This window comes from Festucalex cinctus, chromosome 19, assembly GCF_051991245.1.
Source record: "Festucalex cinctus isolate MCC-2025b chromosome 19, RoL_Fcin_1.0, whole genome shotgun sequence".
NCBI lineage: Eukaryota > Metazoa > Chordata > Actinopteri > Syngnathiformes > Syngnathidae > Festucalex > Festucalex cinctus.
This window is the reverse complement of record NC_135429.1, coordinates 14874821-15018999: the sequence shown is the minus strand read 5'-3', so window position 1 is coordinate 15018999 and position 144179 is coordinate 14874821. Positions and strand designations below refer to the sequence as shown.

At 38.5% G+C, this 144179-nt stretch overlaps 2 protein-coding genes and 1 long non-coding RNA gene across 3 annotated transcripts in view; 2 read left to right on the top strand and 1 right to left on the bottom strand.

Annotated features, from left to right (window-relative positions):
• The first annotated feature begins 26087 nt into the window (after window positions 1-26087).
• Window positions 26088-73989, top strand: LOC144007576 (uncharacterized). The gene is made up of 3 exons (XR_013280227.1): window positions 26088-26296; window positions 31875-31958; window positions 73528-73989. It is a non-coding gene; the product is annotated as an uncharacterized LOC144007576 (long non-coding RNA).
• Window positions 44157-87551, bottom strand: sdc2 (syndecan 2). Its single transcript, XM_077507327.1, has 5 exons — window positions 87157-87551; window positions 50487-50601; window positions 49583-49755; window positions 47613-47742; window positions 44157-45917 (listed from the first exon to the last, which is right to left on the bottom strand). The coding sequence occupies exons 1-5, from the start codon at window positions 87214-87216 to the stop codon at window positions 45754-45756; spliced, it is 642 nt and encodes a 213-aa protein (XP_077363453.1). The 5' UTR covers window positions 87217-87551; the 3' UTR covers window positions 44157-45753.
• Window positions 87552-95679: 8128 nt separating this feature from the next.
• The window catches only part of ext1c (exostoses (multiple) 1c), a 75597-nt gene continuing 27097 nt past the window's right edge, over window positions 95680-144179 (top strand). Inside the window, exons 1-2 of the mRNA XM_077507292.1 lie at window positions 95680-95902; window positions 103444-104853. Coding sequence (XP_077363418.1) covers window positions 103901-104853 — 953 coding nt within the window. The 5' untranslated portion in view covers window positions 95680-95902; window positions 103444-103900. The remainder of the gene's footprint in view (window positions 95903-103443; window positions 104854-144179) is intronic.

Sequence of the window (144179 nt, the reverse complement as noted above, 5' to 3'; positions counted from 1 at the left end):
CTTTGCAAGAGTCAGCAGTCCCTTTCAATATTTCCACAGGACATAATAATAATAATAATAATAATAATAATAATAATAATGAAAATTCCAGTTCACCTTAATTTAAACCAAACGGAATCCTTTTTCCTCTGAAAATGTTAAAAGAAAGTTTCAAGACGTTTCAAGGGCAAAGTGAGGAGATCATTTAATTCAAGGCGAGTCACCTGATCTATTCTCTGCGTTTGCTTCACTGCACAAGTTAACAGGAAAAGCCGCAGATCGATTCGTAGTTGTCATACCGGCGTTCTCTGCGGGCTACAGCAGCATGTCGTGCTGTTTGTCAAGGACAGATTCATATTTAATGATCAAGGACTCGAGTTTGTCTGTGCTGATTATTTTGGAGGGTGCAAACTACCCCAAAATCACATTTGGAGTGAGGCAATAGGTTATTAAAAGCGATAGTAAAATTAATGGACGTGTTAAAACGAACATATAAAGCACAGCCCCGTAAGTGGAAATGAGATCCGTTGTTGAATTATTCTTTATGAGGACAAGCTTCACCTGCAACGACTGAGATCAGAACACAAAGTGCTGCTCCAGGCCGCCGTGACATTTTCACAGCCGCCTGCCTGCCAGAGGATTGCATTAACAGCGCACATTGAACAGATCCATCTTTAAAAAAAAAAAAAAAAAAAAAAAAAAAAAAAAAAAAAACAGCCCACCAACCATGCTTGCCCAAGGCCATCTGAGAAATGCACGTCTTATTACGGTGCCAGGATCACACGAAGATAATACAAACGTCATGGCGGTTAAACCGAAATAGTGGGGTTGATTAAATGCAGGATAAAAAAAAAAAAAAGGTAATTATGATGGTATTCATTCCTTTTTTAAGTGGATCCAGGATGCCACTGGAATTCAAATGAAATTCATAGTAGTGATTGAATCCAAGACTTGGTGAAAAGGTTTTGCGGAGGTATTCGTTCAAATGTACTTGCAAGCGAATACGTTTAATCGGACTTGCAGATATGTTCAAACTGACTTGTAAATATTTTTAACCGTACATGCAAATACATTCAAACATACCTACAAATATATTTAACCGTACTTGGAAATACATTTAATTGTACTTTCAAATACTTTCAAACATACCTACAAATATGTTTAACTGTACTTGGGAATACATTTAAGTGTACTTGCAAATGCGTTCAAACGGACTTGCGTAATACGGTTAAACGTACTTGCAAATATGTTTAAAACGAACGTGCAAATACGTTTAACCGTACTTGCAAATACATTCACACGTACTTGTGAATACGTTTAACGGTACTTGCAAATACGTTCAAAAGTACCTACAAATATGTTTAACTGTACTTGCAAATACATTTAACCGTACCATCAAATATGTTAAAACAGACTTGTAAATACGTTTAACCGTGCTTGCGAATACGTTCAACCGTACTTGCAAATAAATATGTTAAACCATACTTACAAATACATTCTACCGTCTTTGCAAATACATTCAGATTTACTTGCAAATGCGTTCAAATGTACTTTAGGCTACGTGCTAAAAACTTAACATTGCCTCCTGTAATGTCACTGGGTATGTGCATGCGCATTTCAAAACCCTGTGACATATTAAAGAAAAAACGGAAATCATGCACTGCATAAATCATAAAAATTATGAATAAATAATATTTAATTACTGAATTTTCAAACGTATTGGCATAATGTCGGTCAAATGCCCAAAAAAAAAAATAGCATTTTGGGGTAAATGCCACATTTTATATTTAGCCTACAAATACATTCAAATGTTTAATACATTTAAACATATTTGTATTTATAATTTAAACATATATTATAAAAGTATATTTGAAAATACTTGCAAATACGTTCCAATATGCTTGCAAATACGAATAGTACTTTGCAATTCAATTCTACTTTCCAACAGCTGATGCCCGACAGTGTGTCAACCATGATCTCATTGAGGTCAAAGTTCACCTTTTGCGGTGCCGCTGCCTGGGTCATCATTCGTCACCGCCAAGGAAGAGACTGATAAACATTTGGGAGTCATTAAGTCGGTCTTTAAACATTTTTCCCTCTGGTAAATCTAATGGAGGATGAAAGCTAAAAACGGCGATGACATCATTCCTCTGTTATGCTGAGGAAAACGTTTCTTCAAAGAGTTTGTTTTTTTTTCCAACCAAGAAGACGCCTCAAAACACTTTTTATAGTCAGAGGAGAGGCTGTGTTGCAATGATTTGTAAATTATTCTGGATTATTACTGCTAAAAATATCGCACCGAGTCTGAAGAAGATCCACTGCTAGTTTTTGTTCTCCTCCCTCTCCCAAGACACTACTTTGTGTTATGTTTAGAACTTTGGTTGAAGTCACCCAGGGGTCATGATCCGGGGCGGAAAGTGGGTCACAGCCACAGTGACCTCGCTACAATTCTTCCGTGCGCATATTAGTATTCAGCTCTGCAGGCAGAAGATAAGGATCGGGTTTCAAGCGGCTATCCGTATATCAAGGAAATGTTGGAGAGACACTGAAACAAGAAACGGGGACTACATCAGGACAAATATCCGATATAATAGCCAGTATATTAAAAGCGTCGAGACCAAAATATAAGACGATGGCGAAAAAACAAAAAAACATTTACAAGGAAATGAGAAAAGTGATGCGGTGAAAATACATGGACACGGGTTACACGGTGGGGCTGTCACATCTGAGGATTGTTGGCAGGCAGTCGGTTGCTTGCTCAGCTGACCGCATGGCCTGCGAGCTAATTTATAGATCGGTTTAGGTTTTCCGCGTCTGCCTGAAAAACCGCACGCTATCATAAAGCTCTCTTGGGGGAGGAAACGCACTTGCGACTGGAAAGTTATAAGCCCGTTTTTTGCTCATTGCGGTTGTAAACCTACCCTCTCGGTTCCCTGTCTGTATAATTGTGCCTTCTACTGTATATATAAGCTCAAAAATACTTTCTTTGTTTGCAATTTTGGGTTATCTTTCAGGTTGATAGAGTGGAGCCACAGGAGTCATAATACAATCGGTTCCAGTTAAGCAGCGTACGCACGTAATAATCCGTTGGAATTTGAGCATTTTTACCGCTTCTAATAAGTCAAGTCCAGGTCAGTAAAGACCCAATCCTTAGATGTCTCGGAAAGATTATCCTCAGCGGTTATCCTTGGTGTGGGAAGTATTAGGAGTGAGTTTCCTCCCTGATTAAACCTTTTCAATATTTACGATCGTTGCTGTTACCAGACACAAAAGAATCATTTATTTAATTTTGTATTTGAAGATCTAAACATTTTCTGCGGAGTAATACGGGACAATTTAGTTTAATAGGAAGAATTTATTGGGAGGATTAGGGTAATATACGTAAACTATATACAGTATGTAACATTTTATATTAGCCAAATACAGTCAAACCTCGGTTTTCGAACATAATCCGTTCCAGAAGGCTGTTCTAAAGGTGATATGTTCGAAATCCAAAACAATTTTTCCCATTATAATTAATGTAAATAATTTTAATCCGTTCCAAAAAAAAAACCAAAAACTTTTTCCAAGTTTTTTTTTTTTTTTTACTATTTTACACCATAAACTGCACTGTATACTGTTTACCATAAATAGAAAAGGGTAGAAATACAGTGTTTTATTTTAATAGAAGATATCCTATCTAAAATGATGAAAAAACAAAATGCAAACATTTTGTCTTTTTTATTTTTACTAACTATAATATACAGAACATTAAAGGTTCCGTATGATACAAACATTTTTTGAAAACAACCGCCCACACTCACAAGCACACCTAGGGACAATTCAGAGCGCCCAATGAACCTGCCATGCATGTCTTTGGAATGTGGGAGGAGACCGAAGAACCTGGAGAAGACCCACGCGGGCAAGGGGAGAACATGCAAACTCCACCCAGGACGGCCGGAGCCTGGACTCGAACCCGAGTCCTCAGTACTGGGAGGCGGACGTTGTTTTGCTATAAATATTTTTTCCTATTTTGGATACCGTATATGGCAGCAGCAGTCCCCGTTCTTTTTTCCGACAGTCAAATTCTTCAACGGATGGCACAATTTTGTCATGGCTGTGTTTTGTTTGTGGCAAATGTCTGATGATTGGTTTTATTTGACTTTATTTGAACTGATGCAAGATGCAATCAGCATGTAACTACAATATTTAGTTTTATTTGAACTGATGCAATCAGCATGTAACCAGCAACAAGTTTCAACTGGTCAGAAGCTATGTGATGTCAGAAGCTATGTGATATCAGGAATCTTTAATCTCTTTATCTGGTCAGAAGCCAATCAGTGTTACCCGAGTGTCAGTCAGCAGCGAATCAGAGAAATTTATGCCAGTCCTGTTTCAGCGACCTATCAGGGTTACCCACATGTCAGGCCGCAGCCAATCGGATCCATTCGCTGTCTATATAAGTCTGACAGAGAAGTGTGTCTTTGCCGATTTATTCATCTGCCATTTGTCCAGCTGGCCACCTGCTCCTCTGTTCCTCGATGCCTGATCAGATTCAGATTCAGATTTTCCCATAGGAAATTATTAAATTCTGTTCCGAGGGTTTAACATAATACTTAAAATTCTTCACTGTTAAGGACAGAGAGTACATGCAACTTTTTTTTTGTAAATAAAAAGAAATAAAACATGAGACATTGTTCCCCTGCATTCAAAATACATACAAAAGCTCACAGGCTGCAATCTCAGGTATATGGATTTTCAAACCATTAGTAGTCTGTGAATAATACTGGCTGAGTGCAAGAGCAATTTCTGACTGTGTCGTTTGTCACACACCTGCCCCGAAGCCCGCTGCACGCTTTACTGCACACTTCTTCCCCCGTTGCCTCCCCACTCCCATCTGCCCATGGGCACATCCAGAGGACAACTTCAGGAAGTGAGCAGACTGATTTTAAACAGCGGCCTGGCCGGCTGCCCACACCATGGCTGGCATCAGCGGCTGTCAGCCAGGGTCTCACCGGATCAAAAAAAAAAAAAAAAAAAAAAAGAGAGAAATGGAATTGTGACTTATCGTACCATTTGAAATAGTTGGGTTATACCGTAGGGGTGTTCTACATTTAACTCATTCACTCCCAGCCATTTTCACAGAAGCAATCCTGTTCGCTACCGGCTGTTTTACTGGATTTTGACTGATTTTGCAAGGCCCACAGAATATTGTGTTCTATTGCTATAAAAGCATGGAACCTATCAAAAGAAATATTAAAGTCTCTTCTTTCATCAGGAAATAAAAAGTATGTTTCTATCTGTTTTGCAGCAATTAGCATTAGAAGAGAGCTAAGTCTCATCAGTTTTCACAAATCTATTTAAAATTGTAAGTAATTGAGCTTTTTTTCCACATGGCCATGGTTGATCTTTGCTCTGCTGCCACCTGCTGGTCGTTTGTGTAATAACTACCATTTCTGCAACCGTTCTTTGCAGTTGAGAGGCTGCCTCAAAGCCTTCTGTATTTAAAACACTTAAAACATTTAAAAAAAAACACGTATAAATACGTCTTTGGGACACTTAAAACATAAAAAAAACGTATTTACATGTTATTGGGAGCAAATGAGTTAATAGTTACTGAAGAATTCTGATAATCATACTTGGGAAGACCACACAGGATTTAGTCCTAGTCTTGTCACTATTCTCAGCCAATCATTTTCACATTTTTTATACATGATTGCGTTTTGTTATAGATTAGAATTTGGTGTACCCCAAGTTCAAATCGGTACACTACACATTCACATTTTCAGCATATCAGTCTCTAACTCTCACTTTTTAATTAAGCTGTCAGTTTAGCTGGGAATCTTTTGGTTCTTTTGTATTCATCTGCTGCTTTTTTTTTTCTTTTCATTTTTATATTTGAGTCCTTCACCAAATGCAATACAGATCTGAGGTTCGGGAAATGTCTGTTTGAACTGTCACTGAGGGCAATGTACAGTCTGTGCAATGTGATTATATCGCAGCAGTGAGGAGGATGATTTACGGACGAGGAACTTAAAATAACATTTGGACGTTAACTTTTCATATTGAGTACGGTTCTTGCTGTGACATACTATCGACCATACCCAGGATGGTTGGGAAGTGGAAAATTGCACCCAAACCTTAGTCGTCTTGGAGCATATATGCCCTTAAAACTGTTGGGTCATAAATAACTCAATGTTGGCCAGAACCCTCTAATTGGGTTCAATTTAATTCAAATTTAAGTTGTTTGTTTTTGTTTTTTTGTTGTCATACAAAAAATGCTGCGATTGGCCGGCGACCAGTCCAGGGTGTCCCCCGCCTATTACCCGAAGCCGGATGGGATAGGCTCCAGCACCCCCGCGACCCTTGTGAGGAAAAGCGGTCAAGAAAATGGATGGATGGATGAATACAAATAATGTTTTGTACAAAACAACCCAGAAAGTAGTGGGCCTGTCCATTTTTGACCAATATTGGGTTATTTTTGATCCACCAGTTTTAAGGGTACATATAGTTTATGGATCTGTGTGGTGCGAAATGTTTTAGTATTGTTGGTATATTAGTCATTTAAGTGACCGAGTTACATATAAACAGCCTAATTGATTATCATACACGCCAAAAATAACCCAAATTGGGTCAAATGAATGATACACAAAACAACCCAAAAAAATTGGAATGTATTTTATTTTATTTTTTCTTGTTTTGGGTTGTCAAAATGAATAGAACAGAAAACCCAAACAACCGAAAATATTTGGTTTTGGGTTATTGTTTTGAACCAAATTTTTGGTTTACATTCATAACCCAAAAATTTGTTGTTTTGTGGGTTATTCAAATCACCCAACTTTTCGGTTTGAATAAATAACCCAAATTTCTGCATGGGTCCCCCCAAAAAATGGGTTTTGTTGGACAATCTATTTGACCCAACTTAAAAAAAAAAAAAAATGTCCCTTTTTTATCCAACTGTTTTTAGGAGGGTAAAACCTTTCATAGTAGTCCAGGGATCAATGAAGAACCATTTCAATTTGGTTGTAGGTCTAGATTAAGGTATTAATTGAATTTTGCTGTCACAGTCCGCTTGCATTGGGGTCACAAGGGCAATTTGAGGCCTGCAAAAGATGGAAAGAAAAACGTGTGTTCTATGAGGCAGTTCCTAACATAGACGGTGTTGAGTTTATGAACTGCACCTAATGTATTAGTTTGTGCAGCGGATGAAGAAAATATCACACGTTCATATCACATTATCATATTTATGACCAGGAATGGGTGTACTAGTGATGGGGACTCCAACTTTCTTTCCAACAACTTTGAGTTACGGAACTACTACTGCTGAATTCTGAATACGTTTATTAAATGATATCATGCAGCATAGTTTTTGCAAGCCCATCAATTTTTAAAGAGTCACTCAGCATCGGTGCCTTGTCCCATTTCAAAAAATCTTGACTCATTTGGGCAAGCCAGATCCATGCCAAAATTAGCAAAAATCAATCTTTATAGTAAATACTGTATATAGAAGAATTAAATAAATAAATAAATTTATTACTAGAAATTAGCATTTCTTTTATTTATAGATAGCATAATTTTCAAATGAATTAAGGTTTCCAAATTTTTAAGTTGTCAGAAAAAGATTTATTTATTTATTTTTTATTAGCTAAAAATATTCAAAACAAATTATCATAAAATTTCCACACATGAAGAGGAACAGCAGAAATTTACAAATAAATTGTCCACGGAATTGCCAAAAAAATGTGAGAGAATTGAATAAAAAAGGCAGAAAAGAAAATGTTCAAAAAGTAAACAAAAAGATGTCCAAAAACAAAAGGGCAGAAAATTACTCTAAAATATTTTTCAAATTGCCAAAAAAAGTCAGAAATTCAATAATAAAAAAAAGCAGAAAAGAATAGGTTCAAAAACAAAATAAATCACTAAAATTACAATAGAATGCCCACAAAACTGCCAAAAATGTCAACAATTTGCTGGAAAAATGGCACAAAATAAGTTAAAAAAAAAAAACGTAAAATGTCAAAAAAAAAGAAAGTAGAGGCAGAAAATTACCATATGTCCATAAAATTGCCAAAAATGTCAGAATTTTTAGACAAAGGCAGAATTCTAAAAATGTATGAAAAATTACACTCACGAAAAAATTCCAAAAACTGAAGACAAAAGGACGAAAATGAATGTCAAAGTATTGGATGCTGCATATTTTTGTGTTTGTGGTGCAGCTCTCCAGTTGGCTCTGGGGCCAGACACAATTTTGGTTTATTTATTTGGCCTCAAAAGGCTCTTTTGACATGAAAGGTTGCTGACCCCTGTTCTATAGGAAAATATCCCTCAACAGTCTATATGCATGTCATGCAAAATAACTAAAAATTGGTCATGTGTCTTCTAGGCATAATGACGGTTATGCAGGCTTTCTTCGTACGCTCTCATGACTACTTCTAGTGTGGGAGTGACATGAAAATATCTTTTGAAGTGGAAATTACGTCTATTTGCGTCATGACGTTGAGTCGCCATTTAGATGCGGCTCGATCGCATTTATATGGGAGTAATTCTGCCTTATTCCAAATCTTTCAGAAACCGTCATTTTGACCTTACCCGAATAGTGACGCCATGAAGTCGTGGGCACGTCGTGTTTAGTTTGTTTATGTTTGCCTATTAACCATTCTGATTTTAAAAACCAGTGTCATAACTTTCGCTTGCTGGCCTTTCCCCAAACCTCAAAATACGCTGCCTAGTATTTTAAAGTGGCAGCTCATGTCGCCATCTGCGGGTGTGCTGTGTTTATATGTGTACTTGCGTCCTCGCGGGTCTTTAAATAAATACATACAATCAACTAAAACGGAGCCCAGACATTACATGCAAGGCGATTCTCCCGCAAAGACACTGAATAAGCAGCCAAGGCTATTTCGGTCTTGCAAACAGGAAATTATTTCACTCATTTCCTATTTTGTTTGCAAGACACGTTTGTCTTATGCTACGTTGCTTCCTACCTTGTCTCTTTTCACTCTGCATAGCATTTCTCTCATCCGCCTGGCTCCCGACTCCGTCTCGGTTTGAAGTTCATATTTCATATGTCTGTGCGGAGACTGCCACCCTGGCACTAGTTGTTAGGAGTGTCTGACAAAGTGAAGCCGCAGCCTTGCGTGTGTCTACCCTGTGGTGTCTGGAGCAAGGAGGGTTTCAAGCTTGCAAAAAAAAAATCCAGCCCGTGTCAGCGGCACGTATAAAATGATGCTCACAATCTGAAAAGCATCTGAAAATAAAACTGTGCGTGCACTCTAAGAGCTGAACAGCCACATAGACAAGAGGCCCCTTTCCACTGTTTATTTTTTTCAGCTGTTCAGTATAAATGACACTGATGTGTAATGATGAGTCAACTGGGCAGTTATTCATCTACATAGATAGTATCAAATCCGCGACAGAGGCGTTATGAAACCTTAATGTAATACTGAGTCCAATTGCATTATTTTCAAACGTCATCCCAAAACAGCTCATAGTGTGCCATTAGATTCATTTTTTTTTTGTAAACTTCACTCAGTGAAAGCTACTCGTCACCATTTAATAGCCAACTAGATGACGCAAAGACTAAAGGCCATATTTTTTTTTTATTGTTTATTATTTTAATTTTATTTATACTTGTTTTATCCTTACTATTTTTATTTACTATAATGTTTTTTTTGTGCAATGATTTATTAATTTAATAAATACATGAATGTACATTTATTAATGTAAGGTAATGTAAATGTTATTTATTGATTGATTTAATTTTTATTTTATTATTATTATTATTATTATTATTATTATTATTGATTCAATCTCTGGTGTAATAACCTTATTTATTGATTGATTGAATTATTTTTTATTTTATTATCTGTTCTTATTGCTGCTGGAAATGTAAATTTCCCAGAGGGAGCCATCCCAAAGGGATCAATAAAGTCTAAGTCAAAGTCTAATTCACATATTGGACCATCAGAATTTTTATTTTTTTTTGTATTATTCTAGGGGTTCCCTTGCTATTCTCTTTCTCAAGAAATGTGCGAAGAGTACACACGTGGCTATTTTTTGTGGAGCCTGCCCCGATATGAAATTTTAATTTAGCAAAATCTGCACTCTGCCCTCAAGCTATATATTAACTTTAAAATGTGTCCCAAGTTTTATTTGTTTTATTATCCTCCTCTTTCATCTCAGCTGCGTGTAGCCTCTCACAAGATAGCAGCCCTCTCTCGTCTCCTCCATCTCTGCAGTTTGTGTGGCCACTCCTCTTCCCCCTTCTGCTTAGCGTGGACACACAGACAATGCCACAGAGATCTAAGTAAATATATATATGTTTTTTTGTTTTTGTTTTTTTTTGTTCTTTAGGTACATTTACAACATTAATTAAACAGTACATATTTTTGCACCAAAATATTCAATCATACAATATGATTTTAGCTAGCAAATGATGTGAAATGCCATATTTGGAAATGAGCATGAGGGAGCAGGCTTACAATGTCAATCCGGAGTGGCGTCCTGAATTTATTAAAAAATTGGTGTGCTCAGTGCAGGTGGGTCGGAGGGTGCGTTGGTGGCGGTAGATTTGCGTTCCAAGGTCATTAACTCATTCACTCCCAGCCATTTTCACAGAAGCAATCCCGTTCTCTCCCGGCTGTTTTACTGAATTTTGATTGATTTTGCAAGGCCCACAGAATATTGTCTCTTCTTTCATCAGGAAAAAAAAATATGTTTCTATCTGTTTCCGTTTTGCAGCAATTGGCATTAGAAGAGAGCTGTTTCATCAGTTTTCACAAATCTATTTAAAATTGTAAGTAATTGAGCTTTTTTTTTCTAGATGGCCCTAGTTGATCTCCTTTGCTCTGCTGCCACCTGCTGTCCGTTTGTGTAATAGCTACCATTTCTGCAACCGTTCTTTCCAGTTGAAAGGCTGCATCAAAGCCTTCTGTATGCTTTAGCATAAAAAACAAACAAAAACTAGAGCTGCGAGCAGCTATAAAGGGCCCTCGCAGCCCGGGCCACGTTGGGGTCCTTGCACGTTGGGGTACTTGCACGTTGGGGTACTGGCACGTTGGGGTACTGGCATATTGGAAGCAAAATTTCTTTGAAAATGGCATAATAAACGTTTACATGGAGAATATTTTTTTTGCCAGTGTCTGTCAAGCTCAACGGATTTTGGTGATTGTTAAGACCTGCAAAAATCAGCGTCCTTATTTATTTTTAGGCAATGAGTTGCCCTGATTGGTATTTTTTTTGTAAAAGTGTATATACACATCATCGCTCGTTGTACTCATTGCACAATGTTTACTTTTATTGTCCAAAGGGGCAATCAAAAATGAATAAAACAAAATGGAAACGTACATACGTTTGGATCGGTGTGAAGCCAGTGAACAATTTGAGTGGTGGAAACTAAAAGAATATTCATAAATGACTTAGTTATCACACTTAGAATGAGTGTACATTTTTTGTACAAAATACCGTATGTGGGGTATTTTTTTAATTTTTTTTTATATAAGCCTCAACGGCTAGGTGGCGCTGTATTTATAACTGAATGTTGTCATAGAGATACCTTCAGGCCTTGATTATAAGCATACATGTCAAGTGTGGGATTTTTTTTGGAGCATGTACCGTGGAGTTATTAAGCATATCCTTCATTCACGATATTGCTTTTAATGTCCATAGAGGCTATCAAAAATAAATAAAAAAATATATATGTTTGGATAAGTCTGATGCCAGTGAACATTTTGAGTGGTGGAAACTAAAAGAATATTCATAAATGACTGAGTTATCACACTTAGAATGAGTTTACATTTTTTGTACAAAATACCGTATGTGGGGTATTTTATTTTCATGCCTCAAGGGCTAGGTGGCGCTGCATATATAACTGAATGTTGTCATAGAGATAACTTCAGGCCTTGACGATAAACATACATGTCAAGTTTGGGATTTTTTGGAGCATGTACCGGGGAGTTATCAAGCATATCCTTTTTCATTGCGAAACACAAATTTTGATGCCACGCCCTCATCATATAGTATTTCGAAAAGTCAAGATTTTCCCCCCTGTCGTTGGCTCAGGTCTTGACATTGTCCAGGTCAAGTCTTAACTCAGTCGGATGAAACGTGGAGAAGAAGTGGGCAAAAGTATGCCCCCTGTAAATGTGCAAAAATCATCAAAAATGGGACATTCAAAAATGCGTAGCTCACTTCCTGTTCATTTTAGCATATGGGTCCAAGAGACTTTTATGTAGGTCTTGGGCTCCCTCATACACCTAAAATTTTTCGTAGATCTTGCTTAAACGTACAACCGGGGCTGCTTCGTTAAAATTTTCTAGGGGTCGCTATTGAGTCATTTTTGTAAAAATAGCACAATCAACATTAAAATATTGCTCATTTTACCAGGCCAGATGTGTGTGCCAAGTTTCATGAGTTTCTGTGCATGTTTAGACCCTCAAAACCGGCGTTGTTTTCTTGGCGAACAGCGCTTAGCCACGCCCACAGCAATTCACGAAAACTCACAAACTTCGTGTTGTGACATCATGAAGGCCGAAACCCTCATCTGAGCAAATCTGAGGTAGGTCCAGTTAACGTGTTTGGACAAAAACGTAGAAGAAAATTCGTAAGAAAAAAAAAATGCCACTAGGTGGCGCTATCAGTAAGATTAAATATAAGTTCGTAGATGTCTTTAGGGCTGGACTCTCATCAAATGTGTGAAATTTTGAGAAGATAGGATCATCTCGGTCAAGTTAATGCAGCTTTTATTGTCACGAAAAATCTTCAGACTTTGCGTCACCGTAGCGGCCACGCCCTTTGGCGAAAAGTTACAATATTCGGTGTGGGGCATGATCAACATCTTAAGGCTTTTCTGACCAATTTTCAACTGGATCCCTTCAACGAGCTCAGCACTGTAGCTAAAAACGTAAAGTATGACATTTATTGTTACCACTAGGTGGCGCTATATGTATAACTGAATTTTATCATATAGATGTTTTCAGGCCGTGACTATTACGTTTTCTGAGAAGTTTGAGATTTTTCGGAGCTTGAACATGGGAGTTATTAAGCATTTGCTCTTTCTGGACAAATGAAATTTTCAAGGCAATATTTGATGCCCCGCCCCCGTCATATAGTATTTCAAAAAGTCAAGGTTTTTTGCCCAGTTGTTGTCTTAGGTCTTGAGATGATAAATGCCAATTTTGAAGTCAACTGGATGAAAAATGTTTGCAAAGGGGGAAAAAGCATGACCACAGTGAATGTGCCAAAATAGGCCAAAATTGGACATTAAAAAATTCATAGCTCATTTCCTGTACATTTTAGCTACATGGTCCCAATAGACTTTTTTGTGCGTCTCGGGGTGCTACACGTGCCTGCCAATTTTCGTTGCTCTAGCTCAAACGTGCCGGGCTTGGTTATTATTTTTCTACGCTAGGGGGCGCTATAGAGTCGCGTTGTTATGACGCCTTCATAATATCAAATTTTTCGCCGGGCCCGAAGAGTGCGCAAAGTTCGGTGAGTTTTCGTGAATGTTTAGGTACCCAAAATCGCGATCGTTTGCGGAGAATAAAGAAGAAGAAGAGGAAGAATAATAATAACTAGAGCTGCGAGCAGCTATAAAGGGCCCTCGCAGCCCGGGCCACGTTGGGGTACTTGCACGTTGGGGTACTTGCACGTTGGGGTACTGGCACGTTGGGGTACTGGCAAGTTTAGGTAAGGCACATTGGAAGCAGAATTTCTTTGAAAATGGCATGATAAACCTTGACATGTGGATTTTTTTTTTTTTTGTAAAAATACCGTTAAGTTGGTGTATTTTTTTTTATGCCTCTAGGGCTAGGTGGCGCTGTATATATAATGGAATGTTGTCATAGGGATACCTTCAAGCCTTGACTCTAAACATACATGTCAAGTGTGGGATTTTTTTGGAGCATGTACCGTGGAGTTATTAAGCATATCCTTCATTCACGATATTGCTTTTAATGTCCATTAGAGGCTATCAAAAATAAATAAAAAAGTACATGTTTGGATAAGTCTAATGCCAGTGAACATTTTGAGTGGTGGAAAGTAAAAGAATATTCATAAATGACTTAGTTATCACACTTAGAATGAGTTTACATTTTTTGTACAAAATACCGTATGTGGGGTATTTTTTTGTTTTGCCTCAAGGGCGAGGTGGCGCTGCATATATAACTGAATGTTGTCATAGAGATACCTTCAGGCCTTGACGATAAACATACATGTCAAGTTTGGGATTTTTTGGAGCATGTATCGGGGAGTTATTAAGCATATCCTTTTTCAGTGCGAAACACAAATTTTGATGCCCCGCGCTCATCATATAGTATTTCCAAAAGTCAAGATTTTTCCGTCTGTTGTTGGCTCAGGTCTTGGCATGGTCCAGGTCAAGTCATAAGTCAGTCGGATAAAACATGTAGGAGAAGTGGGCAAAAGTATGCCCCCTGAAAATGTGCAAAAATCGTCAAAAATGGGACATTCAAAAATTCGTACCTCACTTCCTGTTCATTTTAGCATATGGGTCCAAGAGACTTTTTTGTAGGTCTTTGGCTCCGTCATACACGTAAAAATTTTCGTAGATCTTGCTTAAACGTAGAATCGGGGCTGCTTCGTTAAAAATTTCTAGGGGGCGCTATTGAGTCATTTTTGTAAAAATAGTACAATCAACAATAAAATATTGTTCATTTTACCAGGCCAGATGTGTGTGCCAAGTTTCATGAGTTTCTGCGCATGTTTAGACCCTCAAAACTAGCGTTGTTTTCTTGGCGAACAGTGCTTAGCCACGCCCACAGCGATTCGCGAAAACTCACAAACTTCGTGTTGTGACATCATGAAGGCCGAAACCCTCATCTGAGCAAATATGAGGTTGGTCCAGTTAACGTGTTTGGAGAAAAATGTACAAGAAAATTCGTAAGAAAAAAAATTGCCACTAGGTGGCGCTATCAGTAAGATGAAATATAAGTTCGTAGATGTCTTTAGGGCTGGACTCTCATCAAATGTGTGAAATTTTGAGAAGATAGGATCATCTCGGTCAAGTTCATGCAGCTTTTATTGTCACGAAAAATTTTCGGACTTTGCGTCACCGTAGCGGCCACGCCCTTTGGCGAAAAGTTACAATATTCGGTGTGGGGCATGATCAACATCTTAAGGCTTTTCTGACCAATTTTCAACTGGATCCCTTCAACGAGCTCGGCACAGTAGCTAAAAACGTAAAGTATGACATTTATTGTTACCACTAGGTGGCGCTATATGTATAACTGAATTTTATCATATAGATGCTTTCAGGCCGTGACTATTACGTTGCCTGAGAAGTTTGAGATTTTTTGGAGCTTGAACATGGGAGTTATCACACTTAGAATGAGTTGACATTTTTTGTACAAAATACCGTATGTGGGGTATTTTTTTTTCACGCCTGAAGGGCTAGGTGGCGCTGCATATATAACTGAATTTTGTCATAGAGATACCTTCAGGCTTTGACTATAAACATACATGTCAAGTTTGGGATTTTTTGGAGCATGTACCGGGGAGTTATTAAGCATATCCTTTTTCAGTGCGAAACACAAAATTTGATGCCCCGCCCTCATCATATAGTATTTCCAAAAGTCAAGATTTTTCTGCCTGTAGTTGGCTCAGGTCTTGACATGGTCCAGGTCAAGTCTAAAGTCAGTCGGATGAAATGTGTAGGAGAAGTGGGCAAAAGTATGCCCCCTGAAAATGTGCAAAAATCGTCAAAAATGGGACATTCAAAAATTCATAGCTCACTTCCTGTTCATTTTAGCACATGGGTCCAAGAGACTTTTTTGTAGGTCATGGACTCCCTCATACACCTAAAAATTTTCGTAGATCTTGCTTAAACGTACAATCGGGGCTGCTTCGTTAAAAATTTCTAGGGGGCGCTATTGAGTCATTTTTGTAAAAATAGGACAATACATGATAAAATATTGCTCATTTTGCCAGGCCAGATGTGTGTGCCAAGTTTCATGAGTTTCTGCGCATGTTTAGACCATCAAAACTAGCGTTGTTTTCTTGGTGAACAGTGCTTAGCCACGCCCACAGCGATTCGCGAAAACTCACAAACTTCGTGTTGTGACATCATGAAGGCCGAAACCCCCATCTGAGCAAATATGAGGTTGGTCCAGTTAACGTGTTTGGAGAAAAATGTACAAGAAAATTCGTAAGAAAAAAAATTGCCACTAGGTGGCGCTATCAGTTAGATGAAATATAAGTTCGTAGATGTCTTTAGGGCTGGACTCTCATCAAATGTGTGAAATTTTGAGAAGATAGGATCATCTCGGTCAAGTTCATGCAGCTTTTATTGTCACGAAAAATCTTCAGACTTTGCGTCACCGTAGCGGCCACGCCCTTTGGCGAAAAGTTACAATATTCGGTGTGGGGCATCATCAACATCTTAAGGCTTTTCTGACCAATTTTCAACTGGATCCCTTCAACGAGCTCAGCACAGTAGCTAAAAACGTAAAGTATGACATTTATTGTAACCACTAGGTGGCGCTATATGTATAACTGAATTTTTTCATATAGGTGTTTTCAGGCCGTGACTATTACGTTGCCTGAGAAGTTTGAGATTTTTTGGAGCTTGTACATGGGAGTTATTCAGCATTTGCTCTTTCTGGACAAATGAAATTTTAAAGGCAATATTTGATGCCCCGCCCCCGTCATATAGTATTTCGAAAACGCAAGATTTTTTGCCTAGTTTTTCTCTTAAGTCTTGAGATGATAAATGCCAAGTTTAAAGTCAATGGGATGAAAAATGTTTGCATAGGGGGAAAAAGCATGACCACAGTGAATGTGCCAAAATAGGCCAAAATTGGACATTAAAAAATTCATAGCTCACTTCCTGTACATTTTAGGAAATGGCTTCCACTGACTTTTTTGTGCGTCTCGTAGTGCTACACGTGCCTGCCATTTTTCGTAGCTCTAGCTCAAACGGACCGGGATTGGTTTTTATTTTTCTACGCTAGGTGGCGCTATAGAGTCGCGTTGTTATGACAACTACATAATATCAAATTTTTCGCCGGGCCCGAAGAGACTGCAAAGTTTGGTGAGTTTTCGTAAATGTTTAGGCCCTCAAAAATGCGATCGTTTACGGAGAAGAAGAAGAAGAAGAATAATAATAATTCTTACAAAAACAAGAGGGACCTCGCAGCGGTCGCTGCTCGGGCCCTAATAATAATAATAATAATAATAATAATAATAATAATAATAATAATAATTTTTACAAAAACAATAGGGACCTCGCAGCGGTCGCTGCTCGGGCCCTAAAAAACGTATAAATACGTCTTTGGGACACTTAAAACATAAAAAAACGTATTTACACGTTATTGGGAGCAAATGAGTTAAGTGAGAGCAGACAGACAAGTGAAGAAAAGTACAAATAGTTAACTCTGGCTCAGAGAGAGGGAGAGAGAGAGAGAGACAGACGTATGTTAGCCTTGCTAGCTGCAAGTGCTTGGAACGTTGGCTCTTTTTCAAGAGAAAGTTCATGTGGCTCCTCATTTATTTATATTTATTTTTGCTTCAATTATTTAGTATCAAACTAAGTGTAAAATGAAGTACTTATTTACTTATTAAAAACAAATAAACAACAAATACAGAACGGAATCAGTCATGGCATTTGTTGTTCTTGTAATGCCGACTTGTGACTTATACCATCATTACTGTACAATTCAATCTTGTGATTCCTTACTATTACATTCTTAAAAATGCAATAACGGTACACACACTATAGTTTCCTACTCAACATGTGCATGGTTCCAAAAATAGACGCGATATCCTTTAACCTCCTGTTTTGAACTGATCAAAGCACACACTGACTCCCGCACATAAAGCACATGCACTCCTGACATGCGATAATGGTATGCAGGCGCAACCAGTCCACGCCTGGCCAGATGGAAATCGTTGTTTGCACCTCGAGAGCAAGCAACAGAGGTGAGAGAAGAGCTACGCTTTCCTCCGAGGACCTGAGATACGGATTCTGTGTGCCGCCGCAGAACATTACAGACAACCGATTTGCAATGAAAAAGCACACTGAACGGTGATTAAAGCAAAAAAAAAAAAAAAAAAAAAAAAAAGGTTACACAAAGAAAAAGTATGAAAGTGAGGCAACTGAAGTATTGTGGGGGTGGTAATGGAAGGAAGCCGTTTTAGTGCGAAGTGATGGCGCCCCATTTTATTTGACAGTTCCCCCAAAGAGTCACAACCCTTTTGAACACTTCATCTTCTGATCCTCGCTGTCAACAATGGGATGAGTAATTCAGATCACAGATGTGCAGGTGAAAGATGAAAGGATGAAATGGAGGGAAAAGAGGGGAAATGTGGTTAACTTGACGGTTTAACAAGCTTTTAAATTTGCTCCCAATAACGTATAAATACGTTTTTTTTTAATGTTCTAAGTGTCCCAAAGACGTATTTATAAGTTTTTTTGTTTTGTTTATGCTAGAGCATACAGAAGGCTTTGATGCAGCCTCTCAACTGCAAAGAACGGTTGCAGAAATGGAAGTTATTACACAAACGGCCAGCAGGTGGCAGCAGAGCAAAGGAGATCAACCAGGGCCATCTAGAAAAAAAGTTCAATTACTTACAATTTTAAATAGATTTGTGAAATCTGATTAACTCATTCAGTGCCATTGACAGCTATACACGTCAAAGTAGGGCTGTGCAATTAATCGAAATTCAATTATAATTTCAATTATTACACTCCACAATTACAAAATCAGCATAATCATAAACTAAAAAGACTATTGTGCTGTTCAAATTTATACATTCGCACCTTATTTAAAATAACTAATTTGATTTTTTTTTTTTAATCCAAAAGGAACTTACATAAATATAGTGTTTCAAATAATTTTATTTGTCTTAATATTTTTTATTTGTTTTTGATGTTTAAAAATTTTATTGTTTTGTACCAAAAAAAAAATAATATTGCCCTACTGCACAGTGCATATGCTGCACTCCAACTTTCCCCTTTTTGCTAAAATAAATAAATATATATTATTATAAATGATGTTTGGTCCAAAACTTAATTATAGTGTTTCTATTTTTTTTTTTTTCATTTGGTCCTAATATTTTTAAACGCTTAAACATTTTCTTGTTTTGTGCCAAAACATAAATAACCGTTTGAATAATCGTGATTTCAACTTTTGCCCAAATAATCATGATTATTATTATTTTTCCCATAATCGAGCAGCCCTACATCAAAGATCCATTTTTACTGGGCTGGCAGTGAATGAGTTAAACTTAGCTCTCTTCTAATGCTAATTGCTGCAAAACGGAAACAGATAGAAACATGCTTTTTTTTTTTCCTGATGAAAGAAGAGACTTTAATCTTTCTTTTGATAGGTTCCATGCTTTTATAGCAATAGAACACAATATTCTGTGGGCCTTGCAAAATCAGTTAAAATTCAGTCAAACAGCCGGGAGCGAACGGGATTGCTTCTGTGAAAATGGCTGGGAGTGAATGAGTTAATCTGTGCCAATTGTCACGATACGTTTCTGTTAACTCTACATTTTGTTTTGTTTCACGTTTTTATGTTGTTTTGTGTCTTATTCACGCCTTATCAGATTGTTTGGTTTTCGTTTCCACCTGTTCTCCTTGTGGCGACCAATTAGCTCCCTCCAGCCACTTGTGTCTTTTCCAAGGTGTGCCTCGTTATCTCGTCAGTTTGCTTGTATTTAGGCTCTGTTCACACAGAAGCAAAGCCGGCTTCGTTCCTCCAACAAATCTTGAACAGACAGAAACGTTTCAAGACATGAGTGTCCAAAAGAAGATGCTGAGGATGTTTAACGGCTGTAATTTATATGCCAAGTCTAGAGTGGCGCTGTAGCGCTACCACAGGGAGTTAACAGAAAGCGAAGAAGAAGAATCAGTGAAGAAGTCGAACCACTGATCTGAATAGCTAATAGTCCAAGACTTTTGACACAACAATCCCACCATATTACTCATCCCAAGAAACATTTCTTGGCATACGATCCTATAAATTTACAGTTTCGGAATTAGAGAACATTTGAGACCGTATTTAGTAGAACCAACAGGGGTCTAGCTGTAAAAGCATAAACAAGCTAAGGAGATTGCGCAAAATGACGACGACATGGCTATCTGCCATTTTTGTTGACAGACTGGCGGTTCGTGAGCAGTCATGCGAGAATTACATCATCACTGGAGGAGTATCCCGCCTATGGTGTCTACTGTGTTTCGAAATCTTTCTACTCTGGAGCCCAGTTCCATAAGTGATCGGTTCCAAGCTCCGAAAACCGCGGCGCCCTGTGGACGAACTACCCAAGTAGGAAGAAACTTACGTTACATACATACATTGAAACGGGCTTTCGTGTGGACTGCTTTCTTTCAGTCAGTTTCTACTTGTTGATAGCAGATTTAGTGTCCCACAAAATAAGAAAAAAAAAATCGTCTTGAATCTCAGTTAAGAATGACAGACACAAGAACTTGTGAATGCAATATATTCATTATTTTTAATGTATTTATTTGAGATGTGATTCAAATTACAGAAAAAAAAGGTTAACTGCTTGCCTTCTGTCTCTCGTCACATGCCACACAGCAAAAGTTGTATAACTTTTCACATCATCCACTCAATAAACTTTATTACTAATCTAATAGCGTAACACTGAATTATCAATTTGTCCTAAACGCGGTCTGTGTCTTTTCCATATGAGACATTTTTTTCCGCCTTGAGCATTATCACTGCATGTTGTAATATTTATCGAAGTGTTTTAGTGAATTTGTACGAGCAGTAACATTTAAGGATTGCAGTGTGGCAGCAGAATAATAATGTGATGTTGTGAAAACAACTGCTAATAAGAGAGCATTATACACCCACATGTGCAAGGTTATGGCCTTTGTTGGACTGTTAGTGCTAATGGAGTAAATTGCATTGCTTTTACTTTGTTGACAATTTAATGAGCCGTCTCAAAAAGCAGATGTCTGAAATTGTACAAGCCAGCTGTGTTCGGGGTTTACTACATTATACAGATACAAAAGCAGCTATCGTATATATTTTTTAAACCTAAATCTTAAGGGTTATTTCTTTAAAATATGACACCTCATGCATGTGACGTGTTTCCAATAAGTCCCACTACTCATTCATGGTTTGGAAAATATTACCCGTAACCACACTTTGTTGTGCCGTTTAGAAAATGATCCAACACCACAGCCCGGGATTCGAGTTGTAGGGAAGAAGTTTATCAGGAAATAAGGGAGTACATCAACAGTGAAGTGTTGGTGATGAGAACGAAATGCATCATGGCGGGCGCGGAGGCGAAGGAGGGCGAGCGCGTAAAGATAACAGCAGTGGGAGAAGAGGGCGGTTTATCTGAATCCGGAACGTCCGTCTTTGTTTTGGTACCAGTCAGTCTCTACACTCGGACAGACCGGAGGAGTCAGACAATCTGTAATGCTTTATCGCTCGCTTCACTTTCACCTTTCTTATCCGTGAGTTTAAAAGTACTCCATGACTGAAGTGATTGGAACCAAATACACTCTCATCTCAAATAGGTGGTGTTGTCAAAGGTCGCAACAAAAATAAAGTCAAAAATCAGAGCCAATTTAAGGCTAACACTGAAACTGTAATTTGTGTTCCTGTACCTTAGTTAGGTGTGATTTTGTTAGTTCGACGGTCATCTCCCTGCAACATTTGCACAGTTCTCCTGTTCTTCCAGGCTTCAATCTTAGGCAATAATTGAGACCTTAGAAATTCTAAGGATATTTACTGTCGTGTCGTAGGTTAACTCTGCCACCATTTATGTTTTTTTCAGGTCTTTCCAGTTTAGCAATTTCACTTCCCTTCTCAAAGATACTGAGGCAAATGTGCGGCGTCACGTGTATGAATCACAAACGCACATGATGTGATGTGTGTTATAACCCACACTTGAAGCCCGAAAGAACAGAATTAGTGTGAGAATGTCACACGTGACGAGAGAATGGCCCTGAACCAAAATTAATTAACGCAGTGATAAATACATCATAGGAATACCATAAACAATTTAAGATTCAACCAGAAATCAAAATCTTGTGTTGTTATTCATTTCATTAATTTTCCTTCTCTCAGTCGAACATTAGTCATGTTGCGTTTGGGGGATTGTGTGCAAAGGTTTAAACAAATATAGCAAATTGAAGGTAATGAGGTGTTGCAGTCTCAATTCTAAGCATGATTATGTCAAATCATTTTCGATCGACCATGGCAATCGCTCACACGTAATTGCCAAAGTCAAACCATGTCCGCACAAAAAGCAGTTCGATTTTGGACAGTAGCGCTGATGTCAGTGTGCTCTTGGCACAATTGACTCATTGGAAACCATTTTGTTGTCTTTTTCCATACCTCCAACCTATCGATAACTGGGAGTTACAAACACCATTGACAAATGTATCCTCGCCATGAAGAATGAGAATAACAGAACCAGTCCAACGTGGAGAAAACTTATTAACGCCTTTGTGCTGTTGACCTGTTTGGAGGATTATGTGACAAATGTCATTGTAAAAACACCAGTCAACTGAGCCACTGTCCTATAATAAGTAACTTATTGTGTCCAGTTTCTGTGGACACAGACGACACAGCCAGGCAGGGCCAATGCTAATAGACGAAAGAGACATGGCAGAAAGGCGCTAATGAGCTGTTTCGATGACACTCCTGTCCGCGATTAAAGACTGGATAGCTGGCAGGTAACACATGGATTCAGGTGCTCGATTCAAACACTGAAAGAAATTAGACACGTACAGTTGCAAGAAAAAGTGTTGTATCCGAACCCTTGGGAATTCCACATTTCGGCTAGAAATAGTAATAAAATGTGACATGAACTTTATTGAAGTCGCAACAATAGGCAGTCAAACAATTATGTTATCGTGTTTGTATTGGAAACTATTCACAGAGCAGGACACGTTGCTAGTATTAGTCAGGTTTCCATTGAAATGTTTCGAAATTTCTAAGCGGATTTTGTGAAGATGCACAAAAACGGACATGCGACTTATGCCCGTTTGCGTCGCGAGATGACGATGTAGTGAGGGGTCCATAATTCACACACGGAAACCTTGGGACGATGAGGAATTCGGGTCCGAATTTTGGTTTAGATGGACTGAACGGAAGTAGTTTGTCTTGTTGGATTACCACACGCATGTAAGTGAAGTGTGTCGTTGCATTGAGAGCTGATGTCAATAAAGCGATCTAAAATTGCATTGTTTTTTTTTCCTTTAATTATAAAAAGAATTGTGTTTGTTCGTCTCCCCAAACATGCGTCTTTCGACTTTACGGCACCCATGCCTCATGCGTAGAACCTTCTTTTTCATTAATTTCCACAGTAATCACATAATTTTAAAGTTATTTAAAGTTGTTGTTGTTGTTGTTGCCTCCAGCAACGGACGTCCAGCTAGCAGGCTCCGCTCTGCCGTCCATCAGCAATGAATGTCCGTGCAAAAACCCAAAATGTTGATTCTGGCTCTTCCTGGTCACCAAACATGTTTTTTAAAATTACTCTACAAAGTATTTTATGTAAATATTGACTAACAGTGAAATCCAACTTCAACGAAGTCAAAATTCGGGTAACATCGCCAGCGTAGGAACGGAACTCCGCCGTTAACTCGAGGACTCCCTGTACTTGGTGAGGTTTTATCTCGGATGGTGAAGAGGATCTCAGTCCAATTTGGCACGCCCAAAGATACAGTATTGTTGGGTCCGAATTGGCACATCCAAAGATACAGTATTGCTGGGTCCGATTTGGCATGCCCAAAGTATGGGGTATATGCCACGGAAGAGGTGGGACTGTTTTTGCACATCCGGTTCATTGGTTCCGGTTCGGAATGCGACGTGTGGGCTGCGTCAAAATACTTCCGACTTTGTGCCCCTCGGTTGCGCGTTCGCACGTCCCGCCTCTTCCGTGGCATATACCCCATTGTTGGGTCCGATTGGGCAGACCTAATGATACAGTATTGTTGGGTCATATTTGGCACACCCAAAGATACAGTATTGTTGGGTCCGATTGGGCAGACCCAAAGGGATCTGCTAGAATGGTGGGTGGTGCTTGGACATCGGCAGTGAGGGATGCTGTCTATCAGAAAGAGTCCTATTAGGACATTTGGGCTTGTGCAACTCCGGAGACAGCAGATGATTACCAGCAGACCAAGCGCAATGCATCTTCGGTGGTAGTTGAGGCAAAAAGTCAAGCATGGGAGGAGTGCAGGGAGGTCACGGAGAATGACTTCTGGATGGCTTTGCAAATTCTGGTGCAGAGGGTTTCCTCAGCGCTGGTGAGCACAGTTGTTGCATTTCTACACTGTTGCCTCAGCAGAGGATTAGGCCTGCTCTAACAGCCGCCACGTGACTTCCAAACACACACACACAGCCATTTCCGATAATGAGAGGAAAGAATGGATGAAGTCTTACCACCTGTTAAGCATCAGTTCCAGTCTAGCTTCCCAAACTGTCTTTTCTGCTGGCTTCTTCTTCCACTGCTTTCACATGGAAACAAATGAACCATTACCTATTAACCTCAAGCGATGATGCGTTCTTGGACTGCTCACACCATGCCTGTGATGTCAACCTCTGACCCCTATAAAGCACAGCTACTGTAAACCAACAAAACATACAGTGTAATCCTGCACCCAGCAACGTATAGGACACATGCTGACAAATTGAATAGCATCCACAGCTGCCATTCTGCTCTCACCTTCTCAGCTGCTACACCATGTGACGCCATCACGCTGGGAGAAGCCATGTGACGTGTTGTAGCGATGTTTTACTAGCGTGCTGGATCATGCATGAACAAGCATGTGTGTGCGTATCCATGTACGTGTTGAATCATTAACATTAGGGTCGGAATATATAAAAATGTGCCAGATGAAGTTGTATTATTGAGTAATTCATATTATTAAAAGTACAAATGTATGGTGGAAGATTTATGATAACTGGACGGCTGGATTTAATGGGGCAGTGCGTGAGTGACTGGGTGTGAATGTGTTTGGCATAAGTGTTATGTTATGGAACAATATTTACCTTATTTTGTATATTACTGTCGTGTATGTTTTGGAAGGACCCCCTCGAAAATGAAATGATGCATCTCAAGGGGATATCCTTTAAAGCAATTAAACTGAATTGCACTTTGAAAATGTATCACTTTTATATACTGTCTTAAGTATTATTATTATTATTATTATTATTATTGTTATTATTATTAGTTATTTTAGAAGTGGTCCTATGTCACTGAAGATGTTTATAGTACAGTATATAGTTTATAGAGTTTATGTTTGCAGTTCATCAGATGGTTCTGTGATCTTAAAAGGGAAGTCAACACCCCCAAAACAATATGTTTTATGCAGCCCCACTAGTCTAAATATGGTATTTTGTTGATGTATTTTGTTTGCGTTAGTTAGATAAGCAGCAAAACCCAGCAGTTTTTATATAAGAAGCAGTCCATCATCATCCATAATCAATACCAGAAGGCGGCCATATTGCCACTTGCTGTCGAGTGAAAATGACGTCACAGTTGCTCAGGTTTCAGGTAAGAACCAATCACAGTGCAGCTTCAGAAAACAGGTGAGCTGTGATTGGTTGTTGCCTGAGCCATGAGCGACTATGATGTCATCATCAGTTGACAGCAAGTGGCAAAATGGCCGCCCCCTAAGATAGGTAAAAACGGCTGAATTTTACTGCATAACTCATATTCTACAATGTTTAGACTAGTGAGGTCACATATGGCATTACGATCAAGAAATGTTTAAACGTTAACTTTCTTCTTTCAGTTCCAGAATGTGGCAGCCATTTTTGCATTCACATAACAGACAACAAAATAGGTGATGCTAATTCTGACGTTGTGAGATTGTCAGAAAATGTGCATGTCTTTGCCATTATTCGTATTAGGATCTGGGTTTTGTTTTGGGTTTTTCTTAGTCATGTTTTCCTTGTGTCTCTTGTTCTGTCACTGTCTCGTCAAGTCTTAACATGTCCACCTTTGCTTGTTTTCCCGTTCCCTTGTGTTAGCCAATCAGCTCCCCAAGCCACTTGTGTCTTGTCCAGGTGTCTCTCGTTACTATGTGTATTTAGTTCCCTGCTTTCGTTCAGTCCTCGTCGAGTCTTTGTTGCTGTCGTCGTCACACCTTGTTTCCCTGCGCCTCTGAGTCCTGCCCGTTTAGTTTGAAACTAGTAAATTTAGTTTCCAGCTTTGGTTTGCACTTTGTATGTTGTTTTGCACTTTGTTTGTTTTATGTTCAAATTAAACGATGATTCCGAGCGCACCTGCCACACCTCACCTTGCCTCCCTCCAATTGGGTCCACAAACCCCGACAATTAGGAACATATAAACACAAGAACGTATAAAGTGATGATGGCTATGAAGCTGGGTATGTATTTACCATTATGGCGTTTTGTCTTTACCATTATGTAAGAAACGTATTTTAGCTATGTCAATGAGTTCTGTCTATAAACTTTAAGCATGGCCGCCCTGTTTAAAACCAAAGTGACTTTACCTATAATAATCAAATTTTACAAAAAAAAAAAACAACAACTTTGTAATTAGCTTGGAGTAGGATCTTGAGTATCTAAAGATTTTGAATTATTATTGCAAACTGTTAAGTAATGTTAATACTCTGGTGGTCACGATAAGGGCAATATCGTGATATTAGAGCTGCCACAATATCGTCGTCACCAAAAAAAAAAAAAAAAGTCAGGTTGATTTCCATTTGTGCAGTTCTAGCGCCCTCTAGTGGCTAGTTTATTCGTGCAATTTAATTTTCATTAGGGATGTTTTGGCCTTCTATATTTAAAATCTATGCTAATTGTCAGATAAAGGGGAACCTAATTTGCTTGTGAAGTGATCAATGTGTGCTTGCATTAGCAAGTAAGTGCCTCAATATTGTTTATATGCATTGCTGGTATGTATAAAAGCACAATATTGTTCATTTTTTTAGTATGAGCTCTCTTTTTTTTCTTTTTTTTTAACAATATTGTGATCTTTTTTTTAAATATCGCCAACACACCCACAATACCGTGATAATTATCGTATCGTGATGTTTGGATATCTTTACATCCCTTTTAATACTTGACTCATACAGATATTTTACAGTTAACAAACATGGAAATGGGCAAAAGAAGATCAAACTGGACGTGCCAGCAGAGAGGAGGAACCGGGCCGGCTTAGCCATGTCACTCTGCTCTTAAAGGCATGTGGAAATGAATATGGGTCTGCCACGTAATCAGCTTATCCCAGGACCTCGCTCGGTGCCCCACTTGCGCAACACTGACCATCGGAGAGACTTTCATTTTAGTTTTCATTTCGAGCGATACGCCACATTCACTGCTGGCCTCGGATTCATGCGTCCTGCTTTAATCACGCCTGCTGCTGTACAACGAAGTGCGTTTATGGGCAGAACGGAGGCAGGCGAGGGGTTATGAGAGGGCAAGATCGGGATATTTTTACTGTATTAATGTTAATTTTAGATTAATTCCATTTTTCTGAGCATTACATTCTTTCCTGAAACATCCATCCATGCATTTTCTTGACCGCTTATTCCTCATAAGGGTCGCGGGGGGTGTTGGAGCCTATCTCAGCTGGCTCTGGGCATTAGGCGGGGGACATACCCTGGACTGGTCGGCAGCCAATCGCAGGGCACACAGAGACGAACAACTGCCCACACTTACAAGCACACCTGGGGACAATTCGGAGCACCCAATCAACCTGCCATGCATGTCTTTGGAATGTGGGAGGAGACTGGAGTACCCGGAGAAGACCCACGCGGGCACGGGGAGAACATGCAAACTCCAGCCAGCAAGGCCGGAGCCTGGACTCGAACCGGAGTCCTCAGAACTGGGAGGCGGACGTGCCAAACACTCAGCCACCGTGCGGCCCTTCCTGAAACATTCGTGTTACAAATGGAGACGTTTATTCATTCATACATTCTATGTAGCACTTATCTTCAGTCGTTCAAGGTATTTTTCCATCTGACACAACTTATAACCTTTTTTTTTTCATCCACTCATTTTTCTTTTTTTTCCCCTATTTTTTCCTTTCACTCTAAACATAAAGGGCTTCTTCGGTTCTAATAATGATGCACTTACTCGAGGACTGATACTTTTTCGGAGGTCACTATAGCAACTTTTGTGATTCTTGTCAGTGAATGGAGACGCTTTAATGTCGCCACCTTGAAGTGATTTGAAATAAAATGCGGTATTCTCTAGCACACGTGCGGCTTGACAACTGTGTGTGAGAAACTTCGATTTCGGCTCAGATGCAAAACCGTAACTAACAACTGCGTGTAGTGAAAAAAATTCTTTCAGATAGTTTTGAAAACAAAGCGGAATTTCTCCTGTGTAACTTAAACCCAAGAACAGCCACTCCACAGCACATGCTCTTGCGACGTTGATTGGATGTAATGCAAAACCTGAGAGCTTTATTAGAGACCGTCGTCAGCGTGCAGCTTAGATGAGTGATTCAAGTGATGATGAAGGAACAGTCCCACAAGGATACAAACAAAGGAGCTTTTTTCTTCCTGAATATCTTTCTTGCTTTGGCGGTAGAATATGTACCGTCCTTGTCTGTGTGTCTAAACAAAAGATAGTCTTAGAACTCGGTGTCGCGCATTTGGGTGGAAGGTACCAGGGAGATGTCACTCGTGATGCCAGTAGTGCCTTCCTCTCTAATCAAGTGTCATTCTTATGTTAAGTAGGGTTGTGCAGGTACCGGCTGAATGTAACTATTAAAAGGAACCCATGCCAAGTTTGCTCCATATGATTTAATGACAAATCACTGCGTAGTGACGCAGAATGGCGTCTGCGAAACGGGTATAACACGACGTAAGACTGCAGCGTTCCGAAAGGGACAATCAAAACTTTTGAATGTGTCTGGTGAATGACGAAAGCACGGTGTGGGTGGAGGGTGACTTTCCCGATCGCATGTTGTTTCTTTAGTAACGCTACGAGGCTTACCTTGCTATCTTTTATCTGTTTCGCATTGCTCGGTAGCCAACATTCTACGTCAATACATACTGAATGCATAGCGCGGCGTAAATAACAATGGTGGTGTACGTACAAATAAAGTTTCAACAAACTGGAAATGATTTTTTTCCCAAAAATGAATCTCATACTTATGTTAGTAACAGTCTAATAAATAATATAGCGTAAACTTGTCTTTTCAGTAAGGTAAGTCAAGTTTAAGTTTTAAAGTAACTTGTAATCTTAGTTACTTTTTTAAAGCAGGTAATCCATAAAGTAATGAAGATACATTTAAAAGGAAGTAATCAAATTATCTTTTATGAAGCAAGTACTCCATAAAATATCCAAATTACTTTTTTGAAGCAAGTAACCAATAAAGCAAGTAATCAATAAAGTAACCAAGTTAGTTGTGTGAAAGCAATTAATCAATAAAGTAACCAAGTTAGTTTCTAAACCAAGTAATCAATAAAGCAACCCAAGTTACTTTTTAAAGCAAGTAATCAATAAAGTAACTAAGCTAATTTGGAAAGCAAGTAATCAAAGTAACTAAGCTACTTGGTAAGTTAGTAAGTAATCAAAAAGTAACTACGTTAATTTGGTAAGCAAGTCATCAAAAAGTAACTAAGCTAATTTGGAAAGCAAGTAATCAAAGTAACTAAGCTACTTGGTAAGTAAGTAAGTAATCAAAAAGTAACTACGTTAATTTGGTAAGCAAGTCATCAAAAAGTAACTAAGCTAATTTGGAAAGAAAGTAATCAATAAAGTCATAAAGCTACTTTGTAAAGCAAGTAATCAATAAAATAATTTAAGCGAGTTACTTTATTGAGGTAAGTGGGGCAACACTGGCTGGCACATAACTCCAATGAAAATATGGAATGGGAAACAAAAAAAAAAAAAAAAGGAATCTGTTGATTGGCGTACATACTGCATTGATGAGCCATCTTGTAAGATGAAAGTGTTATCACAAAGACAGCGAGCAGGTTGTTTGTTTGAGAGTCGGAGCCAACGTGGGACTCATTATCTGTCCAGGAGTTGCTTGCCTCAGATCGCCCAAAGCACATTTTGTTTCTGTACACACATGGTATATACAGTATAGCGCACTGAACATAAATGAAAAACTGTTTTGTTTTCGTTTCTGCTTTATTTAAAGAAGTTTTTTTTTCTCAACTATTGTCTAAACCTGAGCTAATGAACTCTTCTCCTTTGCCGAGCTCATCCTTATCAAAATGTTAATTAGACCGCATGTAGTCTAACTGGCACTCATGTAACAACCTTGTTTGCTGGTCGAGGCAACAAAGTACAAAAATCACACGAAAAGTGTTGAGTTTTTCTCCACCACTTAACTCTCACTCTGTTGAGCCTAAATGGATGCAAGGCCATTTCTTCAGATACTGTGTAAAATTCCAATTTGGCACTCGTGGGCCACTGTGTTTTTATAAGCAGCTACAATGAAACTGCAAGGATTTTAACAAGTTTTTTTTTTTTGCTCTAAGTGCCTTCAGTGGAAATGCAACTCTCTCTGAGAGGGACGGGGGGGAGAGTGAGGATGGAGATTCGCTGCTTATACTGGAACACAGTACCAAAAGTTTAGCATTTTATAACAAAAATTGACAAGAAATTCATTCATTCTTGTTCAAATGTCAACAAATGTAATAAAAATCGTTTTGTATCTATAGTCCAATTGATGGATTACTCGCCACATTTACGCTGTTTCCATTCAAACAGAACATTTCCAAGTTTTCCATTTTCTCATTTTTTAGATTAGCATGAATGACATTTATGTTTCATTTTTCTCTTTCTCGTCCATCATATCTGGCAAAAAAAAAAAAAAAACAGGCAAGTCAAAGTATTGCTTTACAAATAATCCAAACATCAGTGATATTTTTAGGGTGCAATGATCGACCTTGGCTAGCCCGAGTTAGCCACTCATGCTAGCGAAGCTAGCACTGCTAACGTGTGTGTAGTATGCTGCATTCGAGGATGGTCGGAAGTCGGAAATATCAGAGTTGAAACTTCCCAGTTCTGACCTCAAAGCGTTCGAGGTGAAAGTAAACAACCAAAATGGCGGACAGTGATAAATTGTTTTTTATTTTGGTCGCCAAAACTCAATTTGACCTCCAGAAAACGTACCTTTCTGTAATTTTGCTCCATTTATTGTTTTAATCATATTTCATAAGCATTCCATACAGTTAAGTAGTTGACTGTATAATTTAATACAGGAATATAGCGGCAATACTGTCACATACATTGTGTTACGTGAAGTTATGGCGAATATTTATGAATGAAGAAAGCTATCTGGTTTTATACTCGAGTAAATTGTGTTTTGCCATTCAGAGTGACGTCACATTGTAGTCCGCCGGTGAAGTCGGGGTCCTTTTTCAATTCCGACTTCGCAAATGGAATTTCCGAGTTCAAGGGGGCGTTCCCGTACACACTTCCTGGTTTGAACTCGGATATATCTGACTTCGGACCATCCTCGAATGCAGCATTACTGTCTCACCAATTTGCCCGTTTACCCCGAGTTAGCCTCTCATGCTAGGCAAGCTAGCATTGGTAATGTGCGTATTACTGTCTCACCGCTTAAGCTAATTTGCCTGTTTACTTGTTGTGCCCTTCATGTTACCTTCCACGACACAACTGAAAGAAATAAAATACATTATGTTTTTTTTTTTTTTAAATGGATGCATAGCATTGATGATTGTGGATGCTGCTGCATAATGAAACCAAATAATCAACTCAAGCGTTCACGGTAGTAGAGGAATAAAAGATCCTTCATATTCCACCACCCACTCATTTCCACGCTACAAATGTGATTTGCACTTAGTCATTACCGCTAGCTTTAGGTAATAAGAGAGCTGGAGAGCTCAGAAATGCATTACCATAAATAAAAAAAATAATATATCTGACTACACTATGAGGTACTGCATGGACTTAAACATATATAGAAAGAAAGAAAAAAAGCTAATGACCGTGCTCATTTGTCTTCTTTAGGGGATTTTTCATCATGTTCGACTGCGACTCATCAAAGTAACTGCTGTACAAAGGAAACAAGACATGGCAATGAGAGCGCCAAGGGTATGTCTCATGTTTTATTTGCAACCGCCCTTGCTCCAAGGAGAAAGTTTTTTTGTTTTTTTTGTTTTTGCTCCTTGCTAGTGACGTATACCAAATAAGGACAACAAAGGAAATAGTACTTAAAATGATGATGAATGATTGATCTGAATTGTACATATTAGATTTTAGGTGGATTAAACGAAATGTCATTGAAAATTTTAAATACGATGCCTATGATTTTCCAACAGCCAGCAGATGGTTCCTGCCATTTTCCACTCATAAAAAATACATTTGCGTGATGTCCGAAACGTATGCATAAAATATCTTCATTTAACCCCCTGCTGTTTTTTTTTTTTGCCCCTGTTGTCATTTAAAAGAAAGGCTCTTTATTTTTTTTATTTTTTTAGCCTGATGGCAGAATGCAGACGGTGACTGGAATTTTTTGCATAATTGGTGCAACAAGTCTGAGAGGTGTTCGGGTGTGAGGTCTGCTAAGTGTGTTGTTTGTACTACAATCTTTGTCTGTCTTCAGTGTGGTCCACCGTGGTCGTGACAGATACATGGCGGCTTCAGGATCTGAATATAAACAACAGATTCAGTCACTTAGTTATTGCGTGGAGCTTAAAAACGAATGTCATCTTACCTGTGAACGCTTAGCGCGTCAGTTGACCATTTCCTGGATTTGCCCAAATAGAAAATGGTTTCAAGGGTATCGGCCATGAAAGACGGTGTTACCTGAGCTAAGAGCTCAAATAAAAGGAGAAAAAGTAACTATTTTCACACATGCCATACATTCCATGTCTTAACTGGTTGATGTTGTGCTACAGGGTATCATTTTTAAGTACCTGATCAGCTAAGTATTCTGAGCATGATGAGTCGATACGCTGTTGGCAGCAAACCCACAGCTGGTTGTTTCATTGATCATCAGAAAACCATTGATAATAAAAATAAACGGTGTTTCTGTGCCTTAGGATGCTGCAATATTAGCTCCACAGTCACCACTTCGCAGTAATAGCCAGTTTCCAATCTCCTATCGAATAAAATGTATCCGCCATGTGGTCGACAGCAAATACAGCAGAACAACACTGATTGTTGTTTTTCTGCATGGTTCTTTTTTTGTGTAGTTCTCCCATTTTAGAGAATTATATGCTTCTAAATTTGTATGAACAGTTTTCACTGTACCACAGTCCACTTGGCCACTAACTCAAGCTCAGCGTTCAGTGTGTGATTTAACATACTTTACGTGGGAGCGAGTGTAGACTAGAATCATCAAAATGGATTAATTTAATAATTATGGCAAGTCATTTGTAAAAATAGAAAATAAGAGGACTTAACGCACTCCCCTGAGGTATCCCGCGCTGCTATCTCACTATCAGAGTAACGAACTGTGGCTTCTCTCTGGCAGATAACTATTCATCCATGTGCATGTCGTTAATTTGTGATCATACGTTATACTTTTTTTTTTTTTTTTTTTAACCATTTACTCATTTACTGCCATACGTTATCAAAGAAAACTTTAATATGACCGGCAGCCCATTGAAAAGAGAATGCTGCCATCTGCTGGCCATAGTTCGTAAGTGTTTTTGATTCCACAACCCATTGACCAGGCAGTGATGATGCAATTAGACTGCCCATTAATTAAAAAAAAAAAAAAAAAAAAAAAAACGGAGTTGACGTCATTTAACGTTTATAGCGGAATACATCGTGATTTTACTAATTGTTATTAAACGTTTTTGGTGGTCAAAGAGTTAACTATTCTATACATGACAATGAGAAAAAGTTGGCACAGCATGAACCCGGGAAAAACAAAACAAAAAAATAGCACATAGAGGCAAATAATGAGTGTGTAGTTTTTCTAGTGACCAAGTCCAAGGCGTACCCTGCCTCTCATTGAAAATCGGCTGGGATAGTTTCTAGATGACCCATGACCCTAGTAATGAGGACAAGAGGTAAAGAATATGGACGATGTAAAGCTCACCATTTTGTGTTTTGTTTGCGAGGAAATGTGTCATTTTTCAAAACATACAGGATGAGATTCTGCTTTTTGCTCTGTCAATCTCACAGATTTTAATGCATGGCAGGACAATAGGCCTAATGTATTGACTCCACCACACACATAGAGATCATTTTGAGCAGCCGAGTCGGAATGGTATCAAAACTGGACTGGAGCGACAACATAGATGCTCTCTACAGGAAAGGTCAGAGCAGACTCTTCCTGCTAAGGAGGACTGACGGCTTTCACTGTTCAGGGGTCAGTCCTGAAGAGCTTTTATGGTCTCTGGACTGGGCTGCTGGGCGGGTGGTTGGACAAACAGGTGAAGAGGGTTAGCGCTGTCCTGGGCTGCTCCTTTGACTCTAGTCCTTACAAAAAAAAACAAAAAAAAAACTGCAGGATAAGTAATGGTGAATAACATTTTCTTTTTCACCTCCCATATATAAAAATTCTGCTTTGTATAATCCCCTGAGGATTGCAATCCATGGCAGTAAAATGAATATTTCAAAGCATCCTAAAGTTAAAATCTCTTCAGGGGAGACTTTTCCCCTAACTGGAATATGGACACAGTGAATGGCTCACTTGATAAATACATCATTCGCAAAGGCTCTCTCGCACACTGCTAAAAATATGACTCAGTTAATCATTTATGGATTAACAATCAAAGCTTGTTTTCCAGGCATGAGGCAGTACATACTGTATATAACTGGCTCACGGACATCGATAGAGGGAAGCGAGTGCTTGTTGTTTTACGTTAACTATGACAGCGCTGTCATCATGCTGAGGAAATAGTCGTCATTTCATGTTTCACACAACCATTACTGTATATCATTCACATAACTAAAAGAATGCATATCAACAACTTTAAAGCACATTTGCAGCAAAAGATTTAGGCATTTAAAAGAAAAAGAAGTATAAAGTGCTAAAAGACCGTAGAGGATGGCTCGGTGTCCTGCAGGTTTTGGGTGTTTCCCTGCTCCAATGCACCTGTTCCAATCAACAGGTTCGTCATCAGGCTTATGCAGAGCTAGCTGATGAGCTTCACATGTGCTGGAGAAGAGAAACATCCAAAACCTGTAGGACTCTGGCCCACGAGGACCGAGTTTGGATACGACGGCCGGCGTAGCGTGAAGCTTATTCCCTTTGTGCGCAGCACAACAGCTAAATGCTTCTTCACCGTGTTTATACTGTTTTACTATCATATAAAAAAAATTATTGACCAAATTAATGACATAAGGTATTTATTTATTTTGTTTTAAATGAATGAATTAACTCAAATTCGCCAATTGTAAAAAGGAAAAGCATCAACAAATATTACAATATAATTGATAATGTAAATGCATTAAAATTGATTAAATCATTGGTACTCAACTGCACTGTTGCTAAATTGCAACCCACTTTAATGGAAGTTAGGCACAATTAAGAAAACATACTGTTGAAAAAAAAAAAACATTGTTTATCAAATTTTCTGTTCAAAGCACCTTAAAGGCGCAGTCTGCCAGTTTCACTCAGGAAAATGCACTTTTTAAATACAGGATTTAAACTAACTGTTTACAAAACAAACACAAAATGAAAAAATACGTGCTGGGTATGTGGGGGTTTAGGAAAAAATCACCACCAAACATTAACATAAGCCAAGATGTGTAGACTGAGAGAAAGTTAAAGTGTGTACATCCTGTATTTAAAAAGTGCATTTTCCTGAGTGAAACCGGCATACTGGGCCTTTAAATACAAAATGTAGTTTTAACATTGACGTCTGTAGCAATAAAATGTCGTCTGTCTCGTTGAAACCTGAGAAAATCCCACATTTTTATTACGTCTCGGCGAGCGACCCACTTTTTCGATTGAGAATCACTGGATTAAATAACAGCACGAGGCCATACTTTGCCCATTCCTCATTGAAGACAATAAAGAATGAATTGAAGAATAAAATTCTTGTAACAGTCAGCTGCATAAAATCACCCCTACTGTAGTATGACATGTTTAAAGAGCCAGAAGGAGAGTTGTGACCATGACTGTGGCGCTGTGTTGATGTTTTCTTTCTACCCATTAATCTCTCTCCAGCTGCACCACACACACACACACACAAAATGTGGTGGTGGAGAAGGGGCCTGCAATCACACAGACTCCGCGGGCCAGTAGCTGACTGGCCATCGCTGTCCACCCCATGACATCCCGAGCTGCATTCAGGCGTGTCAGCCTTGACCGCAGTCAACACAACAGCTCATGACTACATGCACAAAGTATGAAAACAAAGTCAGTTTGGCCAAAAGGAAGAGCGAAACCTTCCAGCCAGCCAACCGTTTTCTGTGCTGCTTATCCTCGCAAGGTCATGGGTGAGCTGGAACGTATCCCGGCTGATTTTGGGGCGAGAGGCAGAGTACACTCTGAACTGGTCAACAGCCAATAGCCAGCCGCATATCGACAAATAAGCAAGCACGCTCACATTAGGACATTATGAGCTATAAGTATTATTTTGAGACAGAAAGAGGGATTTTATCCTGCACATATATTGCATTGTCTTTGAATCCTTTGACTATATCCATCCATCCATTTTCTTAGCCTATCCCAGCCGGCTTCGGGCAGTAGGCAGGGCACACCCTGAATTGGTTGCCAGCCAATCGCGGGGCACACACAGACGAACAACCACTCACAAGCACACCTAAGGACAATTTATTAACCCGCCGTGCATGTCTTTGGAACGTGGGAGGGGACCGGAGTACCCGGAGAAGACCCACGTGGCCACGGGGGAGAACATGCAAACTCCACCCAGCAAGTGCCGGAGCCCGGACTCGAACTTATGTCCTCAGTACTGGAAGGCGGACGTGCTAACCACTCACCTCACCGCTCCGTCCCCTTTGAACATATATATTATAATGATAATCCTATCCATGCAGTGTTGATTTACATCAATGCAATTCATAAAAGTAAAAAATAAAAACTACTTAGAGTACCTCGACCTCAACCAGGTCGACGACACTTTTACATCATGTTGCCGTATCATCTAAATATAAAAAAATTCCAGAATATTACTTAAATTACTTTAAAAAGAATTAAACTACATTAAAATGACTTAATACTTTTAAATTCCTATTTTATGTTACTCTTAAAGTACTTAAATCATGTTTGTTAATAGAAAGCACCTTCAAAGGGACTGTGGGGATGTGTAACAATGCTAAATCAATGCCGCATGTTGTGTAACATTAACTCTTTGACTGCCAAAAACGTTTAATGACGTATTCTAAAATCCTAATGAATGCTGCCAAAAATGTTAATTTACATTTATTACGTTTTTGTTTTCTCTCAATGGGCAGTGCAATGTCTTGTGCTGCCTTGTCACTAAACAAAAAATATTAGTGTCAAAGTCACTGTTGTGCAAAAAAATGCATCTTTTCACAAAAAACTTGTTTTTCTCATATTTTTGTATTTTCGCTTATGTCACTCCAATGACCTAATTTCAAATGGTGATTACTAAAGAACGGAAGAAGGTAGAAACATACTTTTTTTCTCTCATGAAAGAATGGAATCCAATCTTTCATATTTCATATTTATGTCATCATACCGCACAATATTCTGTTTGCTTTGAAAGATGAGTAAAAATGCTCCAAATCGCCTGGCACCTTTGGGGTTTTTTGGATAACGTTTGGCAGTCAAAGAGTTAATATAACATTCTTCAATGCTTAACTTGAATCCTAAGTAAGACGTTTTGTTGAATATTTCCATTAAAAAAAATGTATAAATATCGATTCGGCTGCATATTGAATTGATTCGAGAATTGTGTGCTGTAATATCTCGATATATTACACCCCTAATATATAATGGATCACATTTGGGCAAAAGTCATACAGTTTAGACGGCACTGTTGTACAGATCGATTGGAAGGGGGGGAGGGGGAAATGGAGAAGCAAAAGAGAGCCCAAGAGATGAGGATGACCTGCAGAAATATTGGGAGGAAGAGCGTGGGAGGGTCGACTTGATGGGTCGGCGGTGGTGAAATCGCCCACGGAGACACTTTGTTGAGATAACAGAGCCGTATCAGTGCCGGGGGGGACCATTTTGGGATGGAATCAGCGTCTCTTTCGGAATGCTAAGGGTGCGCGTGCTCGTATGTGTTGCACTCACAAGCGTCAATGACCTCATGCACACCAAAAAAAAAAAAAAAAAAAGCCGCCCATCCCCCGTTTCTTCGCTGCCTGTCTCGCTTCGCTCTGCTCATCACCTGCCTCCACTCGGCCATTCAAAAACAGCATGTGAACAAAATAAGTGAGAGAAAGGCAGCGCACACAAAGGGAGACAGATCAAACGGTTCTTATGAGCGATAACCCTTTAATAGGATTTCGTGTCTTTTGTTGTCGCTCAAGCTTAATCAGAACGCGAAGGGCTTGTCTAAAATGTTAGCTTACTATCGCGGTCTGTAGCCATTGGGAATTTCAGGAGATTCCCGAACGGCTGATAAGTTCCAGGCCGTTCTTTCCTGTCCATGGGGACAACTGGTATAGAAACTCGGCAGTATTGCCGTATTGGAATTTTTTTTTATCAATTTAAATGAAGACTGGAAAAATTTTGATGACTGTAAAATGAAAGATGATGGAAGTACTCTCTGATTTGATTTGACACATAAGACTAGTTTATGATAGCAGCATGATAGTTGATTGGCGCTAATGTTTTTTCAGACATTGCGATGCCAAATGCGGACCTTGCATCTTACGTAATGGACATTTTTATTTTTATTATTTGTACTGTAACTATGTAAATAGTATAATTATGCAATGTGGTCTCTTGAGAGCATCTCTTTCAGCAGGAATTATATATGTGTAATGTAAACAGTCGAGATGTCCTCCATGAAGGACAAGTTTCGGACATGCTATGCTGAGAACAAATAAATACATTTTATATTATATAATTCTTGTTAGCACATAATGAAGGTTCCTAACCTTGTTCACCGAACCCTTCTTATTTGAAAAATAAACTCGTCTCAACTCACTTTAAAACAACCATCGCTTTTCTTAAGATACAATGAAAACAGCAGAGGCCTGAGAATTGAACCCTGTGGAACACCATACTTTCAGCTATATTTTTTTTTTGTTTTGTTTGACATACTATGAAGAGATTACAATAATAAAGATATCATATTACATACATATGCTAACACATATTTTGATTGTCTTCTACATTTGTGGCTTCCGTTTCCGTCTTCCTCTTTCCCTTCAAATGTTTCCATTTTTCCAGCTTGATTACTTTTTTTAATGGCTTATGTTTTTCTCAAGTCTGCTTATTGAGTTCAATTCCACCCCGAGTCCCCATTGTGACACCTATTCAGCCATTGAGCTAAAGGCATCAACAACAATCAACAGTCAATCAAAAGTGAGTATAGTCAACATTGAAACGGCGGGATGTCAGATGCAGCTTGTTTTTCGGATCTCATTAGACCGCAATCGTTTACGGCAATAAAACCGATGTGCTCGAAACACAGTTTCTCCTATTCCGTCCTTCTGATCCACTTGTCATACAATTGAACATTATCACTACCTTGATCAAAAACAGAGCTATTGTTCCCCTCAGCGAATAAGCTGCATTTAAATCCAACGCCAGTAATCTCATGTCGCGGCTTGTGCAGAGTCGTGCGAGTTGTTGCGCTTATGCGAGGGCTGAGGGGGAATGAAATCATTTCCAAACTCTATCAAGGGGAGGCCAGTTGGCACTCTGGCAATCATTATCAGTTGGAACACCGTGATTGAGAGGCAAACAGAGTAGCTTCTCATTCCTCTAAATTGAGTTGGTGGTTGTTTGCTTACTGGAAATTGTGCTAATGCTGCAACATGAGGTGTATGGCTGCTCAAATATAACACTACTGGGGCATATTCTTACGAGGACAGCATGGTGAATTAGTGATTAGAATGTTTGCCTCATAGTCGAGAGTTCCTCCTCTGTGGAGTTTATAGTTTACTATGAAATACTTAGATTTAAGGTGAATAGGAACTTTTGAAGTTAGTACCAGAAATGGGTACTTCCGTCTCTGTGCCGTTGCTGACGTATGGCCACATTTTTGGCGAATGCTTTGTGAGGCGAAGTCTTTAAAAAGTACACGGACTGAGAAGAAGCGTCTGTACCGACCCGGATCGACAGATGAAAACCTGCTTCAGTCGGTGATCAGTATGTGTATTACTCCGAGTCTCGTCTCAGCCACGACCACCAGAAATCTTGGTCTTATCTCAGTCTCAACCTCCAAAGTCTTGGTCTTGTCTCATTGTTGACCTCCAAAAGTCTTGGTCTTGTCTCGACCTCCAAAAGTCTTAGTTTGGTCTCGACCTTGACCTTAAAAAAGTCTTGGTCTTGTCTCAGTCTCAATCTCCAAAAGTCTTAGTTTGGTCTCGGTTTCGACCACCAAAAGTCTTAGTTTGGCCTCGATTTTGACCTCCAAAAGTCTTGGTCTTGTCTTGGTCTTGACCTCCAAAAGAATTAGTCTTGTCTCAACCTCCAAAAGTCTTGGTCTTGTCTCAGTCTCGACCTCCAAAGTCTTAGTCTTGTCTCATTCTGACCTCCAAAACTCTTGGTTTTGTCTCGACCTCCAAATGTCTTGGTTTTGTCTCGACCTTGACCTCTAAAAGTCATTGTCTTGTCTCAGTCGCCATCTCCAAAATGTCTTAGTTTGGTCTCGACCTTCACCTCCAAAAGTCTTGGTCTGGTCTCGACCTTCACCACTAAAAGTATTGGTCTTGTCTTGGTCTTTCTCATAATTGACCTCCAAAACTCATGGTCTTGTCTCGACTTCCAAAATTCTTGGTTTTGGCTCGACCTTAGCCACCAAAACTCTTGGTCTTGTCTCAGTCTCAATCTCCAAAAGTCTTAGTTTGGTCTCGGTTTCGACCACCAAAAGTCTTAGTTTGGCCTCAATGTTGACCTCCAAAAGTCTTGGTCTTGTCTTGGTCTTGACCTCCAAAAGACTTAGTCTTGTCTCAACCTCTAAAAGTCTTGGTCTGGTCGCAACCTTGACCTCTAAAACTCTTGGCCTTATCTCATTCTCAACCTCCAAAAGTCTTGGTCTGGTCTCCACCTTGGCCTCTAAAAGTCTTGGTCTTGTCTCATTCTTGACCTCCAAAACTCTTAGTCTTGTCGCGACCTCCAAAAGTCTTAGTTTGGTTTCAACCTTGTGTGGATTTGTCTCTGTCTCGAACTCCAAAGTCTTGGTCTTGTCTCATTCTTGACCTCTAAAAGTTTGGGTGGTCTTGACCTGAAAACTATCTTGCTGTACAAGGGTTATTCTCATTGAGAAGTACTGTATATACTGTAGATCCTAATGGGGAGGAACTTGCAATTGGGGTGGAATGTTCTGGGAGGAAATCCAGCTGCAAGCAACACAGATCGAATAGTTTTCTGACTGGCCAATAAGCAACATAAGACAACAGCTGGACTGAAAAACTGGGTCATCACATACAGTGATTTTAAGAACATGGCTGAAACCGGATTCTTAATGTTGTCATTGGGTGTGGTCATCATTTGGGAAATTCTTTTATGCACAACATAAGAGGATTTAATAGTTCCAAACTTGCATACCTTGACCGAGATTGGACTCGCAAAAAAGTGAAGTTGTGTCTGTTCTTTTACTGCTTCTCTCGACCGCTCGGGTCAGCGAGGTGCCCGCATGTCCAGCCGAGTCGCGCTCCGGCATAAAGGCTCCAGCCACGGGCTTTTTATGAGGCCTGACAGCCTGTTTATCTTGGGTGCCATTTCTTTGACATTTCTGCATGGTTTGATGCTGACGACCAGTTTATAGCCGGCAGCTTTATTAAATTAACTGCAGCTACAAAGGGAACGGAACAAAGGAGGGTTGGCACAAAAGATGAAAATGGAGAATTTAAAAAAAAAAAGTGAACAAAAGGATAATTAAAAAAATCTCAACTGTTCATCTTACACCATCTCTTCCTTACAGAACTCCTGTACAACCTTGTGACCTTGAATATCAACAAACATTCGAATTCTGGTTGCACTTTGACAGGGCAAACAAACATGTCCCCGGTTGGGAAATGTTTGCACTGATTCAGCAATGACGGATTTTCCTTTTGGATCACTTCTCCAAGACGCACGATACAGTTTATAGTACAGATTGCTTCTGGGTAAATATCGCATCGTCATTTTGGACCATACTGGCCTGGTTCCTTCGAAAATGACAAGAAAGGAAGAGTTTGTCTAAAATAACAAGAGACACAATGCGTGCATGTGAGTGTAGTCATTTGGAAGACGCATTGGTGCATGCTGGCTCACTTCTCTTTACTGTCATATTAAAACAACAGCACAAAATACAGGTCTTTTCCATTAGCGAGGAGGTCACGCAACCTGTCAGCTTTTTATCCAGTTTGCGTGATGTCCTTGTACTCGAGTTGTATTCTATTTACGTAGTTTACATTATTGTGTAGCACCATTCCAGAAAGAAAATTACCTTCCATTCAACTTGCCATGGTTGTGTGCAATAGTGGCTGTTAAAAATGCAGTTATATAGTATTTAATTTTTTATGTTGATCAATTGCGACAATAATGATTGTCATGTGCAAGTCATGATTTGTGTTTGCTGACATTTGCATGACTTTAAATAGATTTAGTTTGATTTCTTGTTCACCTACGTCCCATGTCTTGTTTTGCTCATTTAAGTTTTGCTTTCCACCTGTTCCTCTCCGGCCCTGTTCTTTGTCCAATCAGCTCCACCCACCCAGGTGTCTTCTTCAGGTGCGATTCGTTATCAGTTCAATTTGTTTGTATTTAGTTTGCTGCATTCGGTCAGTCTGTTGGTTTAGACGTATGTTTGCCCACATGGGCTTAAGTGATTTGTTTCTTCCATATTATTATTTTTTTTTACTTTAATGATTTGTGAACTTTTTCTTAAAAAAAAAACAACAAAGTTTGCTGTAGTGCTTTTCATTTTACCTTTTTTGTAAAAAAATTAAAATTTCCATACATACTCAAATGTTCAGTGTAAACAGGTTAATTAGTTATTTTAAATTGCTTTATTAAAAATATATCAATTCAATGTGATGAATTCATACAAAACTTTTTTTTTTCTTTTTTTTTTATGTGATGCCTGTGTTCACCATCTTGCATCGCTTGTGTGCAACTCAATGCAAAATTAATCCCACAATATTTCCCTAATCTCCTTCTTAACATCTGATTAGGTCACCAAATAAGTATGACATAACCATAGAAAGATGACTCATCTGCACTTTTCGTTGGTAATAAAGCCTGCGCTTGATTTGGCTACAGTATGTTATTTATTGGAAGAATTAGTAATGGCACAATTGGGTTGTTTAAAGTTATCAATTGACTCAACAGCAAAGGATTTAGTCATTTTTATACAACAAAATTTCAATGCCCATACTAATTAATTACTAATTTGAAATGCGAGCAGCTTTCTGCTCTTTATCGGCTGTTCTCCTGACCCCCATATGAGCTTCTTAGTCAAGTTCTCGGACTTTGTTTCACACCTATTGGAATAAACAGATAATATGTTTACTGTTGTTGACTAAATATTGATATGAACGCCCCAACTGAGACTGTCAGCAAAACGTTCCAGACAAGAATTGACACCTCAAGCAGTTATGAATTGACCCATACAATGGTAATAATAGTAACCTAAAGATGTTTTCAAATACCTAGGACTCTTAATAATTAACATTATTTACTTAATATTTAATTTTCCTGAATTCTTGACAAAAAAGACTTAACGGTTAAAAAGATCAATATAGCTACTAGCAATTTTAGACTATTTCCGCCCTGATTCAAGAAAGCTCTCCAAAAAAAAATGGTAATGATCTTTTATTAGCTTTAGAATTGGACACTCATCAATACTTAACCTTTGACACAATTTTTCATAATGTACTGCATGATCGCCTTGAAATGTGTATGGGTATTAAAAGCTTAGCATTTTTCCTGTTTAAATCTCCATGAGAATGCATTGTGCGATTCGTGGTCATGTGACTCAGTATTGTCGCGATGCCTGCGGAATCCCGCAGGGATCAGTACTCGACCCCTTTACTGTTTGGTGCCACTCAGTGACTGACCCATGCGAGATGTGCGTTTAATTGAAATTCATTCCTGTTTATCCCAAAGTGACAAAAACTAGAATTCTCTTTTACAAATTGCATTATTTCAATTTTTTTTCCCCTAACCGCCCCATTTTTTATTTTTTTTTGTAAAATCAAATGACTGAGGTCGAAAAACAAAATTCACAAGAGCAATTGGTTATTAGGCCACAATGTTTATTCAGTAGTGTTGTTTCATCTTATAGGTACAATACTGTCAGCTTTTTTTGTAAGACTTTAAAAAAAAAAAAAAAAAAGTTACCATTACAGTCGTCCATGCACACTGAATGCCGGTCAAGCTGTTTCGAATCCTGCTCATGCTCAGTGAGCACGATCTTAACCAAATGGTAGGCACTTTGACGGTTTAAAACATTTGTGAATATACATTATATATACTGTATTTATATATCTTTCTTTATACTAGTAAGCAATTGGAAGGTGAGGCCTCTCGAAGAGAAAAACAAAACAAAAAAAGTAATAAATGTGGCCATGGAGGAGAGCAGGAATCTGGTGAGTCTTTGGGTTTATCAACATAGTTCAGAATCATTACCTTGGCGCCAAGGAAGGACACGGAAGGGACAGAGAATATTAATGGTCAGACGATGACATAAAAAAATACAAACTTTTAAGCCTTTTAGTGTAACTTTTGAGAAAAATGTCGAACCTTCCACCTGTGTCTTTCCAAGTTGTTTCAGTGGTTTACGTGGCCTGCTGTTTGTGTCCAATCAGGCCCTTTCACTGAGCAGGTCTTTGGTGCCCAAAGCGTCAACACGGGGGTACAAAGCAAGGAAGTGGGGCAGGCCATTGACAGCTTAACTGGCCACGTTCCAGTCGGGACTAAAAAAGAAGGTGGGCGGGATGGTAAACGTTGAAGGGAAAAAGAGGCCGGTTGAAGGGGAGAGATGGGTGCTAGTTTGTCAGTTAAAAACAAAACAAAAGGGTGCAATCTGAAGGGCAAAGCCCTTTTTTTTTCTTTGCTTTTTTTTTTTTAGAGCATTGCCACATTCTTCCTCCATCTTTGACAAGGTTTGAAAATAAACAAAAAATGTAGAGAACAAACCAAATAAGACGTCATGCTCACCTTTTTGTTTAAAAAAATGGGCAAAAATGAAACATTGCAACCTGAAGGGAGAAAATTTACATTGACTATTAACAGCGTTAACGTGAAGACAAAAAGAGCTTCATCAAATCTACAAAGGCATTTTTTCAACATCAGAGAAAAGATAAATTAATGTCATACAACTTTAGAGAGCAACATCGGACATGCTAAGACAAAATAAAAAAAAAAATAAAAAAAAGAAAAACATGAAAGTAGGATTGATACAGTATAATTATATTCGATTTCCACTTAATTTTTTTTTCTTTACAAATAACATACTGCTACAGTTAAAAGTAGTCAGCGACTAAACACAAGCTTCTTAGACAGATGCAGATGATTTTCTCACTTTTACAGATCCTGTTATTTTTTTTAATTTTTTTTAAAAAACCTTTTCATACAATACACTGACAGTCGCCATAAAACGAGGAAAGCTTGTTTTTAAAAAAAAAAAAAAAAAAAAAAAATGAAGGGAAAAAGATCTTAATAACAATATGCTATGCAAAAGCTTTCCATTATGCTATTTTTCCATAAATCAACATTGTTGTTTGTCGTGTTCGCTGTTGCCGAGGGCAGCGGCTCGGGCAGCCTCTTGTGTGAGTTGTTGACCCCGTTGACGGGTGGGCGGGACTTTGTTTTGTTTTTTTTTTGTTTTTTTTATGCATAAAACTCCTTGGTTGGGGCCTTCTGATAGGCCGCGCCGGAAGGTTTCCTCTCGCCCAGGTCGTAGCTGCCCTCGTCCTTCTTCCTCATGCGGTAAACCAGGAGGAGGATGAGGAAGATGGCGAACAGGAATCCGATCACCCCGCCAGCGATCACAGCTGAGAAAAACACAAATAAATAATGCCATCTTTGAAGATTAACTCATTTGCTCCCAATAACGTGTAAATACGTTTTTTTAAATGTTTTAAGTGTCCCAAAGACGTATTTATACGTTTTTTTGTTTTTTTGTTTGTTTTTTATGCTAGGGCATACAGAAGGTTTTAATGCAGCCTCTCAACTGCAAAGAACGGTTGCAGAAATGGTAGTTATTACACAAACGGCCAGCAGGTGGCAGCAGAGCAAAGGAGATCAACCAGGGCCATGTAGAAAACAAGCTCAATTACTTACAATTTTGAATAGATTTGTGAAAACTGATGAAACTTAGCTCTCTTCTAATGCTAATTGCTGCAAAACGGAAGCAGATAGAAACATACTTTTTTTTCCTGATGAAAGAAGAGACTTTAATCTTTCTTTTGATAACAATAGAACACAATATTCTGTGGGCCTTGCCAAATCATTCAAAATCCAGTAAAACAGCCGGGAGCGAACGGGATTGCTTCTGTGAAAATGGCTGGGAGTGAATGAGTTTTAATCTAAGTTTACAATTAGCATTCCGAACCGGCTAAAAACGCGGCGATCAAAAGAAGCGAGACGCCAGGCAAGCTGTCGGCTGACGCCGATCAACAAAGTGGAAGCGAGGTGCCAATCAAACGTTGGAACTCGAGACGCGCAGGGAGGAGACAGATGGGATCAGACGGAGTACGCTATCCGTGTTCTCAAACAAGGCAGAAGGCGCTTGAAACAACCCACACCGGCGTGAACTCGACAAGGTCCCGAGGAGGAAGACAGACTGAGTTTATTAAAAGCATTTATTTTGAGAAGTGGCTCAGGTGGGAGACTTAAAGGGAAAGACGAGTGAGATTTGCGGGATTTAATAGGCTACCAATAATATGCTGGCATGACACAAATGATAAGAAATGGAGAACTACAAACGAACTCTTAAAAAAAGGGAAGCACCAAAGTTGAAAAGCTTCTAGTACGAATTAGTGTTGCCTTTTGTCTTATTTGTTCAGAATAGTCAAGCAGAACAACAATTTGATGTTGTTCTTCAATCTATTTTTGCAGGGCAATATTTTTACCTTTCTTGACTCACATTTGTGCATTCAATGATGGAACTGCTTACAGTACTGGTAGAGATTGTTGACAATGTTGTATTGAGCTGTCAAAATTAATCGATTAAGTAATCTATTATCAAATTAATCGACAGCTATTTTAACAACCTCCGCAGGGTGTCCGGGCTCTCCCTTAGAGATAGGGTGAGAAGCTCGGTCATCCGGGAGGGACTCAGAGTCGAGCCGCTGCTCCTCCGCATCGAGAGGAGCCAGCTGAGGTGGCTCGGGCATATGGTTCGGATGCCTCCTGGACGCCTCCCTGGGGAGGTGTTCCGGGCATGTGCCACCGGCGGGAGGTCCCGGGGACGACCCAGGACACGCTGGAGAGACTATGTCTCTCGGCTGGCCTGGGAACGCCTTGGGATCCCAGCGGAGGAGCTGGTTGAAGTGGCTGGGGATGGATCGATGGTTCAAGACTTTTTGATCACTTTATTGCAAAATTGAAATGAATCAGATTAGTCGATTAATCGATTGAATAATCGTTAGATTAATCAATTCTATAAATATTCGATAGTGACAGCACTAGTGTCGTATAACAAAACTGAGCAACCAAACTTCTACTGTAAAACATTTGTCACATACCTGCCAACACCTCTGTCCTTTGGAAGAGGTTCTCGGTGCGGACCTCGATGGGCTCCTGGGCCGAGCCTGGAGCACTGGTTGAGCTGGTCATCTGGTTCCTCTGCATGTCCTCCGTAACAGGCACTGGTGCCTGGATTTAGAAAATATATGCGTGGGAAAAGAATAGCAATAGCGTTGTTTCCATTGGTGATCATACATCTGAGCAGGTCACCATGACATGCGGAGTGCCCCAGGGCTCGATTCTTAGACCACTTTTATTTAACCAGTGCATGCAATCTCATTTCCTTCAGTTAAATACTTTTTTTTTTTTCCATCAATAATGAAAGTGAGGTGGTTATTGATTAGCTCAGGGGTCTGCAACATGTGACTCTCCTGTGGATCTCTATAAAAAATTTGTAGAAATTAATATATTTTTAACACATTTATTCCTTTTTTTTAAGATAAAATATTCTTCAAATGATTTAATGATTTGCATTAAAAAAATAATTAAAATATTAATGTAAAATATTCCAAAAAATATCAGTCCAGATGTTATCAGAAAATTGTTTTTTTTTTTATTACCTAAATAAAAAAGTTCAAATTTTAAAATTGTCAAATGATTTTTTATTTTTTTTTTAAATTACCTAAAAAGATCCAAAAAGTTAGAGGAACAGCGGACATTTACCATAAACTGTCCAAGAAATTGCCAAAAATGTCAGAAAATTTAATAAAAAATGTACACAAGCCTAACCTAAAATGTCTTAAAAAAAAGAAAAGAAGAAAAAGAATTCTAGAAAATTACTATAAAATATTTTTGAATTACTAAAAGTCAAAAAAAGCTTGTTTTAAAAAATAAAAGGCAGGAAAGAAAATGTTCAAAAATAACTGTAAAATGTTCAAAAACAAAACAAATCATGAAAATTACCATAAATTGCCTACAAAATTGCCAGAAATGTCAGAAATTTGTTGGCATAAATGTAAAAAAAGTCATAAAATGTAAAAAAAAAAAAACCAACACAATCAAACAGGAAGTAGAGGCAGATTGATTGATTGATTGATTGATTGATTGATTGATTGATTGAAAATGGCCAAAAATGTCAGAAATTTGTTGGCAGAAAATAGTCATAAAATGTCAAAAATAAAGCTGCCATGTCTTTTTGCTTGCCTAGAGGTCAACAATTTTGTCAAAGGGAAGCATGCCAGCAAAAACCTCCATACTGTAGACCGGTTAAGAATTGAACTGGACTGGATCCAAGTTGCCTGCATAGATTAGTGTAATCTACCCAAGTGGGCAAGAGGAAACAGTTGCATCTGGAATGATTCCAGGTCGGCGTTAGGGTTATCCCGTGCTTTTGTGTCAGTGAGACAGCAGGTAGGCCTTGCTTTAGTGAAGCCTCGGCAGCTAATCGCAAACAGATGTAGTGTATTAAGAACATGGCACACGAGTGAGATGCAGGATGGTTCCAGAATACACAATGTGCAAGAGGACTGTTATCCTTCATCATTTGCACTGACGCAAATCTTCATCCCGACTGTAGTCTGATAATATGTTTGAGAGTAAACTAAATAGTACCTAAACCGGAAAGGTTGTTGTGTAATGTATGCTTAGTAATGAGCAAAATATAAATATCTACAAGTTATCTTTCACAATTTGAAAATGTAGGCTTTGAAGGCCGGCAACTTATTGTATGTTCTATTGTGAACTGCGCTGATTGACAGCAACGATTAATTAATTCTCAAAAGCAGCTACAGTTTGTGTGGGTGGATGAATGTTGTGATGTTGCCATGAGAACAGTGCAGCTTGTTGAAGGGCGATCGGCGGAATTGTGCTGTTCTGTGAATGCATTGTATATGACCTCTGATGCTTCAACTGATTTCAAATACGATACAGAATCCTTCATCAATCGCTATTGTAATTATCTGTTATGGCTGTTGTGTCGTATGAGGATTTCCTTACTTGCAGACGGAAGGGAACTTGTGTTTGTACTGACCTCTGTTCTGATTGGCTTCCTCGGTGTGCTGTCACTGGCCTTTTGTCTGACCGTCGCCGTCTCCACCTTGGGGGTGAAATCTTTGGTGGAGTCCTTGGTGGGTTCTTCTGCTTTGGGGACGATATACACCATACTGACGGTCACTGTTTCTTCAGCCACCTCTTCTCCTGCGCCTGTATATAAAAACACAAAAATAATATTTGTCATTCTTAAAATGTCCTTTGTTTCTGAGGCTCCTTGACCCATTACTATAACGCATCAGTCATATACATTATTAAGAATAGTCATTAATTTTGATCATTATCCATCCCATACTATCCCAGACACTGCTCGCTCAGTTCATCTTGAATGTCCCTGTGTAGATTGTGGCTGGTTCCAGTCATTTGGAACTGGTGAGTCGGTTCCCAGACGCCACCAGCAGGCCCACCCCGCCAGGCGAGCAGCCGAGGCAAGCGCAATTCTTCTCTTTCACCAGTAGCGTCTTCGCTGACCTCGGATCAGCTTACCCACGTTGTGCATTCTGCCCATTGCTTTCAAGCAATTTTTGCCTCGATTCTGGCTCAGCTCAGCACACCACTGTTGCTATCACTTTGTAGTTCTTGATGACTCCTGAGCGCTACCCAAGCCAAACTCACCCAGCAGAGCGGCCCACGCCGCTGGGGTCTTAGAAGGTAAAGAGCTTTTACACAATATTTAAAACTTAAATGCGTAATAGGACTGAAAACTTTGTTCTAGGGATGTTCTTACCACTTACGTACTCAACCCTTGAGTAGTCAACGATAACGATGCCACAAGTACATAAAATTCACCCAAAAACAATGACAGATCATTTAAAAAAAAAAAAAATCTATATCCCAATACTGGGTTTCCCCGAGAGTTTTATAAGCCTGGCGGCCCGCCTTACCCGAGCCAGACCCCGAGTTAAAGTCGTCATCATCTTCAGGGTAGTAACCTCCTGAGCCCGCGTCATCCAGGTATAAGTCGTCAGCCTGGGAAGAAGTCTTGGCTGCCTCTGCTATCTGCAAAGCAAAGAAATGACAGGCTTTTGAAAATTGTGGCGTTTCGTGGTTTGACTTTTTACTAAAATTCATACTCGGGGGGGGGGGGGGGGGGGGGACAAACCACAGCAATGGACTGTTATAGTCTTAAAGGAGAAGTCAACATTAAAAATTTCTTGACGGTATGTTATATGTGACCTTACTAGTCTAAACATGACATTCTGATTAAGAATACATTTGCGGAATATGAGTTATGCAGTATAATCCACCAGTTTCTATCCATCTCAACGACCAATCACATCTTACATGTTTTCTGAAGCTGAGTTGTGATTGGTTGTTACTTGAGACCTGAGCAACTGTGATGTCATTTTCACTCGACAGCAAGAAGCAAAACGGCCGCCTTCTGATATTGATAAAAACGGCAGGATTTTGCTGCTTATATCACGATATGCAGAGTATGGATGTGGTGGATGGACCCAATGGCGGAGAAACAAGGCAGGGAGACAGACAGACAGGAAGGACAATGTGAGGAACTTTATTTACAACTAAGATGGTAAGCATGAACGTGACAGGACTGGTCGCCAAGACCAGACTGGACAATAATGGGAAGCAGGTAGCCATGATTGGGTGGGACGTGAGCGGACTGGTCGTCATGACTTGACAGACCGTGGGGGCGACGTGACAGAACGTGGGGACGACTTGGCAGAACGTTGGGCGACTTGGCAGAACGTTGGGCGACTTGGCAGAATGTGGGGGCGACTTGGCAGAGACCTGGGGGCGACTTGACAGAACGTTGGGCACCTGACAGAACGTTGGGCAATTTGACAGAACGTGGGGGCGACTTGGCAGAACGTTGAGCGACTTGACAGAACGTTGGGCAACTTGGCAGAGACGTGGGGGTGACTTGGTAGGAAATGGACGAGGGTTAACTTATCAAGACATGGACGAGTGTGAACTTGACAGGAGACCAACAAACAACAGTTCCTACTAGACTAGAGCAGTGACACCAATGCTCCCACAACACGTGAACAAACACCACTGACTCAATACAACACAAACAAGACACACCTGGGAAACAATAGGCTGAGGGCACTGATTGGTCACACATACTGGGAAGGGAAGACACAAGCAGGTGGACAAGGTAAACGATAACGAGACAAGGGTAGAACTCATGACAAACACTACAAACACCTAAAACCATACAAAACCAAAACATGACAGCTTAACTCATATTCCACTAACGCAATATTAACCAGAACACTGTATTTAGACTAGTGGGGCTGCATAGAACATATTATTGTCTTTTTTTTTTTTTTTTTTTTTTTGCGACTGAAATGCAGCATTCATTGGTAACTGACAATGCAAGCCCAGATCATCCCCCCCCCCCCCCCCCCCCCCCCCCCCACACACTGTCTTGACAACTGGCCTAATTGGTTGGAATGTTTGTATTACGGCTTAATGGGCAAATGGAAGTGAAAAGGCTGCTAATCAACATAACTCATTCGGGCCATGTGTGAATTAACATTGAAAATAAATGGGAAAAAAAACCTGCACTCTGCAGGAAAAAAACAAAAAGTGTCTTATGTGTTGTTTTGAGCGTATGTGACTGGAATGGCTAAAAGTGGATCCATGGCAACATCCATTCAGGTCTGATTGACTAATCTGTACTCAGATGTATTAGACCTTCTCGACACTAATAGTCCTACTCAGTTTAAAAAAAAAAAAAAGTCCACACATGATATATCATCCCTGTGTGGGTCTGTCGGGATCTGTTTGCTACAGTTCCAGGTCAGCTCTAAGGAAGTTGTGCTGATAAACCTCCAGCTGAAAGACATTGGATTAGAGGAAACAATCAATCGGCCTGACAGAAAGAGCAATGAGGGGCGTTCTTTTGTTGGGTGCAAAGAATAGACATGCTGCGAGAAAGCCAAGGAATTGGGGAATGAGAAATTAGGCCACGCTAATGCCGGTTTCAAACCAGCAGAAAACGGCGTTTAGTATTTTTCTTTATTTAACCGGAATTTTTCAGACAAAATGCGGCCCGAACCATTGAACGTATTGGCACAAATGGGGTATCAAAAGATGCGGCTCCATCTGACTGGGTGGAGAATTATTTTTTGGGGAATTCTGAGTTAGCATGGTGACGCAATACCCCAAAAAAACCTGCGAAAAAGTCCCATAGGGAGAGAAGGGGGCGAAAAGATCCACAAATCAAGCACCCAGGGATTGACTTGATTTCAACAGGAAGTGGCTTGATTTCAACAGGAAGTGACCCGGAACTGGCCTGATTTCAACAGGAAGTGACCGGCAGTGACCTAATTTCAACAGGAAGTGACCCGGAAGTGGCCTAAAATCAACAGGAAGTGACGATTTCAACAGGAAGTGACCTGGAACTGACCTGATTTCAAGAGGTAGTGACCTGATTGCAATAGAAAGTGACCGGGCAGTGACCTGATTTCAACAGGAAGTGGCCTAAAATCAACAGGAAGTGACCTGATTTCAACAGGAAGTGACCTATAACTGACCTGATTTCAACAGGAAGTGACTTGATTTCAACAGGATTTGGCAAACTGTTCAGTGCATGCGGCTTTTCACCTTGCAAAAGTCAGCAGTCACATCCTAAATTTCAGCTTCTAGTTAATTCATTAACGATTTTCATTGTTCATTTCATTGGCAAAAAGTAAAAATAAATGCAACAATTAATTCATCAATGTTTTTCATTGTTCATTTCAATGTTTATCACCAGTTCAAGATGAAAAAAAATTTAAACAGCACACACAAAGTGTATTCTCCGCCTTTCCAATACACAAGTAATTGTGCATATGTGTTATTTGTCTTGCATTATGAAAAGAGAGGCGCTGGCACTCTCCATGACAAAGACGCTGGGAGTCACCCCGCTAACAGCTAATAGTGAAAGATGCAAGAAGGAGAGAAGATTGAAAGCCAACAATGCCATTCCTCCTCGGTCAAGTGACTTGTGAAAGAAAGACCTTTCATTGCTCAACCCGCTCTGATCAAAGAGAGAATTTGTTCAAAGCAACTTTATCTTAACCTTACTTGCCTTCTACTCCTTCCAATACAACCACCCCCATGCCCATTACTCCCGCCTGGCAAAGCCATTCAGTGCTCCGTGCGCTCCACAGGTCAAAATGCATTGGTAATAATATGAGCACAATGGGGCAAAACAAGTCTGGGGCAGTTCACATGGTGACAAAGGATGCTAATGAGATAGGGGCCACACATGCACATCGCCAAGTAGAAGTTGTTGGAAACGTATGCGCGTATTGCATTAATTTGTTGATTAACACATGGACAGAGAGGTATAAGAAGAACTATGTGAGGTTTTATGTTTTAACCACACAAGTTATTTGCTATCCCTATTGGGTATCCAAAAGATTTTGCTCATGATGTTTGCTGCAGAATTCATACTGAAGTCTACAAAGCCCCATTTACAGAACTGACAGAGGCTGCAACTAAGGCCTGGAAAAGCATTGGAATGAGTTAAAGCAAAGCACACTTGTATTAGGGACACATATAAATATAGATATTTTTTATAGAAAGTGGTAACATTCTGAGAAAAAACTCACAAATAAACTCGCAAATTTTACAAAGAAATTCCGAGAAATTAACTCGCAAGTTCGCTAGGAAAAAGAAACGCAGAAACTTGCGAGAAATACACATAGCATAGCTATAGTCCTGAACTAGGGGTGTGAATTGCCTAGTACCTGACGATTCGATTCGTATCACGATTCACAGGTCACGATTCGATTCGATATCCGATTAATCCCGATACGAATTATAAGTCGATTGTTGCGATTTTTTTTCATTCAAATTTAGAAAATACTAATCAGTAAGCTTGTCGAGTGTAAGATTTATATGAAAAGTATTATTTATTTATCTGAAATTTCAGTCTTATAAGTTGTAATCTGTTTCATGTTTGAACAGCATTAAATATTAAGGCTTAATGTTCCGTTCATATAACATTCTTCCATGCTCAAGGTGTGAATCCTAACCCGAAGTCAGACGTTTTGTTGAATATTTTTCCATTAAAAATGGAAGTTTAAAAATCGATTCACACACACACACAAAAAAAAAAAAAAAAGGCAATGATGATAAGACGTTGAATCGGTAAGACTTACCGAATGAACAATTCTGAGCTCTTAAAAAAAACAAAAAAAACAAAAAAAAAAAACGATTTTTTTTTATTGAGTCGATTCGAGAATCGCGCGATGTAGTATCGCGATATATCGCCGAATCGATTTTTTTTAAACACCCCTAGTCTGAACGATCGATACTTTGGTGGAACACGAGGCGAATTTCTTCTTACATTAAAGTTTTACTCGTCATACACGACAGCTTGAGCGACAACACTTCCTGACCCCCTGTCAGCTGACTAACACTAACCAATCAGAAGCTAGCATACTTTAGGTCAATGCAAGTGAATGACGGAAAACAGCAGATTCAACACATCAAATTAGCTACTTGTATCAAAAAAATACTAAAATGTATGAATGTGTAAATAATTCTTCAAATGTACAAGATAATTTATATTTTTATATATTGACTTAAATGGTTCATCCTAATGGTGTGGACTTTCGTATGGTTTCTTACACCCCCTTAGCAAATCTGTGAGTTTATTTCTCGTAAATTTCCGATTGTTTTTTTTTTTTTTCTTGGAATATTGCCTCCTCAAAAAAAATAAAATAGAATTATATATGGCCTTAATACTCCGTCATACACTTGTGTTGATAATGCTTTGGATGGCTGCGATTTTATGCTACAAAAAAAGTACAATTTCAGGGAACTTTGAATCTATTGTTTTATTTTAAATATCAGATGCCAGTGTGTAAGAGATTTGCACAAGCCCAGAACAAGGTTGTGAAGTTTTAAACCTGACACTCACTCACTCCTGTCATGTTCATATCACACCTAGATGCAGGTGCTGACTTCATCACGCAGCAAGTTCACACAGACACCACATTGTCCTAATTTCCACCGGTTTGGGTGTGTGAAAGGTACAGGCAGAGAAATTCCAGATCCTTTGTTAAAGACATGAAACGCTCATTTTGCGAGATCACTGCGTGAAAGAGGCTATTAACATAAAATGAATATCAGGTGTTAAGAGGAACCTTTTAGACCATCTACATGAATTACCAGCAAAGGACATGAAGCCCTTTTCCTCAAGTGTGATTTTTTTAATTTTTTTTTTTAAGTAAGATTTATGTAAATGTATGGCACAGCATGAGCCAGAGCGGCACAGTGTGTTTGTTCCTTTGTCAACTGAACTGGCTTTATCATACGTGCAGGCACCCACAATATAAACATAAAACTAGGAAACGGACAACTTTCTCTGTCACGGACACGTGATGTTCAGGCACAGACATCTCTGATAAACTTTGCTCTTTTTATCAGACTGTTGACATTTGCAGGTAGTGACTCCTTTCAGCTCTTATCACATCTTTAAACTGCACTAGACAGCAGTCGGGCAAGTACTAATGTAGCAGAAGCCCGCTAGCTGATGTATGAAGCCTGAGCTATGCTACGGCAGCTCTATTTTTATAGTCGTTGAACAAACATCGTACTCCTTTTTCTCCATTTTTATGTTTTAAATAGATTGGATACCATTTTGTTTGTAACGTCATCTCTTTTCTGCAATTCATCTGAGGAGGTGGTGGGTTGGTACTGCATGTACAGTGACTGTGAATAGCAAACTTCCATAAATAATGGACACACCCCTAAAAGTGTTTAAAATCGCCTAATTGCTTAAACGAGGGGTCAGCAACCTTTCCTATCAAAAGATCAATTTTTGTCTAAATAAATAACCCAAATTTTCTGAATTTTTTGGCAATATAATGGTCATTTTCTGCCTCTCTACTTTTTTTTCTTCTTCTTTTTATGGCTATTTTTTTTTCTTCCTGCCATTTTTGCTCACAACTTTCTGACATTTATGGCAATTTTGTGGACATTTTATTATAATTTTCGTGATTTCGTTTTTGAACATTTAACAATTACTTTTTGAATGTTTTCTGCCTTTTTTAAAATAATTTTTCTGACTTATGGCAATTTGGAAAATATATAATGATATTTTTCTGCCTTTTGTTTGTTTTTGGACATTTTAGGAACATTTTCTTTTCTGTTTTATTTATGTATTTTTTTAATCAATTCTCTGATATATTTGTCAATTTTATGCACATATGGTAAATTTCTGCTTCCCGTTTTTGGACATTTTATGATCACTTAGGTAATTAAAAACAATCTTTTTCTGACAACTTAAAAATTTGGACTCTGGCAAATTTTGGAATATTTTTATTTTTTTTTTATTTTTTTTTTATATAAATCATCAACTCATTTGAAGAGTATTTATTTTAAAAAAAAATGTAAATAAAGTATTAATTTCTACACATTTTTATTAGAGATCCACAGAGAGCCACAGGAGAGGGACTAAACAGGCTCCAGAGCCGCAGGTTGCAGACCCCTGGCCTTAAATCATAAATACACCACAAACTATCTCACCCAAAACTCTTTAAATGCATTAAATCATCGTCCACAACAAATTTGGGACTGGTGTGCGCTATTCCAGTCTGCCTTCAAGAATCGCCCTGGGACGCATAGGTGCACACCTTAATCTATAAATGTCCCCCATTTAGAAAGGAGAGGGCTCAAAGCTAAGCGAAGGAGGAGGCTAACATGCTCTTGAGTAAGGCTCATTGTGCAGCGGAGCGTATACACAAAGGCACACGTTTTCAAAGCTTTCAGTGAAGACTCTCTCTCGCACAAAACGTCCACTGAAATGCACCGCTTACAAACATACTGCATGGTCTCACTGTAATACACTGTGCAGTACAAATACAGTCAAACCTCGGTTTTCGAACGCTTCTGTTCTCAACCAAATCGGTTTTCAACCAGAAAATTCGAGAATTTTACGTCTCGGAACTCGTCCAAAACATCGGCTCTCAACCAAACTGAAAAAAAGCCGAGCATACCTGAACGTGACTCACTCGGGAGCCGAGCTAACTCGAATGCCCAGGATGCTTCCTCCGTAGCACATTCGTGTTCAAAGTTCGTTCGGAGCAGACCTGTTCATTGTTATCTATGCAAATCTGTTTTTTTTTCTTTAGTTTTGAATCGTGTATTAGCCCCTAATCGTGGGTCCAAAGAAAAAAAGTGCAAGTGGTAAAGGTGGTGAAGAAAAGAGGAAAGTAGTGCGCAGAACTATTGAATTTAAAAAAGAAATGTTTGCATTTTGATTTTTGTTTTTCAGCATTTTAGATAGGATATCTTCTATTAAAATAAAACAGTGTCTATTTCTACACTTTTGTATTTATGGTAAACAGTATACAGTGCACTTGGAAAAAGTTTTTTTTGAGACTTGAAACGGATTAAAATTATTTACAGTAATTATAATGGGAAAAAATGTTTCGGATTTTGAACAAATCACTTTTGGAACAGCCTTCTGGAACGGTATTATGTTCGAAAACCGAGGTTTGACTGTCCTGGATCTTTAACTCCATCTGGACTTTTGACCGTTTTCATTACATAACTGTAAAGCAGAGTCGAGCTGCAGACCAAGACTGGACAAAAGAAAGACGACAGATGAGAGACGTACTAGGAGGGATCAAGGGAAGCGAGAGAAAGAGTGAAGGGGGGAGGACAGATGAGGGATGACAAAGAAGTGAAGGAGGGAGGGGGGAGTAACCCGTTGCTGCTGACAGTACTGTAGCCTGGAGGTAGCTATGTGAAAAGCCGTACAAGCCAAATAAATGTGCTTACAATTGGAGTGTAGCGGGGTAATATTTATATATCTCCCACCATTCTATAGGTGGAAGATAGACTGTGCCTTCAGGAGTGGACTTGAATTGTGACAAACTGCTCTCACCAGCAGCACAAATATGAACTCAAATCCACGTCAGGTCAAAGGAAATGGTGATCCTCAAAAGAATGCACAGCATCTCCGCGAAAGCACCCACGGGACGCATTTATGTGCCAACACAGACACTCATTCACACACACACACACACACACCCTCTCACATCTCCAACGCCTGAGATGAATACTCAGACACATCAAAACACTGACTTCAGAGGACAGAAAAAAAAGAAGAAGCAGAAAACAAGTGCAGGAGGGCTGGCAGACGGATCGCAACTCAGATCCTCCTCTAGCCGTCTGCGGCGCTCTATGATTTTCCCAACTCATTCTTTGAATCTACCCCGTAACTTCTAGAATCTCAAACGAGACCACGAGAGAGAGAGAGATGCCACTCTACTTTCAACACAGTGACAAATCATATATAGGGTATGTAACCTTGCATGAACCTTGAGCTTCCATGGAAAGGAGTCCGATAGCGATATTTCCAGCCGATAATCATTTGCGGTAAAAGAAAAGTTCCCTGTATCTCACTGAGCGACAAATGCTTGCGAAATGTTGCAAATTTGGGGGTTTCATCAGGGTTTGTCAAAGGTTTTAAAAGATCTTCGCAGTCATTTAAAAATTGTCTGAATATGTCCGAAATAGCTTGGCAACAAGTAAACTTCCTGGTTACTGGAAAATGAGCTTTACCAACTGTGCCACCGAGCAGTGTCAGACACCTGGTAATGATGATAAGTTATATGTATGGAAGTGGCCGTGGAAAGCGATACTTCAAGTTCAATGTCTGTCCCATTGAAAATGAATGGGGAAAAGTTATTTAACGTTAAATTGTGCGAATACTGTAAGTAATGTGGAATCAGTTGATATAGACCCCGGGAGGTGTGAATTTTTGAAGCTAATTGAAATTTGAACAATGTAAATTGGAAGTATTACGTGGAAGTTTTTACGCGGTAAAAAAGTGTGGAAAATAAAAATCACAATAACATACGTGGGAATGCTTCAGCATTCCCACAATTATTACGGATATCTTCCAGGAGAAAAACAAGGTACAAGAATCTGCCTGTTAGGAAAAAGAACGTACATTCTGAGACTTCACAACAACCCAAAACAGTTTGTGTGCATATAAGAGTTAAGTGTGTCTGCCATTGTGCTCTTTGAACCCACTCAAACTTTTATAGCCCTCCTGTGGATCATAATAGGGAGCTAATTGATAGTCTTTCAGCTGCGGGCCCAGGAGAGCGGGAGTTCCTGTAGGAAGTCGACACAAATCAAACTTGCTTTGAGCCCTTAAGGTCTGGAGATCCTCCAGCGTCTTTGAGTGTGTGCGAGAGAGAAGATACACAGAGTACAACAGAAATAAACAGCCAGTTGACAATTTCGCTTTATAACTCTTTAGCTGTAACCTCCTGTTTTCCGCACAACCTTCCACTTTTGACTCCCTGATAAGTTTAGTAGCGTACGTGGTACACAATCCGTACACACAAATCTCCCTGCTCCAAGTGGATTAGATCGCATTGCCTCTGTCGTCCCCAGCACCGCCAGACAGCCAATTTGGTGCACTTAGCAGAGCTCTGTAGGGCAAGTAAGTGATATGTACATGCATTCTTGTACGTAAACACTAAATACACAAGCCACAGCATGTTTGAGAGCAGAGCAGCAGTACAGTTTGTTAGCCTCGGCTGATGATGATTTTGTTATTCGGACCGAAAGGTAGAGCGAAGTGTTGTACAATGCAACTCTCATTTACATTAACTTTTTGTTGTTCTTGACGCAATGTTTCGGTAATTCATACTCTGTTCCAGAGGGCCGTGCTCAAAAATTTTGTATCCGAGAATATACAGTATTGTTGCCTCTTTACAATACACGTATTCATTCATAAAGTCTTCCGTCACGTGCCTGAAAAGTTTGCAGGCATTTCGACCAAGCATGGCGATGGCGGTAAACTGGAAGCGCTGCTAACATTAGAAGAACAAAACATTTTTACCTTCTATCAAAATATCAATTGGTATTTACTATTTTCAGAAAAATGAATGTATATATCAGGATATCGCATCTTGAAGACCATGTATCGGGAGACGTGTATCACGATACGTATTGTGACCTTTGTATTGTTGTACACATTGTATCGCCAGGTTGTTGGCAATACCCAGGAAATATACAGTATTCCGTCAATATTGACACCAATTTGTTGACGATTGACGGGAAACTTCAAAAAAATTTACGAACTAAGCATTGACGGAAGGGTATTTTCGTCCGTCAACATAATTGTCAATAAATTCGGCAAAATTCCGTTGATGGATTGTCTAATGACGAATGACGGGACATTGATGGATGCTCACTTCGAATGACAAAAACATTGACGGGCACTGATTTTTCTGAGCAATTAACAAAGGACGGATTTACGGTTTGACTTGAAATATCGACGGATTTCCCCTCTTATGAACATAGTTCTGAATTTTGTTGTTCTAAAAAGATCAGAGTCTTCTATAAATGACTAGGAGTGCTAGTCCCTAATGTTTCGTTAGTGTTTATGCACATTACTGTATTGTACCTGATACAGTGAAGCGTATTATGAGACCGTATTTGAACGGCGACGGTCGAAACTTGACTCTCTCGAGAACAGTGGACATCGCTGAAGATTAACAGTCTGATCCAAGGTCCAAAGTTTTCTTAAAGGATAATCAATGGGCTCAAACCAAAAAAATCGGGAAAATTACATGTTCTAATTGTTGATGTGTGGATTTGTTGTGATTGGTTCCAAATAAAAATATAATTACAAAAAAACAAAGAGAAATATTGACGATGACGGAAGGGTGTCCGGACTGATTGTTGAAGGATGGACAATCAAAATTCATTGATGCACCACCCGTGATAGTCACATAGAAAGAAATACGATAAAGGAGAAAAAAATACTATGATTGAATACTGTTAATCAACGAAATCATAAGCCCTCTGATTGTAAGGATACAAATGAGATGGCAGGGGATTTGCACCATTCCACAGAGATCAAGTCCCAATATAGAGAGGAGAGGCTCCCGTTGCGGATTTCTAAAGGTGCCTGCTCCATAAAGTGCAGCTGAAAGCCCCGAGGATAGCCACCATAAAATGAAACGTTAACAAATACGACCTCCTCAACCATCTGAGTGTCATTTTACGTCAAGTAAATGACCGAATGACCAGTTGTGTTTTCTCCCAATGTCGTGTCTCTGAGCAGTTATCATTCACAAGGGGAGAGCGTCACTGGAAACTGATTTTATAACAGTAGCAGATGTCACAAATTAATATTTCACTTTATTCATAATTCATTAATCAGAGACCTGGAAAGGAAATCATGTAATCGTGTGGGCCAGGAAACAGACATTTGACATTCAGCTCTAATGCAGCTAGCGTTAAAAATCACCTTTTTTTTTTTTTCGTTCATCCTCCATCAATACTATTATTTAGAGCAGGGGTGTCAAACTCATATTAGCTCAGGGGCCGCATGGAGGAAAATATATTACTAAGTGGGCCAAACCGTAAAATAGTGGTATATAACTTAAAAACAATTGCCGTCAATTATATGCAGATTTTTGCGATTTTTGGGCCATCCCTAAATTACGGAGCTCAACTGTAATCTATTGTTTAAAAAAAAATAACACAAATGCAAATGAAACTCGGCAACACTCCGGATGTGTTAAACCTACCTGTTTTGCATATATATATATATATATATATATATATATATATAGTTCCCAGAATGCATTGCGTGGCATAGTTAATGAAGTTATAAGGACTTTAATCCCTGTCATATGTATTTGTGTTACCAGTAATTGAATTTTGTGTCATATTTAACACGTTTATGTTGGTCTATGATTTTTTTAAAAACACGTTTTTTTTAAACAAACCATATCTTTAAGTTGTGTCTCAAATAACGACTTCCACGGCGATTCCGTGTACAAGTTACATTACTCATCTGAGGACTGCTTGTGAAATTACAAATGTATATATTTGATTGTGGCTGGCTGATTAATTGGTCTGACATTACAATTTATTTTTTTACTTTACATCGTCGTTTCACGGGCCGGATTAAACCCCTTTTGCGGGCCTGATCCGGCCCGCGGGCCGTATGTTTGACATTTCTTATTTAGAGGGTGAAGCCCAACTTCTTTTAAAGTTGCAGTAGGTGCAATTTTATGTCCCTATAAAGATCAAATAAACTGTAAGAATGGAAACCTTTTCTCAGAGAGTTCACCACTGTGGTCGCATTAGATCTGATTTACTATAAACGTGCGAAAGAGGCCTTGGTTAGATTTGACAAAAATGCGTTGAAGAACAACATTTTCTTCACATGACCTTTTTCTCGCCCCCGTGTAAACATCATTAGCTCTGTGCATCACACATTGCAGGTACAGTATCTTTTTTTGTTTTTACGGCTCAGAAGAAAAAAACTAGCATCTGCACTTATTCTGGTAATGAATCCAATTTGTAGAGCACTGTTTTCAACACGCAAAGACACTTCCGAAGGCTTTTAGTCGAGCAGTGAGAGTGCGGAGAAGTCCCTGTTTGAGTATTAACCGCACAGAGAGAGGTGAAAGTCTGCCCGGGTTCCTCCTTCAGCTACATTATGAAACTGTGAAAGTAAAAAGTCACAGTGAACTTTAGCCGGTTGAGAATCTTCATACGAAAAGACGTTTGCAAACTTTTCTGTTTACATACAGAGAGTCACAGCAGATCTCTAAAAAATAGTAGATATTTACAGTATATATTTTTTACATATTTTCAAGATAAGAGATTCTTGAAATTAATTCATGATTAAATACAAAATGAATAATTTAATATTCAAACAATTCTAATTTTTTAGTTGTCAGAAAAAGAGAAGATGACACGTAGAAAAGTTTTAAAAATTTCCCCGGAATCTCCAAAAAGTGACCATAAAATGCCCAAAAAGGACAAGGCAAAGCAAAAAGCAGAAAATTACCATAAAATGTTCAGGAAATTGCCAAAAATGTCAGCGAATTCAATAAAAAAAAAAGGCAGAAAATTAAACATTTAAAAAGTGACCATAAAATGTCCACAAACAAAACACAGAAATAATAATTAAAAAAAAAAAATTAGAAAAAAAACTGTTCAAGGAGTAACTATAAAACATCACACAAAAAAAAAATGTCCACAAAATTGCCCCAAATGTCAGGAAATTAATCACAAAAGAAAGGGTAGAAAAATGTACGACAAAATTTGCCATAAAATGTCCAAAAAAGGAAGAAGTGGCATAAAATTATCACATGTCCATAAAATTGACAAAAATGTCAGCAATTTGACAGAAAGGCAGAAAAGATGTATGAAAAATTACAAAAAAAAAAAAAGCTGAAAGGTTGAAGAAAATTGCTCTAATTAGCTCTAGGACGCTCAGTACATAAAAACACACACAGATTTTTTTATTTATTTGACCTCTCTCTTGACAGTAAAGGTTGCTGACCCTTGCAGTAAGCAGACAGCGACAATTTTTTTTTTTACTTATTTCTCATCTTGACATATACATCAGTCAACCATATCTTGGTGCTTTTAAGGCAGTACCGTATGATACGCCTCACTGGTTTCCCTTCCCCTCAGACATGGAGACACAAAATAAAGCCTCGATTATTTCCTCTCTTGCACTATTGCTTCCTCTCAGGAAGAAAGTCCAACTCATGGTTTCCTCGAAAAACAGACATGCTGATAGAAAGAAAGAAAGAACAATGACTCTGATCTCGACCACTCTGAATGTTTGAAGACAGGAATAACGTGGACTCATTCCCACAATGCTTTGTGCAAGTGTGAACGCCGACCTTCCGCGACACATTACGGATGATTTAATTTTGCTTTAATCACAAAGCATTTCCACAAACTGATTAAAGGCTGTCAACGGCCTCTCTGGAGGCAATGATGGGATTTGGGAGAGAAAAAAAAATGACAGCCACCTGATAACATTTCTCACTCAGTGCTGCCAGATCTCATGAATAAGAAAACAATGTGGAGCTCATGTGGCCTTATTTAGAGAATACCTCAGTGCTGTGGTATCCTGCTTCGTGGAGCATGACTGGCTTTCTGCATTCTGCACAAGAAGGAGCAAATTCCCAGACCCCGCAAGCTCCGCTGCTCCCCTTTTTGCAAAACGCGCAACCGTGTTCTCCTCCCTCCTGTACGCCTGCCTGCTTTTTGCTCCCCAGGTTGGGAATTGGGGAAATTCCTCAGCGCAGTTAACACGACTCCTGATACACATGAAAAAAGCCTTCATTCTTTGTCAGCTGGGAAACTCGAGACACTGGGAAATGGCTTCACCTTCCAGTCATATGTAGTATAGAGGTGGAGAGATTTGCTGCGCCAAGCTATCTTTCTGCCCTCCAGATAGTCAGGAAATATGACGCTTTGAGGGGAAAGTTTGACGTGAAAATGCAGTCAGATTTCAATGTTATACTAGACTAAGTGCAATTTCTGAAGAAATTGCGTGGGAATGCTGAAAGCTAATAGCTGAATGCTAAGCTGCATGCTAATAGCTGAATGCTACTGAAGGACATAAAAAGATCAATTCTGTGAAAATTACAAAGTAACTATTAATTACTACTCGTAGTAGTAGTAGAAGATGAAGAAACAGTGGTAGTATTACTACTAATTATTAAGTAGTAACTTGTAGTAAAATGACAAATACAAACCCATCCACTCATTCTCAGTCAGTAGTCAGCAGTAGTCACCTACCATAAATTACTTGCATAGGGGTGTGGAAAGTGGAAAGTAACTAGACTAAGCGCAATTTCTGGAGAAATTGTGTGGGAATGCTGAAAGCAAATTGGTAGATAAATTATGACCTCCTGGTTAGTGGACAATGCACTTTACCAACCACTGAGTAGTGTCGGACACCTGGTAATGATGGTAAGTTATATGTACGGAATCGGGCGTGGAAAGTGATACTTAGAAAAGGTTCAATGTCTGTCCCATTGAAATGAATGGGGGAAAAGTTGGTATTAAATGTTACATTGTGCAAATATTGTAAGTAATGTGGAACCAGACGATATATACCCCAGAAGGCATGAATTTTTTAAGCTAGATGAAATTTGAACAGTGTGAATTGGAAGTATTATGTGGGAGTTGTTAGGCGGCAAAAAAGTGTGGAGAATAAAAATCACAATAACATATTGTGGGAATGCTTCAGCATTCCCACAATAAAATGCAAAACTTGGAGAGTTTACGAACATGATGACATCTCAATATTTCGAATAATGCTGACATTTATTAAGCAATATAATGCACGCCCGTCCTTCAAAGCGTCTCGTACACTGAGCTGAGATGAAAAGCAGTGCAGTAACAAAGAACAGGATGCTAAAAAAGCAAGTAAAGGCAATTGCAGCTAACACAATAGAAAGAAACACTAACATTTTATGCTCATCATCAGTTCTTTCTATCTAATGATGGTTAGCACTGGCTTTCATGGCTGTCTTTAGTTTGACTATTAAAAAACAACAACTTATAAATACGTCTTTGGGACACTGGTAATATTTAAAATAGAATGTATTAATACGTTTTTTGGGAGCAAATGAGTTCAACTTAAAATTGTCCGCATCCAATTTCAGCCTCTCAACAATAAATATTCTCTGATTTGTTTTCTAACATATTACAGACCGAACCAATAACTGAATAGAAATCAATTGTCATTGTCATCAATTGCAATGTCCTGTTTTTGAACAAATGGCTAAAAATTGACAATATTTTTTAATCTAATTTTCCAATTAATCAAAAAAATAATCTACAAATTAAGTGATTATTCAAATGGTTTGTCGCAGCTCTAGTGTCAACTGGCCCATCACGAAATATTCACAACTGTCCCATTTAAAACTTCTGTCAAAATACCCCAAAGATCAATAACCAGGCTCAAAATAGCTTCCAGTTTCCTGATACTCTGGCCAAATGTGGAAACATCCTTTAAAAAAAAAGAAAAAAGAAAAATGCCACCATTCTCATTTATTCTATCCAAGTTTTTTATTGTTGATAATCTCCAGCAAACAAACTCCCACAAAAGAGAAATACTCTTTTTGTGACAACAATAGTAAGTATGTATGTAATATGTGTGCTTGATATTGCTTACTAACTTACAATTCATCTCTAATAGAGTCGGATTGTAGTGTTTTGCAAACGCCTGATACGTCAATGCACTTTTGCATGCAAAGCATGCCGAGCTTTGAATAATGTCAAATGATGATGCAAAACTCAATGCCGATACTTTTGAACACGTTACCAGTACAGGTGAGCTGACAAGAATCACTGCTGGTTTAAAAGCTGAGAAGAACCTCCACTTCACACAGGAAGATTTTTACATTAAATATTCTTTGAATGAATTTAGATTTAAAAAAAGAATCATTTCAGTTTAAAAAAATGTCCAAATTTGTAAGTTGTGAGAAAAAGAGACACAAGGTTGTAGAAAAGGTTTTTAAAAATACTTTAAAATGCCCAATGGCTATAATCCGGCGTGGTGTGTTTGTTCATTAACATGAACTGTCTTAAAAAAAAAAAAAAAAAAAAAATGAACTGTCCCGACTAAATACAAATGAGAAGTTGAGTTGGGGAAAAGAGCAGAAAATTACCATAATATAAACAAAAATGCCCCCCAAAAAAGTCAGAAAATGTATTTTTTTTAAATGTAGAAAATTTGGTCAAAACCTAACCATAAAATATCCCCCAAAAAAACCAAAAGAAGAAAGGCAGAAAATTGCCATAAAATGTCTTTGGAAAAAAAGTCAGCAAATTCATTATTAAAAAAAAAATAAAAAAATAAAAAAAATAAAAAAAAAAAGGCGGAAACATAAACATTCAAAATGTAACTCTAAAATGTAAAAATAATAATAATAATAATAATCATATAATGCACATAAAATTGCAAAATATGTCCATACTGTTTCATTCATCATATGTTCAAAGCTTTTGTAACTTCAGACATATTTTTTTTATTTCTTTGAACTAAAATTTTTCTTTTGACAGTAAAAGGTTGCTGACCCCTGACGTAAGGAGAGAAAATCCGTCACAACGAGCAAGAAATAAACCGATCACTCTTCATCTCTGTTTCAGGAGCGGATAAATGGGGCATCTCCAATTATTTGTGGCACGTGTTGGCCTGTGACTCAATTCCATTTCAAATTTGAATAATTAGACATCAGATTAAGACACTTGCCAAAACAACACATTTGTTGGATCCAACATTTCAAAAACATGTTTGGCTGCTTTCCTCTGTTTGTAATCCAATTAATATGCAAGACATTTTTAGTTGACTTTGGAGGTTGTAATGGTTTACAACTGGAGTTTCATGTATTATGAACACAATTCTAATTCAAGTAAGGAAAAATGTTGGTTCATAATTTAACTGGCAGCCTTAATTGCATTCCTTTACAAATAAAGCTGCTAATAATCACTAACTGCTCGGACTTTAAATGGTGCCGATGGCGTCCAGATGAGATCTATCATTCCGTTATATAAACCTCTGCTGCGCAAACACGCACCTTTGCCTCAGGCCGACGACACAAGTTGTGCCTCGGACACATAAATACACGCACATCGAGTGCTGGAACGCGAGCTCCCAAATGATCATGAGCACACACGCGACAGACGATGTTGGTTTAACCTGTGCAGTGACCTATTGCACGCCGTCCATTTGCACACTCACATGCAAACAGATTCAAACGAAACAAGCATATGATCAACTTCTGCGGCTAATTTGGGCGCGACGCTGTTCACTTTAGTTGTAATTGATTTTGTACGAACAAAAGCACACAGTGGAATGTGCGTTATTTGAAGTATACAACTATAATTAGGTTTTATGAATGAGAGCGTTTGTTCTACAAAAGCCTCCACATTCTTTGTGCCAGCCCTTTTTTTTTCCTTTTTCAAGTAATGCTAAATACTACCCATGTGACTCACATTGCATCCCCAGCCTATGGGCTCTCTCTATGGAGGATCAATAATACCTAAATAAATAAATAAAAGTGAAAATAAAAACATATAAAAATATAATTTATAATCCATCCATCCATCCATTTTCTTGACCGCTTACTCCTCACAAGGGTCGCAGGGGGTGCTGGAGCCTATCCCAGCTGGCTTCGGGCAGTAGGCGGGGTACGCCCAGAACTGTTCGCCAACCAATCGCAGGTAATTCAATAATTAAGTACAAAAACAAATATAAATGGAAATAAAATCAAATAAGGACTGCCTCCTCTAACATTTTATGACGCATTTCACGCTGACATGGCATTAAATAAAAATTTAATAATATCATATAAATAAATATAACATCAGAGTGTTTTAAATTTATTGATCGACATTTAAATCTATTTATATATGTATTTTTGTATTTTTCCATTTTTATTTTTTTATTTTTACTTTTATTTATTATTTATTCATAATGTCTTATTTCCATTTACATCATATTTATTTTTTTTTGTATTTAATTATTGGATTATATTTTCACATGTTTTTATTTATTTTTTTATTTTGGCATTTTTGGTCCTCCATTATCTCTGGTTCAATTTAGGCCAAAAAACAAAAACCAAAAAAAAACTGTCCATTTCCTTGTCGCTATTAGGCCTACACATCGTTTTGAATTTAAAGAGTGTTTAGTAAGGATGTAACCTTAACGACAATATTGTGAGATTAAAATTGCCACGATATTATCACGTTAGGATATTAAAAGTGACACATCTGTTAAAAAAAGGCCAGGTAGTGCAGTTCCAGCACCCCCTGGTGGTTAGTTTATGAGTGCGGTTTAATTTTAATTAGGCACGTTTTGGCCGCCTACATTTGAGACCCACGCTTATCATTGTGCCATTCGATAGCACGATGCAAGGTCAATTCAATTTGAAGCTCAGTCACATCAGTGTCAATAAAAAAAATAAAAAAAAGGTGATTAATTCATAAAGTGTTCAGGGAGTGGCTGTGAGAATGTACGATTCAGATAGAGTAGTTTGCCTGTCAGTCACCGTGAGCGCCTGCTCCAAGCGACACCATTCAATTGCTCAGTGTCGGAGAACACTTTATTTCTCTCACACCTCACACAGTCTGGTTTTCGCTGTCACTTTATCACTTCAAGGGCATGCTTCGCATCAACTGCTTTTAAAAGCCGGTGTGTTACTGATGTTGCAGAAAATTAACAGGAAGGTTCTTTGCTTTTAGCACCTAAAAGCTGTTTATACATTTGCTTGATGGATGCACTTACTGAGCAATTTACCATGTGACTGCTTCTTACTTTTTTTTTTTTTTCCAAATGATCCAAACTGTTTTTGAATTAACAAAAGGAAAACAAATACAACCACATCCTTTCATGGCCACATCATTAACACCTGCCTGTAAATGTGCTTGAGGGCTGAATGGGTCATGGTTCACTAGATGTCTTCCTCATTACACAAAATACTGCAAGTATACTGGAGACAAAGATGGATGGATGAATGTTTAATGTTCTTCACTTTTTGAACTTTTTTATTATCAATGTACTCAAATAAAAACACTAATCGCATCGTTTACCGTTACACCACGTTTAACTACATTTCCGTCTTCCATCTTTGGATTTATTTATTTTTATTTCTTTGGTAATTTTTCATACTTCATTTTTCATACATTTTTAGAGTTCTCTGCCTTTCAGTCACATTTCTTACATTTTTGGCAATTTTATGGACATATGGTAATTTTCTGCCTCTCTTTTTCCTTTTTTTTTTTTGACTTTTTTTTTTTTTTACATTTTTTCTACCTTTTTTTTTCCGTTGACATTTTATGGTAATTTTCCGCTTTTTCCTGTACTTTTTTTTTAACATTTTACGGTCACTTTTTGGACATTTTTTTTTAAAAATGTAATCATTAATTAATTTGAAGAATATTTTATCTAACAAATAAAAATAAATATGTAAATTAAAATAATTCTCTCTTTTTTTTTTTTTTTTTTTTAAGAGATCCACAGGAAGCCACATGTGGCTCCAGAGCCGCAGGTTGCAGATCTCTGACCAAGGTAGATAGCTCACTGACTATTAGAAATGTCACAAAAAACGTTTTGAACCGGAAATTTTACTTTGATTTAAAAGATGTGAGTGCATCAAATCAACTATACCAAGATATGTATTGAACCGGCTTTGATTGGAGAGATATATTTTAGAAGGAAATGCTACATTTACAGGCCTGATAAATTTATTCAAATGTAATGTAGTGTCTGTAAAATGTAAACATGCGCAAAAACCCGAATAAGACACCCGAGTTACTCCTTTTCTCACCTGAATATTTGATCATATAAACGGGGTTCTGCACATGCTCTAATCGCAAGGAATCTTGGTCTTCAGCAACTACATTTTCAAAATGTCTTATATACATCATAGTTAGTTTTGCTCATTGCACACTATTGCTTTTATTGTACATGGAGGTCATCAAAATAAATAAATAAATACAAACTATATATGTATGGTTAGGTCTGATGCCACTGAACGTTTTGAGTGGTTGAAAGTAAAAAAGAATTCATTAGTTTATTTTATTTTTTTAATTAGTTGTTACACTTCAAAGAGAGGAGCCAATTTTTGGCTAAACTAGCGCGAGAGGTGTAATTTCTTTTCTGTACAAGGAATAGAAAGTAAGAAGTAAAAATAACGTTTATATGTGTTGTGATGATGTCAGTGCATTAGATGGAGGTATTCCAATTGATCACACCATGTAAACAGCCGTAACGGATTATCCCGAATGTTTCAGAATCCAAATTTTTTTTTTACGTCCCAAGAGAGCTGGGGATCAAAATTGCATGCACTGAAACTTCTTCACAACGTTCCTCTTTCTAGGACACCTCAGTCTAACTTTTAGCTTGAGTTGAAAGGCAAAGGTGGTAGAGTGAAAGAGAAGCAGATGGAGTCATGGCAGGCAAGGTGGGGGAGGAGAATGATTTTGCCGCTTTGTTGACTCATCTGATACAATCCTCGCTGCAGCAATTGAATTTCCATCCAAGCTTTTGCCTAAGAGGATTTGGACTGAGGGGGAGTTTGAAGGCCATGAGACGACCCATGATAGAATCGATGAAAAAGACACATAGAGGAAGAGAAGGTTTTGGGAAGTGAAAATGAAGACTGGTGAAGCAAAGTTCAAAGATAAATGGTTTGCTTTGTTAGATGTTATTGCTCTGCATAATTTGTGGACTATTTTAAGAGCGGAAGGATGTGAGCAAATCACACATATTCAGTCAAAAAAGAGGAATCAGGAAAGGAAAGCAGAGTCATTTAAGAAGCATCGGAAGTGTGACATGACAGGAGAGGTGTGACAGGTGCTGCTCTCTGATCGCATTATCCGAGACTAATCCTGGCTAGCCGTCAGCACGTTTCTAAGTTTGTTGGCAAACGTGCAGGCATGCGTGTGTTGACACACTGAATGCAGCATCAGGTCAGTGAGGCAGCCTGACCTGCAAGGTTGAGATCTTCTTTGAGTCTAGATTTCTTGTAAACGGGCCATTTACACAAGAGTTTGAATTGAAAACTGATCAAAACTTGTCGTCGTGATGCATTTTTCCTCATCTTAAAATAACTCTGGCTTATTTAAACTTGACAGGTCGCACAGTGCATGACTAAGGTCATGCTGTCAAAGGTTGCCGTGTGCATATTCACGTGCTGTATGAAGATCAAAAGGGCATATAATCTGTAGCATATGACCTCAACATATCACGGTCATATATCAACTCATATGCAATGCTGTGAGGAGGCGTCGTCGTGCTGCTCTAATCCAGTCTGGGCCACAAATGCCCGATGATGAAAAATATTCAGGCTCTGGGGATGAAAAATGATCTGTTCTTAGGCACTCTAATCCTCATTTAATCAACTCCAAGACAAAGTGTCACATTTTCCAAGAAATGGCTGGTATCACAAGAAAAATCCATTCCACTGTACAAATATTGCACCATCTTGAGTTGATTTTGGTTCAAACGTTTTTCTTTGAGATTCTTTACTTGTATAATTGACTGTAAATTCAATTGAAATACGATTAAACATTCTATCACACTGATGACAAGCAAGGGCTAGTTCAGATGTCATGTCAGGTCACTTGAGCAGTGTAGGCCAGGGGTCAGCAACCTTTCATGTCAAGAGAGCCTTTTGAGGCCAAATAAATAACCAAAATTGTGTCTGGAGCCGCAAAACAAAACATTTGAAGATTGTGATGAAGGCAACAATGTGTTAGTGTTAGTACTTTAGTACTGAGGGCTCCAGAGCCAATTAGAGAGCTGCACCACAAACAACAACAAAAAATATGCAGCATCCAATACTTTGACATTCATTTTCTTCTACCTTTTGTCTTCAGTTTTTGGATTTTTTTGTGTGTGTGTGTGTGTGTATTTTTTCATACATTTTTAGACTTTTCTGCCTTTGTCTAAAATTTCTGGCATTTTTGGCAATTTTCTGCCTCTACTTTCTTGTTTTGTTTTTTTGTTTGTTTTGTTTTTTATACATTTTATGTCTTTATTTATTTATTTTATTTATTTATTTATTTATTTTTTACTTATTTTCTGCCATTTTGCCAGCAAATTGCTGGCAGTTTTGTGGGCATTCTATTGTAATTTTAGTGATGTATTTTGTTTTTGAACTTTTTCTTTTTTGCCTTTTTTTAAATTATTAAATTTCTGACTTTTTTATGGCAATTTGAAAAATATTTAATGGTAATTTTCTGCCTTTTGTTTTTGGATATCTTAGTTTACTTTTTGAACATTTTTCTTTTCTGCCTTTTTTTATTCAATTCTCACATTTTTGGCAATTCCATGGATAATTTACTTGTAAATTTCTGCTGTTCCTCTTCCTGTGTGGAAATGTAATGATAATTTGTTTTGAATATTTTTAGCGAATTAAAAAACAAACAAAAAAAAACAACTTTTTGATCTTTTTCTGACAGCTTAAAAATTTGGACTCTGACGTTGTTGTTTTTTGGAATATTTAATTCACTTTTTTTTTTTTAATCACTTTTTATCCACTTTTAAAAAATTAATTCATTTGAAGAATATTTTATCTAAAATAAAAAGAAATACTATAAAAGAAATGCAAATTTCTAGTAATTAATTAATTAATTTATTTATTTATTTTCTAGATCAACAGGGAGCCACATGAAAGGGACGAAAGGATGGTTACAGACCCCTGATGTAGGCCCAGAGAGCAACTGACATCTTCCTGGTCTGAATGGAGCCAAAAACACTTTTGTCTTGGGAATTAAAATGACAGATGGGATTATTTAGAACTCTGTAATAACCACTATGAAATTAGTTTGCACCTACATGAAGAACAAAATACAATCAACCAATCTGATCTGTCAACAATATTTGACGATGGCTCATTACCTTATAGACAAGCAAGCACATTGTAGAGTACAGCTATAACAACGCTTAATCAAATAGGCACACTGACAATATCTGCAAAAACAACCTGGATTTGTGTCAGTTCAAGTGTGAACAGTGACGAGATTTAAACTAAAAAATTATTCATGTATTTGCACATTGATGACATTGTGTGAATATAGCAAAGTCTCATGCCAGACACAACCAATAGGCTTTAAAAAAAAAAAAAAAAAAAAAAAAAAAAAAAATCCAGAGACTCAAATCCGACCCCCAACAATGCCACACATCAAGTAAACTCAGGATTTGGGAGGAAATGCTACTAGTCAACTCCAACATTTACCTGTGTGGATTAACGGCAATGTTGAGTCACATGACTTGATGCCACTTGTTGGACAATTGCCGACTGTGGCAAGAGGGCACGTTAAATCTCATCTTATGTCTTATTCAGCCCATATGCAACCTCAATGCTGACTAATACTCAATATGTAGACAGACAAAAACTGAATGTTGTAAGTTTGTAACAAAGATTTGGGAAATGTAGCACTTTTTAATCCTAACAAACTGGAAATGGTCTAAGAAGACCACATACTGCAACTCAATAGCAAGTATATCCCAAACAAAAACACAAGGTTATTATTCTTTTCTGATAAAATAGAGAAACAAAACATTTCCATTGCCACACTGTGAAACGTGGGATCAAGCATGCTCGGTATTTTGTGTGCAATAACAAACTTGGATTTCCAAAAAAAACAAAATGAAAACATTTCCATTTCAGAAAAGCCTCCTCACATGGATTCAGCACAAAGATTAAAACCAAAATTCCAGCAGCTAAACATGCTTTTGAGTTCGTCTGCCAATCCTCTATTTTCTAGTTAGCCACATGGTCATTTCCAGTTCTTTCCCTGTGCTGTAATTCTGCAAGAATGTGTGGTTTAAAAAGATGGCAGGCTGCTTTTCTGAAAAGGTCCTGAAACAACACAATGTTCTCATAGACTGCTCCACCCAGGGCTCCAGGTTTACTTTTACCACTTTTTTTTTTTTTTAAACTGGCAACTTAAAGATGATGTGGTGTCAAGTAAGTGGAAAATAAAAATCTGCAGAGAATTTAAGTGACATCATTTACACAAGTCTAATGGGAACGCTGCGGGATAGAGCCGCTATCAAAACCGACCAGGCAACAGATGTTTACAGCAGCATTTTGCACTTAACGTTCAACAAAAGTTCGACTAAAAGCCCCGTGCGGTCGCCGAATCACACGTAGCTAAGTGCAACCCCACTAAATGGAAGCAGAAGCGGGCGCAATCAGGTGAGTTTGTAGGCAGCGTCGCATGCCATAAACAGATGTCCGTCTTCACTCTCTGCTTGCAAGCGGTACAGTTTCAAGTCAAACAATTACAGAAAGCTCTGTAATTGAGCGTGTCTTTATGACTTCATGGGATAGTTATGTCATGAAATCAGAGAAACACATGGTGAAAACAAGTCCAGTCTGATGACTCGTATGCCGAAAACCCTTATTGCAACAATGTCCCTTGTGTCAGCTAGCTTGACTTGTCTATTCGACATTTAAGCTAGCCTAATTGCAGTTTGTTTTTGTTTTTTACATTAAATACTTGCCACTAAAGTCAACACAACGCCAAAATCATATTCACTTCGCTAATTTAGGACGCTAAGAAACCGCTAGTTAAATATGCCGTCACTGTATGATTTGGCACAAGTCTCCGGCATTAGCGGCTAACAGCTAGCTGCTAGCAACAAGAGCCCAGCTTTTTTTAATGGGCTAAAAGTGTTTTATAAAATAAATAAAAGACAACTTCTATTTATCTTTTTTTTCTTTGCTGATCTGGAAAAACAGCAACAGTTAAAAAATAAAAAATAGCACCTTTAGCCAACTTTTGTCATACACCAAGTCATGAAACTTGATGACGTTAGGTCTCCAAAATGAGTCATTTACATCGTACTCAACCAATAATGGTAAAACTTTGGATCCTTCCAATATATGAACATGCTGATGATGATATAAAAGTATTTGATATCTACAAACCTGATAAACTAAATATTAATACTTATTCTAGGAAAGTGGTTAAACTAGGACTAGTGCTCTCACTAGCGAATATTTTTAGAATCAATCGGATTCATAGTAATTTTGAATTAGTGTATTACAAAAGCATTCCCCCCCCTGATTACTGTTTATTAATCAGTGTTTGGTAGTTATTTTGTACTTTGTATTTGTATAGTGATTTAAAAAAGGGGCGGATTATTGCTGTGCTTGGTTACCTGCTTTGATCATTGTTTTCCAATGTAAAAACCTGTTTGTAAATGTCTTTTTTTTTTTATTAAACACAGAAGATAATCAGTCTTCTTTCGTGAAGAACTACAGAATAGTGTGAGTGCGTGAACAATTACTGTTGATATGCTGAAATCAGAGCATTTTAAATAAAACTAGGAAAATTTCCGCCGAAATTTTGGATGTGACTGCTGACTCTTGCAAGGTGGAAAGCCGAATGCACTGAACAGTTTGCCAAATGTTGGTGTACTTTACCTCTCAATCAGTCAGCAAGCTAGCGTTAGCTTAGCATTAGCATGATAACTTAGCATTAACATTAACATGCAAAGTTAGCATTAGCATTAATATGGTAATTTAGTGTTAGCGTGCTAATTTAGCATTGGCTTGTTAAGCTAGCATTAGCATTAGCATGCTAAACTAGCATTAGCATGCTAAATGCAAAAATTGAAACAAAATGAGCTAAAAATCACATCGGTCGGTTAATGTAACGTGGCTTGGAAAAAGGTGCTTAATTTGTGGCTTTTTTTCACCCCCTTTCTCATTCATTCCTGTGGGGCTTTTTGGCGGGTTTTTGGGGGAATTGTGTCGCCATGGTAACTCGGAATCCCGGGAATAAAATGGTTCCCCGCCGAGTCAGATCGAGCTGCATCTTTTGATACCTCATTTGTGCCGGTACGTTCAACGGTTCGGGACGCATTTTTCCTGAAAAATTCAGCTATAATAAACGCCAGGGCCCTTTTCTAGAATAGTAATATGTGCCTACTTTATGAGACGAATCCAAAATTGCAATTTCAATAAGCACGTACACGTTAATTGCATCTAAAATCAAAACACGTGCCATGTGACGCGGTTTATGTGGTTTCAAAGTTGGTGTGCCGAATAATACACCCAATCTCTCAGAATAATGGAGCACTGAAGTGTGGGCTATTCAGCTGAAAGGGTTTACAGAAACGCTGGAGAACACAGATGGCCGTTAACAGAGTGCATTAGTAAAGATTAACTTGCCTGGTAGGAATCTCTGCATCGTGAACCTATTACGTTACCAACCAACCATGAGAGAGAGAGAGAGAGAGAGAGAGAGAGAGAGAGAGAGAGAGAGAGAGGATATTTCGGGTTGACTATTTGACTTTTGTTGCTCTCTTCTGTAAAAAAAATACAGAAAAGAAAATTCAAAGAAAAATAACATTGACAGTTCACCAATTATAAATTATTCTTAGTCAGTAATGCAGTTCAACTAAATAACAGTTGATGCAGGGGTCTGCAACCTAAATATATATATATTTTAAATGATCATAAAATTTCCACACAGGAAGAGGAAGAGCAGAAATTTACAAATAAATTGTCAGTGGAATTGCCAAAAATGTGAGAGAATTTAATAAAAAAGGCAGAAAAGAAAATGTTCAAAAAGTAAACTAAGATGTCCAAAAACAAAAGGCAGAAAATTACTACAAAATATTTTTCAAATTTAATAATTTAAAAAAAGGCAGAACAGAAAAGGTTCAAAAACAAAATAAATCACTAAAATTACAATAGAAGGCCCACACACACATATATATATATATATATATATATATATGTATGTATGTGTGTATATATGTATGTGTGTATATATGTATGTGTGTGTATATATATATATATATATATATATATATATATATATATATATATATATATATATATATATATATGTATGGCCAAAAATGTCAGAAATGTTAGACAAAGGCAGAGAATTCTAAAAATGTATGAAAAATTACACACACAAAAAAACAAAAACAAACTGAAAACAAAAGGTAGAAGAAAATGAATGTCAAAGTATTGGATGCTGCATATTTTTTGTTATTTGTGTGGTGCATCTCTCTAATTGGCTCTGGAGCTCACTAACACATCGTTGCCTTCATCACAATCTTCAAATGTTTTGTTTTGCGGCTCCAGACACAATTTTGATTATTTATTTGGCCTCAAATGGCTCTTTTGACATGAAAGGTTGCTGACCCCTGAGTTAATGCAACAACAAAAGCACTAGTAGTCGCGAGCAGACAGGATACCATCATGGAAAAGAAACTACTAAAGCACCGTAAAGCCTGCCGTATCAAGTCGCTCTAATACACTTCATTCAGCGTGAGATTTGATGTCATTAAATCCAAATCAATATTGGCTGGTCTTTCAACACATTTGCACTGGTGGCTTAACAGCCCAACACTGGATGTCAGTGCATTTAATGTAACTGTAAAATAATCCCGCCTTCAACAGAAAATGCTTTGATTAGTTTGCTGATATGGTCACAATTAAGACTTTGTGCTAACGGTGCAAATGCACATCTGGATGTAAATCTACATCACATTCACAATTGGAACAAAAAAAAAAAAAAAAAAGGTCATATACTTTGTTAGATGACTATATTTGCTTTATGGAATATGTTGACACACCATCATGCATTTAGAGGCAAAATGCTCTCATGAAATCCCAGCGTTTTTTCTAGAACAATTTTCTCATGCAAATGGCTCCAAATGAAGTCACTTCCATTAAGTATCATTTGCAGTTAGTTCGTTGTACAACCCACATAAAAGCATTCATTTACTCAACTTTCCTCCGTGCTGTTTTTTTTAATGCAATTTTGGTGACGGAATGGGAACGCCACTCATCGAGTAATCAGTTTTAGAGATAATCAAACAGGCCCGTACATCGGAGCGAACACAGATGCGTGAAATGGGTGATTTGCCGTTCTCCATGGCGATCTTGGAATGGGAAAATCAATGATGTCATAGCTTCAAAAAGGCAGTAGTGGTTTTTGGACAGTGAAGAGAGAAAAGCCAGTTCCACACGCATCATTTGACTTTCTTTAACATGGCAACAGCACTCACGTGGAACAAAATATCTCATGGTAGAACTGTAGTGACCGAGCTTTCATGCGCCTCTTTGACATCGCAGGACAATGAGGTCACGGCCATGTGTTTCTTATTCTGATGTCGACTTGCCCTACTTTCCATTTCCAAGTATTTTCTTTCGTAAGCACAAAAGCAATGGTTTAAGTCATGAACAACACACAATCAAAAAAACTAACTAGTACAATTGATTTGAATTAAGTAAACATTCGCAACGCTAGCGAATGTTGAGTTCACGTCAGGGTTTGTTCAAGGTCGCAATGTTTCTGAAATATTCTTTATAAACGTTCCATAAACAATTTTAAGGTTTTTTTTTCACTGCCATTTGGCGACGGTTTAGAGAACATTTCCTAAACGTTCCTAAACATTTTCAAAACAGTCTTAATGGTTCTCTACACAGTCTTATTCCAAAACATTCTCTAAGCAGTTTTAATGTTTTTTGTTGTGATTTTGTGAACGTTTAGAGATTTCCTAAACATTCTTAATGGTTCTCTAGTCTACACTGTCCTATAGACTGTCATCAACGGGAGAAAATATGGCACAACAAAGCCCGTATCTCACTGAGGGGTAAACATTCGCAACGCTAGCTAATGTTGATTTCACGTCAGGGTTCGTTCAAGGTCGCAATGTTTCCGAAACACTCGTTAAACGTTATATAAACAGTTTTACGTTTTTTTTTCTTGTCATTTGGCAAAGGTTTAGAGAACAGTTTCTAAACATTCCTAAACATTGTCGAAACGGTCTTAATGGTTCTCTACACAGTCTTATTCCAAAACATTCTCTAAGCAGTTTTAATGTTTTTTGTTGTGATTTTGTGAACGCATGTGGGCTACAACTGCCTTTCCCCCTTCCTCTTCATTTCTAATTTAAATAAAATCGATTTTTGGATATTAAATATCGATTCGATTTGATTAATAAATGAGAATCTCTACTTTTATTAATCGATTTTTTTTGGCACACCCCGAGTCGCAATGTTTCCGAAATATTCTTTATAAACGTTCCATAAACAATTTTACGTTTTTTTTCACTGTCATTTAGCAAAAGTTTAGAGAACATTTCCTAAACGTTCCTAAACATTCTCTAAACAGTCTTAATGGTTCTCTACAGAGTCTTATTCTGAAACATTCTTTAATCAGTTTTAATGTTTTGTTTTTTTTGTTTTTTTTTGTTGTGATTTTGCGAACGTTTAGCCATGTCCAAAACATTCTCTAAACAGTCTTGTTTTCTAGTCTACACAGTCCTAATGGTGATAATTGTTGCAAAGAAATTCTGAACATGTTCATTTATTTTATAATAATAATAATAATAATAATTAATAATAATAAAATACATTGTTAATGTGTTTCTGCTCGGCTTAAAAGCTGACTTGTCATGTCAATTTTTGGTTTTGGTCAGTTTTAGCTTTGTCGTGTTTTCCTTGTCCTTGTCTCTCGTTAAGTTACTGCACTCACCTGCGTGTCTCAAACCAGTCCCTTGTGTCCTCCAATCAGCTCCCTCAACCACTTAGGTGACTTGTCCAGGTGTTTCTCATTGTCTCGTCAGTCACCTTGTATTTAGTTCCTTGCTTTTCCTTCACTTATTGCTAGTTCATTGTCCTTGTCATGTGTTGTTGTTGGTTTAGCCCTTGTCAAGGCTCTTCTTTCTAGCGTTTGTATAGTTACTTTGTAACTGGTTATTTTTGGTCTTTTGTCAGTTCCGTTTCTTAATCATTTGAAGTATTGTTTGCCTTTCTGTTGCCCATTTGTGACTTGTGAGTCATGTATGCACAAGTTTCTGCTAAAGTAAAAGCCCCTTTTCCAATATGTCAGCAAGACGGAGTATGTGCGGAAAGGGGATGCAAAACCCTAACCAACACGCATACCTCCAGCAGATGTTCACAAATCCAGTGCACCCCCAAATGAAAGGAAAGAAATGAATAAGGTGGGGAAAAAAATGACAGCAACTGTGTGCCAGGGCTTGTGATGCCACAATTCAAGACAGTTTGTTTAGGTGCCGCTACAGGAAAATAAGATAACTGTGCAAGTCAAACTGAAACAATACTTTTAAGATCCATGTAAATACTTTACTCTAATTTGAAATCTAAATGTTTTCTTAAATTGGACTAAATTGTTGGAATAATTCAAGCTATTGCAGTATGCAAACAATAAAGCCTCATTTGTGACGCGTGATGTCATTTTTAAGTGAAGTTTCCAAGAAATGACAAGGCTCAAAATGACTTTTGTTCAAAACAGAGCAGTTTAGCAAAACATTGACTTCATTTGAGGAGCAGCTTTTAAAATTTTGAGGGGCAAACCATATTTTCTTGCCTAGAACATTTTCAAACAAATTTCTGAATGGGTCTTTAACGAAGCTAAATTTGTTTAAAAAGTGTGTAATCTACTGTAATTTCATTTTGAGAAGGTTTAAAATGCGGAAATCAAAAGTGAAAATCAAGACTCAGGACTGGATATTATAAATATTGTTGACTACATTAACTATTTCACTCCCAGCCATTTTTTCACAGAAGCAATCCCGTTCGCTCCCGGCTGTTTTACTGGATTTTGACTGATTTTGCAAGGCCCACGGAATATTGTTCTATTGCTATAAAAGCATGGAACCTATCAAAAGAAAGATTAAAGTCTCTTCTTTCATCAGGAAAAAAAAAGTATGTTTATCTGTTTCCGTTTTGCAGCAATTAACATTAGAAGAGAGCTAAGTTTCATCAGTTTTCACAAATCTATTCAAAATTGCAATTTAGCTTTTTTTTTTCTACATGGCTCTGGTTGATCTCCTTTGCTCTGCTGCCACCTGCTGGCCGTTTGTGTAATAGCTACCATTTCTGCAACCGTTCTTTGCAGTTGAGAGGCTGCATCAAAGCCTTCTGTATCGTCTAGCATAAAAAAACCCGTATAAATACGTCTTTGGGACACTTAAAACATAAAAAAAAAACGTATTTACACGTTATTGGGAGCAAATGAGTTAATACTTGCTAATAGGCCACTTCCCCCAGCTGACGTACGCCATTACGTAAATAGCCGGTTTCCGCTTCCGTTTCACTCAACTGAGCATAATTTTCGCTTCAGAATCCAGATACTTGTGAATTTTACTGCTAATTTGTTGTTAAAAGTTGAATACGCACAGCTGTAACGCACGTCAGACCACTTAATAGTTTATGAAAACTGCATTTAATCATCCAAGCACTTATTTACATGTTAAGCGGTTAGCTTAGTAATTCACATGGCTTCGTCATCTTGTATTGGTTACTCCTCTTCAATCCTTCTTAATTAAAAATTATACTTATCAGAAATGTAGCGTATGTTCCGCCATGGAGGAAACTTACTTACCAGCTAGTGCGTTGTTAGCTAGCTGGCGCAACGTATACTTATGTTGCACCAGCTAGCTAGCAACGCTAAATAGCAACAACAACAACTTCCCACGCCAAGTTGTTGCTCCACGCTCACACGAGTGAAGCTTTACAACCAGAAAAACTTTTTAAAATCTGTGATTCTCAGCTTTACTATTAAATCTCAGATGGAAGGAGTTAACTTGCGAAAACAGAGGAGCGAAAAGTATAGAAATAAAAAAAGATTAACCAGTAGTTTAGTTAAGCTATAGCTGTGCATGTAAACAAAAAGACTGCTAGCAGAAAGAATCCGTTTCCTTCTGGTGAAGTGATGAGGCAAAAGCGGAGCAATGTGAAGGGGCAGACAGGAAGTCAACATGTTTGTGTATCTGAGTCACAAAACAGGAGTTCATACGAGGAGGTAAAAGTAAAGAGTGACAAACAGTTGTGGTGACTGCGTTCTCAGCGGTCTAGCTAGCAGGCCATTCTTCCTGCTTCTGGTCTCCATTAAAGATTGCATAACGCCTCACAGGCTGGGACCATGTGAAAGCACCCCCTGAAGGTAGGTGGCTCCCCGCAGACCACCAACAACCGGCATCCCATGTGTCAGTGGCGTATTTATTCGAAAGAAACGAAAACAGTGCGAAGGAACACAATCACAAGCGCGGAACAGCTGAGGTGGGGGGTGTCTGCATCTTCAGTTTGAGTACTGAGTTAATGCAAAATAAAAGAACATCATTAAATATACAACAGCAGAGGCTGCAGTCACAGCGAAGCATCTGGCTTCTTTTTGTACGTGACAGCATGCGCTTTCATTTCAATCCTCCGTCAGAACGTTTATATAACCAACTTTTTTTTGAGCTGGTCATTTTCGTGTCCTTGTATAATTGGCGTTTTATAATCTCAATTAAACAAAAACACATTAAATGCTGTGGAGAATAACATTCATTTAAATTCATACAGCTTTCCAATAAATCTATGCAATATTATATATATTAGGGCTGGGAATATTTGACTGTGTCACGATTCGATTACGGTTTTTGGGTCTACGATTCGATCAGAATCGATTTCCGATTTTCCATTCAAACGATTTTCCATTCAAAATGATTTGATTGACAAATTATTTCTGCTTCAATTTACAGATATGCACAACATTGTCATGATCTACTCCAAGTCTGCTTTGCAAGACAAAATGACAAATAGACATTTAAGTTTGTTTTTTTTAAACATTTATTTTGTATTGTAAGTGCCCGTTTCCACAAAAAAAGCATATGGGCTAACAACTGCCTTTTCCCCTTCTTCAATTATAATTTAAATAAAATCAATTTTTGGACATTAAATATCGATTCAATTCGTAAATGAGAATCTCGATTCATTTATGAATCGATTTTTTTTTGGCACACCCCTAATATATACATATGCAAGTTATTTGTTCCTAGTGCATCCGAAAGTAAATGATGTGTGAGAATGTATTTCATCTAAGTTAGATGGAGGTTCAGCATGCAGGGCTCATTTCATTACCACCAAATCAGCAGATACAAAACTATCATTTAAGCCAGAAAATGGAAGTTGAACACTCAGTAGGGATGTAACGCTATCCAAACGTCACGATACGATATTATCACGATATGAAGGTCACGATACGATAATTATCACGATACTGTCGGCGATATTTAAAAAAGATCACAATATTGTAAAAAAAAGAGCTCGTACTAAAAAAAAAACTTTTGTACATAACAGTAATTCATATAAACCACCTACAATCTCTAATAACGATATTGAGGTGCTTACTTGCTAATGCAAGCACACATTGATCGCTTCACAAGCAAATTAGGTTCCCCTTCATCTGGCAATTAGCACAGATTTTAAACATAGAAGGCCAAAACATCCCCAATGAAAATTAAATTGCACTAATAAAATAGCGAATAGAGGGTGCTAGAACTGCACAAATGGAAATCAACCTGACTTTTTTTTTTTTTTTTTTAACAGACGTGTTCCTTTTTAAATGTTGTGAACATGACAACGACGATATTCTGGCCGTTTTAATATCACAATATCACGATATTGCCCTTATCGTGACATCCCTACTAAAGATAAGACACCAAAAACAGAGAAAGTGAACTTGGGGTATGGAGGACCAAAACTGCCACAATTCGAAATAAATAAATGACTAAATAAATAAATAAATGTCTATAAGTGAAAATAAAAATGAATATAAAAAAATATATAATTAGAAATTATATCTAAAAAATAAATATAAATGGAAATAAATCCGTTTTATTTCCATTTATATTTATTTTTTAGATATAATTTTCTAAATAAATATAAATATAAATGACAAAATAAATGTCTAAATAAATAAATAAATGACTAAAATTACAAATAAAAACGGATTTATTTCTATTTATATATTTTTTTTTAAATATAATTTTGAATTGTTTTTTTATATTCATTTTTATTTTCACTTCTAGACATTTATTTATTTATTTAGTCATTTATTTACGTCGAATTTTGGCAGTTTTGGTCCTCCATAGGGGTGCCAAAGCCCCCTAAATTGATGGTTAAAACCATCTTTTCTCCTTCAGTTACAAGAACATAGCCTTCAATGCAGATAACTCGAGGGGGATGTTCCATGAGATTTGCTCATTAAAACAAACCGATGAGCCCAAAGCAGGTTTATCAACCACTCGTCGACAGTTGTGCCAAATGGGAATCAATGTCATGTGTCAAGTGGCGGGGGGGACACCGATAAAGAGGAGAGTGATATTGATGAGGTTCGAGTACGTGTGATATGTTTGCAAGACATCCTATTGTAGGAAAAAAAAAAAAACTTTTTCAGGAATCCGAGCTTGTGTTTACATTTACGTGAAAATCCATTACTGGAACAAATATGTGCGCAATGTTATAAAATAGAGACTGTGACAGTCACATGAGGGCAACTCCAGGTCAAAAACGACGAGTCGCCTACAGTCAAATGTAACAGTGTAAAAAAAAAAAAAAAAACATACAACAAAGGGTCATGAAGTGTCTGATGCGGTTAATTGGACCCGCAGTTCTGACACAGGACCAGGCAGTGGGCCAGGCGGCAAGTCACAACCCATGGGGAAACAACAGGAAGGGGGGAGGGGGGGCAGTAATGACAGGGGCAGCACATGATGGTGCCAAAATCTGTCACTGCAAACCCACCGGGCTAATTTGCAAAGATCAAGTGCGAAAAGGGGTTAAAAGCAATTTCATAATACTTTTGCGGATGTGGAAATCCGATGGACACTCACTTGCAGCTAATGACATTGATACAAGAGATGGACAGGAAATAGTAATAATCACTTTGAAATGACACCGTAACACAAACTACGGCCCGGGGGCCATTTGCGGTCCGCCGTCCATCTTTTGTGGCCCGAGAGATATGCGAAAAATGGCATTTGACTCAGTTCAAATAAAATAAAAACAAAATTATTTGGAGATGGTCAAAGTAAGAAGGGAGGGTGTCAAAAACCACAGGTGCTATTAAAGTTTATTTTAGTTAACTAAAACTAACGAAAAAACTAAAATTCAAAACCACAATTTCGTTAACGAAATAAAAATGAAGATGCTTTTTAAAAAAGAAAACTAACTGAAACTATGTTTTAGGTTTACAAAACTAACTAAAACTAACTATAATTATAGCAAACATGTCCTTCATTTTAGTTTTTGATAATTAAATTAATGCATGAGCTTTTGGGGATGATTTTAAATGTGAATTTTAGTGGATTTTATATATATATATATATATATATATATATATATATATATATATATATATATATATATATATACAGTATATATAAACTGGAATAATGACGTTACGCCCATGGTGGTTTTTTTTAAAATATTACGCACATGTAATACGCATTTAAAAAAAAAAAAAAAAAAAAAAAAATTAAAATAACTAAACTAAAACTAAGCATTTATTAACGACCTAAAACTAATAAAAAAACTAACAGAACCACCATGAAAACTAATTAAAACTAACTAAATTTAAAAAAACCAAAACTCAAAACAAAATAAAAACTAAAATGAAAAATTCCCAAACTATAATAACCCTATTGCCATATTACAAATAAATTGATTTATATACTGTAGCAATTTTCTAAATATGCCGTAACAGTATATAGTATTATGCTGGAACATATCGGTTCATATAAAAGACAAGAAGTCGAAAATAAAATGTGTACTGTAGCTTTTTGTACTGTAACTTATTGAATCGACATATTTTGAAGCATTGCAGAATTTTCAAACATAAGGACAATATGTAGACTAAATAAAAATTTCACAGTCACAAGCGTCACATTTAAGAGATTCAACAACTTACTAGTAATGCTTTTCTTACTGTTGACTAATTTGATGGAGTTGAATATGAATTTTAATACCAAATGGAAAGGCGGACATCTGGGTGAGGATTTGGGAAAAAAAATTGTTTGTGAATAAAAAACTGTGGCAAAATTAATTAAATAGTCATTATGCTTAAAATCACATTTACTCCTCCTTTTCTGACGTCACATTATCAAACACGTGACGCCTTGATTTTTGCCTCATAGAAATAAGCATCCAAGCAGGTTTTTAACTTGAAACGTCATATTTAAGACTTTTTTTAAGCAAATGGAGGACCATTAATGAGACTTTTTTTCTTTTTTAACACTTTTTTTTTTTTTTTAGCACAACACCCGATTTTCTGTTAATAATATTCACATGTCGAGTGAATCAACGTACAGTATTATGCTTTATCAGACCACCTCAAAGCAATTTTATATTTTCCATACGGGCATTTAGAAAACGTGGTCTTGAGTTGCTCCAAGTTGCTTTCTCTCCCCACAACGAACCGAACACCCGATTTAAGAGTTGCTCCGAACAAACTTACCCTTTCCCCGGAGAGGTAGACTGCCAAGCCGAGGGTCAAAATGAAGCAAACGTTCCTCATTATTCCGTTTTTTTTTTTTTGTAGCCGTTACAAAGCAAGCCAAATGTCGTCTTTTCTCCGTCCCCACTTCGCCTCGCTTTGGCACGTCTGCTCCAACCAAACTCCTGTCGTTTCTCTCGTGGGACCACGACCAGATACGTGTTGCGTTTTTTGTTTTTTTGTTTTTTAATTCAAACACTACTCCTTCTCAAAATACTCGTTGACTTTGTTTCGTTGACCTATTGATAGTAAATGTGGCAAATAAATGCAGAAATACAGCAGCGATTAATAGCGAAGTCCTTCTGCGCGCTGCCTTGGTGGGTAAAATCCACACAAGACACGTCGGTCGAGCTTCTCTCTCTCTCTCTCTCTCTCTCTCTCTCTCTCTCTCTCTCTCTCTCTCTCTCTCTCTCTCTCTCTCTCTCTCTCTCTCTCTCTCTCTCTCTCTCTCTCTCTCTCTCTCTCTCAGGGCGCACGAATTTGTCACACTTGCGTGTGTTTACGACTAAAGTAGCAGAATTACGGCACTGTCGAATTGTTTACATTATACATCCGTTTGCAAATTAATGACGGTTGTTGTCTGGTTGGCTGAAAAGAGTATTATTAAGGCATATTTGATTTATTGCATATTTGGACCAAAGGCTGATTAATGGTTCTATACAAACAAATGTTTCATTACTCCAAAGCACTATTGTAATTCTAGCTCTCTGTATTAGTTAATGTTACTTTTTTTCCCCCCTATCAGTGTGTAAGCAGCACTCAATTATTGTATCTGCATAATGGAATCGAAACGTTTGTGTAATACCTCACCCTGCTGGTGAATGCAAATCCTGCACCTAAGAGGATTCAAAATAATACTAATATGACTGATATAGCCAAGTAGAAAAGTAAAAGGACCAAGACCCATTTGGATAACTTGGCACAATGACATAAAATAACTTTTCTCAACTTAAACGAACGAAGGCACACTGGCTTTGACTTTTACTTGTACTATCAAAACAATATATGTTCATAGTTTTCCAACAGTGGACCAAGTTACAAATACTAAATTAGTGAGTGATAACTGAAAATGAGTCATTCCAGATATACTAAAACATGTAGTTTCTCTGTAAATTTTCTTGTTCTGAGATCAAATAAAAACAAAACAAACAAAAACAAAACAAAAAAAACCCGAAGAGAAATGAGTGAAAATAGTCTGGAGTACCCCATAAAATGAGTTTACAATTATTTTCTTTTTTTGTTCTCCTTGTTGTCGCTTGTAACTAAGGGAATGTTTGTTATAAAAGAGCTTTTTTTTCCCATAACAGTTCATCTTTATTGAATGTCTCACGCTGCCTCATGCAACCCTATTATGCATATGATCAGAACTCAATTATTTATTTAAATGTACTATTATTTATGAATGCCCTGCGATTGGCTGGCAACCAGTCCAGGGTGTACCCCGCCTACTGCACAAAGCCAGCTGAGATAGGCTCCAGCACCCCCCGCGACCCATGTGTGGAATAAGTGGTCAAGAAAATGGATGGATGGATTATTTCTGAATGTGCAAATGAAGGCTTTATTTTGGCCATGTGATGGTAGACAATTAAAAACAAACCAAACAATACTAAAACAAACAAAAAAAGGAAGTAAAAAGGTGGTAAAATTCAGGCATCAAACAGAAGCTTGACACAAGTTATCTTGAATCTTTGCGAGGTGAAAACGATTTCGCAAGACTATCAAGGCATTCTGGAACAAAATGTGCTCCCCAATGTCGGATAGTTTGACCTCAGTCGAAGGTCACGGGTCCTCCAACAGGATCATGACTCAAAGCACAAGGTAAACACACCCAAGAATGAACAGGAACAAAACATTGGAGTATTTCAAGTTCATAATATAGTTTATTTATGTTACATTGATTGTTATTTCACTAAACATTGCACTTTTTTCTTTATTGTTGGCGATGTAATTTCAATTTGGATTGCCAATAAAGTGCAGACCAAGCTGAACAATTCTAAACACGTCCACCTGACTCATTTGATTAAAATAATACATGAGGCACAAAGGCCAAAGCGTGTCATTTCGCCAGTACGAAAAGTGAAAATAAATGTACCTCTTTCCCTCCAGCATTCAAAAATAGGAAAAAGTAATCAAAGTTGGACGATTTAGTCAACTTCAATAATTGGAATTTTTGCTGATATGAGATAAGAACCACTCAAACACTGTCCAATAGAATCATTTTAAAAGAATATGAGATGTTTATATAAGAAAATATTAATTTCCCTAGGATTAAAACATTGAATAAGTGTAGCCAATGGCTGGATCAGATTGCACTCGGTCAACTGTCAAGTGTTCCTTATTAGGGAGTTGAGGATAAGGTGACAAAGGAAGTGGCCGTCAATGGATAAGGAGAGTGCGGAAGCGTGGAACTGCCAATGGCGAGTTTTCTTTGATTGACAAATAGGTTTGAACTAGGGCTGGGTATTGCCGCCAACCTCACGATACGATACGTATCACGATACAGGGGCCACGATACGATACGTATTGCGATACATATGACATGAGACGCGTGCCATGTTAAGTTAATAAGTAAATAAATGTTGATATTCTTCCTCTGCTTTCATTTATCTTAGCAAGACACAGTGTCCAATCACTGGTGAGCTATTTTTGCATTAATTGAAGGCAATTAACTTCAAAGACGCTGCTGTTTTTTTTATTTTTTAGGTACAATGCAAGCTGCAATGGCAAACGTTAACTGCCTATTTAAAGTTAACAAGCAATATCGATTCTGACGCCTGCATATCGATACGTGTATGGTAATGAGGCCCGCAACGATATATTGCCGTATCGATTTTTTGAGCACACCCCTAGTTTAAACGTATTTGCAAGTACGTTTGAATGTACTCGAAAATACATTTGAACTTACTTGCAAATATCTTAAAATTTATTTGGAAGTATGCACGTACTTGTCGGCTAATTATTAAATACTTAGCTGCATACCCAGTGGCATGATAAGGGAACAATACTGAATGGGAATCATGCACTGCACACATAATAAATCAATAAAAATCATAAATAATCGTCTACATTATACCACTTGGTTTGAAAATTCAATAAGACAAATGCTAAAAAAAAACAACTTTATTATTATTATTATTATTATTATTATTATTTTTGTTAAGTATTTATTATTATTATTATTATTATTATTATTAAGTTTTATTTTATTATTATTAAGTGTTATTATTTATTATTATTATTATTATTATTATTAAGTTAAGTATTTATTTTATTTGATTATTATTGATTTATTGATTATAATTCGTGTTATTTTATTATTTATATTATTATTATTATGAATTTATTTAATTAGTGTTATTTTATTATTTATATTATTTTTATTACTTTAATTATTAATTGAATTATTTAATTAGTGTTATTTAATTATAATAATAATAATTATTATTATTATTATATTATTAAGTTAAGTATTATTATTTATTATTTATTTTATTTTATTAATGTTACTAAATTATTTATATTATTATTAATTTAATTATTTAATTCGTGTTATTTTATTATTTCTATTATTAATTTTATTCTTTATTTATTTTTAATTCATGTTATTATTATTAGTATTAATTGTTTCTATTTTATTTATTTATTTATTTATTTTTTATTTATGTATTTGTTTATTTAATTTGTGTATGCGCAAGTCAGTACCCTGTAGCATTATATGGGAATTTTTAGTATTCAGCCAATAAGTACGTTCACACGTATTTGCATGCAATGTATTTGTCAGTCAAAAAAATGTTTACTCCCCACTGGCAGTTATACGCTTCCATAGGAGAGGATGGTGGGCAAAGAGGAAAGAAGTTACCCGGTAGCAGGTTTTGCTTGACCTCATCAAGTTGTTCATCCTCTCCGACCTCTGCAGAGAAAATCAGATCAATATGTTAACCATATTGGATAACAGTCAACTGAAGAGAGCGTTTGGAAGTGAATTTTAATCAAGCGCAAGTATAATTTTGGAAAGTAATTAAAAATCTAGGGACCCAACCCCCAAGCTACCCCGGCTTTGTGTCCTTGTCGTTTTCAAAGGGCTTAACACTACTCCTGGTGTCCCAGATTACGCAGCCAATTAGGACGAAGGCAAAGCTCCTTCTGCCTGGTCACAGAGTGCCGTGTGTGTGTTTGTGCTGTGTCCGTGCGTGCATGCGTGCTTGCAATACCAGGTATTGTTTATAGGTCTGTTGAGTGATTTATAGTGCAAAAAAATTATTTTGTACATCTTCTACACTATACAAATCATAATTTATCAGGAGCTATGGCAACAGGGATTGCACTCAAATTGAATCCTATAAATCTAATTTATAGTGGGGAATGTTCTTTTTGATTTTTGAAAAATACTAATGTTTGATATGCCTGTTTATTATTATATTTTTGACAGTTATAAATGTACAAATTTAAAGCTTTGTGACCGGATGTATCAAATATGACACAAATCAAAACTCGTGTGTGGAAGTTGTTTTTCAAATTTTTTTGTTTGTTTGAAAGGACCAATAAGTACCCTATTTACAAAGAATCCAAATTTTCTCTCACATATTTCATGGTTCAGGATTTATAGTGTTAATTAAATGCATGTATATTTATGAATGTCGACACGGATACATGCTACATTAAGCAAGAATGCCATTAGTGTGATTCTCTGGTTAATCATCCAAATCGTTGCCGTCTTCTTCTTCTACTTTGCGCAGCAATGTACTCACAATTAAAGTATTTCAGAGGCATGAATATATCGATTATTCAATCAATTAATCAGATTCATTTTAACTTTGCATTAAAATATATTACAAAAGCATTTTTACCCCTGATGACTGTTTATTTACCAGTGATTGGTGTTTATTTCGTATTTGTAAAGTGATTTTAAAAAAAAAAAAGAAAAAAAAGTGTGCATGTTTGTGTGTGTGTGTGTGTGGGGGGGGGGGGGGGGGGGGGTTCGGGCATTGTTTTCCAAAGTAAAAACGGATGTTTGCAAATGTCTTATTTTGATTAAGTAGTCATGAAGGACTACAGAAATGTGCGAAGAACAATTACTGTTGATATGCTGAAATTAGAAGATTTTGACAATTTTACATTTAAAAAAAAGTCTCCAAGCGATCACTCAATTATTAAAATAGTTTTCGATTAATTTAATAATCGATTACTTGTCGAAAACCAGGGCTTAGAAAGTGAAAACCCTGCTACATTTTGGCTTTAGCCACTGATGCTAGCTAGCTAGCTCCCATGATGCTCGTCTACATGCTAGGGAGCTAGCTAGCTAGCATCAGTGGCAGGGTTTTGTTATTTTCCACCTCTGCTTGTCGATTAATCTATTTACTTTTGACAGTTCTAGTACAAATGCGTTTTTTCCCCCAAATGCATCAGCATTCAATTCCTCAATTTGCTTAGCAACTCCGTGACACGTCTATTTCAAATTCATCAGCTGCGCTCCATTCTACCCGATTTTAATTTGAGTTCCAGCTCAAGAATTGAAAAGCAAAGCACATCGATGCCTCAATTGTAATCTTCTCACTGTCTGCTTGACAGCTGGAAGTGGTGTTGCAGCGAATCCAAATCATGTTTTCTACGCCGGGCTCGCGCGTCATGCCGCGCTTTTGATTTACCCCCCACAACTTGTGAACGTGAACAAACACTTTTGCCTCTGATGACTCACAATGTTGACAAGTATGTGCCTGCGAGAGCAAAGCGATTACGAACAAGGTGTGCTGGCACTTTTAAAGTGGCAGTTTATACTGTTGCTTGCATGTGACCTTTTGGGTTGTCCACCATGGCCGATGTCCCATCTCCATAACTAGCACGTTCATGCTTCCGCCTTACAGCTGTATTAAAGGTGCCTGAATACAAAAGACGGCTATGAATGAAAAACAACACAAAGACACGTGACTGAATTCGGACTTTCAAATGCAAGACCTTGATATCCACTTCCCTCAATTTTCCGAAGGTCAACAACGGCTATTTCCGCCAAACTGAAGGTCACACAGAGAGCAAGCAATAAGCCACCGCTGCTGATATATTTCCCACCCTGTCGGAATATCAGAACGAGCCTGTCAAAGCAGCGTGGGCATGTTAAGTCAACATCCCTGACCAACAACTAATTCATTAGATCCACCAGGTAGATCACACTAAGTTGATTGTGTATTGTTTGTTTGTAGCAATCTATCAGAAACATTTCAGGAGTTTACTACATTGTACTTGACCATATCATACATTTTTAGTTGACTATATCCTTTATTTTTGAAGCTGCTGAAAGAACCGAGTGGTATACCTCATTCAAAAGGAACCATACAGTAAATCAAAGGTCTGACAGGGGATATATTGCTGACCTTGAATTTCCTCAGTCGCTTTTCCCCGATCATAAACAATACTCAAGAGATTGTCCTTTGATGGCTGAGCCATACAAAACATTTTTTTTTTTTTAGATTATCAGCCCCACCAGTTGTCTTCTGTTCTAAAAACACACTATTTCAGCTCCGCATTTCATACTTATCACGTACTGTAAACCAGAATTTTCTAAACTGAATTGTTGCTAATTTAATCATGTGTGATAATGCACAAAACTGATTTCTTCCTTTTAAGGTAGTTCTTTTTGGCTATAATTGCGTAGTTTTTGCCTCAGTTTTGAATTTGGTTTGTGCTAGCTGTGTTGTATCATTTATATATTTATTTATTTATTTATTTATTTATTTATTTATTTATTTATTTATTTATTTATTTATTTATTTTAGTTTGTACGACAGAAATACTGACGTTTAACATAAGCAACGTTGACGTATGAATCCAGAAGGGCTCGACTCGAGCTATTTCCTGTTCTCTGGCGCCCTCTATCGTTCAAAGTGCAGATGTCAGCCAACCTGAGCAGAATCATGGAACATTTACCACATACAGTAATGGACTCTATGCACAAATAGCCGTGACGTATTTCGGGGAAAATTTATGAGCGCACCGCCCTTTCCGGTCGTGGCGATTGCCATTTGTTTTCCTTCAGAGACCCTCACCAGTTGTCAGCGTTTTGGAGTATATTTTCGTCATTTTTTCTTATGAGTGTGGTTGCGTGCATTTGTCAAGGCATCGAAGAAGAGGCGAGACGACAGTACATCGAGCAATCATTGCTGGGTGCGCAGATAGACAGGTTTAACTCTGCCTTGTTTTCTCCCCTCTTATGCTAACGCTAACCACCGGAGACACTTTGTGATAACTTGTTAACATCGGCAGGGATAACTACAGTACTCGATCGCACAAGGGCGCCGTTTGTTAACAGTAGAAGCAGAGCTGTATTTTGGAAGTTCAACTTTGTTCATGTGCCTGTATGTATATTCCCATGCTGCTATTTTATTGTATTAAAAACATGAAAATATTTTTATGAGTCATTATTCTTTACCTCTGACAACGCTGTCGGGTTTCCATAGTAAGCACGTTTCAGCATGTCACCACGGGCTGTAAAATGCCAATTTCAAATCAAGTTTTTTGAGGAATGGAAACCATTATATTTTTACTGTGGCATTTCTCAGAATCTATAGCGCCCTCATGCGTTCCAGATGTGTAACCTTCATTTTATGTTCACACTTGCTTAGTTTCAAGTTTTTATTTGGGATTACAGCGGAAAGGTGGAGACTCTCTGACGATTAGTGTCACTTGACAGATTATTTTTCTTAATTATTTCAACAGGAAAGGCTCACACGTAATGTGATAATAATAATGTGGTCATAAAACAACTTGAAACTAAGCAAGTGTGAACATAAAATGAAGGTTACACCTCTGGAACACATGAGGGCGCTAGATTCTTAGAAATGCCACAGGAAAAATGTCGGTTCATCAATGTAATTAGTAGCACCTGTAAATATAATGGTATCCATCCCTCAAAAAACTTGATTTGAAATTTGCATTTTACAAAAATAGCAGTTCTTACAACCAAATGTAATGTATACCAAAATAAATGAAAATAAAAACACAGCAATGTAAATGAATTGGCGTACTGCTGAGCGCAAAGAGCAAACTAGCACACAAACGAATACTGGCTTTGCATAATAAACTACTTTTGGCTAGTGCAAATAATGTCCTGAACTGCATATTAAATTATGGACTATATCTTTTTAATTTGACCCAACCGATTTATTTTTTTATTTTATTTTTTAGAGTTGCTCAGTACAGATGAAGTGCAGTAACTGCAATTTCCAAACTACGACTACTACTACTACTACTACTACAAATAATAATAATAATAATAATAATAATAATAATAATAATAGCATTGTTAACCGAATATCTCTGCTGAAAAAAAGAATTGAAATGAAATTATTTGTTTATTTTATTTTTTAACAACAGGCATTAAGATGCTAAACAGGTTTCTATGTAACAATTCGTTCCTCGTGCGTTAATTGGGTCACGGAACCCACAGCACCGGGTCGCATCCAGAGGTGTACTGTTGTGTTTTTCTTTACGGCTCAGTCAAGACGTCGGAGGAGCGTCTGGACCAATCAGCGGCGCCCGGGGGCGTGTCGCGAATGGCTACCGTATAGTGGAGGTGGAAAATGGATCATTTAAAGCTCATCTTCTCCATTCATATACCGAAGAAGGGAGCCGCGTTCGCCTGCTGAATTTATTATCGAATGTTGGGACTTGGCGTGAAAAAAGGAAAATGACCCGCTAGAGCTCGGTTGGCTACCCGGTAAGAGCCGTGCGCGCTTGAGGAAGTGGCATCTCGTGTGTGATTTGTGTTGCTCGTGTGTTGATGTTTGGATGCTGTATTGATATGCACCTCGATATGATTGTATTGTTCAAATTATTGTACATCACAAGTTTTTAGTCGCATTGGTTGATTTAAACTCAATTCCGTATCTATTGTCAGGACACTGCAATGAGCATAATATATTTATTTCCAAAGTGTATTCTCCAACCTATCAATCAGCCATCAAAACAATGTCTTGTTTGCAGCAGCATCCCGAAATATGACAATGCACTCGTCCAGTTTGCTCTCTATTTTTAATTCATGTGTATAACTGGTGGAGTAGCCGGGTGATGATGTGTCCAAGATGCTCGAATGGAAGAGGTGGATGTAGCTTAGGCTTTGCAAAGTGCAAGCATTTCGGCTGGAGTCAAATTATTGACGTGATGCAGCCAGGTTCTGTACCTGCTACTGCTACCTGATCTCAAGTGGAATGTCACATGTTTTAGTGATGTTTGGAGGACTACCATACCCATTACCCACATTTGGTTTAAACAAGAGACTATATTGGACTGGTCTGTCCAATATCCCATTTGTTTACAGGATTAATGACGCTTTACATTGAAAACACAAATAACAGGAAATACACAGAATACTGAATATCTTTCGGAATCTTGTGCCCTCATATTGAATGGTTCTGAGTATCATCTGCATGCTCCCCGAGACCTTGACTAGGATATGTGATATAGAAAATGGATGGACTATATTCTTGAGCACCAAACATAGTGGAACATATGTGACTTATACACCTATAATCTCTAATAACAATATTGAGGCACTTACTTGCTAATGCAAGCACACATTGATCGCTTCACAAGCAAATTAGGTTCCCCTTCATCTGACAATTATTAGCATAGATTTGAAACATAGAAGGCCAAAACATCCCTAATGAAAATTAAATTGCACTAATAAACTAGCCACTAGAGGGTGCTAGAACTGCACAAATGGAAATCAACCTTACTTTTTTTTTTTTTTTTTAACAAATGTGTTCCTTTTAAATATTGTGAACATGACGACGACGATATTGTGGCAGTTTTAATATCGCAATATCACGATATTGCCCTTATCGTGACCTGTAGTCTGCGATGGATATACTGGAATGGTGAAGGCGCCAATTGTCACTGCATGGTTGTCCAGTCTACATGCCTTTCTAGTTGACCAGCGTATTTATTTCTGAAGCATGCTTTTGTAGTAGTGTTGAATTGCAGTACAGCATACTGAGAGGAATATGTAACATTTTGCCTGTCATGTGTATTATTATAATAATAATACGATACAGCTCTCAGTATGATTGTCTTTGCAAAGGCAGAATGTTGATATACTTTCTTGGGGATAGTTTTATGTGGGTGTACATGATTTTGTGCCTGGTGAGAATATGGACTCTATAATTCTACATAGTTTTATGAGAACCGTAGACTTTTTAAGTTTCTCATTATCTTGAATTTGCCATTTTGAAGTAAAGGTAGTATATTAAAGAAAAGAGCATAAAATACCCGCTATTCATTTAGTTTGAATCCCAAAGTAAGACAAAATATGCCGTAATTATATTTGGCAATGAATTACCACTCACTTGTTGTGTGTTTTTGATGCGAAAAAGACTTTCCTGGAATAAAGTGTTGTCATTATCTCGGATGCAGCGGAAGGGCTCTCGTGGGAAGGCGGATCCCGACAGCCTGCCGTGCACGGATTCCCTCTGATTGATGAGTTGTCTCTTTGGATACGACAGCTCTTCATCTTAATGGGAGTTTTACGTCCATATGATGTTTTGGTAACACCTCCTCCCTTGTGGAAAGAAGAGGCTTGTATCTCCGATTTAGACGTTGCAAAAATGAATTCTTCTATAGTTTTAAGCCCCTGTGTGATTTTGATCCTTATGTTTTAAGGTCATGTACAGGTAAGGTAGAAAGTGAAGGCTTTAAAGACACCATAATCCATAAAAAAAAAAAAAAAAAAAGAATATATTGTATATCATTTCTATTAATTTGTCGCATCATCCTTAATTTAATTTTCCAGCCATTTTGTGAACATGTCGTTCAGTCCCTTTTATCACCGGGTCTTGACTCCGCCGATGTCAAGGTCTGATTGTTTGTAGGTCGATCTAATTACGCTTGTGTGTCGCGTCTGCACAGATGAGATGCGCCGCATGTTTGATGCTTCGAGCTGTTTGTGTTTATTGACAACGGTGTCTTTTCTAGAATTTTATATTTGGCGTATGCTTCGAGCTGATTTTCAGTATAAATCCTGCTCGTCTGCAATACAACCCGCTGCTGAGATGTTTTTGTTTTTGTTTTGTTTTTAGGTGGCAGAGACATCCGCAAGAAGTTTCTGCCCGTCTTCTATGTTGTTAATTAGCCCTTGTGGCGTTGAAGTGTAGCATATTGTTGAGTAATTCATCAACTTCAGCTTGTAATTAAGATGAGCAGTTGTTTTGCAGCTTGACATAAACATTATATTAACTTAAACCAACAAGACCCATATAAAGTTTTTCTGCAACATGAATACTTTTGATCTTACTTGTGACATATTCTATGCAGTATTTACATAGGCTGCCAATTTGGGCACCTCTGCAATTACTCGGCTCAGTCCAGTTCCCCTCTGGTTCCCTGCACTATACTGTCACAACTGAGCCCTTTAATCAGAACGTTTAATTTTAGCCGGGCCTGGCCGCAAGATTTGTGTTTTTCCTCAGTACACCTCATTTCGCTGAAGTAACATGTCGGCCATATCTCGGCCAGTGAAAACACAGTGCCAGATGTGCGTTTGAATCGAGTTTAGACACATACTCAGCCAACACAAAGTCACCTAAACGCTTGCTGCTATTTAACAATGGTATGAGTCATGCTGTTTTTAGGTGTAACCACCCAAGATTTAGGGTTGGCTTCCATCACTCAGGTGGAGTGTCTAAGGCAGGGGTGTCAAACGTGTTTTCAACACGGGCCACATCGTGGTCGTGGTTATACTGGTGAAACTACAAAAATGTATTCAGTGTTCCCTCATTTAACACGGGTGTTACTTTCCAAAAACTACCGGCGATAATAGAAATCCGCATTAATTAAAAAAATAAAATAAAATCCCGTTAATTTTATATATATATATATATATATATATATATATATATATATATATATATATATATATATATATATATATATATATATATATATATATGTATATAGTTGATAGCTAGATATCTAGCTATCTAGCTTGATAGCTATCTAGCCAGCTTGATATCTATCTATTAGGGGTGCACCGATCACAATTTTCCAGCCGATCACCGATCCCCGATCTTTTAAAAAGTCTGACCTGCTGATCCCGATTTTTGCCGATACCGATTTTTTTCACGTCAAGCAGCTTATATTTTCAGTGTTCCAGTCTTGTTTTATTCGAAAACAATGAACAATATTGGCGAAATAATACAAATGGGTTGTTTTAATGGCACATGAAGTAGTTCTCTCAAATAAAAATACAAATCCTTTTAGTCTTCTCAGCAGAAGAGGCTTTTTTTCAGACCTCTGAGGAGGGAGATAAGATTGGTGGAAAAGATCGGTTTATTTTTAAGGGATCGGCCGATCACCGATCTTCCAAAATTAAGAAAATCGGGGCCGATAAATCGGCTGGCCGATAAATCGGCTGGCCGATTGATCGGTACACCCCTACTATCTATCTATCTATCTATCTATCTATCTATCTATCTAGCTAGCTAGCTAGCTAGCTAGCTTGCTTGATATCTATCTATCTATCTAGCTAGCTAGCTAGCTTGCTTGATATCTATCTATCTATCTATCTATCTATCTAGCTAGCTAGCTAGCTTGATAGCTATCTATCTATCTAGCTTGATAGCTATCGATCTATCTATCTAGCTTGATAGCTATCGATCTATCTATCTATCTATCTATCTATCTCGCTAGCTACTGTAGCTAGCAAGCTAAATATCTATCTATATAGCTAGCTACCTAGTCTGCTACTCTATCTATCTATCTATCTAGACAGCTTTGTAGCTACCTGAGTCAGACTATGTAGCTTTCTCTCTACCTGTAGTTATCTCGCTTTTTTGTTACTATATTAAAGGCGGAGGTCTTTGTCTGTACCGCACCTGCAGAAATCCTATGAACACAAAAGAAGCTTGACAACAGAATAAGAAGCATTGGCCGAATCACAATTGGGGGGAAAAAAAAAGTAGCCCTGAAGGTCGGGATAAAAAGGAGAGATTGGATCCATCCTCCATCTCAATATTCATCATGTACTGCATTGTGATTATTTTTCTCTCATGTCACATGGAGACAAGGACCAATTCATTACTGTGTCATTCAGGAAGGCATATTTCATATGAATAATTTTAATGGCTTCTTGGGATTCACTGTGCGATAATGTACAATTCCTGCCCAACGCTACCTCACCTTGAACTCCTTCTTTCCACCTTGATGCCTCCACACAATTTATTGAGCCTCGTGGCTTGTCCTCCAGTGCTTGTCGCCACCATAATGGTCCATGATTGATGTGTGACCCACAGACCTCTGCCGCTACTTAGAGCCAGGTACTTGTGGGCATCCATAAGTGCATCTGCCCTTGCTAATTTGTAGCTCGAAGGAACTCACACTGCGGCGTTTTCACGTCTCCATTGCTGTTTTTTTTTTTTAAAGCAGCACACACTTTTTGCACATTCAGTCGTGGAGAATGTGTTTTTACATAGTTTTTTTTTTTTGACAAATTGCAACATAGTAGATCACCTGTGGCTGTGTATCAGGTTTTATTTGTGGTAGGTTATGTCACGGCTTCCCAACTGTTTTCTGGTAAGAAAAAACATACAGTTGAAAGTGAAATAAATCTGTGCACTGTTGATTTTTGGATGGCGCTGTGGTGCATGCATGCACACACAGAAATACACCACTTAAGAATGTATTTCCATACTAAATTGTGTGCCGAATTGAACACCGCACCCACTTCAACTTCAAAGGAGCTAAACACTGTGTTTTGTTTGACTTGTTTATATGCTTAAAAAAAAAAATGGAACAGCGGCGGCTGAAAATATATCAGAAATGACAGCTGTGCCAAAGCTGTAACTGAGTTTGAAAGATCAAAGAATAGAGAGGGAGAGTTTTAAATGTATTCGTATAATATATCTACTGGTACCACTCCTATACAGCAATGCTTGTTTTCAAGTGTTTCATAAATAAAGTTGAGTTGAGTAAAGTAACATACACATTATGTCGATAGTCTAATCTTACTTTAAATTTCTTTACATCTCTTTTTGATACAAAAAAACAAACAAACCCTAAAATGGATCCTACTGTTACCCAGCGTGTTCACAGCCGTTGGCAAGAGCCGCATTCATATCAGACAAGGTATTATTTATCCAAGTTGCTTGCATGATGTGGCCGCCATCCCTTCTTGGCTGGAGTAATGAGGAATGTGAATGAGTGGTAGAGGACGTGGGCAGGTGAGTCCTGAAAGCCGCCTTTGTGTGGAAGCTGGCAGCAGGTACACTATCCTCTACTGTGAGACCCCGAAACGCACACAGAGACACACTCTTACTGTACATATAAGAGTACAGGGCATGGACAAAAAAAAAAAAAAAATTAACCGTTGAGGAATTAACAGAAAATGTGAAGCGAATAGTTTTCCTTCTTCTCTCCCGTATTTTCATTTAAACTGCTAAATACATTCCCTCAACTCCAATCTGTGCTATGGAACGTAGGAGTTAACACCACATTTGGGAATTCAATTCATAAGACAATTTACATGCTATAGAATATATGCTAAATAGGGCAGGTCCCATCAAGAAGTTGTTTGTGTATGAAAAACAACAACAACAACAAACAGTAGATACTTGGTACAAATCAACGACAGGTTCTTTCTGAAACTGTTTGTCCTTATATCTTAACACACAAACTCAATTTTGGAACATTGGTAACTCTTTGTAACTCAATGTTATATTTTTGAAGGTTGTGTGGAAAAACTCCCTTGAAATATTCCGTATCAGAGGTCAGCATGGATGTTGTCCAACTCCCCTAAGTAGTTGATTGTCAGTAGTTCGCCAGCATCATCACCATGTTCTACTGTTAACCACAAACTAGTGGACACTGAATGAACAATCCCTCTTCTGGTTGGAGCCAAGTAGTAGACGCTAGAGTACGTTGAATCAAATCCACACTAGAACAGGAAGAACACAAACTCCAACACATGATGGTCAGCAATGACGTACGAACACAGAATGTAGTCAAGCCCACCTTCATCAAGTCTAAGTCAAGTGCGAGTCACAAAAGGTCCAAGTCCAACATCAGATGAGATCAAAATACTATTTTCATGACCACAAAATTAGACAAATTTCATTATTAAACTTTCATTATTATAGATACAAAAATGTGAGGACATCGAGTTTGCCTCTTAAAGAAAGAATTATTAGCAGCTAATAATCCTTAGCTAATGATTAGCTAAGAATTATTAGCAGCTAATAATCCTTAGCTAATGATTAGCTAAGAATTATTAGCAGCTAATAATCCTTAGCTAATGATTAGCTAAAAATTATTAGCAGCTAATAATCCTTAGCTAATGATTAGCTAAAAATTATTAGCAGCTAATAATCCTTAGCTAATGATTAGCTAAAAATTATTAGCAGCTAATAATCCTTAGCTAATGATTAGCTAAGAATTATTAGCAGCTAATAATCCTTAGCTAATGATTAGCTAAAAATTATTAGCAGCTAATAATTCTTAGCTAATGATTAGCTAAAAATTATTAGCAGCTAATAATTCTTAGCTAATGATTAGCTTAGCTTTTGTTTTTTGTTGTGCCTCAACAAGTGTCGAACAGTTTGACATGGATCCGTAAGTGTCCGAAATTGTCTTCTTACATAATCGTCAGGTTGTTTCATGTTTGTTTTTTTTGTTTTTTAATTTTACTTTAAGATATTGTAGCGAATGCCAGTTCTCGATGCTTAGTTAAACCCAATTTTATAACCCCGCTGTTGACAAAGTGCTTTGGCACTTTGGCACTCAGATAGCTGTGTGCCTGGAAGCCATAGTTAGCGGGTAGCCAATGTTATGTCCGTCTATTTTGATAATGTGAAAAACTTTATTTCAAGTTTCTTTTGAAGGAGGACCTTAATTTTCAAGAATAAAAACGTAGTTGGACTTCAAATCGAAATATTTTGCAAGTCCAATGACCGAGTCTGTGACTAGTCCAAGACAAAAAACAAACAAAAACGTGTTGAGTCCCGACATCCCTACGTACAAACACCTAAACTCAGAACTGTGAGGTGGATTGGTAAACCACAAATCACCATGCAGCTGGGGAAGAATATTTCAACTCAAAACAAAATAAAATATGTGCAGGTAGACAAATTCTAAATGTCCACCTGATTGGTTATTGATTTCATGAAACACAATGTGAGTTTCTGTTACACAAATGAAAAGGTCTCTGTTTGGTTGAGGAGTGGCGACTTGCTGTGTACTGATCTGTATTCTTGTTTGTTTGCTTCTCCATAGGAGGGGCCTGCCGACAGCAGTTGCGCCAGGCACCATGAGGCAGCAAGCTTGTCTGGAGAGAGTGAGGAAATCGCCCTTCATTCCTGTCGAGCAGGCTGCGCCGGGGAAGAAATGCACACAGCATCGGCGGGAGCCGCTTATTCCGCAACCGAGACAGCAGAACACCGGCATCTGAGAGTTGACAACAAATGGGAAAGACATTCAAAGACTGACTGAGGGCAGAGTAACTTGGACTGTGTCATCCTAAATGGCAAAGTGGACTGGGCCACACTTGGAGGAGGCGGTGATGTCATTGTTAACACGTTGCCCTCCTTTAGAAGCTCCTTGTTAGAAGTCACCAGGTCGGCTCGTGCCCCTGTGAGGCTTCAAAGCTGAGGGGCAAAGGCGAAGGGGGGGAAAAAAAAAAGGACACGTGAGCGTCAGACCACAGGAAAAAACGAGACTGCGACAGGCCCCCATGCAGGCGCGCAAGAAATATGTTCTGCTGGGCTTGTGTACGTTCTGCTGGCTGGTTCTCTTTTACTTCGGTAGGGGAGTCCAGCTACCTGTACGTTTGCTGCGGATGCTGACAGGCCAGCAGGGTGAGATAGTGCGACCCTGGCCCAACTGGACCGACAGGGCCTTCCTGCCCTGCTATGCTCACCTGAGCGAGCTCCAGACAGACCCCGGGACGTCCGAGTCGCCCCGCCAGCGCCGGCAAGCGTGGTCTGTTATTTACAAGGACAGCCACTGCCGCATGGAGACTTGCTTTGACTTTTCGCGGTGTCGGCGTAGAGGGAGAGAAGGGTTCAGGGTGTATGTTTATCCGTCTGAGAAAAATGACCACGTATCTGAAAGCTACAAAAAGATCTTGACATCTATAGCCGAGTCCCGATATTACACATCGGATCCACGCGAAGCGTGTTTGTTTGTGCTTGGGATTGACACCCTGGACAGGGACCAGCTGTCAGGGCAGTTTGTGCCCAATGTGGATGAACGCATTCGGGGTTACCCTCTTTGGAATGACGGGCGCAATCACCTGATCTTCAACCTTTACTCAGGCACTTGGCCCAACTACACAGAGGACCTGGGTTTCAACATCGGCCAGGCCATCTTGGCCAGAGCCAGCCTCAACACAGAACATTTCAGGCCGGGGTTTGACATCTCCATCCCGCTCTTTTCAAAGGACCACCCGCAGAAGGGTGGGGAACGAGGCTGGTTGGTCAGGAACACTACCCCGCCACGGAGGAAATACCTGCTGATGTTCAAAGGGAAGCGCTATCTTACAGGCATCGGCTCAGATACCCGAAACGCTCTCCATCATATCCACAACGGGAAGGACATTGTGTCATTAACTACATGCCGCCACGGGAAGGACTGGGAAAAGCATAAAGATGCCCGTTGTGACCATGACAACCTGGAATATGAGAGGTAAGACGGGAAAATACGATTTGTCGTAAGGCTGGGGAAAATAAGTCGACCAAGTCGACTTTAAAAATAGGTTGACTGGAACCTTGTTTTGGTTTTATACACTTCCTTTTTTTTTTTTTTTATAGGCACTATTACATGTGTAATGTAGGTATGATGTACAGTATGTGTGAACTAAATGGTAGTCAGTGTGTTTACCTTAAGTGGTAATTGCTAGCGCGCTAATGCTAATCGTGACGACTAACCGTCATAGAATAATGTGTTACAGCATCGTCTGTGACTTTTGAGACATTATTACATGTGTATTGTAGATATGATGTATGTGTAAACTAAATTGTAGTTAGTGTTTGTTTATATTAAGTGGTAATCGCTAATGCTAATCGCGATTGCGAACCGTTGTGTTTAATAATGCATATGTATAGAAGATAAGAATAGTTATATCTACTCAGTTCAACTTGCGTCTAACCTTAGAGGATTAAAAAATATGTTGGGGCAATCTACTTGATTAATTGTTGGGGGAAAAAAGCATCAGTAACAGCACCAAATCTTTTGTTTTATTTGTTTGTCCTATGACTCACAACAAATGCAGTAGCTATTTATATTAAAAAATAAAGAAAAACAGACAGAAGAAGTTTACGTTCTGAACCATTTATATGATTAATATCTATCTCCAATCACATCCGAGTGTTTGCGCATGTTATTATTCAGCAGTGCTAATGAGAAAGGTGATAATAAAATACGGCACTTTAGGACATGCCATCTGTTCTCGCCTCCACCCTGAACTTAAACTAAGCAATAAACCTCAAGTGCTGACAGCGCCGCTCATTAGGAAGTCTGCGCCTTTCCATTTAGAGACTGATGACGAGTCCCTGAGATGGTCGAAAACGACTCTATTAGGAGTTTGAGCGATAGAATTGTGTGCGGAATTCTAAGTTCTCAGTAATTTTGTTTTAGATGTTGGCAAACCAAACCGAGAAGACCCAAACCCTAAAACTAACCCTAACCCGACTCCACCTGCATCATGCTCTCAGACTATAACTGATTTATTCAAATGTCCGTTGCAATGCTGGTTTGATAGGTCAAAGTTGAGCCATAATTGGTGTTACTGCCTTTCACAAATAGTTGAGGGCGGTTGTTGGTAAATTTCCAACAGCTGTGTAGTGGAAATGAATTTTTATACCATTTCCAAATCCTAATATCAATGAGTAAGTAGTAGTGTTGAATTTTAATGTTTTGTTCTGTTACTGCATGTCAGTGGGTCCTTTTGCTTAGAGTAGGAAGTAAGTAGGAACTTTGCATGAGGCTCTAATCCACATTTCCAAGTATGTGGTTGGAAATATCTGACTTAACATTTCTCTGGAATGCAGCTAATGTGTCTGACCAGAACTCGTACTATGCATCTAATCATACCTACTCAGACTGAGATAGGTATTAGAACGAATCTGATACAATTGAATCACCTTGATAGATGGGAAATTGAAAGGACTGGCTTTTAAAGGTCACCTCACCGTCAAATTTATGGTGCAGTTACAGAAGCTCAGAAAACTTTAAATCATTTGCTCAGATTTGGCCCGCTGCTTCATTTTATAAGCAATTCTTGTGCATCACTATAAATTAAGCGCTACCCAAATATCTAAATGTCATATGTAGAAATAATAATGTAGATATATTGCAAGTGACTTTAACTTAAAACATATTTGAACAAACTATTCTACTTAACGGCTGATTTCTAAACCAGTTATCCATCAGTTGTTGTGTATATGTGAAATATTTCATAGTTCTATGCTATAATGTGGCCCATGACAAAAACATTGTTTGGTTTAGAGAAGGGGTGTGAAACTCATGTTAGCTCATGGGCCGCATGGAGGAAAATATATTATCAAGTGGGCCGCATCGGGAAAATAACGGCATATAACTTAAAAACGATTGCCGTCATTTATATTTTCATATTGTTCCGAAAAGTAACATAAATGTAAATGGAATGCGGCAACATTGCCGGTATACGTTCCGGACGTGTTAAATTGACCTGTTTTGCATATATACATGTTCCCAGAATGCATTGCGTGGCGCAGTTAATGATGTTATAAGAACGTTAATCCTTGTCGTATCTATTTGTGTTACCAGGAATTGAACTTGTGTTGTATTTAACACGTTCATGTCGGTGTATGATTACAAAAAATAATAATAATTAAACAAACCGTAGTTTAAGTTGTGTGTAAAATAATGACATCCAAGACGACGATTCCCCGTACAAGTTGCATTGCTTATCTGAGGGCTGCTTGTGAAATTAATTACAAATTTATATGTTTTGATTGTGGCCGGCTGATTAATTAGTCCGACATTACATTTTTTTTTTTAACTTTACAAAATCATCTTACGGGCCGGATCCAACCCCGTTGCGGGCCTGATCCGGCTCACGGGCCGTATGTTTGATATCCCTGGTTTAGAGGTATAAACACCCAAAAGCGGGCCATTTGAAACTGTGTAATACGACTGAAATGGTGGTTAGTCGGTGTCTCCAGCTATCCAACTACACTCCTTCTTTAGTCTTGTTTACATTGAGGGTGGGCAGCAAACTGATGAAATTGCTTAAAGTCGCAATGAATGAGCTCATTTATTCCACGTAGCCCGTTATTGAGACACTGCAGTGGCGGTGGGATGAAGCGGACAGAAGCACACTGGAGGGAGTTGTGGCTGTCTCGTGCGTTTTTTTTTTTTTGTAGAAGCGAGGTGGCATTATGGAAATACAGAAATATCTGAGGGATTTCTTTTTGGCACTCATTTGTGTAAATCCTGAACAGAGAGGAAGGGTGTTGTTGGGCGCATCTTGTTTTACATTCATTTTACAGTTGACTGACAAAAAAAATATATTGTATTTTCTGTGAAATTATGTCCCTCAGTCGATTGTAATATACTTCAGGGACCAAAATAGTAAAGATATGTTCCTACTTGTCAACGGTGGCATTACCTTTGGGGGTACAATGATGTTCTTTTATAAGCGTCTATGGGCTTACTTCTCTTTTCTTCTACGGATTAGTTATCTATTAAAAAAAAACAAAAAACATGCCTATAATCACTGCTATTCTTGCCATGAGCTTTTGTGCCCGTGTCACAGTTAATGAAGCTCTTAGAAGGTGGTACCAGGTTAATGAGCGGATGCATCTGCTCCGCCGGCAGATTAGCCTGGAGGGACCGGGACAAGACCGTCAAAAGGAGAAGTGGGAGGGGTTGAAGAAGGATGAGGAACTTGGGGTGTGGGGTAGCGGCAAGTAATATAGATTGAAATGAACAAATAAATGTCATAACATCATATTTGATATTTATTTCATTTTTTTTATTTTTATTTTTTTATTATTATTATTTTTTTATCCAACCTTGCTAGGTTGCAAACAATCAAGCAAGTGGAAGTACAAGTATTACTTCCAAAGTGCAAGTAAGGGCATTTATATTAAAAGTGCCCAATTTGTACAGTATATTGAATTACTTTTTAGAGGTTCTTAACTCCTCAAATTTGTGCAGTCAATTAAAAGAAAATCACTAGAAAGCTGCATTGCATGTCTTTTTTTTTGTGTTTTTTTTGCCAATGTTAAACTAAATTAGAGGTTTGCAATCTGCAGTTCTGGAGCCACATTTGGCATTTCGTCCCGCTCCCTGTGGATCTAAAAAAAATAATAATAATAATAAAATAAATAAATAAATAAAAATCTGTAGAAATTAATATTTTGTTACATATGTACTTTATTATTTTTTTTTAGGTAAAATATTAAATGAATAAACGATTTAGCTGCTAAGAAATGTGCAGAATTAAATATTTAAAAAATGAGAAGAGTCAAAATTTTTAACATTTTATTACATATTTAGTTGTATTTTTTTTAGGTAAAATTTAAATTAATTAATGATTTAGCTAAAAAAAAAAAAAAAAAAATGCAGATTTAAATATTTAAAAAATGACAAGTCCAAATTTTGAATTCAGAAAAAGATATGAACAGTAGATAAAAAAAAAGTTTTTCCCCTTAAATGTCCATAAAATGTCCAAAATTGAAGAGGAAAAGCAGAAAATTACAATAAAATCCAATGAAATTGCCAAACATGGCAGAGAATTCAATAAAAAAAAAGGCAGAAAATAATTGCCAAAAGTCAGAAATTAGACTAAAAAAAACAACCTAAAAAATAACTATAAAATGTCAATAAGCAAAAGAATAAATCTCGAAAATGACCATAAAATGTCCACAAAATTGCAAAAAAATAAAATAAATAAAAAAAAATCCTAAAATTAATAGCAAAAAAGCAGAAAAAAAATCAAAGACAAAAAGGTAGAAGAAAATAAATCTCAAATTATTGGATGTTTCTTCTTTTTATGTTATGGTGCAGCTCTAATTAGCCCTAAGCCTCACCCCATTCGGCTTACACTAACTCAGTTTCAGTCATCATAATTTTCAAATGTTTTGCAGCGCAAGACAGATTTTTTTTTTTTTTTTTGTCCTAAAATCGCTCATTTGACAGTAAAGGTTGCTGACCCCTGACGTAAACGTTCATTAATTTTGACTAAAAGCGGAAGGGAAATACTGGGACAATAATGTCTGTGTGTGTGCATGGATTATGGATGAGAGTAAAGAAAACAGAGCAAGTAGTAGGAAAGACTATTTCGAGGTAGGACCTTGCGGTACCTAAAGCATCAAGTTCAGGAAGGTCGAATGGGAACAAGCCATGAGATAAAGATATCACGAAAAAAGTTCAATAACTTCTGGTTTCTTCGAAGCAAACTTTATGAAAATGCAAGTGAGTTGTGGCAGAAGGGTGGCAGAGATTGAGAACCGTGGTTCATAACAGGAATGGGAGGAGAGGGAGATTTTGAAACACAAGAGAAGCTGTGCTGCAGCCTAACGGCCTAGTTTTCTTCACTTTGGAGGATTCGCTAAGAAAGTGAAGAGAAGCATACGTTGTACATTGAATGCAAATGAGCAGGTGGGGGGGCAGAGTACTAGAGTTCAACTTGGCCCTAGTACTGAATGTGCGAGTGATAGCAGACAGATTAAAAAGACATGGATAAGGGTGACCGATTAGAGCACTTGGGGAGTGCAGACATTCACCAAGGTTTATCTTGTGCCACTTACGACTGGCATTGTTGACATTTCGAAGATAATTTTTTCTATTGAGGATTCTAAAAAAAAAAAAGAAAAAGCAAGTAATTTCTCTTATGCTAACACAATATTTTTCAAATTTGCATTATCGTAAAATCCTGTGTGTATAATACGCACCCGTGTAGAATACGTCCTCTCATAATCACTCTTAAAAAGCAGTTTTTTTGTGTGTGTGTGTACTTGTGTATAATACGGTCCCCCGATTTACTAGTATCTTATCTAGTATACTAGTATCCTTTATCAGATTGAATAATATGAATTAAAGATTCAAAACATACAAATTAATGCTTTGAAATCCAGGTTTAAAACTACTGTATGCTCTTTTTCCATCCCTTTGATTAAAGTTTTTTAAATTATCTTTTTTAAATCATGTTTTTGAACATCTTTTTCTTGCTCTGTATGCTCTTAATAATTTTAATGAACATTTTATTTTCTTTACTTTAAAATTTCATTTAAATTTGTATTTTATTTTTTCTAGATATTGTGGCCATTCTCCTGTTTTGTGTGTGACATCCTCACAACAATTCTGTTGTTCTTCCATGCTTCAAGCTTCAACAATAATTGAGACCTTATAAATTATAGGATATTTATTGTCTTAAGTTAGCTTTGCCAGCATATATACTAGAGATGTAACGATAAGCGCGATATTGTGATATTAAAACTGCCATAATATTGTCGTCGTCATGTTAATGATATTTAAATGCAACACATGTTAAAAACATCAGGTTGATTTCCATTTGTGCAATTCTAGCGCCCTCTCATGGCTAGTTTTTTACTGCAATTTAATTTTCATTAGGCATGTTTTGGCCTTTATATGTTTAAAATCTACGCTAATTGTCAGATGAAGGGGAACGTAATATGCCTGTGAAGCAAGTCAATATGTGGAGGAATTCAATGTGTGCATGCATTCACAACATAACATAAAAATAACATAACAATAATAATAATAAAAACATAATAATAACTAGAGCTGCGAGCAGCATTGAAATGTAGTATGATACACCATTCGATTGATTGATTGATTGATTGATTTGGGATAATTTATTTATTTATTTGAAATGTTATTTATGGTATTTTACAACCAATACCATGCAAAATATAATAGCATGGAAGTGGTTAAAGAAAATAAGTTGTCAATCATTACATATTTTTATATATTTTGACAAAATGATTCTGTGGATTCTCATCAAAATCTAATGGGAAAAATACCACAAAAAAAAAATACAAGTTGGAAAAAATGAAATAAATCAACTACCATAATCAGGACGTTGCACACAAACACACAATACCAACATAAATAAACTATATCATCACATACAAACCTTACATTTGAAATGTTACAATGCTGAGACAAAGAAACCGTATTTTTTACAAGTTGCAAATGTGTGCGTCATGACCTGTAAGTGGTAAATGAGAATGTTGGCAACCCAAATGAGAAATGCGGCAGCCCACTGTAATTAGGGTAAGTGAAATTGTATCTCAGAAGACGATGTGGTCTCTGTGTGCTTTTGCGCACGTAGAACGTCCCTGCAGCCTGTTTAGAACATTTGCAAAAGAGAGGAATCATTGTGATTTTGTGGCCCTTGAACACACTGTTCTCCATTGTTGCCCCCCCACTACATCAGCAGCCAGCTCATACTTTTGGATCCCACACATCATCAGTCTTTCTCCCGTAAATTGTGGTTGAACGTATGTATTGAGTCATCGAGAACAGCTTCACAATGTGGCAAAAAAGTCGTAGGCAAGACATCATTTGCCCATTTAGCTGGCTGTTGCTGCTGCTTTTCAACCGCTGACTTATAAAACCAAATGAAGCAAATGTTAAAATTTTAAATTCAGAGGTTTGATGTGTCCCGACATTCCAGTTTTTTAAATTGACATCTTGTTCTGACCGCTGCTATAAAGCAAACAGTGAGAGATGTTTAACCTGACATCTAGAAGACATGCTCGTGCGGTCATAAAAACAAAATAGACTACGGGAAAATCATAAATCAACATGCAAAATGGCTCGCTATTGACTTAGGTTTTGCACTCCCTCTGCTCAGACTGCGGCTTCCCAAAGTCCAAAAATAACATTTGATGCCTCAATCTTGGAAAAACATGAAATGTCGGTTAGAAACTGTTGCTGTTCCTTCCTCATGTGGTTCTTTCAAATTTCAATGGTGGCGTCGAGTTAAAAATATTGCATTGCATGTTGCATTTTCAGGCTCTGCAGTCTGATTCTTCCACGTCTCTAAATAGCTTGTATTTATCGGTACACTTCGGGAGCATTAAAGGTGACGCTTGCCTTGTGTTTACGTTTATCACGGGTACAGCCAATGACAGGGAAGCCGGATTAATGCTCCGGCTTGTACAGGCTAATTATATATATATATATATATATATATATATATATATATATATATATATATATATATATATATATATATATATATAAATATATATATATAGGGTGTCAAAATTAGTGCATACATTTTGAATGAATCGTATGTGATTTGACAATATTTATTTATTTGTATAAATTTATTAATTTATTTATTTTAAGGGACACCCAGCCCAAGTTGGCTAAAGTAAATACTGTATCTTTAAATTGTTTTGATTATTTATCAATTTCTTAAATTCAGACTGATTTTACTTTGAAGGTCTTCTGTCATCAGAAGGTTCTTTTAAATTATATTCACCACTGCTAATCAACAGGGATTTTTATTCTTCTGCCTTGGGCAGTTATGTGAATCATTCACTCAAATTTCAGGATGACATGGATCATTTATATGCTTCCTGCTCTAGCCAGTACGACTTGGTTAAAAAAACAAAAAAAACAAAAAAACATGAAGCAATGTTCCCGTGTATCTTTTGTACTGTATGCACGATAGCTTGTGAAGATAACAGAATTACAGTATGAAAACTGACACGAGGCCTGCAGACGTTTGTGGACGTAGCCAAACACTATTGAATGCCTGAAATGAAATATGGATGGAAAGTGAGCTCATACTGTATGTGTTTGAGTTTCACAAACTGCTATCCTAAGGCCTCGATGCGGTTATACAAACAGATTTTCAGGTCTATTGCGAGCCCCTGCCAATTCTTTAGCTCTCTTTGCAGATATTATTAAGAAACAACATATTGCTTCAGCTGTAATTGACTTTCCTATTGTCAAACTTGTAAGCTTTTTAAGGTTTTAGCCAGTCAAAAAGTCTGATTGTACTCTGTTACACATAATCTCCTGAGAGTGCTTGGCTTGATTGATTGGTACATGATGTATTTGGCAACTTGTTCAGGGTTTGACACCGTTCAAATTGGATGAATTATGAGAGAATATATCATAGAAAGCCACATTCAGCCTGAACTAATACATTCAGCTTGAAGTAGAGCACAGACGAGTAGTAGTTTCACTTTCATGTAGCGCTTCATGCAGTAGGTAACAGAATAGGGGGAGGGGGATTTTCACCAGGGAGTGGTACTGCTATTGTTTTCGTATCTGTATTTGGAGAGTACATTGTGTTGCTGTTAGACTTGTGTCATCATTACTGTGATGCGCTGTTGTCGTATTTCATCATTTCCCTCCTTATCATTTCTTCATCGGCTGGTCGGGTCTTGAATCATGTTTAAAAATAAATATGACAATACTTTAACAGCACTTAGTGTGAACCATAGCCAAGTCTAAACATTCCAATTTTAGATCAGCACCCAATCCTGGATACACAATCCTTCATCTTTCCCGCCTAATGCTGCGTTCGCACCAAAAGCGAGGGATGGCGATTCGGCGGCGCGTTTGCATTGTCGTCAATGGAGTTCGCGCGCAACGAAACGAAAGTGCGTGGGGCGGCGCGGAGGACGCGTTTCGCGCGTTGGGACGCGGCGCGCAGCAGCGAAAATCCGCACATTCGTGACGAAAATCCGCACATTCGCATATTCGTCGAGGTTCAAAAAATTGTACTTTTTTCGCGTTTCGCCTCGCGGTAGCCAATCGGCTTCGAGTACGGGCCACGTCACACACAGCGTCCTCTAGGGGTGTGAATTGCCTAGTACCTGACGATTCGATTCGTATCACGATTCACAGGTCACGATTCGATTCGATACCGATTAATCCCGATACGAATTTATAAGTCGATTGTTGCGATTTTTTTTCATTCAAATTTAGAAAATACTAATCAGTAAGCTTGTAGAGTGTAAGATTTATATGAAAATGTATTATTTATTTATCTGAAATTTCAGTCTGACAGAGGTTGTAATCTGTTTCATGTTTGAACAGCATTAAAATAAAATATTAAGGCTTAATGTTCCGTTCATATAACATTCTTCCATGCTCAAGGTGTGAATCCTAAAAAAATAAAAAATCGATTCTGCCGATTATTGAATCGATTCGAGAATCGCGCGATGTAGTATCGCGATATATCGCCGAATCGATTTTTTTTTAACACCCCTAGCGTCCTCTCTATTGTCACCCCGAGCGCAACAACACGGCCAGTGACAGAATGATGATCAATAAAGTGCTGGTAAGTCTGTTTACTTGCTTTTGAACTGTACCGAGTTAGCAGCAGTGCTTATTATTAATGCCAAAGCTATTTTTAGCACAAATGCCGGCCGCCAGATTACCACTAAAAAAAAGCGAAAGTGCTATCACGTACCTCAAAAGAGGAGAAATTGGTGCCATGGCTGTTTAATCCCAGGAAAGAAGTGGAATTAGTTGGCGGTGCTCACTTTTGGTTGACTCGCTAAAGTGCTCCACTTCCTTGTTCACCAAGGGACACGCCTCCTCCGCTCCGGTGCGCACGACAAGCGCGAATGAGCAGCAACCGTTCCAAAAACACTCGCCAATGAAGCGTTCCAGTTCGCCTTTTCGGATTTGGTGAGAACGTAGCATCATGCATATTTTTGGCAAGAAACGATTATAACCTATTAAAACCTTCTCTTAAAAATACAATTCCAATACAAACATTACCGCGGTGACATTCAAGTTTTTTTCATCTCTTGACTGGCTTGCTTGTTCGAGTACGTCAGGTGCTTGTCATGTATCATGGAAAAGAAAGCGGCAATGGCTCCAGGGCTCTCACACTTGTGTGGATAACTACCTAATGGGTGTCCATTCAGGGTCCTAATCGGGCCCTCCATCAACCTTGGCGAACGCTGGCGGGATCATAGCAGGAAGGGCTTCTGGCAACCTTGCTTGCTGTTGTCCGGGCCAACTGGAGCGGAAAAGGCTTTGACAATGACAATACGGTTCGTAGGGAGGAGGAGGAAGGCAGGGATGGAGCAAGACATGTCTAATTCCTTATGCACTTAAGGAACAGGAACCCAGTGTCCTGTTTTGACTCTGTTTATATAATCCCTTGGCATCTGCTTGAACTTTTGACCCCATCATCATATGTACTTTTGTAAGCGTGGCTTACTGATGTGGAAAGCAAATATTTATCTTCCTTCTTGTGTCTGATATTGTATTCCAGTGAATTGAGAAAAGTCAATGCTACATTATTGCAATGTTGTATTGGAATACAAGAGTACATTTGTGACTTTTTAATATTAATTTAAATTAGAGGTAAATACTGGTAAATAGTATTGTTTACATTGCAATTTCATTATTATCTTTTTTGTCTGTCTTCCTGTCTATCTGCACTCTGGCACACTTTTCTGGTTGAAACCAGTTAACACTATCCGGTGACACATTTTCACATGGGCTAGGCCAAGACAATATAAGAATAGAATCCATTTTGAATAAATTAGACCTTCTTCCACATCCAGCAAAAAAGGCTCCACAGCTTTGTACTCGATCTTTCTGCCATCCAGTAAATAGTTCAACTGAGAATATGGGGTTGTTATTATTAGTATAGCAAGCATTAAAGATAAAAGAACTGGTGAAAGTGATAATCCGAATCACTGTAATGTTCAAAGGGCTCACTAATGTATGCTGCGCTAATCTGATCTGCAAACGTTTTAATAACCCTGTGAGGTATTGGGGTTAAACTGGTATTTAATGATTTAACTACCAGTCATGTTTTCTCTAACCCTGCAGTATTGTACGTTGTATTCCTTGACTATGCCGCAGTTCCTTGATCAGACATAAAAAGTCATATGTGAGGCAAAAACGGCTTTTTTATTAGGAATTGAAAAGCATATGAGCAGCTGAAATTAGTGCAAAGTACTGTAGTTATTGTCACTTATTTGAGTAAACCCAGTACTGACAGTAATCTTTGGCCTCTTTCTCTTGTACCCCCCCTCCATAGTGACCTTTTCGTTAGGTCATAGTGTACTCTTTTTGTTACAGCACGCTGCCCTTTGCTTCCTCAGGAACACATCGAAATGGCATAAATAGTCTATTAAAGGCACTTTGTTGAATCTTGACCTCACAATTTTCATTATCTGAGCAGCACTTGTATTGAAGGACTACATTGGGAACTCCAGTCAATAAGGGAGGTGATTTTTAAAAGGTGAAGCGTACCAAAAATATGTAGTCTATATGAAAAAACTTTGTACCAGAGATTACTTTATTGCTAATTTAATTATAATGATCATCCATCCATCCATGGATGGGTCATTTGAAAATATGTTTTATTTGTCTTATCACATCAGTGTAACTGATGTGTAACCTTGAGAGGTGGGCAATTTACAAAATTTTGTAAATTTTGCTGTGGGTCATTTTCTCAAGCCGAACCAAATCAGTTCGTTATTTTATTTTAACCACGATTCTGTCGTCGTTTCGTCACCACTATTCTAGCACCGACAGACATACGGTAGGTGGGCATTCCGTCAGTCGTAAACAAAACAGGCATCCGTAGTACTTGACCCGGTTAGTGACGATTACATAAACTTCTGTCAGCGTGTCGTGTGTCATTTTTTCAAAGTTTCTCATCATTCGTCAGCAGAGCTGTGCAAAACCGTTGTTAAAACAAGCGAGTGCTTTATAACGTGAAGCCTCGTAAAAATATCCAGACAAAATAGATCGGTACTGACCCGGATCTACAGATGTAAACCTGCTTCAGTCCATGTAGTTTTTCAAGGCTTCACATCGCAAAGCACTTGCCGAAAATGCGGAAGTCCTCGCCGAAAGGGAGGCATCCGTCACTGATGGGCGGATGTAACGACGGTTTTGCCCAGCTCTCTTCGTCATCAAAACGGGAGTCTGTCAGTACTGATGGAATGCCCACCTCTGGTTACCCTAATAGTGACATTATGGCACAATTTCCATAGCTTCATAACAGATGTTGTCCTACCTCCTACTGTATTTACTGTTCAAACCAGACTGTAGCAAATGAAACAACTGATCTGTTTGACAAGACTCCATCTAAACAAAAAGACACCCGTGTCTACTAAGAACAAAAACATTTTGAGCTGCCTCCAGAGGATATTTAAGCTTCTTTTTTTCTTTCCCGATGCGATGTCTTCTGATTAAGCGTATGTTTGTTGTGGTAGGCCCGACATCAGCAAACACAGGAGACAATGCCGCAGTTGGGCACTCTTATATTCTGCACACAACTGAAGAAGACTCTGAACATCATGAATTACTCATGAGGTCTGCTGTTGAACTTTCATTTAATGATAGCTGCACTGGGACCGCTCGACACTCCTCTCCCGTCTTCTTCTTCATCACCTTTGATGAATGAGAAGCAAGTTGTGAGCGGAGCAAAAAACTTCGCCGTAGTTGCTCTCAGAGCGGCTTTCGGTCGTAGGAAATACCGCTGTTGCTCCTCGCGGTGAGTGATGCATGGCCCGGTGCACTTCCTTGACAGGTGGCCGACTATACTGAGCAAACCAGGCAGATCCTTCACACTCACATCGACTCTCGAAAACAGCCTGCTAACTAACGCAGACAATTAAATGCTCGATTTGGCAGGTCTGCTAATATTTACCGTAAAATCCTGTGTATAAATACGCAACCGTGTATAATACGCCCCGTCAAAATCACCCTTAAAAATCATTTTTCTCTATACTTATGTATAATACCCTGATTTGCTGACATCATTAATACATTGGCCAAGAATTTAGTAAAAAATAAAAAAAAATAAAAAAAATAAAAAAATTCCGAGTGCCTAAGATATTTTAATGAGTAATTCTGGTTTGCCCGTCTCTTTGAATTGGCTCTAGGTTTAGACATATTGATAAATATCATGTTGGAATTAAAGTACACCTTTTTTTTATACAACATCTAGGTACCGGTAAATGTCTATAAATTCTTCTTCTTCTTCTTCTTCTTCTTATTCTTCTTCTTATTCTTATTATTATTATTATTATTCCTCATCCATCCATCCATCCATCCATTTTCTTGACAGCTTATTCCTCACAAGGGTCGCGGGGGTTGCTGGCGCCTATCTCAGCTGACTCTGGGCAGTGGGCGGGGGACACCCTGGACTGGTTGCCAGCCAACTGCAGGGCATACAGAGACGAACAACCACTCACACTCGCGAGCACACCTAGGGACAATTCGGAGCGCCCGATTAACCTGCCATGCATGTCTTTGGAATGTGGGAGGAGACCGGAGTACCCGGAGAAGACCCACGCGGGCACGGGGAGAACATGCAAACTCCACCCAGAAAGGCCGGAGCCAAGTCCTCAGTACTGGGAGGCGGACGTGCTGAAATTGCACTTAGTCTAGTTATATTAACTAATCTGTTCACCTGTTACTAACCTAACCAGCGATGTAACATTTGAGTTTGTCGTGAGTCTTCTTCTTTATTGTCTTTTTCCTGCTCTTGTAGTCCGCACAGTATGAGACAAGCTGGCAGACCGTTTCTACTCTCAGAGACTGTGAATAGGATATGAGCAATAATTACAATTTGAAATGATAATAGATAACCCACACCGTTGGTAAACCACAAAACCGTTTTATTCCTCATCAGTACCTTGGTCAAAGAAGTGAGTGGATATTGACATTGATGGGTTTTATTTTTTGGTCTGGGGTAAACCAAAGTTATTTGGAGATAAAAACCTTCAGGCATGGGGATAATGAACTTCACAATAGGCCTCTTAGTCAGTAGTGGTTCACTTGCTTGAGTTTTGTGCAGGCAGCATGGTTAAAAAGAAAACAATAATTGATGCTAATGTATTTTTCCATCATGTACAAAGCCGCCCAGTCAGTCCTCATTACAGTATTTTTAACCACATCTACTATTAGCTTGGTGTTGGTATGCAGTCTACTACAATGACCTCTAACTGTCTGCTCATGGTATGCCTGGATTGTGCCGACCTTTCACCCAGTACGCCACATTAGACACTCACGCCCTTACATTGCTGTATACTGCTGTCGTTTTGGCCATTGAGCCTTCTTTAACATGATCTTCACCCTAACATATGTTGATGCATGCACACATGTTCCATTCTATGTGCCAAATTGCTTCTCACTATAAACTGTCAACTCGTCACGCTAGTAACGTAACTGCTTAACGTATCTTTTTTTTTTTTTTTTTTAACGTCTGCAATTTCATGTAGAAATCTGACATAAATAAAAAAAAAGAGCTAGTCAGTTATTTGTAGTGCTGGGGGTAACATAACCTTTCACATAAAAAAAAAAAAAGAAATATAACGATATTGTGGTGATCTAACATTAAGTGAAAAAATTAGTCTTGCCAATCTTTTTGTTTCCGTCTAAGAAACTCAGGGCGCTAATTAGAGAACCACAAGGCTTCCCGTTCTGTCTCTCTCTGTTGGTCATTGTTATGACTGTGAAAACAAATTCCTTGGGTGTTTTTACATACTTGGCCAATAATTCTAATACAGATGACTTGTCTGCAGCAAACTGTAAGGAATTTCCAATTGAAAACGTGCTCAAGGCATGACATTAAATTAGTCACATAGCTGAGAAAATTAGAACTTGTTGCTTTGAAATCGTATTGAACCAAACATCAGAAATATCGTGGAAAAACATTCATTATATTTGACTAAATCCATTTCCTGCATTTGCATAGGATGTGCTATTTACAAACCCGTGCACTAATGACCGTACAAATGATATTCATAAAAGCTACAGCAGCATTTATTGTATCACATTGCGGATTCGGTGCATTAAGCTACTCCATCATGCTCTCTGATAGGGTGGAGGCTAATCGGAGGCGCTCCGTAGACAGCAGTAGGATCAATCCATATTCCGTCTCTGCAATTTTACCTCCCCCACTGGAGCCCAATGAACTCCAGGGAATCCATGGAACCAATAAATGTCTTGTGATCTATTAGAAAGCCTCCACAGAAAGCAATCCATACTGCAACGAGCTCCGACTCAGACCATTCTGTCTGTATGTGGTCATTTTTTAAACCAAGCTTTTATTGTATCTCTAGTTTCTAAGTTTTATAGTTATCACATACATGCATTAGTGGCTCCATATAACTAATGGTGTGTTTGTTCGAATACATTTTAAGTGAACGCATCTGTATTTTTCTTCGACATTGTGGCATCTGTTTACATAACAACTGCAGCAGATGGACTAGAGGGAGAAGCAATGTTATTGTCTCATAAAACGTACGCTTCTATAAGTGCTCACTGTGCCGCATTACTTCCAAGGTTAATGTAATGATGATTAAACTTGGGGTAGTTTATTGATCCCGGTGGGAAAATTCTAGTGGTAACTAAGAAGTTATCGCAGAACAAGTGCGGTAGGTTGTGGGATTTAATTTCTGGCGGAGTGACAGAGTGTTAGCAGTGAGCGCTACACCACTCAGCACTCAGGAAGAAAAAGAACCTTGTTCCCAATTACTTCTTGACTGTCATTTTTTTTTTTCGTGGTCACAACTTTAAATACAACTAGATTAAGTGCAATTTCTGGAGAAATTGCGTGGGAATGCTGAAAGCTGAATGCTAAGATTTGAATGCATGTGGAATGCTTAAGTAAATAGAGATATAAATTGTGAAATTATGACATCCTGGTTACTGGGCACTGCACTGTATCAGACACTTGATAATGATGATGTATGAAAGTGGGTGTGGAAAGTGATAATTAGAAATAGGTCGTCTGTCCCATTGAAAATGAATGGGGAAAAGTTTATATTAAACGTTTAAAATTTTGCAAATACTGTAAATAATGTGGAATCAGACGATATATACTTCGGGAGGCGTGAATTTTTTAAGCTAATTGAAATTTGAACCGTGTAAATTGGAGGCATTATGTGGGAGTTGTTAAGCGGCAAAAATGTGTGGAGAATAAAAACCTAAGTTTGACACTAAGGGCTATTTGTGGATTTATTTATTTTTTTTGGTTGTTTGATATTTGCAAGCTTTTCTCGGGGCCTAATTTTTAAGCAAATTTACTGAAAATGCTCTAAACGGACATGCGACTTATGCCCGTTTCCATCTGTTCTTCTTTTGCGAATATTGAGGGGGGTCTCCACCGCTGAAGGTGGCGGTATACGTGATATAGATGTGGTCCACCAGTAATTTAAAAGAAGAAGAAGAACAGGAAGCGACTGCATCGTGCGATGACGTCGTATGAGTTTGCTTTTGTAATTCTTCATAAACCGTAGTATTGCTTTACTGTTTTCCATCTAAAATTGCATCAATATTCGCTTCTTTAATTAATTCCAAAAAGATTTCTGTGTTGTCGTCCCCCCAAATATACCTTACTTTATCATCCGCCATTGCTATTGTGACTACAAACGTACGTGTGACGTGTAGCCGGTCTTTTCGGTGTTTATTCGCAAAACCTGTTTCCATAACCAAAATTCACCCCCTATAAGTGTAAACTTTTTTTTTTTTTTTTTTTTTCGAATTTTGGGCCCTTATTCGAATTTCCAGCATTTCCATTCAGTTTTATTTTCGCATTTCTTAAAAATTTGAATAAAAATGGGTGAATGGAATCCCCACTACTGAGTTTGAATGTGGACTGACTATGAGGTGCAACAGCATATTTGGCAAAATCAGCTGTCCCTGTAGTCCATTTTAACTCAAATGAAAAAAAAACAAAAAACACAAACAGGTCTTACTCGTGGTGTGCTAGTTCAGACAAAAACATTTGTCATCTTGTGAGGCTGCTACCTTAGCATACTGATGTGGTTTTGTGTGTTTGGTTAGAGAGCTCACTGGTGCCAACTGGAAGAAAAAAGAGGGGGAAGCGTGCTCGAGGCAGATACAAATTATTAGCTGCTTCTCTCTTCTCTCTTTCCACCTCCTCCCTCTTTGCTTGCGGTAATGCATCATTGATCTATGCTGGGAAAAGATATTGCTAATTCACTGAAGCCTTCTTCGCCTCGTGGCCCCGTCCGGAGCTGTTGACTTTATTCATCTCCTCGCTCTCTCGCTGACTGACTTCCCCCAAAGCTTCTAAACAGCATCCCTGCTGGACTATTCTTGTCAAGTGTTGCTAACGACGGCAACGCCAAAAGCACAGTCATCAAAAAGAAATGATTAGTTGAAAGTGATGATATGATGAGCAGCAGCTACCAGAGACAACTTTCACCCTTCATACAGGCAGACACGCTAGGGCCCCAAGATAAAGTGGATCCTGAGAGACGACGGAGATTGGTCCATATGAATGACAAAGCACTTAGACACTGCAATGACAACATGTCGCTATCGGGAATCCCCCCGCATAGGGTCTCTTAAACTCATTCACTCCCAGCCATTTTCACAGAAGCAATCCCGTTCGCTGCCGGCTGTTTGACTGAATTTTGACTGATTTTGCAAGGCCCACAGAATATTGTGTTCAATTGCTATAAAAGCATGAAACCTACCAAAAGAAAGATTAAAGTCTCTTCTTTCAACAGGAAAAAAAGTATGTTACTATCTGTTTCCGTTTTGCAGCAATTAGCATTAGAAGAGAGCTAAGTTTCATCAGTTTTCACAAATCTATTTAAAATTCGCAGTAATTTCGCTTTTTTTCTAGATGGCACTGGTTGATCTCCTTCTTTGCTCTGCTGCCACCTGCTGGCCGTTTGTGCAATAACTACAATTTCTGCAACCGTTCTTTGCAGTTGAGAGGCTGCATCAAAGCCTTCTGTATGCTCGAGCATAAACAAAACAAAAAAACGTATAAATACGTCTTTGGGACACTTACAACATTAAAAAAACATATTTACACGTTATTGGGAGCAAATGAGTTAATTAGCTGCTGATGGCTAATAGGGGGCCCCGAGCAACGGTAGCTATTAATCCGTTTCAGTGTTGCCACCGAAACCAGACACAGCAATGACAACGTATATATATTACATTAGAAAAGTAGTGACGCCAGTTTTCCCCAGTGCCGCCAAGCATCAGAAAATTGCTCCACTGTCCTTCTTGCTTGGGGCCCTTGATAGTCTAGAAACAGTCTCGTACATAGGAGTGGAAGATAACAACATAAAAAATGAGGTCTCAGTGCAACCATTATGATGCTCATTAAATCGCAGGAAGCTTTTGATTGGAATGTTTCAGCTGCAACCAGAATTGGGACTAATGCAGCAGCTGATTAAAAGGTAACGTTTGGAGGTTATTACAGACAGGCACCAGCAAACAACAGAGTCGTCCCTTGGTGACAAAGTTATCATAGTATGGGAGAGTTATAATGAGTTTTACAGCAGGTTTGCTAATTTTGATAATTTTGACAAAGCTTTGTTTTAGTTAAATTTTCATCAGTTTTAAGTACTTTCATCTGCATAGATGGGCAAAACATCGGCCCGTCATTGACGGATGCCTACCTTTCGGTGAGTGCTTTATGAGGCGAAATACACAGACTAAGACGAACCGCATCGACGGATGTGAACCTGCTTCAGTCGGTGCTCAGTCCGCGTGGCTTCGCGTCATAAAGAACTCGCCAAAGAATGTGGAAAGGTGGGCATCCGTCAATGGCGGGCCGATGTAGCGACAGGTTTTTGCCCACCTCAAAATCCGGCTAAGCCAAAATGCATTTGATAAAATGCAATTAATGAAAATTCAATTACAATTGCAATTATTACGCTCCACAATTACAAAATCAGCATAATCATTAAAACAAAAAATATTAATACTACTTTTTTAGTTGCTTAAATGTATACATTTGCACCTTTTTTTTTTCTTTTTTTTAAAAAAAAATAATTTAGTAAAATTTATTTCAACCAAAAGGAACTTGCATAATTAGTGTTTTAAATAATTTTATTTGTCTTAATATTTTGTATTTGTTTTGTACCAAAAAATAAAGAAATGATTGTCCTACTTCACGGTGCACACGCTGCACTCCAAATTAGTTTTTGCCAACATAAATAAATAAATATATATTATTATAAATTATCTATGGTCCAACAGGAAGTTACATTATTATAGTGTTTCTATTTTGTTTATTGGTCTTAATATTGTTAAATGCTTAAACATTTTCCAAAAAAAATTATCGTTTTAATCATTTTAATTTCAATTATTGCCAAAATAATCATGTTTTTTTTTTCCATAATCAAGTAGCCCTATAAAACACATTTAAAGTTATCTATTGTTAACAAATATAACTAATTAGACGTGTAATGAACCGTCACTTTAAGGCGCGATTTACACTGCACTCCCCAAACAGTTGTCATAAATTTACATACAAATTTTAACAAGATGAGTATAACTTGGAAGGCAATCTAATTTTAAACCGTCTGACATAACGTGTAGCTATTGTAATTATGGTTTTGTGTCATTTTTTGCTTGCTAAAATTACAAGATGGTACTGTTATCACTTCTTGGTATAACACTAATCCAAGGACTGTTTAATGTGATTGAGATTACAATAATTATTCACATACACTTCTCGGGATAAAACCACGAGACAACCGAATGTAAAATGGCTGCAGTGGAATTGTCTTTCTTCGTAGTGGCATGTTTATGTGTGTTTTTTATATGCGTGGCAAGGTCAAAAAAAAAAAAAAAAAAGTATTCATGGTCCATGTCATTTATGTAACGCTGCATACAAATCTTGTTTCCCTTCTGCCCTTTCATTTTGCAATCGGTGCATTCTTTCCTTCTCTTTGCTCACTCACGGCCTGGCTCGCATCATTTGTTTTTGTATATCGTGCTATACATAAAAATAACAATTTACACGACTTCTGATATGCGCATAATGAGCAAGGTGCCAATCACCGTTTTGTTTTCATTCCATCTCCCTTATCTCGCCTTCCCAGATGTTGCATGAGGGATGAGAAACTTGAGTGAAGGAAGTATTTTGTTCTACTTTTGCCTATAGTCTATTTTCTTTTCAACTGGCTCTCGGCCAGAGGCAGCGCTTGATTCTCTTCGCCGTTTTCGTGTAAAGCGAAAGCGATCGGGCAAGTTCCCCGCTTGCCAGTAAACTGGTCGGAGCTAATTAACCACTAATCTCTCAGCTGTCACTTTCTGAGGCGGAATTTGGACCGACTTCAATCTCCCGCTCTTGTCTTCGCTTTCTCCCGAAAGAGCTTTAGGGTACCTTTAGATGAGCACCGAGCGAGCCCACACGGCTCAAACCGAGACCCCCGCCGCGCAGTCGTGACATCAAATACCTGGCCTTATCCGCTTTTGACAGCCAGCAGACGTCAGCCACCCACAGGAAATTGAAAGCTGGGCTTAATTGAGTGACAAAGCCACTGTAATTTCATTGGAAACACTTGGGGAAGAAAATCCAAGACATGTCAGCCCTCCGAAGAGGGGAGTGGTTTCAAGACAGCTGAGGAATGTAATGGGTTCTTGAAAGGGAAGGATCCTGACGTGGTTCCTTGTTTAGTTTGTTCCAGAGCTTTCATTGAGCCAATGGGCACATTTGATGTGAATAGAAAAACTGTACGTGCCACATATATCGCGATGACCGGTACATGAACACTTTATGGTATTCCTCTCAAAACGTATACCGCATTCAAAATAATCATGCATTTCCCAGTAAAACAAAGACTCGACTAAAGTTAGACTTCCAAAGACATAACCCCAAGTCTAAAATATAAAATGAAAAGTCAGTGTTCCAGAGAATACCATATATATGCTGATTTGCTGCGTTACCCTTTTGCCTTTAAAACATGCCGATCCCTTCAAAGTCCTAATTAAATGCAACATGTTAGTGTTTACGCTCTTTGGAGAGCAATTTGTGAATTTTTGGTAGGGCATTATTTGCGTCCTGCACTTGCGCAAATGTTGTTTTGTCATTATTTATCTATCTGGAGGTCCCACTGTTCTTCATTTAATTTAATTCCTCCCTTTGTTTATTCCTCACTTCAAGCTTGCTACTCCTGCTGATCAGTTTCACATTAATATTTATAAAATGCTCCTATGCTAGTAAAACTGTTATTGTTGTTTCATATCAAGGCTAGAAGAGAATATAATAGGATGTTGTGGAAGAATTTCAGTCAACTCTCAAACGATGACTTCTGAAAACTTTTCATTTATTAATAAATAAAATATGCAAGTTCATGTATGTCAAGATTTTGTGCTTATTGGCTTCCCTACTACCTTTGGAAAGATTTTTATTGTAACATCGACGTTTTACACTAGAGGCAACCAATGACTGAATGTTGTCTTTGGCATAAATAAGGGTTTTACCGTACGTCATCTGAGAGACGATTAATAGTATAATAATTAGGGATGTCATGATAAGGGCAATATCGTGATATTAAAACTGCCACAATATCTTCGTCGTCATGTTCACAACATTTAAAAGGAACATTGATTTCCATTTGTCTAACACCCTCTAGTGGCTAGTTTATTAGTGCAATCTAATTTTCATTAGGGATGTTTTGGCCTTCTATGTTTAAAATTATGCTAATTGTCAGATGAAGGGGAACCTAATTTGCTTGTGAAGCGATCAATGTGTGCTTGCATTAGCAAATAAGCGCCTCAATATTGTTATTAGAGATTGTAGGTGGTTTATATGCATTGCTGTTATGTACAAAGGTTTAGGTTGTCCTCTGAGTCGTTCTATTTCTTCTATCCCGTTTTCTGTCCTTACAATGGTCGGATCTGTGCTAATCCATAAAAAACACATGCCTACCCTCAACCCCCTAGAGATGCGCTATACTGTCGATGATTGTGTCGCTGCGGGAAGATGCTCTCTCTCTCGACTCCACGACTAATTAACTTTCCGCTCCATTATCTGTGTGTTTATGTTACATGCGCGTGTGATTCATCGTGCTGCTTTCACTGAATTAGTTCGAATGGATGTGCACCGTTTAAATGCAGTTAAACTATTGAACTAGGATTGAAGTATCGGATTTTGTTTGTTATACAGTATTTCTATGTAGAAAATACACATTTTGGACCAACTTTAAATTTAAAGGGATGCTTCACTTATTTAGCCCATTACAGCAAGAAAAAGTTAATATTTTGTCTATAATTAATTTGATACTTTCATTATTTTTCCATGTGCAAATAGTACCTTTCAAAAACACATTTTGCAACTTGCTGTCGTCTGAAAATGACATCACAAGGGCTCAGGTAACCAATCACAGCTCTCCTGTTTTCTAGGTTTGGTCATGTGACATTCACAAGCTGCACTGTGATTGGTTACCTAAGCCCTTGTGATGTCATTGTCAGTCCACAGCAAGTTGCAAAATGTGTTTGTTTTTTTTGTTTTGTTAATTGTTTTGTTTTTTTTTTAATACTTTTTTTACTGCCACACCTTAGGGGAAAAAAAAAAAAAAAAACACAATGCCATTTCGCTGATTACGATACGAGCATTCATCAGATTCCGTCACATTTCATTGTAATTTCATACACCAACAGTCCATTGAAAAGAGACACAATGCTGCCATCTCCTGGTCATAGTTAGGTGGTGTTTTTGATTCCACAACCCATTGACCAGGCAGCGCTGCACTTGGACGTTGCTCCGTCCATTTAAGAAAAGAAAAAGAAAAAATGTAGATGACGTCATTTCCCGTTTATGGCAGCATACATCGTGATTTTACTAATCGTTATTAAACGTTTTTGTCAGTCAAAGAGTTAAAGGTACTAATTGGACATGAAAAATAATGAAAATATCAAATTTATTATAGGCAAAGTATTCATGTTTGACTGCCAAAAATGGCTAAATAAGTAAAGTATCCCTTTAATATTCAAGTCAGATACCAAATTTCTATCTCAGCCTCTGGGGTGATTTTCCACTCAACTTTGCCCTACTCCACTTAATGCCACCCTTATTCTGCCAGGGATTATATGCAGACATCTGAGCTCTCATGCTCGATTTTTACCTCCAAATCAAGACATGATGCAGAACAATGCCAAGTGATCACTAATTGGAGGCCAGAAACAAACTTTTATTTCAGTATGAAAGACATATTGTATTTTGTATTTAAATTGCTAAGTGCGCGTCCATCCTAAAAATAGGTTGATCTATTGTCAGACAACCATTATAAGTGCTGAAAAAGAGAAGTGATCACTGACGTGTTATTTTGCTCATTATCTGTCTCACGTAATTTAAAATAGAACCATTTGGGTAATTACTTTGGTGTCAGACAATAGAGAATGTTAGGCCAAATCTGGTTATTTCTATAATTACAGAAAATTCATGAAACATGGCTCATGCAGCCGTCCATTTTCTAATGTAGAGGTGGGCAGCAATCCCAGGTCTTAAATAAGTCCGTACTGTAAAAATAAAGGATCGTATGGGGCCAGATGTGTTCACGGCGTCAACATTAACACAAGGGGAGAGCGTTAAATGTGTTGTGTGCCCACTCTGTGGAAGGGTGGGATGTCTGCCGATAAACGGATCATACTAATGATACTAACTCCTGTTGCAAACTGTGTACATCTTCATTAATTATATTGAGAAAAATATATGTATATTTTTTGGCTAAGAAAAGCTCTGTTGCTGGAGAAATACATACTACCTAATACCAAAGCAGTTGTTTTGGTTGCAGGAGTGAATATACCGTAAAAACCCGTGTATAACACTCAACCGTGTATAACACGCTCATTTAATATTACTGCTAATATTGCCGAATTCTCTAAATTTGTGCTTGATTTTCACATGAAATATGCTTTGCAAAATAAACGTACCTCCAAAATCATCACTTTACAGTAGACCCCAAAACGGCATGTTTTTTCAACCATTAAATCTGCTAAATGCACAAAATTGAATGTTGAATCGCTACTGCCACCTGTGGCCGAATAATGAAACCGCACACTCCCTTCTTCACCTACACAATGCGCACATGATGTCACGTCTGTAGACAGAGGGCGGGAAACTCAAACCCGAATCCAGTCTGGAAACTATTGGCCAGAGGCTTGTAGCAGTACCCATTGTGAACAGCTAAGGTGTTCATCTGCATATTTAGAAGATATTTCATCAGAAATTGTCAAATAAAACAGTTTTCTTTCATTTTTTTCACTCTTTTCAAGCAAGATTGAAAAGCGAGACCATGTCAAAGTTGTAGCATAAAATAGAATAGCAAAGCCAAAATTTGCATTTAAAAAAAAATACAAAAAAATGGAGCCACTTCAGAAAAAACAAATGTCATTTTCAGATTCAGCAATATTTCATGTTGCTGAATCTGAAATTTTTTTATTTATTTTTTTTGCTGCTGATTCACTTGCCCCAGGTGCACTCGTGACCAGTTTTTTGAAAGGAGGTATTTATTAAGTCAATTTGTAATATTACACGTGAAATATCATGTTAGAATAAACCTATGCCCTTTATTTATTTATTTTATATGGAAAAAAATGTCTTATTTAGAGGAATTTATGATATAAAGTACTAAGTGAATTGTCATATTAACCCATAAATTAATATTAACAGTTGTTTTTGTAGCTTTAGTCAGTGAATGGATAACAAAAATGTTAGTGCATGAAACTGCAAAAACACAAAGAACCCCCCCTTCCTAAAAAATAAAAAAAACATGTTATTTTTCATTTCTCATTTTAATACATTGTCAGACTTTAAATCTAATTGCAGTGAGAAGCCATATCGGTGCCAGTACTCGTGTCCATGCCGACATCAAGATCACAGTCGGTGTCGTAATATTCCGTCACAAATTCCCGGCACGCCGTTATTTTATCAGCAGGAGACAGAATGATCCTTGTGAAGTATTCAAAATCATATCTGTGGCAGTGCCAGCAACAGTAGGCGCCTTCAAATCTAAACACCACACAGACGCGCAACAGTTGGTTAATATATCAGCGTTGGAAGGCATCCACAAGATTGTCTCCGTGAATCATGCTGCTTTAAATGTAGCCTCAGCATTCTTCTTTATTTCCCAGTCTGAAATGGTCATAATGTCTGACATTTTATTTTTATTTTTTATTTTTTTAAGCACTGTCTCAGCACATAATGTCATGATTGATGCAGGTGGAGTTGCAGCAATTTGCTAGCAGTGTCAGTGAGTTAAATTCTGTCAGTCATGAGGAGCTCAGCTAAACCAGAACGTTTTTTGCCTCTTAAATTTCTCTTATTTTTTTTAAAAATTATTATTTCTTCAATTTTCTGCGAGGAAAGCGTAAATTTGCAGCTATAACATGGAGCTTCAAATTTCAATCATGCAGAGTAATCATGTAATTATGGTAGAGGACTTTTTTACTTTTATGACTTGTAATTAAATATTGTCTCATAATTACAGTTTATATGTATATATATATCTATATATATATATATATATATATATATATATATATATATATATATATATATATATATATTTATGTATATCAAGACTACAAGTGTTATTTGTACTGCTAATCCCTAGTTAAATAAAATAAAAAATAAATAAATAAATTACATTTAAATTGATATATATTATCATATCATATTACATATTAATAATGTAATAATATCAAGTATTTTAAATTATATTTTATATAATAGAATTAAAGAAAACATGCAATGGAAGTGGAGCAAGTATTCAAGACAAATGTTGTCTCTGGTTGACAGCTGGCCTGTGTGCAAAACAAGATCGTTCGTTCTGTTACTAGCTCACGCCTCACAGAATTTTTCTGATGACAGCTGCAAGACAAGTTCCTCGTTCGAGGATTTACAGATAACGGTGCAAATTCTGAAACAAACTCATTTGAACATGATAAACATAAATGATGTACTTTTTGATGGAGAAATTGGACGTCCGTATCCTTGTTAACTGTCCAATTTTCTATTTTTTTTTTAACATTGACAGCCTCGACATTGCAGATGGTGATTATCAGGACATGGGAAATTCTCCGTTGGGATTGGATGCGTCCTTGATGGAATTTTTGTAGGGCTGGTGTCGTTGTTTGTTATTGTGCTTGTTTACCAGCCTCCAACGAGCCATCCAGCCAGCAGTCTCTCAACGGAATGTTCTGGAGAGGCTCTGGAGTGAGTCCAAGTACTCCACAGTGCACCCACTGTCTTAGTGCTACTCATGCTGTGGACGGCCGGCGTGCGTAAATGTATGCACAGTTTGTGAACATCCTTAGTTGACAAAAAAATAAATAAAAAATCTAATTCAAATGTAATCTGAATGTTTTAGGTCTTCACAAAGTTGTTTCAAGCTTAAGCTTTTATGATAAAGTAGGCCAGTGATATCCCACCATGTGAGTTTATGCAGCTCACTGCACTTTCTGGAGAAGATAAATGGAATAGCAGTGCATGGCTGGTGCTATTTTGAGAGGTTCTAAGCTGGAATTGAGAACATAATGTTTGTATAGCACTAGCCTCAAATAGTTGGGTGAAATCACCTTTTCTTTTCAAGGAAGACAAGATGCGCGCTGCCACTTAAATGTCTAGTGATGTCTTGTTTTTTTTTTTTTTACAACATATTTGTAGATATGTTCATAGAGCAAACATAACATTCCGGTGTTGATAAATGCAGCAAGTACAAAGGCTTATTTTTGTTTGTTTGTTTGGTCTGTTTTCAAGGAACATTTTCAAGAAAATGTGTGACGTCCTCGAAATGCACCCGTACATCTGCTTAAACCAGTGCTTCTCAAATAGTGGGGCGTGGCCCCCAGGGGGGCGCGAGGCTCCATCAAGAGGGGCGCGTTTGACCACGGGGAACATGGTTTTTTTAATTGTTTTTCTTTTTTCTTTTTTTTACTGCCATAGAATAAAGTGCAATTGCGCCTCCACTACATTCGGGGGCAGTGGCGCTCTCATTATTGGCAGAGTGTGCGCGGGGAGCATTCGCTCGGTGGTGTAGGGGTTTTGTTTGCACTGAGCATGCGCTCTTTGCACACAGCAAAAAAATAAATAAATCAGCACAAATTATTTTATATTTTTGTTTTGCAGGTTATTATTTATTTTTTATATATATATTTTGCTCCTGATCAGTTTGAATGCATTATTATTTATTGATTTTATGTAATTTTATTTTTCTGTATCATATGGTTTGACATGGTCAGTCAAAAAATGTTTATAGTTGAATTAAGGATTTAATTTTATTTTTGAATTTCAGATGCACTTTAAATATTTTCTGTTACAGTTAATAAAGCTATTCTTTGTCGCAAGTTGGTCCATATTTCTTTTCTTTTTTTTATTCTCTTATACGTTAATATGGATACAGTGTTATGCAGAGGTGTGCTTAGAACAATTTTATAGGCAATTGATACTATTTATAGTCGCGTGGGGGTGGGGGTGGAGTGGGGGCATGACAGAAAATAATTGAGAAGCACTGGCTTAAACATTTTTTCATTTTAAAAATTTAAGTGAAATCATATGGTTTGTATATATGCTACATTAGAGGCACACAGAACCATTCAAAAATGACAATTATGACCAATTAATCGCAGTAAAAAAAATGGGGAAGAGTCAGTTTAGGCCAACTAAGCTCACTATTTTCGTCATTATTCATAATTGTGTACTTTTTTGTTTTCACTATCCAGTATTTGTTTGGACCTTTTGTATGAGTTTTTTTTTTTTTTTTCTTCATTGGATAATAAAAAACATCCTCATTATTTTTTTCTCCTATATTTTGCTGGCAGTGGAAAAAAGGAATTCAAAAGTGCAAAAAAGCAGACGAAGCTTATGCTGTTTGTGCGGAGTAATTGTTCACATTACTAGTTTGCAAAAATAGGTGCTTTCATCGTCAGACAATGCGCAACTGCTGTATGTGTGAAAAGGATGTTCTGTCGTGAGATAAGATGGAATGTTGTGCTTGGGAGCAGCTACTGTAAATTGGTGAGGCGTACTGTAAGATGTGTTGGACTTCACTCGCATGACCTTGTCTGATTTTTCTCTGACGAATCTCTTTACCCTCATGTCGTATACATACAGATACACTCTCCTCCTTTACCAGCAGTCTTCAGATAAAAAAAAAAATGCATGAAGATAACTTGTGGTTCTTCAACCAATACTGTAAAGCAGCAATGCAATAATAGAAGAACTAATGTATATTTTGATTAGGGATAGGCAAGTGTCGATATCAGTTGTCTGTATTGGTTTGATACACGACCTTAAGGTATTGCTACTCACATGGGTGGCCAATAACAGCATCGATCACGCTATGGGGACCATTTTATGATCAAGAACTAGAAATTAGAAAGTGGAAGAACAAAAAAATTGACATTAATTTCATGCAATATTAAAAAATATATATATTGAGACATAGGTGTTTCTTTAACTCATTCGCTCGCAGCCATTTTCACAGAAGCAATCCCGGCTGTTTTACTGGATTTTGACTGATTTTGCAAGGCCCACATAATATTGTGTTCTATTGCTATAAAAACATGGAACCTATCAAAAGAAAGATTAAAGTCTCTTCTTTCATCAGGAATAAAAAGTATGTTTCGACCTGTTTCCGTTTTGCGTCAATTAGCATTAAAAGGGAGCTAAGTTTCATCAGTTTTCACAAATGCAATTTAAAATTGTAATTGAGCTGTTCTTCAACATGGTCCTGATTGATCTCCTTTGCTCTGCTGCCACCTGCTGGCCGTTTGTGTAATAACTACCATTTCTGCAATCGTTCTTTGCAGTTAAGAGGCTGCATCACTTGTCTATAGTTCCGGAACCAGACTTTTGGACCCAAATCTGTGAAAATGTATTTAAAATGACCAAACAGACAAATTTGCAACTTATCCAATATAAGATACTTCATAGAACATATATTACACAATATATGATGAAAAAAATGGGACTCTCTGACTCCGACATTTGTCTCCAGTGCTCACAAAACACTGCCGATACTTATCTTCATGCTTTATGGTCATGTACTCCAGTGCTGCATTTCTGGACTAAAATCTTGGAAAAGCTCGCTGATATATTAAACTGTAGGCTTCCTTTATCTCCAAGACTGTGTTTACTAGGTGACTTAACAATAACTGAGCTACCATGTAAACAATCTCAATCTATATTTATAGCCCTTACTATTGCTAAAAAAATAATCCTTGTCAATTGGAAAAATAAACAATCTCTAAATATCGACCACTGGTTAAACTTACTAATAAATTATATCTCAATGGAAAAAATCTCTGCCTTAAATAAAAATCAAGTATCAAGATTTAAACAAATATGGTCTATGTACATAGAATATTTTAATCTCAATTTGGCAACTTAATCCTGCCAAGATTCTGCCTGTTAACGAGAGCCACCACATCGTTACAACTTCTGTTTTCGCTGCTCCTGTATTTGGTATTTTGTATCTGATTGTTTTTATTTTTATATAGTCAGGAACCTAGTTGCTGCTAGTGGGCTCGAGCATACCACACTATACGACACTATACTCAATAACTCCTTAAGATCTATTTCTAGTGGGCACTAAGCATCAACACTTGGTGTTACTGCATGCTAATTAGTCAATTTTCTTGACGCCGTCCCCTGTGGTCGGGCGGGGGTGGTTCTGCCCCCCCCCCCCCCCCCCCCCCCCCCCCCGTTGTCTGCTCGGTGGCGGTTGCGTCTTGGCCGCTCCCTGGGCCCCCTGTGGGGTGCGGTGTTGGGGTGCTTCCCCTGGTGCCCGGGGCGGTGCCGTCCCGGCGCGGTCCGCTGCTCCGTGCCCGGCGGCGCGGTTCGGGGTGGGTGGGCCTCCGGTGTGCCCCGTGGTTCCCTCTCCCCTCCCCCTTCCTCCCCCCCGTCGCCTCTCCCTCCTCGCCTCCTCCCGCCCATCCTCCTCTGCCTCCCGGTCCCTTTTCCCTTGTCGCCCTCCCTCCTCCTCTCCCCCCCCGCCTCCTGCCCTGCAGCCGCCCTTTCGCCTTCTTGTCGTCTTCTCCCCGCTTCCCCCGCCCCCCCCCCCCCCTTCCCTGTCTGCCCTGCGGCCCCTCCCCCTCCCTCTCCCTGGGCCTGGGGCTCCCTCCCCGGCCCGGGCGTCGGGCTCCGGGGGCCGGGCGAGGGTTTGGGGCCTGCCCCACTCCGGTATAACTCCTGGCGCCCCGGGCGGGCTCCGGTGGCCGGTGGGCTGTCCGGTAGCCCTGCTGCGCTGGCTGTCCGCCCATTGTGGTGCCGGGTGGATGAGGTGGGGGGCGGCAGGGGGTGGGGGTGCTGGGGGGCGGGCGTGCCACCTACACCCGCCGGGTTGGGTGAGGCCCCGCTGGTCGCTCCTCTTACTCACTTCACTAGCTTGCACTATACACTTTGTAAATATACACATAGGGCACACAACACATTTCTTGGTGGGGTGGGGAAGGGTGGAAACACCGTCTTCACCCTTCAACTCCCCTCCAATTTTAATGCACCTCACGTCCAAGGGGAGGGGTGAGTTGGGGCGGGGAGCCATCAGAGGGGATGGACTGCAGTGCCTGGCAGCGCTGTGGTCCCCCCCATTTGTGTCCCTGCCCCACCACTTTGTCCCTCCATTCCCTTTTTTAATGCACCACACATATACATATTCATTTTTTGGGGGGGGATACGGGTGTGTCGGAATAGGGGAAAATTTTTCCCTCTGCTCCGACTCACCTGCTCCCAATTTTAATGCACCACACGCACACACTTGTATATACACTGGGTGGGGCCACATTCACGGTGTAGGGTAGAGCTCGCCAGTCGGCGAGCTGGCGGACTCAGTAACAGGGTTAGGTGTCACTTGTACTCTGGCGTGACGACCGGGGCCTCTCCCCACCGGGCTCGGTGTTCTGGTGTTCCGCCTTCTCCCCTGGTGCTTCCTCCTCTGCTTCCCCCCTCCCGCCGCTGTGCAAATCTCGCGCGGCTGGAGGTGGGGTGGGTACATCTTCCCTCTCTGCGCTGCTGCCCGGTGCCGGTTTCCGGGGGGGGTGGGGGGTTCTCGCGGGGGGCCGGGTTCGCGGGGGGGGGGGTGGCGGCCGTCGGGGGGGGGCGGCTTGTTTGGGGGGGGGGTGGAGGTATGGGTGGGTGGGGGGTTGGGTGCTGGGGGTCGGGGTGTGTTCGGGGGTTTGGGGGTCGGGGGTGGTGGGGCCTGGGTCGTGGTGGATGGCGGGTTTGGGTGGGGTGCGGGGGGGTCGTGGGGGGATGGGGGCTGGGGACCGGTGGGGCGCTGTGGGGGCCCGCTGGGCCTCGTTCTGCGGCCTTGGGCTCGGGGGTGTGGGCCGGGGCTGGGGCGGGGGTGTTCCGGGTGTCTGGGTCGGCTCGCCGACCGGTGTCCGCTCGGGTGGCTTGGGGGTGGCCTTGGTGCTGCCGCGGCCTGGGGATTCCGGGGGGGGGGGGGGTGCTCGCTTTGCTGGACCGCGGTTGACGGCTTCTTTCTTTGGTGGTGGTCCTTATGCATGCCAGATCCATCGCACCAGCATCTACTGAAACTCAAACAGAAGTTGCCTCTCCCTCCCACAGCCCCTTGAATCAGTGGGTGCTGGTGTCTGTGGATCTCACTTTGCTTTATCTATCCTTCCCTCCTTCCTCTCTTTAGTTTTTCCTCTGGTCACTTGAGATCTCAATTTATTGGAAGTTTGAGGTTTCTGGGGTTGGCATAAGACTCCGGTTTTGTAACCACGCAGGAGGGGTCTTGTTGGTGCTGGACTTCACTTTGATGGATTGGATGTACTGGCTTCTATTGATCTCACTCTGCCTTATCGATCCTTCCCTCCTTCCTCTCTTTAGTTTTTCCTCTGGGCTCTTGAGATCTCGCTAAATTTGCTGGAATTTAGAGGCTTCCGGGGTTGGCGTAAGACTTTGATTTTGTAATCATGGGGAAGGCAGGAAGTGTTTGGTCGGTGCTGGATGTCACTTTGATTTACCTTTCTTTTCTCTTTATTTCTTTTTTTTTCTGACCTTTTCTCTGGTCTCCTGACCATTTAAATCTCACGACTCTGGCAAGATTCTGAAGTACCTGGTTAAGGCGAAGGGTAATGGGATATTTATAAGGTTTTAGGTGAATGAATGAGTATAAATTTATAAGTATTTGCACGCACGCACACGCACGCACGCAAACGCACGCAAACGCACACACGCAAACGCACGCACGCACGCAAACGCACGCACGCAAACGCACGCACACATACACACACACAAAAAAAGAAAAAAAAAAAAAAAAAAAAAAAAAAAAGAAAAGAGCAATGATGACAAGACGTTGAATCGGTAAGACTACCGAATGAACAATTCTGAGCTCTTAAAAAAAAAAAAAAAAAAAAAAAAAAAGAGGCTGCATCAAAGCCTTCTGTATGCTTTAGCATAAAAAAAAACGTATAAATATGTCTTTGGAACACTTTAAACATTGTTTAAAAAGAATGTATTTACACGTTATTGGGAGCAAATAAGTTAACATATGTTTTTTTTTGTTTTTTTTAAGCTTTATGTAATAAAAGTACTAGACACGCCCATGTCAAAATTTAGCAGTAATAAATTTAAGAATAATGCATATATTTGTGGAAACTGGGGTCAAGTTGCATTTTACAATTTTAAAAAAGTGCAAAATTTCACAATTTACTTCATGTTAAAAATTACGTAGCTCTTAATGTGAAGAAAAAAAATGCACTGAGACGTCACCAATGTCTTACAAATGCAATTATGCCATCTAGTAGCAGAAAAACGACTTAAACACAAATCAACATCACACCCGTTTTTTACAGTACATCTTTTTATTTTTAACTCAATTTAAAGAATTATTTGTTGTGTGCTGAGAGGTAGGATCCCAAACGCAGACACAAATAAGTCTTTATCTATTTATTCACATTGAGAGGCAGAAACTAAGAGAGCGGTACACAGGAACAGTTGAGCAATAATCCGGCAAAACACATACCATTCTCACACCCTTAAATAGATAGTCAATCAATCTCATTGGTTGTGGCTAGACATGTGAGTACTAGTACTGACATGGAATTCTCTGATTGGCTGTTGACTCCGTAATTACAGATAATTCCTGACATCAACAAACATCACATAGCATAAAAGATCCTTGACATCATATAGTCCAGAAATTATATAGCCTAAAACTAGTTGAAACTGGATGCTGTTACATCAACACCAAAACAGACACGTAACGGGTCTGGCGCACGGTCATGAACTCTACTCAAACTTAACCCAGGCGTGACCCCAGACATGAGACAAGACCCAAACATTACTCCTGCATGACTCGAGTCATGACATTATTATGAAATTACTGTATCAATGCAGCCATATTTCTATTAGTTTAATATCTTTTTCCACTTTGATGTTAACAAGAGTATGAAAACTTCGGGGGGAAAAAGTAGCTTCAGATGCGCTTATCTCCTTCAATCTCTACGAGCATTGTATGAAGCAACTGAAAAGTCCGTAGATCAGCAATCTCCCGACTTCATAAAGGTCATGCCCTCCTTCATCCCCCTGAAGACCACACGTAATCACCACTCAGCCTGCTGTCTGGGTCTGAGAGCGCACGCATATACGGTATACAATACATCTTCATCCCGATGCACGGAAGCCTGTCAATTATTTATGTGCACTTGAGTGAAGATGTTTTTGTCAAGTGGTGGAAGTTTTTGAAGGAGGTCAAATAGAGTAAAATGCTTGCTGGAATTTAGTGTATAGCAATGGGCAGTTTTAATCAGGCATTGGAGGTTTGGAAATATTGCGTCTTGGATTTTTTTTCACTTCTCTAGCACAAGATAGGGAACCATAATAATTGTGTACCAGAGGGGGATCCGCGGGGGATACTATAGAATTGTCGTCTTGTGTGCAACCGTTGCCTTGACACAGATTTAGTAGCAATACTTGAGATCTCAACGTGGTTTTACATCGTGTTTTGATAATGTTCTGATTTGAGATTTTCTGTTATTATAAAGGCTAAATACGTTTTGAGCTGCGAGTAGCATTAGTGGAAAGTTACTGTTACACTCTGGAGTTGGATCCCAAAAACGCAGACACAAATAAGATTTTAACTCTTTATTCGCATAACATCGAGACGATAAGCTAACTTGGGCTGTGGAGGTGCACAGGGAAATAGAGGTAACACAGAAGTAATAATCCAACAAAAACACACACTTCTCAGTCAGGCTTATATAGACAGAGAATCGATCTCATTGGTTGTGGCTAGACATGTGGGTAACAGGACTGACATGGAATTATCTGATTGGCTGTTGACCAGATAAAGAGATTAAAGATTCCTGACATCACATAGCTTCTGACATCACATAGCGTCTTACCAGTTCAAACTAGATGCTGGTTACATCAGTTCAAAACAGACTTTTGACCACATGGTCATGACCCAAACATAACCCATGCCTGACCCTAGCTTGTATGACCCTAGTCCTGACAGAAGACATAACCCTTGCATGACCCTAGACATGACAGTACTTGACCCTTGCATGACCCGAGTCAAGACACTAAGCATAACCCTTGCATGACCCTAGTCATGACAGTAAACATAACCCTTGCATGACCCTACACAGACAGTACTTGACCCTTGCATGACCCTAGTCATGACAGTAAACATAACCCTTGCATGACCCTAGACATGAGAGGACTTGACCCTTACATGACCCTAGTCAAGACAGTAAGCATAACCCTTGCATGACCCTAGTCATGACAGTAAACATAACCCTTGCATGACCCCAGACATGACAGTACTTGACCCTTGCATGACCCTAGTCAAGACAGTAAGCATAACCCTTGCATGACCCCAGACATGACAGTACTTGACCCTTGCATGACCCTAGTCATGACAGTTACTAAAACCGTCTCTCATGTCCAAGCAAAGTTTTAAGTTGTGAACGATTACAATGAACAAAGAGATAAAGAACAGTATCATAAACAACTGGCCTGGTGGGATATAATGTATTTCATGACCATGCATTTTTAGTTTTCTCTGATTATTGGTATTTTCTTTTAAGTGAAACTCAGCAGTGTTTGTGGCATAATAAGTCCCCATGGGCATTAGTGAAGAGTTGATTAGCTGAGAAAAAGATTCACTTCGCACAAACAAATTTATGGTTGAATCACAGTAAGGTTCTTACATAGATTACTAGAGTATTTCAAGTATATAATCAAAAGTAATTAATTCCGTTGTGTTTATTTTATCTATTTATTTTTTGCTTCCTTGGTGTGAATTTCGGAATATGCCACATGTAGTAGTTGTGTTCACCCTCACTTTCTAGAGCGCCGTTGCACGTTGGCACTGTCAACACCGTAAAGTAAAGGCTGCGGTGTAGATGAGCTGCCAAGCCGAACCGCCTTTGATTGATTTCACAAACCATTTAGTCTCCCCGACCACTTTTTGCTCTTGCCTCACTTAATGCTTCCTCCACTAATACATTTCCCTTTTTCCTTCCATCACTGGGCATTTTGAATTGACTCCTGTTACTGCACAGTAATTTATCTCTATTTTTTCCTCATCTCCGTGCCCTTCGGTCGTCTTCAAAGTTGAATGACTCCTTGTTTATGACCCTTGCAAAAAAAGACATCCGTTCTCCGCTCACCTTGTGCTGTTTCTCACTGTAGCTCGTACTCACTTTTCTCTGCTCCACTCGTCTGCACAAATCTGCTCTAGACTGACTTCAGCACGCTCAACATCCTTTGCAGGTGAAAGAGGTTACCAGAAACTCAATTTCTACTCAGATCTTACTGCCATAACTCTGGTTTGGGTCTTACAGTCAGGCAAGATAATCTCATAAATGCACTTCATTTCAAAACTAGAAATTAACTGTGAATGCTAGGAGAATTGTCACAAAAATTAAGAAGTGTAATTTTTCGTCATACAGGTCTTTTTTTTTTTTTTTTTTTTTTTTTTTTTTTTTTTTTTTTTTTTACAAAGGACATAAACTGATTTATAGAATAATCATAGGCTAGTATTTGCAAGTACATTCAAATGTACTTGTTAGGGGTGTGAGGCGATTAAAATTTTTAATTGTAATTAATTGCATGACTTCAATAGTTAACTCACGATAAGTCGCAAATTTTATATCTGTTCTAAATGTACAATAAAATGCATAATAATTTTTTCATACTCGCCATAAAAGTGAAAAAAAATAATTTAATAGAAATATGACTGCATCTTTTAGTCATTGATACAGTAATTTCATAACACATTGTATTGAGTTAAAATTAAAAAGATGCACACTGTACTGTAAAAAACCGAGTGTGATATTGATTTGTGTTGGTCATTTTCTGCCACTAGATGGCGTAATTGTATTTGTAAGACGGTGACAGCTGTTATGTTCTGGGGTTGGATCCCAAAAACGCAGACACAAATAAGAGTTTACACTTTATTCGCATAATATCAAAAGGCGAGGAACTAACTTGACTAGACCAGAAACAATGAGAGGGAATCGAGGAACAGAGGAGCAGGTGAGCAGATGGAACAGAGGTAATAATCCGACAAATGTGCTAGATATGTGGGTAACTGGACTCACATGGTATTATCTGATTGGCTGTTGACCAGATAAAGAGATTGATTCCTGACATCACATAGCTTCTGACATCACATAGCGTTTTACCAGTTGAAACCAGATGCCGGTTACATCAGTTCAGAACAGACACTTGACCACACGATTATGACCCAACCATAACCCTTGCATGACCCAAACATAACCCTGGCATGACCCAGTCATGACAACAGCTCAGTGCATTTTTCTTTTCATAGTAAGATCTATCTAATCTTTAATATTCGTTCAATGTAAACACAGAGAGGGATCAGTACACTATAACACTGCAATATTCTGTCTTATCGATCCTTATCTCTCTCAATATACGACCTGTAATTTCACTGTTGACAGTACGTGGAGGAGAATACCGAGATTCAGCTCACACACACATTAAAAAGCTTGTCATTATTTGTGTAACTGTCACACACTGATGTTGGTGTATTATTCTATTTTGCAAGAGATATATCACAATATTGATATTTTGTCCCACCCCTACTCTGAGCAAAACTGATATTGAGTTTATGGCAACATTACTATACCCGTTTGCTGCATCATTGCTTTTATATCCATAATAATGGCTGATCTCACCAACAAAGTCCAATATTTCAGAATCAATAGTCATCTGGGGCGAGAAAAACAATAATGTACTCGTCCTGAGTGAGCCATTCATTTTGTTCTTCGATGTGCTTGTGAATACGGTTTTTCATAATGACAGGACAGATTCACAAAACACCATTAAGCCAGGCCATGAATCAGTTTTTGTTTTTACACAGATGCAGATATGTATATTCTCCCATAAACATACAAAATTTACACTGAACACATCCACACAGGAAACAGACTAAAGTGTTGATTTATGATTTGCATAACGATATACTGTATGTATACGAGTGATACTGCCCGTAGCATAGTTTCCTCATTTTTCTCAGAACAGCCTCAAGGGCATTGCACGCTGGGTGATAAGTAAAGACACATTTCATCCTAAAGCAATTTTATCCTCAACAAATTGCTTTGAGTGGCTTCAATGCAGTGGTGGTACTCAACCTTGTTGGAGGTACCTTACCAGTCTCCTATGCACATTCATCGAACCCTAATTAAATGAAGTGAATCGATAATTTGTGTTTTCAAATTCAAGACAAAGGTTTACTGGTGAACAAAATGAAGAGGGAGAGTAGCCTTTTTGTCGAATCTGGCTCTCTTCACCTTGAATGCAGTTGCTCAACTTGGCATTCAATTCAAATCTTTATTCATAGAGCACTTCAAACAAACACAGTTGTTTTCTTAAGATGGAACCCACTGGAGCGGTTCACAGCCGAGTGTGAAGGGGTTGGGATGAGGATCAGCACCTCCAAATCCGAGACCATGGTCCTCAGTCGGAAAAGACTGGCGTGCCCTCTCCGGGCTGGGGATGAGATCCTGCCCCAAGTGGAGGAGTTCAAGTATCTTGGGGTCTTGTTCACGAGTGAGGGTAGGATGGCACGGGAGATCGACAGGCGGATCGGTCCAGCATCTGCAGTGATGCGGACGCTGTATCGGTCTGTTGTGGTGAAGAAGGAGCTGAGTCGAAAGGCGAAGCTCTCGATTTACCGGTTGATCTACGTTCCGACCCTCACCTATGGTCACGAGCTGTGGGTCGTGACCGAAAGAACGAGATCCCGGATACAAGCGGCCGAAATGAGTTTCCACCACAGGGTGTCCGGGCTCTCCCTTATAGATAGGGTGAGAAGCTCAGTCATCCGGGAGGGACTCAGAGTCGAGCCGCTGCTCCTCCGTGTCGAGAGGAAACAGTTGAGGTGGCTCGGGCATCTGGTTCGGATGCCCCCTGGACGCCGCCTGGGGGAGGTGTTCCGGGCATGGGAGGCCCCGGGGACGACCCAGGACACACTGGAGAGACTATGTCTCTCGGTAGGCCTGGGAACGCCTTGGGATCCCGCCGGAGGAGCTGGTTGAAATGGCCGGGGAGAGGGAAGTCTGGGCTTCCCTGCTAAAGCTGCTGCCCCCGCGACCCGACCCCGGATAAGCGGTAGGTGATGGATGGATGGATGGATGGATGGAAGGATGGATAGAACCCAGGGGCAGCAGATTCAATAAAAACAGCAGAGGCCCCAGAATTGAACCCTGTGGAACACCATATGTGACGATGTACATGTCAATTCATATTCGGCACCACTTTCGTTGGATCGAACCCAGCTTAAGAACCACGGCTTTAACGTAATATTGCTCTATGATCGCAACAGGCAGCAGTGCTAATACTTTTGAATGAACACTTTGCCAGATAAACCCGTCTTCTTGGATGAGCCTCTTGTCTCTCCAGTGAAATACTCTGCTAAATGGGAAGACTATATGAATAGCATCTCTATTTAGAGGCGGCTCATAAAACAAACATTGTAAAACACAAGGTGAGTGGCGTTTGGAGTCTCAAAACTAGTTGCGTTCTCTATTTTTGGAAGCTAGCGGCTAATCTCTCGTGACAAAAAAAAAAAAAAAAGTCCACCTAGACTGGTAACAATTGTGCCTTTCAACACTTTGAACTCACATTGCTCCGTACCAATTTGTAACCTTTCTACAAGTAGTAGCAGGTATTGGCCTTTGTACAAGCTCGAAAGTCAGGTTTTACGCATTTGACTGATGACCACAGACACACAAACTGATCCAGGAGTCTTTGTGTATTTTCCCCACACATTTTGACTTCA

What these genes read in the sequence shown, in the direction of transcription:
- sdc2 (XM_077507327.1), bottom strand. Translation starts at nt 87,216, where the DNA reads ATGAGGAACGTTTGCTTCATTTTGACCCTCGGCTTGGCAGTCTACCTC. An exon ending in TCTACCTCTCCGGGGAAAGG is followed by an intron (nt 50,602 to 87,156) that starts GTAAGTTTGTTC and finishes TTTGCTTTGCAG; the next exon opens with ATAGCAGAGGCAGCCAAGAC. An exon ending in TAACTCGGGGTCTGGCTCGG is followed by an intron (nt 49,756 to 50,486) that starts GTAAGGCGGGCC and finishes TTTTATATACAG; the next exon opens with GCGCAGGAGAAGAGGTGGCT.